At 39.2% G+C, this 137071-nt stretch overlaps 8 protein-coding genes, 1 long non-coding RNA gene and 1 other non-coding gene across 15 annotated transcripts; 5 read left to right on the plus strand and 5 right to left on the minus strand.

The window, feature by feature from the left end:
* The first annotated feature begins 14672 nt into the window (after nucleotides 1-14672).
* On the plus strand, nucleotides 14673-19479 carry SGO1 (shugoshin 1). The gene is made up of 9 exons (XM_031590215.2): nucleotides 14673-14834; nucleotides 15014-15156; nucleotides 15258-15454; nucleotides 15720-15824; nucleotides 16293-16357; nucleotides 16515-16666; nucleotides 17242-18099; nucleotides 18524-18698; nucleotides 18925-19479. Exons 2-9 carry the CDS (start codon nucleotides 15021-15023, stop codon nucleotides 19064-19066), a joined length of 1830 nt encoding a protein of 609 aa, XP_031446075.2. The 5' UTR covers nucleotides 14673-14834; nucleotides 15014-15020; the 3' UTR covers nucleotides 19067-19479.
* A 1161-nt stretch (nucleotides 19480-20640) lies between these two features.
* KAT2B (lysine acetyltransferase 2B) lies at nucleotides 20641-61576 on the minus strand. Its single transcript, XM_031590214.2, has 18 exons — nucleotides 61343-61576; nucleotides 53001-53127; nucleotides 49019-49164; nucleotides 48406-48495; nucleotides 46196-46377; nucleotides 43436-43627; nucleotides 41224-41330; nucleotides 39982-40107; nucleotides 36251-36387; nucleotides 34785-34993; nucleotides 31730-31856; nucleotides 28111-28221; nucleotides 27217-27360; nucleotides 25434-25548; nucleotides 24616-24652; nucleotides 24302-24365; nucleotides 24120-24204; nucleotides 20641-22611 (listed from the first exon to the last, which is right to left on the minus strand). The coding sequence occupies exons 1-18, from the start codon at nucleotides 61574-61576 to the stop codon at nucleotides 22418-22420; spliced, it is 2427 nt and encodes an 808-aa protein (XP_031446074.2). The 3' UTR covers nucleotides 20641-22417.
* A 1526-nt stretch (nucleotides 61577-63102) lies between these two features.
* On the plus strand, nucleotides 63103-74920 carry PP2D1 (protein phosphatase 2C like domain containing 1). The gene is made up of 3 exons (XM_031590210.2): nucleotides 63103-63566; nucleotides 69491-70494; nucleotides 73597-74920. Exons 2-3 carry the CDS (start codon nucleotides 69492-69494, stop codon nucleotides 74829-74831), a joined length of 2238 nt encoding a protein of 745 aa, XP_031446070.2. The 5' UTR covers nucleotides 63103-63566; nucleotide 69491; the 3' UTR covers nucleotides 74832-74920.
* Nucleotides 66271-73584, minus strand: LOC149917467 (uncharacterized). Its single transcript, XR_016467724.1, has 3 exons — nucleotides 72205-73584; nucleotides 70260-70369; nucleotides 66271-68460 (listed from the first exon to the last, which is right to left on the minus strand). It is a non-coding gene; the product is annotated as an uncharacterized LOC149917467 (long non-coding RNA).
* Nucleotides 74921-75026: 106 nt separating the features above from the next.
* On the minus strand, nucleotides 75027-92019 carry RAB5A (RAB5A, member RAS oncogene family). 2 transcript variants are annotated; one of them, XM_031590213.2, is made up of 6 exons: nucleotides 91773-92019; nucleotides 85350-85598; nucleotides 82276-82427; nucleotides 81280-81402; nucleotides 79417-79510; nucleotides 75027-76505 (listed from the first exon to the last, which is right to left on the minus strand). In XM_031590213.2, exons 2-6 carry the CDS (start codon nucleotides 85510-85512, stop codon nucleotides 76390-76392), a joined length of 648 nt encoding a protein of 215 aa, XP_031446073.1. In that variant the 5' UTR covers nucleotides 85513-85598; nucleotides 91773-92019; the 3' UTR covers nucleotides 75027-76389. The 2 variants fall into 2 exon arrangements, with proteins under 2 accessions (XP_031446073.1, XP_031446072.1); XM_031590212.2 differs by having other exon boundaries at nucleotides 85350-85602; nucleotides 91773-92018.
* A 4259-nt stretch (nucleotides 92020-96278) lies between these two features.
* On the plus strand, nucleotides 96279-115856 carry EFHB (EF-hand domain family member B). Of its 2 annotated transcripts, XM_031590209.2 has the most exons (13): nucleotides 96280-97261; nucleotides 97491-97553; nucleotides 98429-98572; nucleotides 100343-100523; nucleotides 101025-101135; nucleotides 103414-103543; nucleotides 103947-104030; nucleotides 105649-105716; nucleotides 107037-107191; nucleotides 108436-108643; nucleotides 110505-110708; nucleotides 112258-112439; nucleotides 115605-115856. In XM_031590209.2, the coding sequence occupies exons 1-13, from the start codon at nucleotides 97196-97198 to the stop codon at nucleotides 115767-115769; spliced, it is 1761 nt and encodes a 586-aa protein (XP_031446069.2). In that variant the 5' UTR covers nucleotides 96280-97195; the 3' UTR covers nucleotides 115770-115856. The 2 variants fall into 2 exon arrangements, with proteins under 2 accessions (XP_089998707.1, XP_031446069.2); XM_090142581.1 differs by lacking the exon at nucleotides 98429-98572 and having other exon boundaries at nucleotides 96279-97261.
* A 207-nt stretch (nucleotides 115857-116063) lies between these two features.
* On the minus strand, nucleotides 116064-119934 carry LOC149917468 (uncharacterized). 3 transcript variants are annotated; one of them, XM_090142144.1, is made up of 10 exons: nucleotides 119380-119934; nucleotides 119145-119269; nucleotides 118729-118820; nucleotides 118533-118634; nucleotides 118218-118342; nucleotides 117873-118035; nucleotides 117664-117770; nucleotides 117323-117436; nucleotides 117089-117207; nucleotides 116064-116933 (listed from the first exon to the last, which is right to left on the minus strand). In XM_090142144.1, the coding sequence occupies exons 1-10, from the start codon at nucleotides 119568-119570 to the stop codon at nucleotides 116188-116190; spliced, it is 1884 nt and encodes a 627-aa protein (XP_089998270.1). In that variant the 5' UTR covers nucleotides 119571-119934; the 3' UTR covers nucleotides 116064-116187. The 3 variants fall into 3 exon arrangements, with proteins under 3 accessions (XP_089998270.1, XP_089998269.1, XP_089998271.1); XM_090142143.1 differs by having other exon boundaries at nucleotides 117664-118035; XM_090142145.1 differs by lacking the exon at nucleotides 117323-117436 and having other exon boundaries at nucleotides 117664-118035.
* Nucleotides 119935-123183: 3249 nt separating this feature from the next.
* Nucleotides 123184-126667, plus strand: LOC149917469 (uncharacterized). Its single transcript, XM_090142584.1, has 2 exons — nucleotides 123184-123363; nucleotides 123463-126667. The coding sequence occupies exon 2, from the start codon at nucleotides 123690-123692 to the stop codon at nucleotides 124584-124586; it is 897 nt and encodes a 298-aa protein (XP_089998710.1). The 5' UTR covers nucleotides 123184-123363; nucleotides 123463-123689; the 3' UTR covers nucleotides 124587-126667.
* TRNAK-CUU (transfer RNA lysine (anticodon CUU)) lies at nucleotides 125095-125167 on the plus strand. Its single transcript has one exon. It is a non-coding gene; the product is annotated as a tRNA-Lys (tRNA).
* A 754-nt stretch (nucleotides 126668-127421) lies between the features above and the next one.
* On the minus strand, nucleotides 127422-131497 carry LOC149917471 (uncharacterized). 2 transcript variants are annotated; one of them, XM_090142583.1, is made up of 9 exons: nucleotides 130722-131497; nucleotides 130487-130611; nucleotides 130071-130162; nucleotides 129875-129976; nucleotides 129560-129684; nucleotides 129215-129377; nucleotides 129006-129112; nucleotides 128430-128548; nucleotides 127422-128274 (listed from the first exon to the last, which is right to left on the minus strand). In XM_090142583.1, exons 1-9 carry the CDS (start codon nucleotides 130910-130912, stop codon nucleotides 127529-127531), a joined length of 1770 nt encoding a protein of 589 aa, XP_089998709.1. In that variant the 5' UTR covers nucleotides 130913-131497; the 3' UTR covers nucleotides 127422-127528. The 2 variants fall into 2 exon arrangements, with proteins under 2 accessions (XP_089998709.1, XP_089998708.1); XM_090142582.1 differs by having other exon boundaries at nucleotides 129006-129377.
* Between the last annotated feature and the right edge of the window lie 5574 nt (nucleotides 131498-137071).

The raw sequence follows: 137071 nt of genomic DNA on the forward strand, positions 1-137071 counted from the left end.
TTGTTGAAATGCAATTAGTGAATCTAAATCTGGCTTTTAATTTGTGAAGCTAAAAATACTGTGTGAATATCTGGACCCTCTGTATTGAGGACTGGAGAGTCCCACTCACCACAAGGATAGGGCATTCTAAATATACTTGCTGAGGTAACCTTTCACAAGTGTAAAGATGAAAACAGAAGAAAAGCACAGGGTCATGAGTACGTTCAATTAAAAGTACATTTACTTCCATTATCCTTTCAGTTAAATCAACCCTTCAAATCCAATCCTGCAACAAAGTGTCAGATCTAGAGATTATGAAGCATTTTACAATGTGTTGCTATCTTACAAATATATATGAAAATGTCCTGAGAACAGGCTACACACTGTGCACTCAAATACCTCATATTTAGTAAATAACTTGTATTTAACATTAAATCTACTTTTGCTTCTGATGCAGTTGCCTAGTAGCAAATATAATGTCAGGTATTTTTATCTTGTGCAAGCTATGCTTCCATGAGCAATTATAATCTAATTAAAGTCATTAATGTTTATGCCCTAGGGAAACATTCAGTTATTTGTAGGCATCTGAGTTTTTCCTGTCTTCCAATCCTTGATGTAATGTATGCTTTATTGAACACTTCTAAATATCCACACGCTATTTCACTGCCACCCCAAAGCAATGCCACCCTGTAGCCTATGGCATTGTTTTTTGAGCTTCTATTTAAATTGAATAAAGATGAATAATATATCCATTAAAGTTTCAGGACTGGGGATACAACTTTTGAAGACAGATATTATAAAGTTTTCCCTTACATCAAAGGATGCTCAAGTTTTTCAGATCATAAATCATGCCTTAATCAGTGTTCAGAACTCTCTCTGTCTTTCAAATGTAAGTATATGTATATAGGAGTGCCCAAAAGAGTACAGTGGTGATTTCAAAACCTACAGCATATACGTGGGATGCTGTGATGCTCTTGTAAGCATTACTTTGGAGCTAGGAAGAGCACATAGCAAAGTATCAGGGAGATAATGATTTTAAGATAACACTGGAAAAATTCCTGTTATTTACCATTTATACAACCAATATTTTCATCACTAAATGAATACTGTTTCATAAAGGACTAATGTTTTATTTTCAAAATCTGCTAGGACTTGATCCATAGATATTAAACCCAGTATAAAAAATTTCACTTATTTAAGTAAGCTGTGGAACAAATTTCTGTCTCTTAAAAAAACTAATACATTCAGGTCATGAAACAAAGAAGGAAAGGTGCCATAATTACAAAAAGCTGTATCTAATACCTTCGCAGGTTTGGACCTTTCCTACTTGGAACTGAGAACGTTTGGGTGCTAGCTGAAACAGCTGGTGAAACAGCACATGATTTCATTTCAAGCACTCTAACTCAATTACTGCAAAGGATGTGGGAAGAGATCTGTGAATATCATTGTTGCCAGCCAGGGGAAGGATCATCGCTGAAGGTCTGTAATAAGCAAACATTTTCTTGACGGTGTCTATACCACCCTGTCATCAAAATGTTCCCCATCACTGCAAAGAGCAATCCATTCCAACTCTGGCAATGAAAAAAATATTTTCTCCTCCAGTGTTATTCTAGATTTCATGCAATTTTTACTCCTTGGTGTGAAGTTGAAGTTCCTCAAAGGTTTTCACAAAGAGAATATGCTTTCCTTGGCATCCTCTGATTGGGTTCAGCATGTTGTATAACCTGGTATAAACAAGGGATGTAAGGCTAAGCTTTGTTCTAATGTTTAGTGAGAATCACGCTGTCTTGGAGTGGATTTTTTTTCTCTACCACTAAACCAGATATGCAAATGTATGCTATCTGCAAACATTCAAACATTTTACTTCAGCTAAGACTTCATATCAGCAGTTTATAAACTTCAATTATTCTGGTTTGGGAATAGATCTATTTGTCCTTTGTTTCTATGGCATGGGGCCACAAAAGCTATCCCAAACTAAGTTCAGTGTACTTCAGGTTGACAACTGGTCATTTTATGATAAAACTAGATTTCAGTAATTCCTTGTCAGAGTCAGTAATGCTTCTTTTGGAACAGTTTCTGCACAGAAACCTGGATGGTCAATATGACCTTATTTGAAATCTGCTAGGAACAGATTTAATTAATGTAATACTAGAAAGTCAGAAAACTATGAAGTGCTTTCCCTTTTTTGACCAACTTCAAATCATGCTGGCTAGCTTGATGTTTTCCAAACCTCAGATGTGAAAAAAGTAGGGTACAATTTTCAATAAAAGTTCTAATTTGTTTTGGTTCGTTAGTCTACCTGTTTCCAGATTAGCTTAGAGTTACTCATTGAGAACAAAATAAAACAAAACCAAAAAAGACCCAGACTGAGGTGGCAAGAATTTAAACTATTCTGTGACAGGCAGCAGATGAAATACTTCTTCCTCCCCAGAACTCCCACTGAGTCTGCAAGAATGAACTTCTTGCATAATTTAAATTACCTATGTATAATCCAAAGTCACACTGGAATCATGCTGATGTTCTGCTTTATTCAAATAGAGGAACTTTCAGGTCCCACAGTTACATCCTGTCATAGACTGAATTTTCCACAGACTTTTTGTAAACTAAAATTCTTTGTAGTAGAGATTCAATGCTCATATAACACAGTTCCATTAAGAAGCACTTAATTGTGTCTTTAACAGGAAATTAGTGCAATGTAAGTACATACTGTTACATACAGATTGTCCCAAGCAAGGATTAAGATATTAGTGTTCCCTGGGAATTATTTTTAATAAGGTGTAAAATTAAGAAATGCAAACAGACATTCTGTGGGGCTTTACTCCCAATAGTGTATATATGACTTTATCTGCAATGTTTTATAGCTGATTTAAGACTATAAATAGAAATTACCTTCTTTTTGTATGCTGGTCTATTCCCTAATCTGGGAAAAAAATAATCAGAAGCTAAATTATTTTTCCATATTTTCAAAATAGGAACACATCAGACATTTTCTGAACAGCTGAACTGATTCTATTACTTAGCAGAAGTGCTTGTCAATACTTAAGTATATTAAGAATGTGTCTTTCAGGTTCCCTCACCCTTCCTTGTTCAGTGTGCATGGCAGTAAGAACTCCATAAGTTTAAATGCTATTAGAAGGCTTAATTATCTGCTACTTTCATCATATATATCTAGGCCACATTTCATTGTCCAAGCTATTAACTGAAAATTTGGAAAGCATCTACAGATTAAAATGGATTTATTTGATTAATGTGTGTATATAATTGTTGTTTCTCTTGTGAACTATTCAAGTATTGAGTTTAATTGAGCTACAGCTGGTGCTGACTGTTTTCAGAGAGTAGGGATTTACTGACTGATTGACTGTAACCTGGATGAAGATGCATTCAGTAAGAAGTGAAATTTCCTGATGATACAAAACCACAGGGATAACTGTAAAAAAAGAGATGAACAGTAAATTGAATAGAAATAAGACCACATAAAATCAAGTAGCTTATACAGAGGAGAGAAACTAGGCATATCAGTTAGAAAATACATTAAATCAGGGATTTTATTCATAAGTCTACAGTTTGGAAAGAGAAAGAGAGAAAGAGAGAAAGAAGGAGAGAAGGAGAAAGAAAGAAAGAAAGAAAGAAAGAAAGAAAGAAAGAAAGAAAGAAAGAAAGAAAGAAAGAAAGAAAGAAAGAAAGAAAGAAAGAAAGAAAGAAAGAAAGAAAGAAAGAAAGAAAGAAAGAAAGAAAGAAAGAAAGAAAGAAAGAGAGGGAGGGAGGGAGGGAGGGAGGGAGGGAGGGAGGGAGGGAGGGAGGAAAGGACAAGTAAGGGTTATTGTCTCAATGACAATGCCAGTCTCCTTCGGGGAGTCTCTCCATTGTCGTCACTGTAAGATACAGTTGTTCAACTGGCATCACAGAGAAAAGCTATGGAAAATTACAAAATCATAAAAAGGAAGAGACTAAAAATTTGTTTCCCCTCTTTATGTAGGTCAAACATTCTGTATGACCTGAGGTAATTAAAGTACTGCTTATCCTGAGGAAAAGGAATGTAACCCAGTGCAAATTGCCAGACTGCCAATGGAAGTATTAGAAAAGCAATGAAGTCATTCATGAAAATAGTAATAATAATAATAAATAAGGCTTCACAGCCTTCATTCACTAGAAACACAATCCAATAACTAACATTTTACATCATTTTGGCTGAACAATAGCTGTTCTGGATGATCATCCAGAAATTATCATGCAGAGTCTCCTTCCAGCTATTCAGTGTATACAGAACCGATGTGCCCCTACTCTATTAGGAGAGCAGCAGCATTAAGAGAGGCCATACTGTCCTTCTTGATATGTGAAAATCATTTCTTTACTTCAGATGATCTCATTTCTTCTACTGATTTTTTTTTCTTCTTCTTCAGTAATTTCCTTCCTGTCTTTCCAGGATCTGTGATCTATTCTTTACATACAGATGCAGTAGATTTTTTTTTTCTCTTGCAGGGAAGTAAAAATATTAATTCCATGCAAAATACAAATCTTTGCACTGTCCACAGTAACAAATCAAGACACTCGACAAATATGCTTTGTTTTCATGATTCATGCTTCTATTCACTCAGAAAGAATGGCTTCTACACAAAAATAATTGAGGAAATGTAAGAAATGTAATTGTTTAGGAAATCTTTTTAGTTCTGGGTGATGTTCTTGTTATACTTTTAGACATAAAAATTAGGACACTGCACAATCAGAATTTCCTGTTCTTTCTCATTTTTTCATATAATAGAAGAGGAACAGTTACAAGTAGACTCTGTGCCAGTTTTGCCAATATGTGTCAAAGGTATGAAACTCTCAACTGACATTTGATTCAGCGTATCACGGAAGGAGATGCACTTTGCAATGGACATGAGAGAAAGCTGTGAGACAAACCGTACATTTTGTGGAACTCAGATTCTATTATGGACATTATATCTTCTTAGTTGATTTTTCGAGCACAAACCTGGCAAATCCTTAGCTCCCCTCCCCTACTGTTGAGGCTTCTCTCCTTTTTTACCAGACATATCTATCAACAGCTGGCTGACTGGGCCAAACAGCTTTTTCTGGAATATGGGATCACATATCTATCAACAAAGAACTTTCTTCACCACATGTATATTATGAAGAACTATTTGAGGGTGAAGCCCAGTTGATGGAGTCCATTCCAAATAAATGAGTCTAAGAGTATATGCTGACTTCATTCATAAGCTGGTCTGTTCACCTACTCAAAATTTTCTGTCCTCATCCTTCTGTCTTGAAGCAATTCAGTGCAAAGAAATACTAAGAAATACACATACTCTTACTTGATATCTGAATATCAAGACAGCAGAAAGCACCATCTCTCTGACTTTGCTGCAGTGTGCACAACACATAAAATGCAGAATGAGTGTGAGGTTCTACTACTGACAGTTCTCTAAATAGTGTCCCTTACATATGGATAGAATGAGGGGGAAAAAAAAAAAAAAAAAAAAAGAAAAAAAAAAAGAAATTTTAAAGAAAGAGATGTCAAGGTATTTAGCTTAGTATCCTTTCTTTTTTTTTTTTTCTTTTTTTTCTCTTAGGATGCTCTGTGCTCTGCTCTAGAAATACACTGGGTGCCCTTCCAGAATTTATGAAGAACATTTCTAAGACAGATATTAAAATGGCAGAAATAAAAATATTAGCAGTAAAAGAAAATAGTTTGTTAACTGTAAAAATGAACACGAATTAACAACCTGAATTGCTCTAAATTTTACCAAGAAGAGAATGACAGCTATCATTTGATCTTCTCAGGTTTATGCATACATCACCAAGCATCTATAATACATTTCCATTTTATTACAACAAAAGGAGATTGTCTGCTTCTACTAGCGAGTCTTTTATTTCTCCTGTGCTAGAGTAATTAAAAGCAAGGCTGTAAAACTCCTAATTCCTCTAAGGCTTTATTGAAATCCTGCAATTTTTGATTATCTTTCTTCAATGCACTTTATTTATAAGACTCGCTTTTGAGACCTTTTATGCAAGCTATTCATGAAGTGCATTCAGTTTGTAGAGTAATTTGGCTCCACCAAGTGACAACTGCTGTGATTGCTAGTCTACAACTGGTCCTAAAATAACATAACAGAGTACTAAACACTAAACTAATCTGGTAACATTGGAATTTTGTTGAAGAGCTTCAACTCCAGTAATAAATGCAATTTAAAAACAGCTTATTTTGATATAGTTTAGATGTTAAATGAAAACACTGAAACACTGGAAAGAACTTATTTGCCTCACTTATACTGGATGGTGTTGAAATTTGGGGCTTGATTGTCTATACTACTAGCAGATGCAAAAGTTTCACCTATGAGGATAACTGTAATGGGGTAGAAACAAGGCAGGAGAGAAAATTAACTCCTTCAAATTAATTCCACAGACTTCTAGATGCTGTGCAAACAGATAGCAAGAGAATGTCTGCTGAAAAATGAGGATGTAAACAAGCTTACTATGCATACTTCAATGTGAAGGTCTGAAAGAACGTACTTTGGAAGGCTCAAAATAAAGTGGAGAAGCTCACAAAAAATCACAGTTTTAAGGAAAACTATCTTTATAGGTATGTTGCATAGTATTTTAGAATGAGAGAATATTCTAAAATATTTAGAAAGGAATATTTTTTAAAACATTACATAGTAAGGAAACGGATGGCCAGGGACAAACCATGCAGAGACATGGTGAAGCTGAGATTGCTTTGGATGCTGTCTGAAACAGCTTTGTGTATCCATCCAGAGATCCAGAGGTTAGATTTTGAAAGTTCATAGGAGCATGAAAAAGCAAATCTGATGAAACCTGGAACTACCATGAAGTATTTGCTACATTTCACTTTTGGTTTTGTTTTTTTTTTTTTTTTGTAATTTTTGTTTTGTAGCTTAGATAGTATTTATTTGTATATTCTCACTTACGCATTATATTCATTTGAGAAGTCTAGAGATTGTCCCAGAAGACAATCAGCACCATCAAGAGAGAGGAAGTTAGAAGGATGGAAGGAAAGAATAGACAGGAGATTCATAACAAAAAGTGAATGGCCTGTATCCAGAAGGAATGGAAAGGACTTCCCAAACAGGACTACACTGAAATTATGGCATGAAGCAGCAGAAATCCAGGAACTGCCTGCAAAGTCATGATGGGTGAAAACAACAGTGAATAGGTTTTATTCCTATTCTGTCATCTCAAACTGCATTATCTTTTCTTAAGTAGAAACAACATTTAATTTAAATTATGCATGACTTCTTTTGGGATTAGAATTTTTTTTTGTCTTTTGGGGGAGTTCATTATAAGATTAAAGTCTGAGGCATTTCCACATCTAAGCTGTACTCTGAATTTTTCACAGGATTGCAGACCAATAGAAGCTGTTAGTGTCCTAGATCCCTGTATTATTCTGAGGAAAGGAAGGGATTGTGGGCAATTTTGACTAGCAGTCAAAATCACCTTTGGGTATGAACTGATTCTTTCCCAAGCTACATTTTTGCACAAATTCTTTGTCACCTTGTGTTAAGCTGTCACTGTATATAAATAAAAACTAAAAAAGAAAGGGTGAATCTTGCTCTACTCTCTGAAGATAAGGGGAAAAAAAATCATCTTGTTTTTTTCCAAAATTCTATGCTTGGTATTCTCAGAGTCTATTTCCTAGGAATTACATACTCAGCATCAGTTATAGACTTAAACATCAAACAGTGGGAAAAGCAATCCTTGTACTCTAGCCCTATTTGTAGGACTTCTGTATTTCTGAACTTCTTTTACCAAAAAAAGTGTCCAGTTAGCTATCATTTCTCAGCTAGCCTAAGTTAACAAAAAGCACATGCATGTAGCTTTGTATTTCCTTTTCTGATTTTCCTTATCTGATGGATTAGAGGACAGTATTCACTGTCCTCTAGGAATGAATCTAGGAAAACCAGAAATAAATTGTTTTGTCTAAATGTAGATAACAAGATACTAGACAGACTCTTCTGTGTCAATCTGCACCTACACTTTCCAGAACAAAAATAACAGGGGAGGAAAGCAGGGAGCTGACAGGATATTGAGTTGACCCAGACCCCACATTTTCATTTTCTCTACATCATAGGCACAGAAAATTGTTATCAGAGGAACTCTGTTTAAACAGATTTGTGCTTATTTCTTACCTCATTCTAACTTCTGTCATGAAATTTCTGTAACATTGCTTTGTATTACAGCATTTTGAAAGTTTTTCTATTAAATCTTCTCCCAGGCTGTTTATACCAGAAACTGCTGGCTTGCCTACAGTAAAAAACTTTCTAGGAGGATATGTGATTATATAAAAATATGCGACAGAACAGCTTAATCACTCTTTTTGGTAATTTAAGCATTTCATAATGATTTTATCATGACAAATGTTATATTCTATTCCTGTTAACTTAAATATTAAGATTGAATCAAATTTGGTCACAATATCTTATTTTTCAAATGTTCCTAAATTTTATAATACTAAATAAACTAAATTAAATACTAAATAAACTAAAAAACAATGGAAAACCCATTAAAAATGCTGTTCTTCAATGTACTGCTTCTGTGCTTCCTTTCTTAATGTAATCTGTAGTTCCTACTATTCCTACTATATCTGCATGTAAACATAAAATAACAATATTGATATCTTACTATTCTGATTTATCCAAGAAAATTGAGGAAGAGTATATTGAAAGACCAAAAAAGAAAAAAAAAAAAGAAAGAAAAAACCAACCAGATGACATTGCAAGGAATGATAAGCTGTAACATTGGATTCTATAAATACAGTTGCAAAGTAAGATAATAGAATGATAAAAAATAGAGAGATAAAGAGAGGCAAAAGTAGAGAGAAGTTCAAGATAACAGAGCTTGGAAAATTCAGCCAGTGTTCATCTTTTCTGTCAGTCAAAAAACTTGTCATGTTTGAAGCCCACATCAGCTGCAGTTCAGTTGCCTTTCCATATCTCTTTACCACTGCCAAGCCACTTACAGCTTTCTCTGGTGACAGAATTGCTTTAACTTAAAAACAAATGTCCAAATGTTAGTGGCAGGCCAAGCTGAAGAACCAAAACAAACCACAACCCTTACAAGCCATTTTAAGGAAAAACCTTATAATGTCATTTTAACATTACTCATGTCAATCCTCATAAGCAGTAGTCTTTCAAGTCCCTTATTTCTTACAAAGAAACAACAGCCTTAGCAGTGGTTGAGATACATTATCAACAAAAGCTCCAAATGAATGTTAAAGTATATTGTTTTTTTTTTGTTTTTTAATATAGCAATAACCATTCATTTTGCACCTCTACTTTCTGTTTCATATTATCCAGAGTATTCCACACAAAGTTGTCTAAGTAGTAATAAATGAAATAAAAATAATTAAAAAACCAAAAACCTGCTTCTGTTAATATGGGCGGAGTGATCTGAATGGACTACGATTTGATGTTTGTTTGATCTTTTCTCCATTGTTCTCTGTGGTGGATTGAAGTAATTAAAAAGTGCTTCTGTAGCACCCATTGTGAGAGAACAAAGTGTCAATCTATATCTATGTCTTCTACCTATGAACAATGATTTGCTCTTTGAAAATCACTCACCCATGACCCAAACGTCTGAGAGCTAACTGCAGCAATACAACCCCAGCAGGAATGAAAATTGCTTTTCCATACTTTGTTAAAATCCCCCTTACATGAATATTCTGATCTAGAAGCAGAGCCAGTTGTCTAGACATGCATGATGGCAGTGAGCTGTAGCCAATGTGCATGCAGTGATGTCAATCACTGCTTCTGTCCTTCACTGTGTTTTATCAGTGCCTTTAGGAGCTAGGAAGGATTATAATGTAGCTATTGCTTCAAACAATATACTTGCAGTTAAAGTGCATGTGAAGCAGTCATATTTAAAGAGATAAAAGATAAAAGAGATAAAGATAAAAGAGATCAGCTCTAATTGCAGGTCCATCTGTATAAAGCAAGACCCTCTCCATGGATGTCAGAGTACACAAAGGAGAGGTAGGTATGCAAGAGCAAGTGCTCTGCTTCATCTGCATCAAGGGTTTCTAAACACATTATTCTATGGTCAGTATTCACCTCTCAGATTATGACAAGTGTATTAGCATTGAAAATGCTCCACTAAGATATTCTGTTGTATCCATCAACGATTTTCTTTCCATTACATCAGACAGTATCATCATCACCATAAAAATCTACTATGCAGATAAGGGAACAGATTGTCACCTATATCTCTTTATGTCGCTATACTACTATTGTTTCTAAGCCATTTATTCATTACTCGGGAAAAAATATAGGTAACAACTAGCGGAAAGCTGCATGTACACACAAGCACTATACAGAAAACAAGCTTAGTAAGTCAACTTTCCATTCAACATGCATTAAAATAATAACAGTAATAAAATACAAAAGTTTAGTTCCTGAAAAGTTCCTGGAAAACCAGAACTAGTGATAAGCCTTGATTCATTAATGTCAGGCAGAGCTTAGTATCAGTTTTAGGAGGAGAGAAATTATGGTAGAAGGGGTTGCTTCTTATTACATGCATTATAACTGTTGCATGCTAGAGAAAGCCAGGGTTGTAGTCAACAGACAGGCAGCAGAGTGAAATTAAGATATATATTCAATGGATGCATTAAGCAAATTTTAAACATTGACACACACTTTAATGACTCATGATTCCTCCTTCAGTCATTACATTTGTATAGTTTCAAGATTTCAGACTGGTACTTACATTCTCTGTAGTAGTGCCACAAAATGAAGACTCCCTTCTGAGATTCCTTCTGAAAGAAACGTTTTTGTGGCAGTTCAGACTGCAGCATTTATAACAAATTACATCTGTAGTGAAAAGAACAGCTGTATCTGACCCATATAATAATCATTGCATATATTTTCCTCTCTGGAATGTCTCTCACAAATGGATACTTATTAATCTTTCACCCCCCTATTTACATCAAACTGTTGAGTAATTAAAAACATTTTAGAATATGTATGTATGTCAAAAAGACACTGACAAAATTAATGTAGGTATGATGATTTATTGCAGATTAATTTTAGCTTAATGAAACACATGCTGTCTGATACTTCAATTAACCCAGGCTTGTTTTCCTCTTACTGTACATTGCTTTAATTGTACGCAGAAAAAAAAGTATTTTAGAGAAAGAAAAATATAAAATATGTAAATATAAAATATAAAAAAAAATATTTTTAAAATCTCCTTAGAAAGTGGCTATGGATAGAACTGGGAATACACCCCTAACAACATAATCTAAAATAGAATTTGTTTGAGTTTTAGCAGCTTATGGGCCTAATTTGAGAAATCTTTCTGAAAGTAGGGCACACATAAAACACAATGCCACCTAGATGACACAATTCTTTCTATCCTAGCTGAAGGATAAATATCAGGAGGCTGGATGTCAAAATCTTTACAGCTCACTATTTCCAGAGGATTTTCATCCAACCTTGGTCAAGTTATTACAAGGTCTTTTCACTTAGATATGTCTGTGTCAGCTTCTTAAAAAAATGATTATTGTTCTTTATTTGGTTTGGGAAGCAGTGTGTGCACCAGCATCTTACAGTCCCCCAAGCTTTCATGTACCAAATACTTTTAAACTTCTGATATGACACTTCCAACTTGATGATATCTAAACATCCTACTCAAAACTGATTAGAACAGCATGTGTTAGGACAACAGAATGTAATGTCACATTCAGGTGTAAGCTCTGGCAAGATGCAACAAAAACACTCCTACAGTCAATGCTCTGATTCCTTTAATTTGCTGTAAATAAGAGAAAACTCTTTCCTTTTAATATAAGTCAGTAAACCTAAGATGAGATCATATCTTTCAATGCTATACCAACTCTAGTAATGTAGCAGCTGTTTTGCCACACATATATCCACTAGAAATAAATTAGTCTACCACACCTCTGACATCAATCATAGCATCAGCCTTCATAGAGGAAAATGTGAAATTGCTTACAGCAAAGAATCAGTTGAGTCAGAAAAATTCACTGCTAGGAATGTGATATAATAAATGCTACAGAACTACATAGAGGGTCTAACCTGCAAACAACCTAATAGAAATGTCGAGAATGATATAAAAATAAGGATACACTGCTAACAGAAGCAGGTTATCAGAATAGATAATTTGGACATTAAAAAATAAGAATTAAAAAAAAAAAATCTGAAGAAACATCTCTGAGTGTTTCTGAAAGATCTGTACAAATTTGTGAGTAAAATCAAATACAATAGAAAGAAAAAAATGTAATGAGAGGCTCTTTAATCTTGGTATAGGCATACTCAAGGTGAAAAAAAAAAGAATAAATGAACAAGAGTAGCATGTGGATAGCAAGGAGGTGTGCATTCTTTCTCAAAGCATGGTTCATTTAATCACAATCAGTGTATTTGTGCTAAGTAGATGAGTGACTAATGGTTATAAGACCCTACCAGCATTGCTGGAAACCACTAACTGCTAGTTGGGCAAATGCAAAATGTTTTAGCTTTAAGTGAAATAAAGTTTGTAGCAAAACGTATTACTTTTGGTTAGAGTAGCTGGTGATTAGCTGAAAAACAAACAAACAAAAAAAAAAACCAATGACAAAACAGAACCTGAATTCTATTAGATAAGTTAGTCTAATGTTTAAAGAGACTTGCTTGCAAGAGTCCAGATAAGGTTGTGAGCCACTGTTGAGCAGATATGCCTAATAATTACCTATAGAACTGAGAGGTCTGTGGGAAGTAGATGAGAGGTTAATTGTACATTATCAGGAAACCAGTATTTCTACTGAGAATGTGATTTATAATATCTGATAGATTTTATTTCAATGAGCCTATGAGAGTTTTTGTTGGGTAATGGCATGTTTACCTGGGGGCTGAAAGAAAGTGTTGGTGTTTGGTAGACTAGGCAAACAGACAGAAAGGAGAAAAAAGATGTAAAGAGCATCAGTAATTGCTGTTCTACCCTTGTGTGAGCCTGTAAACTCAAAAAGAGGGTCTAATGTGGTTAATCTGCCCATACTTTCTCATGCTAACTCCTAAAGAAAGTATGATTCTTTTTGACATTATCTCACATCTCAAAAAGGGATCTTTACATAGTAAAGTATTCGCAGAGCAACTCCTTCCTTGAGAGGAAATGCAAACTCATTAGCTAGTGATGAACTTAAAAGACTAAGGCGAGTGAGGCTAGTTATTATGAGCTGGAGGAAAAAAAAAACAAAACAAAACAAAACAAAAAAAAATACAGATCTTGCAAGAAGAAGAAAAATATATGAATGGACTATCATGGACTATGGCATGGGTTTCCAACCTTTTAGTTTGCCTGAGTTGCAATGAGTGAGGAGGAGCTGTGTTGGGCTGTGTATAAAATGCATAATATAGTTCATGTGTATAACAAACACAACTTCTTATTTAATGCATACCTAATATTAAAACATAAAAAGAGAGAGAGTGAGAGAGCGCGTGCAACAAAAACTTAAGACTAGAGAGATATTTTACCTTGTTGTGAAACTGATGTAGTCTGGTTCGATGGCAATGGTTGCAATTCTTAGTGAGTTCTCACGGAGTTCGTAAGAGATTTTTGATGAAATTTTATTCTTCCCGTGCTTCGTCCCTGACATAATTATTCACAAATGTACATGCTGCCAAAAAGCGGTGACATAAATAAAGTGTGACTGTGAAGTGGGGGATATTTCTTTCTGGTAAGAAAGGGCTTATGAAAGTCTGGTAAAGAGACAGCCCAGGCAGTTCTGATTGCACAGCAATGTTTGGTTGCTGTGAGTGATGGGAGCACACCCAGGGCCAGGCTGGGTCCCTCGGTGGGGCAGAGCTTCCGCCATGATGGTGTGGGGCAGGCGGCAGCCGCATGGCAGGCTGGGCTGGGCTGCATGCAGCCCACATTGACGTGGCTGGACTACAGTTTCAGTCACAATCACGAGAGCTTTTCCACTTCGAAATCAGCTTGCCACGCTGCATCCCAGCTGTCAAGCAGGCAAGAATAACTGCCAATAACAAGACAGTAGCAATGAAATGCTCATTTCTCAGATACAAGAATACACAAGAATGACCACTATTAATAAGCTTCAGCTTCGCTGTTGTTTTGTTTTCTCCTGTTATGAAGTTAGCTTAATCAAAGTCCGTGGTCAGCAAGCTGCAGCATGCACTGATCAGTCAATGCCATCGTTCCCAACTGACATAACTGAGGCAAACATTCATCTGGCTGCAAGGAGCTGCAGCACCATGTCCTGTACCTGCACTCTCCTCATCCGACATTGACTTCATTCTGTGCTTAACAGCCTCTCTCCACACAAGTCTCACATTACCTGCAGCTCTTTGACAGAATATTGGAGCAGTTTCTTTTATGAAATAAGTTTGTGATAGGCTTTCCTTGGGCATCTTTTGGGGTATTTCCTTCTAAACTATGCCATCAGGGATTAGGAGTTGTTCCAGCGGGATTAGGAAGCCTGGAAAGGGCTCATCCTGTTACACGCTCAACAGCAACTGAAGTTAAAAATTTAAAGATTCTTTTTTCTTTTCTTCCCGTTTTTGCTATTGAGGTGGAGCGCTATCTTGCACTCCACCTCCGCTTCCTCTTGCTGGAGCGCAGAGCCGGGCGCAGCCCTACCCATGCCGCGACCCGCCAGCCCCAACACCGCCCGGCGCGAGCCGCCCCCAGCACCACCCCGCAAGGGGCGGAGTCCCGGAGCGGCCCGGATGCGAGCGGTGGCCGCGCGTGACGCCATGCGCTGCTCCCACCAATGCGCGGTCGCGGCGCTGCGTTTTGAACGTCGGGGATCGGCGCTAACCGCCCGGCTGCGCGCGGGGACGCTCTGCTGCTCGTGGCACCTCCGTGCGGGTGGCGGCCGGCGCCGCTCTCGGGTAAGCTGGCGCTGCGGCTGGGCCGGGCCGCTACGAGCCGTGCGGGGGATGAGGGGGAAGTGCTGCGACCGCGGCCCGCAGCCGGGGCTGCCATCTGCTCGGGGCTCCGCTGCCACCCGCCGCGGCGTGGCCTTGTGGAGCAGCAGCTGAATGAGCCCTTTGCCGTTCTGTTTGTAAAGGTCGAAGATGGCTGAGCATCTGAAAAAGCCCTTCAAAGACAGTCTGAGCGACATAAAGGAACGGATGAAAGAGAAGAGAAATCAGAAATGGATGACGTTGAGTAAAATCAGCCAGATCTCAACTGTGAAATGCAAAAGAGCAAGTGAGATACTTGAATATCTTAATGTATAGTTTTTCTAGGTTTTTGTGTTGTTGTTTTTTTTTTTTTTTAACCAAGTTGGAATGCACACTCTTTTGTTGCAGCCACCACCTCTGTGAAAATGAAAAGCCTCCAGGCCAACAACAAAGCTCTGGCTCAGGCTTTGCAGGAAGAAAAGCTCAAACTGAGGGATGCTCAAGCTCTTATCCTACAGCTAAGGAAAGAGTATCAAGATCTGAAGTTTCAGATGTTTGACCTGCAAAGAAATCTTGCATTCAGGCAAGCACAAGGACTGGTTGAGGTACTTTAATCACATCTTTATAATTTGGTGAAGCTGGCTGTGATAATCAGTGCAAATGACCCAGTAATAGCTTTGCGAATTTAAACATTTCACAAAAATGAACTTAATGCATAGAACTTTCTTTGTAATCATAGTTAAAACACCTAATTACAGGTATTTTGTACAGTATCTCCAGAATTTAGTTAATTGGTGAAAGGATATTACGTTATTAGCTGATACCTGAACATAACAGCAGCAATGTTGTTTTCCTTCTCTTGTCCATTAGACTAGACTGTCAGCCTTGAGTGAAATAATTTCAAAAGTTTCTCAGAATTTACTGGAGTCAGTTGATCTCCTTGGCCCAGCGAAGGATTTGTGTTCCAGAAGCGTAGTGAGTACCTTTTCCTCTCTGGGGACAGGGGTTTTCTGTCCCCAGGGGTTTTCTGTGAATTCTTTCCCTTACTCCTTTGTGTGCCACTATGTTGCTTCAGTTTTTGAGATTTGAGGCTCAGTTTGGAGGTCGGAGTAGTACCTCTGTGTGGGTGTGTAGCAGGACTGAGGCTGTGCTGTAGGGTGAGAGGTGCACCCTGATTCCCTATGGCTTTGTGTCTTCCTCCCTGTATCATCCTCGCAGTTTCTTCCCCTGTCAACTATGTATGATTGGGTTACAGGTTACTGTTGACTTGATGAAACTGAGTGAGTTCCTGCAGTGTTTTATGTCAGCCAGTCAGGAAGCAAATAAAAGCAACCAGGAGTCCTTTTGGCTCTTCTGTGTGCAATTGTGCTACATTCTAAAATCTTTATATGGCCCAAGCTTATTTCAGCTGTTGAGTTAAAGTAAGATTTATTTTCTCCACAGAACCAGAGAGCGTGTACTTCAGTGCTTGAGAATAATTCCAGTGACATAGGAGAAAGACGTTCTGTGTAAGTATGTTTTGTTAATAGATGTTTATATTTGAAAATGCCATTAGAGTAAGTTTAATTTTGTGAGAAAGGGGAAGAAATACTATGTAGTAGTTGCAGTTCATTGTTATAAAATATATTGTTATTCAGTAAGTGTTACCTTTGGTATTTTTTCCAGAGAGCTTCCACTGCCTGCTGATGGAGATGATCAGGTACTTCAATGTAGGTTGGAAGCTGATTGTGAGAAAAGTGAGCTGGGTCATTCCGTGTTCAAGATCTGTCAGGAACTTGACAATGACACTTCCTTAACCAAAATAATTCCAGACAAAGGTAAACAAATTGAAGTATTTGGCATTGCTCTATTCAAAAGGAGGGAAAGCATGTGTGAATACAAGTTTAAAACTGAATTACTGCTTTTGATGTAATTGGCAAGTAGTTTTCATTTATTACTATCTGAGCTTTACAATATTGGCTAGCTGGTAAGCTTTTTGAATGAAGATGCATAACAAAATAGGGGGTCAGCTTGAAAATGCTTTTTCTTCCATATATCTGCAACCTAGTTTCATTTATCTACCAAACAGTTGATCAGAGTAAATTAATCTTCAGACATGCAATTAAAAAGTCAACAACTGTAAAAGTGTAAAATAATTGGAGAAACAAAAGACCTGTGGGTAACCTCTCCAAATAAAACAGTACAGGGAAATCCTGATTTTAGTATTCCTAACTGCTTTCTGTCTGGAGATTGTATTAAACATAACTTATCCTAATACATAGCAATCAAGATATACAAATCTATTGAGAAAATTCTAAGATAGTCATAATTTTTGACAGATTAAGAATTTGAATAAAACCTCTTTTATTGTTACTATTTAGCTTTAATGTGACTCTTTCTTTTCAATTATGAGGGCAAACATCTGATTTTCATGTGTACAACATTGCATCAGTCCTGGGAGATGTTTCTTCAAGCGGAGAAGATGGATTTGGTAATATGTTAACAAAGAATGTGTCTACCAGGCGTCGCTGTTTGAAGATGACAAATAGAGATGAACTTTGCACTGGTGTCTTGGACCACTTGGAAGCATCTGATCCAGCTGAAGAGCCTTTTAAACAGGATGAAATCAGGCTTGAGAAAAGTCTAAATGTGTGTACTGTGGAAAACATACACTCAGGTATTTCTCAGGTGGACAAAGTAGGTTCAGAGCTGGTGTTAAGGCAGATGGATTCTGAAACTGCAAAGGTCAGTTCAGGCAACAGTTCAGATCTTAAACAGCGTGCATGTAAAAGCAGAGAAGACTCTCAAGTAAGGAGAGAGAAGGATCAGAAGGTGAAAATGGGAGGGACTAAAGATACTTCCAGACCAAGGTCAAAGAAAAGACAAGGTAAAGAGACTTGCAAAGAAAAGTTGGACAACTTGAGTGGTTCCAGTGATGCTTATGATTTTAATTTTGAAGAGAGCGTCCATGTTACACCTTTTCGACAAAATAAGGTGAATGACAGAGATACTGATGTGAGTGACAAAGAAGAGTCATCCGAATCAAATAGCATCGAGTTGAGTGATACTGAAGGAGATTCAGATGATAGCCTTTATGTACCTTATAAGAATAAACCAAAAAAAAGGAAAAGTTCAGTGGACGAGACGGGTACATCACCAATCCATGTGAGGCCAAGGTCTAAAAGATGTCTGGCACAGCGTGAGCAGAAACTCCATAAAGAAGAGACTGAAAAAAAGACTGAAATCAATAAATCAAGTGAAAAGTCTATTAGTAAGTTTGTAAAGTGCTCTGTAATTGTTTCATTGAGCTTTATTCCAGAGATCTAGGCTATTTATGTTTTTAATGGAAACAGAATAATGTTGCTGACAATAATTGGATTCATTCTTTCGTCCACCTTTTTCCTCACAGCAGAAATTGAACTTAAAGATAAGTTTTGTTTAAGAAATTGCACAACAATGAATTAATATTGTATTTTAGTTGTATTTCAAGGTGTACTAAAGCTGAGTCTGAAAAAGGGAGATCAAAAGCCTAATCTGGGAGACTGAAAGATAGAAATGATAGTTATAGCTGATTTTCTTCGTATCTATTCTATTCATTGACACTGTCTGTTAAGATATGTTTCCCTGAGTTGTCTTAAACAACTTTTGATGAAGTATGAATAACTTTAATTTTTTTTTTTTTTTTTTTTTTGCAGGGCAACCTTCTAAGTCATTTCATGGTCATCTCTGTGATGTTACTAACATTGCTTCATCACTCCTAAGCAAAGAGAATGTACCCGTTGGCCCTGCAGGTGAAAGATCACCATCTCCAAAACGCAAACGAAGAAGCTGTACACTTACTGTGAACTATAAGGAACCAAGTATTATAGGGTGGGTGTTTTTTCAGTCTGATATAAAGTTAATTATAATCCATTAAATAAATGATTTAAGAGGGGTACTTAAATACTGTTAATAAGTTCTTAGCAAAATATTCAAAGGAGTCTGTTGGCAGTAGTGTGAAATAGTTGATGTGAAATTGAACTTACTAATGGGAAGATAATTTTTTCAGTAAGGAAGGAAAGAGAACTCAAGCTGCTTTTTTTTTTTTTTTAAACAGGAAACTTAGAAGAGGAGATCCATTTACAGATGTATGCTTTCTGAATTCTCCAATTTTCAAGCAGAAAAAAGATGCTAAACGCAATTCCACTAAGAAGAAATCTCTTTCAAAATATAATGAGAAATTTGTTGGTGGTTGTTGAGATCTTCTGTGATGCTAACAGAACTATGAAGAGAGGAAATCCTTCAGCCAGCAAACTTACACTATACAGTTATCTCTAGGTGTCTAACTGGATATAAAACAAAGTGGGTTTTGGTTTTAGTCAAGTGACTTATTCTTAAGGATGTGAGAGATGTAATTGCTTTCATAACTAGGGTGATTCCACTTAAAGTCTTTTGGAAGACATCCTACTTTGTGAATTTGTAAATACATCAGAAATATCTGAAAAAGATGATGAGCAAAATTTTCTGTCTTAAATCCTGTTTCATCTGACTGTGGTTGGCGCAAGTGAACTTCAGGTACTTAAGTTCAAATGTTATCCATGTTTGTACAGATCTTATTTATGTAACATTTTCATATTGAAGCCTATAATAAAAGTGTTAGTGTCGGAAAGAAGAGTTGGAGTCCTTTTTACAGGGTTTCCATAGTTGCTTTGAAGGGTAGCAGTGTCACCTATAGACAGAGTGAAAGCCAGTGCATTCCTTTCCTCCTCTTCTCATATTGAGTATGCTTGGAAGTAACACTGTCAATTGTAATTCAGTTATGTTGCATGAGCTTTCAAAAGCTTCAATTCTAGTTGTTACTTCTATAAACAGAAGTTAAACTTAATTTGCTTTGTTCCTAATCTTACTTGGTTATCTGCAAATGTTGTGAAGAGCTTTCTGTTTTGGGGACTGGGAATAAACTGTAAGCCAGAGTAATGAGCTTTACTGTTATGTACTTCAGAATTCTGGTCTTTCTGTGGAAGAACCTTTACCAGAGGAAAACTTAGTATTCGATACAACAATTGACAGAAAGCTAGAAAAACTTAGCTGGAAGGAAGCTATCCAGCAACATTTCACTGTTCTATAGTGCTTAAAATATAGTGCATTTCTTCACTGCAGGAGCATTTAAAAGTGTTAATGGATACATTAATGAAAAGAGGAAAGCTGCATTCAACATAAGTAATGGAAAGTACAAAAATACAGGTTCTTTACTTGCTCTGCAAGGTTGCCTATCTTGCCTGTCCTGCTTCAATAGTTATTAGTGCTCTCCTCTTCTGTGATAAATGTAGTGTTGATTTACTGGCAACATTTTTATATAATCAAAACACTAAACACATGATGAAAACACTAAATCTCTTCTGAATGCTACTTACTGCCTTATGGACCATATGCTTTTATGTTACTGTGTACTTCCCAGTGCCTTGTATGCTGATACTAAAGGGCTCTAGTGGACATTTAAAAAAAAAAAAAAAAAATGCTTTGAGACTCACTTAGTTTTTCAAAGAATTGTTTGAGTCCTTAAAGAGACTGGGATAACAGCACTGTAGCTCAGCTAATGGGAAGCTGGGAATAGGTGAAATACTTGGAACCTTCACCTCTCTCCTTACTTTCTCATCTCAGCTTTGTATACTGTAGTCAATTAAATGCTCCTGATAAGCTTTTTGAATAGATTCTTTCAACTGCACATGAAAATGCATTGACTGCATTCTTACAGATTCATGGTACTCAGTTGTGAAATTGCTTCAGTGTGTATATTTGCAATGCAGGAACTAAAGAAAAAGAAGAGACCAAGTAAGGTTTTGTACATATATAATTTAAAACTATTCTGTACCAATACAATATATTAATTTTACAAATGTAAAATTCATCAGCTGTTAAAGCATTTGCAAAACCACATTCTACTGTAACTTTATTGCACAGTATCTATGAAAATATTAATTCTTAAATTAGAAAACAAATGTTTCAATATAGAAGAGACAATCTGATTGAAATACAATAAGAAAATCTACTCTGAAAATAACAAAATTTCACAGGATACTGAGCTTACAGGTACACCTGTAGGCCCAATCTACAAAACCGGATCATAGCATCTGGTACTGGCTAGTTAAAAAAAAAATTCTTTGTACCTTAGTTATAGATCCAAATGTAGGTCAGACTAATCTCATGTGAAACACTGTGGCAATTCTAGTGTTAACGTTTTGAATACCTTGTATATACCACATTTACTACCAGATAGTTCCTTAACATCTACTTAACTGCTTCAACATTGCACAGGTATTTTGCAGGAATATATTCCTTGATGCAGCATAGGGTGGGGTTTTTTCAGCCTTATAACTACTGAATGTTACCAGTGTATCATCTGTAAATATAAAACACTAAGACTGAGAGTTAAGTTTGTTTTTCACAAAAGCATTATAGTTACAAACTGATTAGAAAATGTCAAGTGATGACTTTTTGGCCTGTCCTATCTCAATTAGAGAAGTTAGAAGTACCTCTTAAATGTAGTGTAGGCAGCAAAATATATATATTACATATGTGCTCAATTTGAAGATATGCTAATATGAGTTGTAAAATGTTAATATGCTCCTGGGTCTAAATAATCACAGTTAATAAGTATTTACAATAAAGCTTGGTAGAAAATCCAGTTTACCACAGAAGCAAGTATATAAGACTGAAGCTGAAATACACTGACTTTTGTGTACAATAGTCTTGTCTCTGCTGAATAACCTGAAGAATTTATGAGTGAAGAGTATTATATGGGGTGGATCATGAAGTGTATCAAAACTTTAATGTCTTTAAGCCAATTAAAATTAAATATAGTATAATTAAATTGGAGCCTTTAAAGATATTTTGAGTACTTATGTCCGGCATAAGTTATTATGACATTACCTATCTAGTCTGATTTTTTTTTTAATTATCTCTTTTAATAGTGGTTATGAGATTACAATTTGCAGGTTAAATATTTATTAAAAAAAAAAAAAAAGGAATAGAAAAACTTGTATCTATCAAATATTGTAGGCAGTTCTTGTTTGGAACTGGCTGTTCTCTTGCAGCTTCTCAACCAGCTGAGTGTTTCTTTTAAAAAATAATATATTATAAAAAGATCCTACAATGAAATAAGTGTCTCAGATATTCCCTCCCTCCCTTTGTTCTCCCTTACTGTGTTTTCTTTTTAATGGGGAAAAAAATCATAAAGTTTTTCAAGTAGTTACTGCATTAGATAAGCCACAACATTAATTGTCTGGGAATTTTCTTCAGATTCCCAAACAAGTCCAACTTCCCATATTTTGTAGTTTTTCTGATGCTGGGAAGGTTATGATGAACATACGGTAGTGGGAACACAAAAAAAATCAATAATTAAATACATTATAAAGCATTTTAATAAAATAATTTTTGTAACTTCATTATAATACATGTTTGCAAAACTGAAAGGGTTTTTAAAAGTGCTGATCATTAAACAGAAGTTTTTCAAAACCTTATAGTCCCACAACTCAGATATATAATGGCTTCCCCTGCCCATAAAGTAGGCACGCTGATTGGTTTGGTTGTTTAAAAATAAAAGAAAAGTGTCACTTATCAATCAATCCGGCTTCTTTAATTTTTGTATAGAAGAATTTCTCCAGTATATTGGCACATTTGTAGTATTCACTCTCGGGGGGGTTGTACTCTCTGCAATTTGTAAAGACTCGCTGCAAGTCTGCCATGAATAATTTCTTAGACACGTAGTACCTATTCTTGAGTCGCTCACTCATTGTTTTGAGATCTGTACAGGAAAAAAATAGATTAACAATGTTTGATTCAAGCAGAATTTTATGCAATATCCCTTCATGTTGATGTGCCTCTTGACATGAAATGGTGAAGCTACAGTTTGCCTTATTTCTAATTGTGTTAGTCTAAGGCCTATTCCATTTTTAGTTTCAACAAGACCAGGTGAGCCCCTGGCCCTAAGCAATATTTTACTGTAAGAACAATTTTGTGTAGAGTTTATTTTTAATTCTTCAAAACTCATTCTTGTCTGTTCTCATACTTGTCTTGAGTTTCCTCTGGGTGTGAAGTGTCCCTAACTCTCCACTAAATGTTCTGTGAGGCAAAGCTGTTGTGAGCTCTGCTGGAGAAGACCTGAGGAGCACACAAGTAAAGAGTTATGATGATATCATGCAACACATGTTAACTTAAAATCCTTATTTCTGTACAAACGCAGAAGAGAACAGGCATCAGAAAAGCAGAGAGAAAACTCTGCCAAGGGATGTTACTCAATGTTCTTTTTCTTCATTGCTAGAAAATACATTTGTGTCAGGGACTGAGGAAGCTGGCTGCTATTTTAGTAAGCACACAAATTGGTACAAACAGGCCAGGAGTCTACACAAAGCAACATGAACACTGTTCCACTAAAAGGATTGATAGTAGCCTGCAATGAACTTGTATTTCAATCTCTAATAACATTAAAAGATACAGAAGTCAGAAAGATGGAGGTGAGCACTGCATAAATAATGAAGGAATACCAGGATTGACTTTCAAGTCTGCTGCAATGGCAATCAAAACAATCTATTTAGAATAGCACTGAATCATTATAGAGGTTACATGACAGCAGTCAAAAGCGAAGAAAACTGCTCTCAATTTTTGTGTACTTTCCTTTGCAAGTAATCCCGCATAAACAATAGCTGCATAGGGGAAAAAAAATATAGTTCTGGCATGTCTAAAACACAAAGATAAAAGTTACAAGAAATGATTCATATTGCAGTTGAATAAAGAATTTTCCTAAATTTAAATTGAAGCAAGCAAGCCCTTTGTTAAGGGTTGAATCGAAAACTCTTGCACTTCTGATGAAGTCTTCTCTATGGGATTCAGAAAGTTTAAATCTAGTTTTCAAAGCAATTTGAACAGGTGTTCTTGAAAGTTTGCTATCAGACGTTTTAGCATAGCAGTAGAAACTGCAATGACCAGTTACCGCACAAGAACTGTTCAGACAAGTCCCATAAACCAGCTAAATCCCAGAGGGTTTGAGATGTGTGCATCTTTTAAGAGCTTCACGGTGAGTCTCTAAGGGCATACTGAGATTTCACAGGAATACTTCATGAATGCTTCAGAAAGATCACAGACTAGTCAAATTTCAAATGACAGTTTCATACTCTTAGCACTTGAGAGCTGCAAGTTATTCAGCTGTAAATAATGTATCTTTTAACACAAAACAATCAGATTACAATTTGTCTGTTATGCCTCTAGCTATAAAGATTTTTAAATGCTATACTTAAAAAATGTTAATGGCATTACCCATGGGAAACCTTATAACTTCATAATATCCAGGAGCTTCTGTTCTCTTCACAGGTTCCATGAAGGGCCAAGCGCTTTGATGGCTCTTTGGTAAAAAAAAAAGTAAGGTATCTAATATGGAAACTCTATATTAGAAATTATTTAAAAATCTTTATAGAAGGTAAGCTAGAACGAGCACTCACCTTCACCTGCTGCAGGATGGTTTTTAATGTGCTGTAAAGTTGATCTGGATCCTTGGGCTCTTTACTTGAAAGAAAATATTAATACGAAAAGATTAGTTTGAATCCCAGATCTTCATCCCAGAAAGTGCATCATATCTAAAAGCTATTCCAAAAATTCAAGCAAAATAAATAGTAAAACAAAAATCTTAAGAACACATCCCTGACAGATTGTTTATGTTTCCCAACAAATGGAAGGAAACGTCAAATGACATTATTGAAAGACTTTTCTCAAAGGAATCTCAAATGCACTTCATTCTTCTCTGTGCAGCACTTACCCTCTTTCTTTTCCGCTTGGTTTCCAGCCAGTCTCTCCTGTACACCAACAGCATGAGAGATTACATGAGAACTACAGTAGGTCAAAACATTAACTGAGTTATGGCAACTCTAAAAATATAAGCAATTTCAGCACTGTCATAACAAAATAGGTTAGTTTTCATAAAAGCTACTTCTAATAAGAAATGCAACAACCTAACTTAGAGCCCCATTCAATTTTCTCATGACCCTTCTTCCAGACTGCTGAGAAGATTCTAAATTATTATTTTGTGATATACCCATTTGTAAAAGTAATTCAATACATATTTTACCATAACCTCTGCAAAGAAAAAGATAGAAGGTTGTTCAATTTGATTCCCTAAGAAAATAGAATAAACTGCAGAAAAACAGTGCTGAGCAAATAAAAAAGAAGAAAAAAAAAAAAAAAGGAAAGATACTTCAATGTCCTGAATCTACTTTGTCTTGTTCTAAGTCCATGTAAGTCCATATTTAGCACAGAATTCAATTTTATTCAGAAGTGCAGTGCATCAGTGATGACATCGAAATTGCTGACTACACTGTGATATAAATCAAAGATGGATCTGATGTAAATCAAATTAAACAAGTACACAAAAGAGCATCAGCCTCGGATGCCTTGAGGAAGTACTGAAAATATCAGCTGTAATGGAAATGCAATAATCTTCATTGGAATCAAATTAACAGACAAAAATCAATTGCATATTAGTAGAAAATAAATAAGTGATTGTATTAGTATTTATAATCTGGGATATTTCTTGGGTTGTTCTGCTTCTGTTCTACATTTAAAGAGGTTGATACATACTAATTCCAGGGATGCTTTCTATAGGAATCTGTCGTACTCCATCTTTGAAGCAAGAAAGGCCAGGATAAACTTTTCGAATCTGAGCTTGTTTCCTTTCTATGAGCTTTTTAATGATCTGTAATAAAGAAGCAGAGAAAACAAAAAGAGTTGATGTGCTTCAAAGTAACAAAGAACTGTGATGAGCAAAAAAAACCCACTAATATCCTGATCTTATGGTTCTTACAAATACGAGCAGCTAACAGAGGCAAGATACCTGGCCAAGCACTAATTCTGTAGATGAGTTTAGTAAGTCTCTCAGATGTCTATTTAGGTGCAAGTCTGGAGAAAAGGAGTCATAGCTCACTGATCACAGCCTGCAAAGCTCCTGGGCAGGTGGCAGATGTAGGGAAGGAAATTTCCTGGAAGTTGTTGGAGAACTGCCTCTAACTCCAACATCTGGTGCTTGGGAACTATTTCCACACATCCCGGTCAGAAATTTCAAGACACATTTGTTTTCATATTGCAGTATTTTAGAAGTATCTGGAGATTTCAAAGCCTGCACGTAAATGCAGGATTTGCTTAGATATTAGTCAGAGATGTTCTTACTGAAGACTTTACCTCTAGGAAGTCAAAGTTGATTCTACTCTTCAGAACCTAAATTCTACTTGTAAATGACAAAAAAAGGCTTCCCCAGACCAGATGGTGTGAGCCTGTAACTGTATTACTTCTATTAGGCATGTCTAAGAGAAGCTACAGTAGCAAACTACAAGAGATAAGTGTTACATGCCCACCCAACAACATCCCATCCATGAGGAAATGATGAGTCCAAAAGAACACTGGAATCTGAAGAGTAACCCAAACAGATAAGAGGCAAAAATAACTATTTGTGCTATATGGACTTTAGTTATCAAAACCTTCCCAGTAAGTTTTTTTTTTTTTTTTTTTTTTTTTTTTTTTTTTTTACTGGAATCATACAATAGCCAAGTTGAAAAGGACCTCTTCACAGCACTATCTAAAAATCAAACCCTATGTCTGAGAGCATTGCCCAAACACTATTGAGCAGCTTGGGGCTGGGACTACTGCCCCGGGGAGCCAGTTCCAGTGCCTGACCACCGTCTGGTAAGAAACCTTTTCCTGATATCCAGTGTAATTTTCCCCTGAAGCAGCTTCATGCTATTCCCTTGGTCACTAGAGAGAAGAGATAAGCATACTAAATGCATAACCCTCAGATTCTTTCTTTCTTTTTGTCACCACAGGCCAAATAGTTCTACTGGAAGGAAAATGATTGTTCCACAAAGAAGCATTTTAGCAAATGCTTTAGAAGTGATGAGATAAGACTATCCTTGGAAGAATAAAGTTAGCCTTGCAATTTCTATTTCTTTAAATGTCTAGGGAGGTATTTAAACACAACTGGAAATGTCTTAATTATTTTGCTTATGAATTGTTATTATGTTGAAAACTATGATTCACTAATATTAACTTCAAAAAGGGACAACCTGGAATTTAAGAAAACCCAGTCTAGATTTGTCCATTAAAGAATTAAAATTTTAATATATCTTAATGAATCAATTCAGTTATTAAATACAGCTCAAAATATCAGTACTTTTTTAATACTTAAATTGCAGAAGTACGTGACTGAGACTTGAAAAAAAATTACTTAATTGAAAAATATACACTCTAAAGCATCAAAGAAAATGAGAGAAAATTTGATACTAAATTTAGAATTGGTTCTAAACAGTGTTCCTACATGGCTTCTGACCATCTAAACAGATGACAATATTCAGTGTTTCATGTCAGCTTTTACCTCCTTTTGTTTCTTAATGATGACCGAAAATTCTGTGTAGGGAATCCTTGGATTTAATTCACATCCCATTAACGTGGCACCCTCATAATCTTTGATGTAGCCAACATATTTTGCTTTTGGTACTTTAATATCTTTGGAAAAACCCTGAAAAAGAAATAAATTGAAGTTGTCATTACACAATTTTCTTTTTATGTATTTTTAAATGAAAGAGCTCTGATAATTTATAACCAAATCGTAACTTTATATATATATGAACATATACTGATATGCTGCGGTGTTCATGTAGTTAAAAAAAAATAAAGTGAAAAAGAAACACAATAGAATCAGTGTAAGACTTTCATTTGGGCTCCATTTCATTCTTTCATTGCAGTGTTTTCTATAAAACCTTGGTAAAAAACAGGAAGCCAACCAGGAATTCTTCCTCACCATTTACAGTCAAAGCCTTCAGTCTTACCTGGATACTGAGGAACTTCAAACTTGGGAAAGGATATTTCAGAGGCAAAAAGGAGTCTGTCCGCATAGGTCTTATAGTAGAATCACAAGCTTACAATTAATTCATTCTGAATGTGTAAAGAACAAACTCAGTGTTGTATATTTAATCATAGAATAAATGGGAGTGGAAGGGACTTGTGGTGGTCGTCAGATCAGGCTCTTCAGTGCTCTCTTCAGTGCTCTGTCCAGTTTTGAAGACTGCCAAGGACAGAAAAGTTCTACAAACTCTTTGGGCAACATTTTTCACTTCACCTTCCTTACAATATAAAAAGTAAAAATAAAACTCCTTATGTCTAGTTGCAGTTTCACACTATGCATATCTAACTACTCTGTCTGCTTATTCAGTTCAATCACTTCTAGAAGTAAACTTCTTGCATCAAGTAATTTCTTAGTGTGACTTACTTGTTTTTTGAAGTAGCCAATAGCATATTCATCTGCATACGTGAGAAAGTTGAGAATGTTGTGTTTGATGTGGTACTCCTTCAAGTGGTTCATCAGGTGAGTTCCATAACCCTGTGTGAAATGTAGGAGAAAAAAAACAGTTTGACACCTTTGGGGACTGCAAATATTAGACACTGTAAGCCAATAGTTATTATAAACTGGTTTACAAAATGAAGTACTTCCTCTATATCCTGTTTTAAAAATTTTGTCATAAGTGACTTAGTGAGGTGTACTCCGGACCTAATAGTTTTCAGCCTTGTAGGAATATCTTTGTGACCCAGCAAGGAACACAAAACATTGCAGCTTCTGATGCCTGATTCACTTTTAATCTAGGAGAGCCCCAAACCTATTCTCTCTCTAGGGGTAGATAATAGAATTATAGAATCATAGAATGGCCTGGGTTGGAAAGGACCTCAAAGATACCTGGTTTCAACCCACTTGCCATAGGCAGGATCGCCAACCACCAGACCAGGCTGCCCAGAGCCACATCCAGCCTGGCATTGAATGCCTCCAGGGATGGGGCATCCACAACCTCCTTGGGCAACCTGTTCCAGTGCGTCACCACCCTCTGGGTGAAAAACTTCCTCCTAATATCTCACCTAAACTCCCCTTTCTCAGTTTAAAACCATTCCCCCTTGTCCTATCACTATCCACCTTCGTAATCAGCCATTCCTCCTCCTGTTTATGTGCTCCCTTCAAGTATTGGAAGGCCACAATGAGGTCTCCCCAGAGCCTTCTCTTCTCCAAGCTAAACAAGCTCAGTTCCTTCAACCTTTCTTCACAGTAAAGTGTGCCTCAAAAGGGGTACATTGTCTTGAAAGGTGTAATTCAACATGCAAAAAGTTTTTCTTCTTTCAAGTTACCATCTACTAAAAGAAACAAAATTACGTATATTGTAATAATAAGGCATCCTGTCTTTGTCACATCACTCAAAATTTGCAAGACAGAGGACTGCCTCACCAACTCCTTTTAGAGAAAACCATTCTGGCCTCTCTTCTACTGAGTTCTGTGTATCTATAGCAGAAACAGCCTCTTCCTTCATCTTTCATTCTTTCAACTTTGATCATGTGGCATAAAAGGGAATAGTGAAATAGCTATTACCACAATAAGTAGTATAAAAATAAATAACTCTGCCTTCTGACTGCACACAGAAAAAAATTTCATTTTCATTCAATCCCAAAGTTAACAAAAGTTTCCATTTATTCACACTTTCAAGTGAGCTATAGTCTTCCCTTTCTGCTGTGAGAAAAAAAAAAAAAAAAAAAAAAAAGACAGGAAATCCCACAATAATGTGTTGTTCCTCCACATGTTCAAATATTAATGTCTTGGAGAATAACTGGATATGTTCACAAATGTACATAGAATGTTTTTTAATACTGTTCTTGAAAGCTGGGGAAAAAAAATATTTATGTAACTAAGAAATGTACATTAGAAAATATGTACTTATGACTGAAAATTTAATAGCCTTGAACATGAGAACAGTCAGATAAAAGCAAGTTAAGTAATTGCTGACATTCAAAACAAAACACAGCGATACACTAGTAGTGAAAATGTAGTGACATACACTCTTGAAAAATGTACCACTCCAGGCACAAAATTAGTGCATTTATCTTTCCTTTCCTGATATTGTTCGGAGCATCTGTTATTCAGACCTCATATTGAAAATGAAGATGTTGTGTATGAAAAAATAAATAATACTGAGTTTGAGGAAGCTCTTAGAGCAGAGTAGTCATTTGTTAAAGCAGCAGATATTGTGCACAGCATTAATTACAAAGTAGCTTTACAACTGATGGCATGTTAAGTGGGATAGCATTTCTTAGAAGTGCTGAAAATAATGAAGAGACTTTCTAATTGCAAATTTCATAACTCTGCACAGGACAGGATGTCTCAAAAATTTTAAAGAAAAACGTTTTAATTAAGTGCAAGAAGTACACAAGCCACCCAAGATTTTCACTTCCCTTCTCATCAACAGGGTGCAAGAAACAGTGTGTGATACATTTTACTTACAACTTGAAACATTGCAATTCATTCTAATAATCCCAAAGCAGCTGATCCCTAACACTAATTGTCATCTTTTTGTCTCCAAGAAATTCCAGAAATTATGATGACAATTAGTTCAAATATTTTTAGTTGACTTATTATTTTTATAACTTTCCTAGCATTTATTTCTTCTCACAAATGCTTGCTAAAGTCCAACAATACTAATGAGAAACAAAGTCACGTACAATACAATTTAAAATAATTTCATAATACAGCATCAATCTAGTTCAAAACCAAATTAACTTTTAAAGATCACGTACAAAACAGTATCCATATTTCTTACTCCAGCCACAAACTGAATTAAAATGTGTTTATTTTTCCCAAGAGTTTGCAGTGATATCCCTGTGTGAACATTTGTTTTTTCTCACTTATCTGCTGCTAGGGGTTATCTTACTTAGAAAGGAATGTGAGAAGGCCAAAATTAAGAAATAGTCAACTGAACTCCACAAACATTGAGGTGCCCAAAGGGTAACAGAAGAAACTGTGCATTATGTATGCATTTGCAACCTAGGTAGGCACTGTGAGGAACCAGATTTTTGCCCCATTATATTTGGAAAGGTTAACCCTTGAGAATCACACCAAATATTTGGCAGCTTAATTCCTGTAGCACATTTTGAATGCTTGAGTTTAATTAAAACACTTTTTATGAATTATTTAAGCATAGAATAAACATACCTACAGCATGCTCTGTTACTGTTCATATAAAACACTTTGAGTACTTTTTTATATACTACTGTGACCATGCAAATGTTAACCTTATGAATTCAAAGAATGTCATAAATTCAAATATAATTAAAGTACTAAAAGTTGTCACAGGCTTTCACACAGTTTCTGCTTGTTCATCTGCTAGAAACTCTAAATCAATCCATATCTCAGCTTTAAGAATTTCAACTGAAAAACATATAGCTACAGCACCATCTAAAGGCAAAATCTTGAACCAAATACTCTCAGTAAGATTTACCTGTAATCCTGGCGAAGGGGAGCAGAATCTCCTATATATTTATAGTGCTTTACATCCTCCCAAAATTACTGTTCAACACTGAGAACATTTTGTAAACTGGACTCAAAAATAAGTATGCAAAATAGTGTATGCTTATTTTGAGTTGTAAAACTATACCTAATTTAATCAATATACCTAATTTTCATTGATGCTGTGTAACATCACAAAGTGATTGAACATAAATTACAAACACATGCAAGCCATACTTATTTCAGCCAACTGTGAGGTGTTATGCCACACTGAGAGGCAGTTGCTGAGGAAAAAGGTGAATAATCCAAGAATGGAAGAAAAATTACCATTATTTTTGTGTTGAGGAACGTGTCTTTTTTTCTTAGAAAATGGTCCTACTATTATTCTGATGATTTTAAATCTGCACAATTATTTAGGTTTTCTATGGTACATTCAGAATTACTGTATCTTTCAAATTCGATTTCTGTTTGGTAGCTCAATATATTCAATGTGACTACAAAATTAGGAGTATATGTGTGGTAAACTGAACTCATATGCATTTAATAAACTCTAGTGGATAGTTAATTTTACCTTGACTTGCTCATTGGAAGTCACAGCACAGAAAACGATCTCTGTAAATCCTTGGGAAGGGAACATTCGGAAGCAGATACCGCCAATAACTCGACCATCTTTTATTAATGCAAGAGTCTTGTGTTTCCTGAGTAGATAAAAATAACATTCATTTTAATTCACATACATAGTACATAATGTGCCATTATTTTCCTTTTTTCAGAAACTTGATTCACTTCTTTCCATGCTGCCACTGCAATTGTATATGCCTCTGTTAAGATATCTGTTTGTATCTACTGAAGAGTTTCTATCTTAACATCATACTTTGAATTTACCATAAAATTCATCATTATGCAGCATGTCCTAGCCTTGCCAAGCACTCCTACATACTAGAGTACTCCTATTAATAAGAATTATATTGCTTTTGTAATATTTGACAATATTACTGACAGTTGTGCCATTGCATAGTTCTCAGTATGATCTTAGCCTGCTTAAATTAGAAATTAATAGAGATACAGGACAGCAAGTCCTTCCTAAAGGATTCCTGTTTTCTTGCATGTACTCTGAATAGCTGTGCTATCAGTTTCCAACACAGTTGATCAAGCAATAAATGACACTTCATATTTCTAATCTAATTCCTAGTGGAATGGAGACCAGAATAAATATCCATTTCTGTTGCACTTACACTGAATGCCAGGAAAGATAAAGCAAGGCACAATCTGAACTCTCACATCAAGGACCAAGAATTTTAGCATCATCCTCAAGGTCTGGAAAGATTTGCACTGCAGCTGTTCTCTAGCTTATTCAGTACACAGTATAACATAAATTGTATAAACAATACTGTAAATTCAGAGAAGATATCTTTGGTGTGAAGGAAAGTTGGTGCCAAAAATGAGCCTCTTCCAAAAAAGGTCAGTCTGAAGAGTACTTGCATTATAAATGCCACTGTCAAAGAAGAATTAATATGTTGTACATATTCTTTTATTTATCTTTATTTTAGTATTTTTTATTTGTAGAATGACAGTGTGTAGTAGCTTGCGTTTTTAATTTTGTTTCTTCGTGTTTGAGTTGTTGAAAAAAGATTCAGTAAGGATGACCACTTTGGAAATAAGAACAAAATAGATCACAATTACATTAACAGCTGAAAAGTCTTGGGAAGAGAACAGTTAGACTCCACTACCTCCTATTGGATGAGGTTTGTGTCTACCCACTGCTCAGTGTAGGTCTCCAACTAGTGTCCCAGGACATCATGGCAGATACTGGGTTTCTCAGCTGTCCAAGCTATTCATTTTCCTTCCTGTGGGTCAACTGTTCAAAAAATGCACCAAGGGGAGCAATATTTTTGCTGCAGCAATATTTATATCTCTTTCTCAAGCACGTCTGCTCTCCAGCTATATCCATACTGAAGAGCACTTTGACAACGAGCAGTTCCTATCAACCTACTAGAAGAGTCTTTCCCAATAAAAAAGGGCCTTTATTCTGGCCTCCAGAAATGTGAGAGGAGGCCATGGCCCAAGACCACTATTTCAAAATTTACTTATATGTTTGGTTATTGTGGAACCTAAACTTCTTCAACCAGTAGCCTCTGCTTGAGATCACAGTGCTGCTAAGACTCCTGAATTCAGAAAAGTTCTCAGTGCTGTCTCTTAATCAAACAGCATTTATCCTCATATAGGAGAGGCAAAAGATTCCAGACTGGTGATGGTCCTCATAAGAACCTTGCTGATTCCTTCTGAAGAAAACAGGAAAAAGTCCCAGGGCTGGCCTCCTATGCTTGAAGACTGAAGTTCTGCCCACCTTTCCCAGCACTGGGCTGCCTGAGATTCAGAGATCACACAGAGCATGCAGCAGCAGAGCTTGTTGCCACTGAGAGAGTAGTGCAGAGGGAAGTGCTAGCAAGGCTAAAAGCAGAGAATATCATTCCAGAAATGTTTTCATAACTGCTGCAGCAATAATGTCAGACATGAAGACAGTGGCTAATATCACTGGTGTTGGAGGTAGGCTCTACCACTAACCAGGCTGGGCAGCTGTCTGATCAGCTCAAGCAGAGCTCTTTTTGTGGTCTCTGCTGACATGCAGCAAAGAGCCTACAAGCACACTACACTGTGAAGAGCTGCAGTCAGCATAGTAGGCCCCTAGATCCTCACTGGACATGGATTGTTCACAGAAATTTGGGGAAAACACACTGGTTGGAAGTTGACTCTGTAAGAAGTGCAATAGTGAAAAAATAGACACTTCTGAGGAAAAGGTAAAGAAAATGTCAGGGCTACAAATAGCCTTAATTTATTGATCAAAAAGAAGATTGATATCTGATAGCCTTGAAACTGTAAAGAGTTGAAACAACAGCAAGAGAGTGTTGTAAACAGAAGAAAAACATCCATGCAATACAACAGCTAAGCAGAAGATAAAAATCAGAATGGAGAGAACTTAAATGTCCATGAACCTAAGAAAAACCTTTTTTTCCTGCTTAAACACAATTCATCAGTTCACTAGGGTGGATGTAGGACAACATGCAACGTGTGGATGCTGCTACAGCCAATATATCTCTTTACAAGTGCCTGTGGTGTAGATTTGTACCCAAAGCAAGGCAGGAAATGTGCACGGATAAAGAGAAAAGCAATGGATGAGTGATTCTAAGCATTCTCCCCATGTTGTCTTAAATGATGTTCTTCATAAATTCCACAAGTTCTTCTCACTGAAAAGCCTTCAATCTCTGCTGCCATTTGCTTTTCAGACTCCAAAAACACAGGATGGAGCAGTCTGCAAGTTGGTATGGGCCCAGAGACCACTAATGAACACCATAATTATTTTCTGATTTTTGGTTCTAACATTCATAAGAATAACGTATGTAGGAGCTTCACTAGTTCAGCATTCATTTATTCAGCCACAAAAAAAGTATTTAGTTGCCAGTAGGACTGGCCAAGACTCACAGTGCCTGGAAGAGGTAGTGAAAAGGGTAGCAGGGGCAGAGTTCCCCCCTATAGTATCTGGGCTGGCCCATTCTAAAATCACTGCCTACAACAAGCATCATGCTCACTCCATTTCACTCACAAAACTCCTCTGCAGCTGTACTCACGGATCAAAAACCAAGCGTGTGATGTACTCCTTTGGCATTCGAGGGAGCTGATGGGAGAACACGTTCTGCAAACCAACCAGCCACATCATGATCTTCTTGTTTGGCTTCTGGTTCAGGGAGTTCCCAACCACGTGGAATTCAATCACCCCCCTGCGCTCTTCCAGTCTTGCTGCCTCATCCCGGGCTGAATGTGCCGAGAGGAAGTTGGTCTGTATGAAAGAGGAACACAATCACATTGTATATATTTCACATCCTCTGATGCAACAACCTTAAGAAACAAACAAACCCTGCTCTTTTCCCAAGCCATTTTTTATACAAAAATTGAGCTGTCAATGATAACTATTTTTTTTTTTAAGCAGAAATGACAACATCAAATAAGCAGATATAAAATCTATGCTACAGTACACAAAGGCATATTCAAGCTTCTTTTCAAGATTATGAATCAACAGTGATGTTTATATCTCAGCCATTTCCAAAACATTACAGGGGACAACACTCATCCTGTTGAAGTCCATGTCACCATGTCCTCACATTTTCTTTAGCTTGGGCAGAAATAGTAATGGATTTGCCTACACATATTGCAAACCAGAGATTTTAATGGCTTTGGAGGCACAGCTTTATCTTTTCATTTTAGTAGTGCTTTCCACTACCTACATCACTATCATAAAAGAAAAAAGAATTTCTTAATTCCTACTGTTTTTGTCGTTATATATCTAGCAACTGCATATGGATATTTGCACAGAGATGAAATTCATAGACGATTTAACCTTTTTCAAGATTCTTTTACAATGCCAAAAGATTCCTGTATGTACATACTGTTTACTTTCTTAAAAGAAATTTGGCTGCTGAGTTTCTAGTCACTGCCAGCCCCAACATCCAGACTGTAAATACGCAAAGCCATCAGTCACAGTATATATCTTGAGCAAGAAATGTAGGTGGTTCCAAACCTTCAGCACTCTCTAGCTAAATCTTGGCAAACAAGAGCTGCTTGCAAAACACAGCCTGGCAAAGAGAACAGAAGGAGGAAAAGCCAGCCAAAAAAAAAGTGTGCAATTCTGCAATTCTGTTTGTTTTTCTCTTCCAGGAGAAAAAAAGAGCAACTGTGGAAGAAGGAGCAACTAAGTGTTTAGATCAGCTCTTCTGCACTAGACAGAAGATTTAAATTTGGGTCTTTCATCCTTTTGCAGGACTTGAACATATTTTGCCCTGTCTGACATGATGTATGTATGATTAACAACAAAAAGTGTACTCTGGAATTATTCTGCTAAGAAAGTACATTACAAAATAACCTCAAAGCAACTTCTTCACTATTATAGTTTCAAATCTCTTTGCAAACAGCACACAAAGCATGAAAAAATTTAGAATTATTCTTCATTTTAATGTGGACTCTTGTCTTACTCAGTTCATGTGGAACATTTATTAAAAACTGGCCATTTATAGACACATCAGGTCTATACGTTCCTCACCTCTGGCCCAAGCATTGCCGCAGGATCTGTAATTGTTGACATCACTTCATTGATCAACTCAATAGGAATATCTCCTACAACCCTTGGTCTTTTCGAGTCCTCCAGAGAATATGGTTCGTTATTTTTTCTCTTTTCCCCTACAAAACAAAACCAGGACAAATTAAAAAAGACCAAACTGTCACAAACAGTTTAATCACTATACTCATGAAAACAGCTAAGAGGAAGCAGAGCATGACTGTGAATCAGTTTAGATATTCTCACACATTAGCAGAAGGTTAATCACTTTTGTAATTAATCACTTTCTAATAAGAAGCTAGGATTTGAAGGGTTTTTTTTATAGATAGGAAAGAAATTTGAATCTTAAACACTAATATACCAACTACGAACCTACAAAAAGTCTGAACAGCATCAGCTGATCAAAAATTGTAAGTGAGGTAAACACTGTGGATGAAGAAGTATTGCAATAAGGAATATATTATGAAGGTGGTGACCACAAGTTATTTCAGACTCTGTTTCTTTAATCATGAATGCTGGGCGTAAGACACTGCTTCAGGGACCTAGAACAGAAGTTAACCTCTGAAAAAAAAAACCACACAAAGTAACCTGGAGCAGTGCTAACAAAGCTCAACCTTACAGCACAGGATACTATCCATTCTCATTCAACATAGAGCGTGTGGTTAAGTAACATCTACAAGTCTGCATTTCAGCTCTTTGACCTTCACTTCTTTTTTCCCCAAGATAACAAAGGCACTTAGACTTGGGACATGCTGTCCCTCCAAAATTAGCAGGACAACAACATCTGACATCAGACGTTCACAGACATTACAAAACTAAAAGTAGAAGAAATCAGAACAAAATAGCAAGATTAGGTGGCAGCATATCTGAGAAGTACAGTACTTTCCAACAAATACACATATCGGTATGATAAATAAAGTTGCTATGATTTACCCAATCCATTTAAATTGAATGATTAAAAAAAAAATTACATTATCAACCCTTTTCTCAAAGTTCTTAAACTGAGGCCAAATTATCAGTGAAGTTATGTAGGTACAGAAGTACACAGTATGAAATATTCCTTAGTTGATGTAATTATATCGCAAATTTATCTTGCACAGTCACAAAAATGCCATCAAAACTGACTTTTTGCTCACTAATATGCACTGCTACACACACAGTATTGAAAATCTTTGCCTTTTCATAAGACCACTGTATTTTAATAAAGTATAATTCTTCCACTGCCACCTCAGGAGTAAATACAATATACAAGATATTGATAATACTTTGAACCTAACACACGTGTAGCACGCATAGTCTAACAGGAAAAAAATAGCATTATTTTAACTTTGGTCAGATGCAAAAAGTTAATGTAACAGTGAAAAAATAAGTGGTGGATCCTGACAAAGTTCCTTCCCTTTTGTCTTGGAAAGCCACAGTAATGATTATTATTCCCAAGAACCTTTGTCCCTTTGATTATCACCTGGTCTTTCTCTTCTTACAACTCAGGCCTTAGATCAGACTGATGCATATTAGAAAGACCAGTTAATACTTCTCCTCTGCTTCCCTTCCATCCTCTCTCAACACTTCTTTTTGCTTTTACTATTTGCTACTTCTGTATTCTATCCCATCTCATTTCTCAACTGTGTTTTTGTTAAGTAGTCCTGTACTCTAGCACTTCTGGAATTACATATACTTTTTATTCCTATAGTATCAGGGTGAATATATCTCTCCTTGCTCTGTTCCTCTACAAAATCGTAATGAAATTACGATTCACTTATCTGTTTCCCTCAACACACTTTGTAGTGAAATTCTGTGCTGCTGACCTGGAGGGTAAGTGTTCAATACATATTTTTGGATAACATAATATTTCATTTTGTGATTCACTGGAATTAAGTATCCATTATAGATTTTTTTCACTCTTATTGTATACCAAGCAAGTGCACGTCATACATATTTGATTTAGAAAATCCATATGAAGTTTCCAAATCAAAACACTGTGTTAATTATTAACCACATGACTAACTGTGGACCAACACGTGATATAGCAACAGCAACTAATTAAACAAATTCATGAAGGAAGCATCTACCAAAGATAGGAATTTCACTCCATAATTACCTTTTTCTTATAGTCTTTTTTTTTTTTTTTTTTTTCCTAAAGATCTGATACTGCTTATTGTCAGAGCCAGGATACAGAATTTTGACTGTGAACAGCATTTATCAGCGAGCTGCATTTTGTTTGTTTTCACTTTGTTTTGTTTTACTCTAAGGAAAATCCACAATAATGCTGAGATCCTTCTGAAACCATCAGATAGTTCAGGGCCCAATATTTTACATATATTGTACAGGCTGTCTTGCTACAGTACTCTAAGTATATGAATATTAAGTTGTTCACTCCCCTTTCCAAACTTTCAAGCAGCTAATTAATTGTTTAATTAGCAATAGAATTTCATTGTTAACCTTAATCATTGTGGAAATTGTTTATTCCTATTATTTCCTAGTTTTTAAAATCATTCATACGTGAATAAACTTTCCTCCTTATTTCTTAATGGATTCATTTATTTTCCCAAATCAGATTTTTTTTTTTTTTAAGTAATTTGTCACAAAATTTCTGGAAATCCAGGTACATTAGATCATTCAAAATTCCTTCCAAACGCTCACCAGTTCTCCCATGGACGTTCATGTGTTTTACAAAATAAATGCCAAGTTTCCACATATTATGTTACACATACATTAATTCATTCCATTTTTAATCAGTTTATTATTTTCTCTTCTAACCATCTGAAATGGGAATCTTACAATTTAACCGTTTTCTGAATTTTCTTAGAATCCCTTTAAAAGCCAGTTTTGTATCCATGATGTTTCAATTCTATAGCACTGAAGGCAAACGAATGATAGCGCAGCTGCACAGCTTCATTAGCTTTCAATTCCATATTTCTTTTCACACACTGAGAAAATATCATTTCTTCTTATGACTAATTACTACACATTTTACTGATTTGTTATAAGAAAATCTTCTACTCTTTACCACTTTTAAGGTCATCTCCCAACTCGTTTTTCAAAAAGAAGGCTGCAGTTCAGGAGATTCCATAAGCTCCTCTGCAGAGAACACTAACAATTCACTTCGCTTCTTCAGCTTCCTTGAGGACTTATTTCATATGAGCTTGTGATCATTTCTTTGACCTACAAACTCTTTTGATAGGCTCATGATTGAGGTATTTGAAAAACGTTTATGAGGAGAACTTACTCATTCAACATCTTTTTATCTTTCCCAAAATACCTTATTATTATCTGACCTCATTCTGGTATTATTTTTAACCTCATGTGCGTTTGTTCTTTACTTTATTGCTCTTAAGTATGCAATTTCAATACCTCAAAAGTTTGAAAAAAATAAAAAATAAAAAGTAATGGCCCCTTCTATTCTGCCTTTTCTATTTAAACAAAACTTTTTTTTCATCAGTTGTGGTACTTCACTACAAGTGAAGAGTATTCCAACCTCTGTAATGTACAGAACTTTTACCATATAAATAGAATTTAAACAAACTGATGGATTTTTTTTTCAAAGACAGCTGCCGTATCTGCCAGTTAAATATTACCACAGTGGAGAAAAGCTATGCATGTCTGTGCGTGTCTTTTAGTAAAACCACCTCACTGCAACGTGAAAGCCAAGGCCATCGTATACTGTAACTACTGTTAACATTAACAGAAGCAAGAAAGTGAGTCTCCGTGTTTGTTACCTAAGTTTGGATCAAGGACTGAAGAAACTTTGCAAGCAGGACTCATATTTCCACTGTTGGGTTGCTCCAGAGATGACGGGCTTGCACAATATGAAACAGATCTTGCAACAGGAAGAGGATTGATAACTGCAGTGGTATGAAAAGCACACAAGTAAAAATCAGGATACAAAATCCATTATAGTGCTGATCAAATAACTGTCATGACCATGGATTCAGCTTCACTGCAACTCACCTACAAAGTAACATTAACAATATCAACAGAGCAATTTGTAGGCAAGCAGAGATATTAGAGCTTTATGTCAACATATTTTTCCTAAACTTAGTGAGGAACTGGATGACAGCATTAGTTTCACTTCACTGCAAAAATCTGGTTTTATTATTCTGCAGTGCTGAGCACATATTAAGAAAATTAGCTTTCTTCACATGTCTGCCAAGGTTACTGGCATTCAGCCTCATGAAAAGATTTTTTGTAGTGGCTCATTGAAAAGTAAAAATTCATCATTCAACTTCATCTATCCACTTTAACAGCATTTAAAGGCTGCCTGGACAAATCAAACTCAAGGAAGGGAGAACTTGTTACACCAGTTAAGAGGTTGAAACTACTCTTTCAGAAAGTCACAATCAAACCTCTCTCTAAATTTAAAAACAAACAAGGAAAAAAAAAACCACCACATGTAAAATCATCTAGCTTTCATTTGTTTCAGGATTTTTGGCAGGAAGGCCAAAATGGGAGGGAGGAAGGGAAATGAGGTGCCAGCTCACAATCTGGACACCTGCAGTCTTTCTCTTTGCATTCCTTTATCCTGGTGTCATCACCAGCAACAGTTCTTTGGTGCCATTTCCATGCCAAGAATCCAGTGCTTAAGAGCTGCGAATTAAAATGAAGCACTTCAGAAATGTACATGAAACAATAAATTCTGAGAGCAAGATGATTTTAGAGTTGTAATAAATTTGTGCCTAAAGCATAATTTACCAGTTTGTGAACTCAGAAATTAGGAATTTCTAAGAAAAAAAAATATGTTCCTCTCACAGTGGAATTTTCCCTACTAATCTTAGAAACTAATTATCAGATGAAGTCCTGGCATAACTGTTTAATCAACTGATAATCAGCAATCGTTGCAAAATACCCAGATATTGATAAAGCTGCATATCTAATTCTCATTCCTTGGAATTCATCATTTGTGGAGGTGTACTGTACTTTACATACAGATGCTCCTTAACCAGTCACTAAACACTACTTGCCTGTCTGGATTCCCAGCTGGCCAGTTCGAGAAGTAGACACCATGAAATCCTGATCCCAAATAGGAGAATTTGGGCTGTACACTTCTTCTTCCAGCATTGACAGAAACCTAAGCACAAAAACAGATGAAATATTAATTTAAAAGGAGAATTCAAAACAGGCTCTTTTTTAGAATAAACATTTTCTAAGTAAAAAATACTTAATTATTCTGTAAAAAGCACTGTTGGTCAATTTGCAAATAAATTCACGTGCACATTATCACAAAATGGAGTAGACAATAAGTATCTTAATTCAGTAGAGAGATGATACCTACAACAATCTGTCTTTGATTATAAGCAATATGTGCCTAATTTGATGGAAAAAAACAACAACAAACAGGTAGAATCTAGACATCTAGACCAAAACTGAGCACAAATAAGAAAGTTGAATGTAGGCACATTATAAGTACTGATGTTATATAATGATGACAAAATATGTCTACCTACATAAGTTAGTGTTCTGTAGATGTATTTGCCTCCTGCATCTTACAGATTCATAAAATCACAGTGTTAGTTATTAACAATAGGAAGACATTTTCATTCCTTTAAGTGTGTTACTGCAACATTTAATTGCATGTTTGTGCTTTCATAGTAGTATTTTTAGCTCATTTTGGTACACTTACAGAAACTTTAAACCTTTCTCAGTATTACTGCAAGTGAAAGGAACTCCAGAATGGACTGCCCAGCACTCTTGGTTTCATGTGGCTAACACATCCATTCCCTTTCTGAAGCAAGATAGCTGCTTATCCTATTTTGCACAACAGGAGTTTTCAGACCAGAAGATATATGACATTTATTTATTCTAGGCTAGTCATCTGTATATACAGAAAAAGCCCAGCTGAAAGCAACCAGACTGCTGAGTAAGACTTTTCTGAACAGGGGAAGGATGTTCAAGTCCTGCTGATGTATTTTATACACAGTATGTTTACACCTAAGCACAGCAACATGTGGTGCTAGCTGCTATCCTTATCGCTAATAACGGCTAGAAAGCAACTTCACCACCTGTGACCTCTTATAAGCACAAATGAATATTCAGCAAAGGCTGCATTTCAGGTAGCATGATTTGCACTCAGCTCCAAGGTGGCTGTTTCCTAGACTCAGACAAACACGTCACTGTGCCAAAGGAACTCAGAAATCTGCAGTCCTGGAAACCCTTCTCAGATATCATTTCTAATTCTTATCTGGGGCTACTGGTTATCCATACTGCTGGCAGCGCACTCACAGCTGTGTTGCAGGACAAGTCTCTAACAATATTTCTTCTGAACCACATCCCCTACTTCTCCTGAGAGCAGTAAGACCTTTTGGAGGAGCAGGAAGGGAGCCCAACACAGGACTCTCGCGCCATGCTCCAAGCTGTAGCACTCTGGCATATCTCACTGCATAACATCAGCAGTCAGAGACAAGTGCTTCAGACAAGGTAGCCTGTAGAAAATTTAAAACACTCAGTAAACAATGCTTTTCTTCTCTTATTTCCCCAAATGCAGTGAACATTTAATGTTGTCCAAATAACTTTTCCAGACTTTGGAAATGTAGGGACAGCTTTTCCCTGTGCACATCTGCTCCTTGTACCAGTGTGGTGTTGAATCTTCCTTATAACTACCCCAGGGCCAGATCACAATCCTGTTCTCAGATATTACCAAGCACTCCTGTAACAGTCTGCCCCAGAGACAGTTAACACTCTTCAAAGTATTAAAAGGCACTGTTAATAATACTAGGGGCAACAAAACCTATCTCTACCAGCCTTGGAAAGTCCATGTGGTTTTTCATTCTCTTGAGGACCAACCATCTCTAGCCCCAGATAATAATCTGCAAGTCCAACTCTTCTTCTAAAGCAGGTTCCTTACAATAGCTCACACAGGTAGGCATCCAGACAGATGAATATCACCAGAGTAGGAGACATCACAATCTCTTCAGTGCTCTGTCATACTTAACATAAAGAAGTTCTTCCACGTGTTTGTATGGAACTTCCTGTGTTTACTTTAGGCCATTGCTCTTTGTCCTGTCACACATCACTGAGAAGCGCCTGGCCTTATCCATTTGCCTCTCACTTTTCTTTACATATTTATAAACATTAATCAGATCCCCTCCCAGTCTTCTTTTCCCCAGGTTTAGACATTTCCATGTCAAAGTCACATACAAGTGGTCACCCTCAAATAATCACTTTGTGACACCTTACTTTGGGAAATGGGTGAGGATTAGTGTCCGTTTCTCTTGAGGAAGCTTGTCTTTCTCTTGCCTGGCCTGCTCCAGCAGTTGCCGTCTCATTACAGTAAAAACGGAGCGAAGCAATGTCCTGCCGAAAACCTGTGTGGTTTCATATCGAGGTAGACTATCACAGAACTGAGGGACATTGCAGTAACAAAGCCACCTGTAAGGATGAAGAAAGTCAGATAGCTATCACCATCTAACATATAAATTAATAACTGAAAGCATTAAAAGCACTATCTACATCATTTATAGTACAACTGAGAGCTATATAATTGTATAAATCAGTTCCACATTAAGTCTGGACAAAGTTAAATAACATTTATATTGTCAGGCTTTTTTTTAGAGAATTATCAGCCAAACCCCTCTTAAGTCCCCATATATTCTTTTACTCCATGCTACAGTTTCCACAAGGTGCTCTTGTGATAGACAATACTCACATACTACATAAAATTCATTTTGACATCAAGGATTATCTCAAGTCATTCATGAAGTCACTTGCAGCTTCTGCCTGTGACTCCAAAGACTTTGTCCTTGGCTTGGTCTATTTTCTCCTCTTTAAACTTCTGCATTTCCCCATACATACACAAAAGAGGTGACACTTCTAACTAGTTCCACTGGAACACAACTAGATTCCAATCCTGGTATCCCACCAGCTAGCTTCTTCACATTAGCCATGATTCAGTGCTCTCCTTTACCAGAAATTCGCTACATAACAAGTCTTGCATGAAGAAGCAAATATTAAAGTGTAGCTCTTAGAAAAGGCATTGTGGTATTGAAGAGGTAAATCAAGAGAACATGGACTTTGTAGGCCAACGGGACTCCAGTGCTTTAACACTGGAGTACAAATGAACAGAGCCAATGGTTATCTATAGCTTTAACAGAATTAGATTACAACCATCACAAAAACTCTAACAATGAAAACTGGATATCTGGGTGTAAACAGGCTATTCTGGCTTCTGTATTGCTTGTCTCATTCAGATCCAAAGTACAGCCTCCCTCAAAACTCTTCTATATTAATCAGACAGGGCAACTTTTCAAACATAAGAGCTGCAAAATTGTTGTTCAATATAGTTGTACAGACACCTCTGCTTCATGTTCATGGCTGATAAAGCACTCCTCTTACAGCACAAGAACACATGTAATACTCTGATAAAGTTACACAGAAATCATCATGTCTTCAAGTAAACTCAGTGACTGTGAGAATTCACATGGTGCATCTTTGGTGTACAAGTATTCCTCAGACCCATAGCAGTGCCTCTAGTGACAGGGCAGGGTGTAAACCCAGAGGAAGGGAGAAGCTTCTACTGAGAAGCAGGAACTAGATGAAAAGAGGCCCTCATGTATGAGGAAGCCTTAGGGACTGTGGACAGGAAGCTTTGAGAAACTGTAAGCTACAAAATGATTTACAACACAAGCCATCAATCAGATCCAGTGCTAGCTACTGATTCCTAAAAACATAGACCCCAGTTAACTCTGGCTATGACATTTTTATTAAAAACAGAGATATCAAAGACAATCTGAAGAGCCCCATCAGTACCTCTTCCTTTATGCCAGGCAGCTGTTTGAGGTAACAGGTTTGTACAGGGCCACATCTCCCAGAGGTACAGATATGATCTGGGCCATATCTGGGTAGACTACTGACTCACTCAAACCACCCATGACACCGTTCTACAGCGTGGATGGCTACTTCATGCTGCAGTGCATGGAAAAAATCTTGATGACTCTTCATGTTCTTTATGGTAGGTCAAGGACTAACAGATTTGATATAACACCTGCTGGTAAACAATAAAACCCCCTCCAGTTTTGTGGAAGAGGTGTGACTTGGTAGTGGGACAGTGTACAGACCAGTGTTTTGCCTCACACAGTCGCAGGACTTCTCATCTGAATGCACCATCAATAGTACATACTTACACAGGTTTTTGCTCTTCTACTTTAAGGGAATAGGGTTTTTGAGAAGAAAGGACATCCGAAAAGAGGAGAGAAGTCCATGCTCATCCTCAAACAGAGAAACTGTCTTTGTCCATTCCTTGGAACAGCTGAGCTGACAGCATGTTAACTGCTTACAGCACTGGTAGCTAAGTGCTGCCTGTACTGGCGTGAGAACTTACTGCCTGTTGTCTCTGTGCTAACTGGAAAAGGTTCGACACTTTTTTAATGATGAAAGTAAAACTAAAAGCAACTTGGCTTTTTACACTAGCTTTTCTTCCCCTAGTGACTAAGACATTCTTCTGAATTCTGATGGAGTATTAAAAGGTCATAAAGGAACTGTAATTTTAAGTAACCTGATATCTCTTCACAATCTGGCAATCAAACATTTAAGAATTCTTTTTTAATTGTTCATATCTTCTATGATTTGGTTTCAAACCAGATGCTCTGCAAAGTTTAATACATATTTTTAAAGTTGAGTAAGAACTTGCCTTAATTTTTAGTACATGAAATAAGGACCTTATACAAGCCTCTTATCAAAACTGGACTGACAACTTTGCAAACATAAGAGTTGCAAAAGAGTTGTTTAGCTGTTTGCAAACGTATAATCCCTTTCTTTGGCTGATAAAGCACTCCTCTCACAACACAGTGATGTGTGTACAACTGTGATATGATTTCACTTAAAGTCATCAGGTTTTTAATAAGCTCAGTGACAACAGGAATTCTCTCATGGCATATCTGTGAAGTACAGGTTCTCTATGTACATGTAAGCAAGATTTATAACAAACAAAAGTGTCATTACCTGGTATAATTCACTTTATACCCTGCAATATCATCATTGGGTGATCTTAGTCTTCGTTGAGAAGGTGTCTCCAAGTGCCAGTAGTTAATGCGGTTCAGAAACATTTTAGCCAGTTCCACTATTGTCTGCCTTTCCTTTGAGGGTAAGTGGCTAAATTTGTACTGCACAAAATTATTCACACCCTTGAAAGAGAAGAAAAATGTCTAATTATTTACCCAGAATTTTTGTAGGCGTGACCTTGAACACTTATCACTTTATGTCTATTTACCCTGGACAAGGAAAAAGATATGGAAAAGAAAATAAGTACCAAAGACCAAGAACTCCTTGCTGAGTCACATGCCACAAGATGACTCTTCTGTTCAGAGAGTCGAGTGCATTCAAGTGTTTTTACTCTATTCCTCTCTAGGACCCAAGTTAGTGGGAGAGAAGGAAAATTCTTTAATTTTTGCTGTTTTTCAAATTAAAAGAAATAATAATAACAATAATCAGGGAACAGAGAAAGATCCACAGGGCTTTCTTCTATATGTTCATATATGTAGAACCTCGCTGCTAACCATGCTGCATGATTTATCCATTTTCTCTGTAAACAAAGTATGTATTCTTCATCACCTAAAATAGTACAGTTGGTGCTGTGGGCTTCTATTTAAGTTTTTGTCTATTCAGTACATTTTTTCAAAAAGTGCCAGTGTTTCACAAGTACAACACTCCAGTGCACTTTGTATGCCTGTCTACATTAAAACAAAACAAAACAAAACAAAACATAAAATAAAATAAAATAAATAAAATAAAATAAAATAAAGAACCAAAGAAACAGGGGGTTGGCCAATTCTTCCAGGTCACCAGCAATAGATAGAGGGAATGGCCTCAAGTTGTGCCACGGGAGGTTTAGGTTGGATGTTAGGAAAAATTTCTTCTCTGAAAGAGTGGTCAGGCACTGGAATGGGTTGCCCAGGGAGGTGGGGGAGTCACCAATCCTGCAGGTGTCCAACAAAAGGGTAGATATTGTACTGAGGGACATGCTTTAGTGGGAAACATTGGTGATAGGTGGATGGTGGGACTGGAAGATCTTGGAGGTCTTTTCCAACCTTGGTGATTCTATAATTCTATAAATCATTGAGAATAGTTAAAATGCATGACTGTAATTGTTGAAATACATCTATATTGAAAATCAATTATAATACTGCTGCTTTACATGACCTGAGTTGCTGAACCACTAAAACAAAAATGTGAAATTATTGGTCTATTTTGAGGAAAAATTATTTTAGAATAAGCTGTAAAAAAGAATTATCCTTTCATCTCTGTGCTTTACCTTCTTAAGCAGAATGAAATGTGTGAAGGAAAAAAACCCACTGTATTACACAAAATCTTTTTAGTAGCATATTTTAGGACCAGGAGTGTATGGTTATTACATTCCCTTATTGCTTGCTTATACTAAAACTGAAAGAAAACCTAAGATAAAGTCTTCCCAAAATTCAGCAATAAAGAACTTTTATTATACTAAAGTATAAAAAGCAAGAGTTGTAAGGACAGACTTATTATTCTAAATAGCCTTCACATTTAAAATGTCTTGTTTAACAATAGAGCAGCCATTCATCCACCAGTGGGAACAAATTGAGCTCCTGACTGAGTGAGGTATGTAAGCCTCTACATAGCATCCCTCGAGTTAATAGGCCCACTTGTATGCCAAAAATCCATTCTCAGGAACTTGATAAACCAAAATCTGAATTTGTCATATGCTCTTTATCCATTGAGAATTGTAAAAGCCTCAGCTATTCTTTGTTTGGGGCTGTTTTTTCTGTGTGCCCTTTGAAAGAGAAGGCTATGATCTCACTGAGATGGATTGTAACATTTACGTTGACTTACTGAAGACAAAAGTCATTTTAATATTGGATTTCAAAACTTTGTCAGCATTTTTCATCACACAAGACAGAGAAAGACTAGAACTGCCACACAAAAAAGTAGTATTTTAAGTTTCATTCTCTAAATCCACAAAAAAACTGTCAGTTTCAGTAAAGCTAAGATAAATGATGAGTGAAGTGAAATAATGTGACTATCATACCAATGCTAAGGTAGAAGAAGCTGCAGAAGTCTCCTACAGATTCAGTCATTGTCTTGATAAATATACAGAAACATCTGTAAACTGCCTGAAATGGTATATTTTGAAAAACAGTGGTAATGTTTAAAAAAAAAAAAAAAAAGTTTTTGTTTACCTGCTCAATGCTAGGCTTCTCAAATGGGGGACTTTCCAAAGATCCTTCAATAACAGGTTTTCCCATCTGTAAAATGCACTTCCTCAAAAGCTGTTAAAATATATAAATTTAAGAAAATTAACAAATGTACACAAGATCAGTGAAAGTCAACAGAATACAAAACATTGCAAGCAGTGCTGAAAATCTCCTAGCTATGTATCTGTTTTCTTAGTCACATAAATTTACAGCTCTTTAACTTCACCATGAATTGCTTCATATCATCTTTGAAACTCATACAAAGGGCTTGTAAGTATGTGTAGGCAGCTTAGTTAGCATTTATGTCAAGTGACTTTTCCCAGTTTGTGAGTGAAGACAAAAAGAACTGTGGGTGGAAACAGTTTATAGATGGGAGTCAGAGTTAGCTCCTGAATCATCTGACTGATTTTTGGAATGATATGATACATTGCAAGCACTACAGATTCTAGTCAAGGGTTAGCTGCTAAGGTATAATGCTGAAGAAAAGAAAATTTCTCAGTGGATAAAGTCAATACATGTATGAGAGGCATTTTGAGTAGTGAAACTGGCTTATGCGTGAGGGGAAAAACTCACAAGATCCTGCACAAGTTCAGCTTACTTTGAACAGGTAGAAATAAACCTGCTTGGTGTCTGCATCTTCTTCTTTATGGACGCAGGTGAACAGATACTCCACATCCAGTACAATCCCCAGCAGCCTATTCATTTCTTCTTCAGACACATTCTCCAGGTGGGAAACGTGAGCAGCTAAATAAAATAAAAATCCAAACATGTGAAAAGCCTATTGAGAGAATCTGTATCAAAAAAATTTCCCAAGATATCTCAAACTAAGCCAACAAAACCATACTTGCAGAGGTAAAGATCCTGCAGTAACTCTATTTGAAAAGAGCCTCTTATCAGAGCCTACTGAAATGTAAGTCACACCAGAGCCCCAAGGAGGTAATTCCCACAGCACAAGGAATATGGCTGACTGGAATCCCGGACAACATAAGTCTTGTCTGCCTGTATTAATAGGTTGTAATATATAAATAATTACATTCCTTTTTTTCCTGAGAAGGAATGCTTTTGAGACAAAATTCCTCGATTAAATTCACATAAATTAGGCAAATCAGGTGTTGACTCATACACTCAATTTTGTGAAGATTAAAAACTCAGCTCCATAAATAAGCTTTTTATTTTAAACTGGACATTACCAGCTAAATTTCATACCTTTCTATCACGTAAATTTAGATAATGTTTTGTGCACACTATACTAATACAGCTTCTGCAGACTGTACACACTCATTTGTTCTGAAGCTTACAAAAAAAACCCAACAAAACAACTAAAAAAACCAACCATCTTTTAACATGTCATAATTTCTAAGTAACAAGTTCCACATTTGTAATTTTCAAAAAGCTTGTGGGATATTCATGCAAAACTGGTTTAAGCAACTGGACTCAGGAAGTGAGAAAGCAATATGAAACAAAAAGTCAATTCCCAAAAAGAAGACATTTGCATTACAAACAGCAACAATCTTAGCTGATCCCAGGCCAATGCACATGGAATGCATATCCTTTTCTCCAAAAGGATGAGGAAATATCTTTTAAAAGCAAAGTAAAACCATTTAAAAGTTGATCACTTTAATTTTTATGTCTTTTGATAACTTTTATCAATATATCTCTTATTGGACAATTATTGTACTATCATCATATGTCAATGTGATTAGTACTGGTAAAAAACTTCAGTGTAATTTGAAAATGATATTTATTGGCCACCAAGGAAATATCAAGGAAAGCTGTAGTTCAGTATGACAGCTACCAAAACATTTAAATTCAACAAATTCATGCAGTTTCAAGTAAAAAGAACACCTTGGTTCAAAACATCAGAAAGATGCCAGCATTCATTTCCACTCAAACAAACACTTATAACAGGGTATTTTATTCTGAGCAAGTGAGGTGGCCCTAGCAGGTGTTCTTTAAGGAAAAATATTCAGCAATCTAGGCAGAATAAAACTATTTCTTTTCTGTCTTTGGGCCAGACACACCAGTTTAATATTCCCAGCTGACTATTCTCATCCTGTAGAAGTAATAAGTTCCATCCTAGACAAGCACTGCATGAGAAATTGACAACATAGTGAAGAAACCTTTCTTTGGATGTTCAATAGCCTGCTCCCTAATTTCTGCAGCCAATAATAAACCCTTACTTAAACAAATGCTTTAACATGCTGATATCAAATGCTATGTTACTCTTAACTAGTGTTTAATAGTCCCATTTATTTGCATTGCTCTACTGGTACCTCAGCTGCTTTTATATTTGCCAAAAAAAAAAAAAAAGGGAAAAAAAACCACCACAATTATAGGTTGCTTCTGCAGCACGCAGGAGAAGAAAGCTAGCAGAAAGAAGGCCAATGCAATGATTTCAGTGATGTGAAGACCTGAAAAACACCAGGTTAATTACATTGCTTGTGCAACTTCAGTAACAAAATACTTGACTGTATGAAATAGCAGTCAGAAAACAGGCTGAGGAGGAATGTTTCTATAGTCTATCTCAAAATCAGTGTTTATGTAAAAACACAAGTAATATACATACAACAGGCAAACCAAGAAATACTCAAACACGTTACGTGAAGGTGCATAGCAGGAACTGAGAACAGAAATGGGAAGAGGGAGCCTGCATGTGTACATAGTGTAGTAACATATTACTTAACCAGTGTATTATTCTCAGGACTGATAATGTTTACCAACAGGAAAACGCACTGTTAAATGAGAGAAAACAATTAAATTTAGAAGTCTCTGATCACTTAACACCTGGTCTTGAGGCTGGTAGGCAGCAAATTCTCCTGGCCCATAATTTGGTCACCAGTTCAGTTTCATGCCAGTGACCCAGCATACTGTCCACATTAAAGAAATATTCAGTAAAAATCCAGATGTAAGGCAAGCTGAGAAATTAAGCCAATCCCATCCCTGAAGAAAAGGAGATGAGAAGCAGAATTGTTGGTAGTACACACTGGCATACCAAATAGAGATGATGGCTGTGAGGAGAATATATCCCATATTTTTGATCAGGTATGGTTTTAACCATCAGTAGAATTTATACATCTCTATTTCAACAGTACCCTAATAAAAAAGATATACACCACAGATGATAATCTGACACCTGAACACCTTGTGCTTGTGCTCAGCCTAGTTTTAAAGGCATTCAGCAGTAACATTTAGAGGGGATGAATATGAAAATTATCTTAGAAAAGACCACTGAGAGACATATTTTGACCGGTAGTCTAAGGAAACAGACAGCAACTCATTTCAGTTATTTCAAATGAAAAAATCATTCTCATTACTCACAATTGACACACACAAAATAAAACTTTATATTTTCTAAAAAAAGAAAAAAAAAAAAAAGAAAAAAAAAGTGGCTTGGTCCATAAGGTAGCCGTCACGGGTAGTGGTTTTCCCTCAATCCCTAGTTAACGAGTGATGTATGATTACTCACAGACCAAAATCTCCAACTTTAAAAGCAGATTTTTTTTCTGAGAAAAAAAAAAAAAATAGCATCAACAAGTTCCACGAAAAAACTTGGGAACCAACAGCCACAACATCTCATAAGATTTATAAAAAATGATAAGTCTCTTTTGTCAAAGGCCAGGAATGAAAGGAACAGGTAACACAAGCTACCCTGGCTGCACAGCCAGAGGCAGCACAAAGAAGCAGTATGATGAAAGGGTGAAACTGACACGTGTGAAGAGACCAAACATTCTGATACCATGTATTTATTAATCTTCTAGGCAAGAAAAAAAAACAGAGATTTGGGAGACTCAGAAAAGAAACTGATGAAAAATCCAGAAATAGGTCAAATGTAATGATGGCATGAAAAGGGAACAGAAAAGAAATAAGTTGTACCCTCCCTGTCCTTCACCCTCCTCATTAAATAAAAACAAGTTCCCTACAGAGTTCTATGTTATTTAAAAAAAATAAATGAATAAATGATCCATTGTAAAAGCTTTAGACTTCCTTCTCCTTATTACACTGTCCTACGTTATGGTCACGTCAAAAAAATTTAAAAGCAACTGCTTCTGTTCAATTACTTCTGAATTTTGTGATAACTCAATTTTTACTAAATATTTGCTAATATATACTGAAAAAAAAGTAATCAGCTTTTAGTTTGGATAAGCACAATTTTTAAATTAAAAAATTATAGTGATAAACTCCTCTTTTTCTGGGTGTTGGTGCAATAAATAAGTATTTTCATTTACAGAAATAAAATATGTAGCAGGATTTTGTGCAGGTACTTCCAAAATATATACAAATAAAGTCCCAACAACATGAGGTTAATGCATATGTTACATGAAGTATTGACATCTCTATGGGTATCTTAATGGTGCTTTTGCATTTTAACAGCTTAAAATGTCTGTGTTGTTAGAACTTCTACTTTAGCTCTATTTCTCCAAAATTCATTTGGGATCATTCTGACATATTTTAATCTAAGTGAACAGACATTTATGTCCAACAGTTTCCAAGTCTCAGCACAGCATCTTAAATTTTGTCTTGCAAAAGTGAAGACTTGTGGGTATACACATGTGGATTCCAGGAGAAAGACAAAATCCTACCTAGTGTGTGACTGCAGCTGCGGCACGGCTCAGTAAGGCTCACAACTGCCTGCTGCAGGTCTGCCCGAGGGGGTGTGGGAGGTGGGTTGGGGTTCTTCCAGCCATTGCATTTACACGATTCCTCAGCCTGAAACCAAAGTAAAGGAGTATCAACCAATAGAGTTTAAAAAAACACAACAACAAGTCAGTGAGAACAATAGAAGCAAAAAAAGGACTTGGTGAAACTGTCCTATTTTAGAAGCAATAGGAAACAATATTATTATTTATAAGTTGTTTGTTTTAAATAATAAACAGTGCTAGGTTTTATATTCTACATAAAATCAGAAATGAAATAGTACTCCAAAATATAGAGATTATCATGGTATATCATGGTATGCAAGCTGTATAAATACACAAACTCTGGCCAATTCCTTTACAGAAAGCCCTCATTCTAGGCTCTGTATGAAAGAAGCATTCAAACATTTACCAGTATATCAGCACAAACAGATCATATCAGCACACACAGATCCACCATGACAGTTTAATGATTTAGATACAACCAGGCTATCCAGCAGGCAATGTGTTTATCGCTATCTTATCAGCTGCACTGGCAGCAAGAAATCATGCAACTAAAAATAAGCACATAACAAGCCAAGCAGGGTTAACCAAACATTGAAATAAGCAAACAGTAACTGTGCTAGTCAAAAAAGCTGTCTAGGGCAAGGCTTGGCCACATCATCAACACAGCGAATGCCAAAGACCTTGAGCCTGAAACCAGGAAAATCTTTGAGGGCTGCTCCAAAAGCAATCTCTCCAATTTTATTATGTTGGTGCGTGTCAGAGGCAAATGGTGGTGGTATGGCAGTAGAGCTTGAACCTTCCCCCCATTGTTCCATTACATTTTGTTGCCATATGACAGACAACAACATAAGCAACAGCACAGTGTCTGATATAGAATTGCAAAGGTGTGGAATTGAATTCCTCCATGCAGAGAAAACAGTACCCATTGACCTTCATTGCTGCTTGCTGAGCATTTATGAAGATCAAAGAGTGGATGTGAGCACAGTGAGGCATTTCAGCAGCAGCAACATCAACATGAAAGGCAAGCCAAGTTCTGAATGGCCACGCAGATTTTTTATGTGTGTGGCATTCAGGCTCTTTTTCATCACTGCCAAAAACACATAGCTAATGGTGGTGACTATGTTGAAAAAGTGTTTTGTAGATGAGAACTTGTTCTATTAAATAGTGCTATTGTGGGCTTTGCATCTGCTGTAATTTCCATAGAAATAAATAGGAGCATTACTTTCAGAGCAACCTTTGTAGTTATGGACACTGACTGAAACACCGAGGGCTTGCAGCTAACACGGATGGACATGAAAAGGAAAGCTGGAGACTTGAATAAATCAGCTAAGACCAAAGCGATTCCAGTTATCTGAAGAGCGGCTTTACAGAAGGGGATTTTTTTTCTGTACATCCAGAAGTTCTTAGTTATTTTCATGGTAGAGTTCTCTTAACAGCATTCACATTTGAAGATCTAATCAGAAGAAAAGAATGTTTTTCTACTGTTCAGAGATATCAGTGCGCTGGGTCGTAATGAGATCCTCACAAATTTGCAATGCCAAGAGCTCTGTGAGGAAAGTGCCAACTGCTGCGTGATATTTATGGCTGAATCAACCCTGGTAGGAAAAATGGTGGAGTTAATACATTCAGCACTAACATGACATTTTTCAAAATGATTCTGAATACAGTTACTAGAATCTATTTTAGAAACCTATTTCATTTTCCTATTATGTTTCCAAATCTCATCTCACCTAAGGAGGAAGTACCCAAAAAAAGCAGAAAAGATCGTGGTTTGACAGCACCTAAAATTGACAGCTTTGTAGACTGGTGGTAAAATGTTCCTCCACTCCAATTTCAATATTCAGCAACCTGAGCAGTAGAACAACTGCTGCCTGTGTTCTGCTGAGCAGCACACGATATTTTTACAATTCCTACTGCAGAAATATTTATCCAACTGGACTCCTGGCCCCAGGCTCTGATGGCATTCAGGCAAGATAGAAGGGAAGAGTGGTGCTTTCAGCACCAGGATATTCAGAAACACACCTGCAAGTGCCCAGCAAAAGCCACTTCCACATACTCCCCTTGGAAGGGGGACCTGCTGCATTGTCTGGATCCAGCAGCTCTTCCAGCTGTATGATACATTTAAAATACTGCATCAGGGAGATTTCAACATGAAATGTGGCGAAATCTGGGGAAAATTAAAATTACTTTTTTTTTTTTTTTTTTTTTTTAAGCCTCAGCAAATGCAACCTGGAATGATTTACAAAGAATTTCACATTATTTTTCTATGAGTAATAGAGTTGGCAAGGAAGAAGGGCTGATGTTATTTTGTAGCAGAAGCCACCTCTTGCAGTTTCTCAGGCACTGAATGAGTTTTATTCTTGTTTGTTATCCAAACCTACATGACCTATTAATGTTTTATGACTAGAAAGAGAGGTCAGTGATTGTTTGGCACCTGAGAACCAAGGATTGCCCTGGTGTGAGGAGTGAGAATGCAAGGAAGATGATTTGAAGCCACATTTTCATTTAGCGCTTCAAGTTAGGCAAAACTAAAGCCAAATAATCTATCCACATTTGCTTTGTGAAAGAGATAATGTTGCCATGAGAGTTAAAACAAGGAGAGAAACTGAGAAGACTGTCAGAAAATGAGAATACTGCCAAAGAAAATTCAAGAGAGAGTTGTAAGTTCTCAAGCAGACCAACAAATAAACAAACAAAGACTGAATATTAGTTGAGGGAAGCAAGATTTGATCATTTCCATACAGCTGTCTGGACAAACATTCAACTCTGTAAATTACTGACATAGAACAATGCTCATTATTAATTGCCTTAAATCATACCAGAGTGAAAAATGATACACACCAAAAACCCCACAAACCTAGGCACAGGCATTTTGAGAAATTCTTTTCCAAGTGGAAGCAGCATTTTGCAGAAGCTCACCACACAATGTTTATGATAAAGCCTAAAAATCTATAAACAGTGAGTAACTACAAAAACTTTAGTGTCACACAATAATTAACAGCAAAGATGCAAACAAACAGATGTATGAATTGCGAGAACAGCTCAGTTAAGCTGCCAAAAATAAATATCAACCCACGCACAGCAGAATAAAAACAGTGTGTTCAGTGGCAGATCTTTTTCAGCCCTTGGTAGCATTTCCTTGCCAGATATTTTGAAGCAGATGTTAATTTGTATTGTTTGAATTATTCCAGTGATCTTTTTCTAACAACTCTTAGGGTGGTTTTTTTTTGGTTTGTTTTTTTTTTTTTCTTTATTCTCTCTGTAAAACACCAGAATCAGCATAAAAGTTCTGTTAACTAAGGGGGAAAGCAGCCCAGAAGGGTCCTCTTTAAAACTAAGCTTTCAATGTAGATGTTGACAGTGCAAGTATTTTGCACTGAATACCCAATGTGCATTCCCCAGTGACTTCAATTGCAGAGTTGTTTCAAGTCTTCCTCTGTATTTTGTTAATTCAGTCCTTTCCCTGACTATCTTCAGCTTTTTGGTTTCTTTCTTTTTTTTTTTTCCTTTCTTTTTTTTTTCCTTTTTTTTTTTTTTTTAAATGTCACTCATCTGCTTTTCATTTGAAAATAAAGTATGACTTCACCTCCACAAAAACTTAATTTAAGATCAAAAGAGTTGGGGGGGAGGAGGAAGAGAAAGAAGGAAAAGAAGCATTTAAGCTGCACATCCAGTCCTTGGGTCCTGTTCTCTGGGACATCTGCGGAGCTGTGATAAAGGCACTGCAGAAAGATGGGCACTCCTGCTTACTGAGGCCTGCAAAGTAACCTGTGCTGCCCTAACAGGCCCAAGGATCACCACAACATCTTAATTGGCATTTTTAAATAAAACTGAGTTCAGTGTACCTGAACATAACAACCACAAATTCCCCTCAAAAGCGGTGCAGAAATCACATACACGGTGTATTTTTAATCAATTTTTTTATACCTTCTGTATTAGATATGATGGGGAAAATTGAATGGTGCAATAGCTCAAGGCCATGAAAATAGCAGCTCTGGATAAACTAAAGTTACTCTTTTCTTTAGAATACCCAATATATCTATGCCAGGTCAAAAATGGATCTTGAAAGACAATGTTAGCATGGTTACTAGAAAGAAGTGCCTTTGGAAGTTACCGTGTTGCACTCCCCAGGCCCTGTTAGGAAGCTGTTATTATCTGATTATAATGGCTAGATGAGCACTGTTACAATATCTTATCGCCTAAAAAATTCCTCCCCTTTTGGAGTAGTGAAAAGGGCACAGGAAGGCAAGCTTCAAGCTAACTTAACTACAAAGGAGAAGACTTCAGCAGCCTTAAAACTAAGTTTCACAGCAGCTTTTGCTCTGGGCTCTCTTCTGCTCCGAACCACGCAGGCTGCCCTGCCCAGTAACAGAAAAGCTGAGCTCACTCAGCACATTGCAGATACACAGCACTGTGGCTCTTGTTTCCAGTGTGTACAATTGCTCCAGAAAAACTACTTTTCCTCCCAGCACAAAAACTGAGCAGAATAACCTATTGTAATATGCTGCCTCCAACAACAATAATCTCAAATTGTTGCTGTAACAAAGAACACCACACAAACCACAACAAAAACCTGGATGAAATTTAAATGCCTATTTTTCTTACTCCAATGCATAGTACCCAGCAACCAGGCAGTCAGATGCTGCTCACAGATCTATTTACTCCTATGCATCAGGAAGGCAGCCAACCCATTTGCCTTTAACAATACAAAGTAATCAGTTCGATGATCAGCTATAAGCACATTCTTCCTCTGTAGATCAATCCAGCTATTTTATGTCACATTTTGTTCTGATTTTTCTCACCTGCAGGATAGATGTAAGCTACTGTATAAATGTTTTTATTAAACACAGGGATCCATTTCCCACCTGGTGATGTTAATGGTAGATCTGTTTGATTTAAATGAAGATGATTTAACTCAACCTGCAATACTCACAAAACATATTCATCTTACTGCAAAAACAATCATAAGGAAGGTTTAGATTTTTTTGTACATCCTCCTTAATTTCTCCAGAAAACAACTTCCAAACGTTTTCATTGGAGCTTCAAGGAGCTGTATTCTCACACTGCAGAGCTGAGTGAAGTCAAACAACGCAGTTCAGTCTGCCTCATCTTGATCAATCCTATTGAAGTAAAAAAAAATTATATAACATTACAGAAATCTACAAACTATTTTTAATGTGTGGGAGCAAGAAAACACCACAGACATCCGTGCATGATCAGAAGTGGGGAGAAGTGTTCATATCAAGGGTCAGCAGCTGCTCTGCAGCAAGGAAACACAGATCACACTACAGGCTCTGCCACTCATGGGGCCTTGGCCAAATCTCCTCATAGCCCTGCTCATGATGTTTTGGTTATTTAAAGCACAGGGTCTTTATGGAGGTGTCATTTCCCGCTGCTTGTGCAAATGCCTTAAGTGATAGGGCTCTAATTACATTAACAGGCAGGTATTACTGTAACATACACTGTGAGAAATGACCAATTGTACAGAAAATCTAGATTACTAAAATAGTACCTATTTCAACATATTTTTAAGAAAAATTCCCAGTGGGACTAGAAAGAAAGTTGTGTTTTCACAAACCAATAGTGTAAAAAAAAGAAAAAGAAAAAGAAAAAGAAAAAGAAAAAGAAAAAGAAAAAGAAAAAGAAAAAGAAAAAGAAAAAGAAAAAGAAAAAGAAAAAGAAAAAGAAAAAGAAAAAGAAAAAGAAAAAGAAAAAGAAAAAGAAAAAGAAAAAGAAAAAGAAAAAGAAAAAGAAAAAGAAAAAGAAGACTTGCTCCCCCATCTTCATTAAACATATTTATGTGTGTAAGCAACACAGTGCTGCTTTTATGAAAAAAGCTGCAAACTCATGTGTCCAATGCTGAATTTCACACTGGGCAAAACCAAAACGATGTATGCAGTCATTCATATGTACACAGTTATAGTGACTGCCAAATGCAAAATGCTGCACAAATACAGCTCTACTGTGCACTTCTAAAAGTCATGGAAACTGCCAACTCCCTACATATCTCTTATTGTTCAGAATGCACATTATCCCCACACAAACTCAGCCGTTTAAAGGGCTGTTAAACACAGAAGAGTCTGTTCTTGCTCTTCTACCCCTGAGCTTTTTATTTCACAGGAGAAAAGTCAAGCAGTGCAGCTCCATGGTGACCACTCTCCTGCCTCAATTCCTTAGCAGGAAAACAAAAACAAACCACTCAAACAAAAACAAGCAAACATGTATCTCCAGTCCCAGGACAGGGCAGCAGCTCCCTAATCTCAGTTCTCACTCAGCTCAGCAGTACCTTCAACCCCCTTCTGCTTGCAGCCTCCTCTCCATCATGGCACTTTTCCTCCCTCACCCCAGGCATTCTCCCAGCCACTGACATCTCTCCATCTTGTCATGCTGCTGCTCAGTTCTAGTGAACCCACGGCCTCTGCAATTCCCTGCATCTCTGGGATTAAGTTTCTAATATGTTTTGTGTGCTGAAATAGCAGCAATGTGGGGTGAATTTTACATAGGAAAAGGTTGTCAACACTAAGAAAACTGTCACACATTTTCTGCCCTCCAACTTATACAGCTCTACATAGATTTGCAGATCAACATGGCTGCTACCACAGAAACCTCATTCAGAGACAGGCTGTTTGAGCTTTCACACACACAGAACAAGTGGAACAGGAGTTGGAACCCAGAGTAAGAAAAAGCTCAATCTTCCCCTCTGTGCTGCCACAGCCTCTTGCAGGCCCAAGCAGTTTGGAGCCAGGTGCTCAGGAAGAAAAACAACACATCCTTCCACCCAGCTTCATCCTCTCCCGGCCCCACAGGAGAACACACTTGATCAGTTTACAAGGACGTCTCATTGTTCACGTTCTGAGACCTGAAGGAATGTTGTCTGCCAATACATTCCTGAAGGAAAGTCAGGTAGCAAAGGCTAGTTTTCCATTGGAATCTGCATATGGAGTCACACTGATAACTGCTCTGTGCCTGCTTGTTGACAGGGGATGAGGATGAAACCCAGGGTACCCCAGCCACACACCCAGATCCATCAGGCAGCACCATCAAGGCCTCCCTGCAGGACCCTGGGGATGATACAGACACCCCTGCAGGGCATGAGTGGGTGCGTGGTCACTGTACCACCAGCACCCTGTGAGAGGTTTGGGAGGGCGGGCAGCAGGCTCTGCACTTCTAGAGGCACCCTCTTCTCTACCGGTGCACAGAGGATGAGGCACTGAGGAAGCAGAGTGCAGAGACACTGCTTCATTGCACCAGGAAAGCTTAAAACCATCTTCTCCCACCTTCCACGAGGGCTACAGGTTTCCAAGCTTTGATCGTTTTAACTGACTGGCATGGTGTAACCTCACAGCATGCCATGGACTCAGCGAGGCCAAAGCAAAGATGCTTACACATTTGTGAACTGCAGAGACATTGACGCGTGTGGCTTTTTGAGCTTGCCCTCAAATGACAGTGTTGTGACATGGCTCCAGCAGACAGCAAGCTCTTCACATCTCCAAGCAGGGCAGAGGACCTGCACAGGGATGCTCCCTCACATCAGTGGGCAGTTAGTTGGGGTACTCACTTCACACTTGCCTTCTTGGAGGTCCCAAAGTAAGGGAACAACAACACCAACAACAAAAAACCAACAACACAGAAACACACTTTTCCCAGCCAACAGCTCAATTATTTTCAGCACCAAGAGCATTACTGGAGTGTTTCGCATCAGTGCTGCCAACCCGAGCGTGTCAGCTCGCTGTGCATCCAGGAATCGCCCTGACAGCCCCAGCGCGGCCTGCAGGAGCCCTGCGCGGAGCTCTGCACCGCACACACAGCGACGCCGCCACCGCAGTCACAGAGCCCCGTGGCAGCACAGCGCTGACCGCGCTCCGCACTCGCAGCGAGCGGACGGGTCGCGCCCCCCCCCGCGCCCAGAAGCGGGCTGCAGGTGTACGGACGGGCGCGGTGCGCAGGGCAGCGCGGGGCGGCAGCGACCAACGCCGGGCGGTGCGGGAGGCCGGGGCAGGGTGCGGCGAAAGGCAGGGCCCCGGCCGGGCGCTACGCGACGGCGGGGCCGCAACTTTCCCGAGGGCGGAGGCTGCACGGCAGCTCTCCCGAGGCACGGCGGCCGGTGCCGCCCGGGAGGCTCCGGGACCCACGGCAACGCCGGACCCGCCGCTTCCGCGGGGAGCGCCGGGCTGCAGCCGCGCCGCCTCCCGCCCTGGCCGGCCCGGCGCTGCCTTCCCCTCCTCCCCTCCCTCCGTCAATCCCCACCCTCCGTGGGCGGGTGGGCGCGCGCGGCCGGCTACCTTGCAAGCGGAGTAGACGCCCAGCTTCTCCAGCTTCTTGGCCCGCGGAGCCGCGCGCAGCTGCGCCTTCTTCCCGGCCGTGCGCGCCGAGCCGGGCCCCCCGGGGCTCTCGGCGGCATTACGGGCTGGACCCCCGGCGGCGGCGGCCGCCACCCCCCCGGCGGCCGGGGAGCCCTGCTGCGGCCCGCCGCCGCCCGCCGCCCCGGCCGCGGCCCCGCCGCCCGCCTCCGCCATGCCTGCGGCGCGGCGGCAGCCGCCCGTCCGGCCGGCCGGCGCGGTGCGCCCGGCCCTAGACCCTCCCCTTCGCCGCGCCGCCGCCGCCGGCTGCTCCCCGGGGGGGTGGGGGGGGGTGGGAGGAGGGCCCCGGCTCTCCGCGGGCGGCTCCTGTCCCGCCGGGCGGGGGGGAGCCGGCGCCCGCCTCCCGCCGCCGCGAAGCGCGGGGCTGCGCGGGGGCGGGCGGCGGCCGCAGGCGCCGAGTGCGGGCCCGGCCCCCGGGGCTGAGGAGCTCGGGGAAGGGGCGGCATCGCCGCTTCACCAGCAGAGCCCCCGCGCCTCCTTTACCCCTCGCAGGGCCACGGTTTATTTGACTTCAGCGGTGCTTTTCCACGCTGTGCGCTTTGCGGCTTGCTTTTCAACGGGTTTGTAGGTGATTTCCAAGTCAGCCTATACGTATCTGTCAGTTTCTTTTAAACGTAAAACTCAAAAGACCCGCTGCTCCATTCCCTGCATTGTCCAGGAACGTCTCCCTTAGTGTTGACAGCGGGCCATCCTCTGTCTGTTACCTTTCCATTGAAAGCAACAATTAAGCAAAAGATCCCACAGCAGTCACTGCGCTCAGCGCGCAGAAGTCCCGAGGAAGTTACGCTCTGTCGCACGTATGTAAAATCGCGGTCGAGCCGCGAGAAACCGCAGATGGCACTTCCACAGCGGGGCACCGCGGCTTTAAAGGTCGGGATTGAGGCTGGGCTCTGGTGTGCGATCCGCAGCTCTTTGATGTGTCAACCTCAGGCTGCAATACCGAGAGGAGGGGGGATCCCAGTGCGTAACGTGCGCTTGCAAAAAAAGCAGCTCCGGATTTGTGCACCTGCCCCGTCCCATCCCTTGCCCGGCGGTGAGCGGCCCCGGGAGGCTGCGGCGAAGCCCTGCGCTGGCGCGGTCCTCCCGGCAGCTGTGACAGCGACCCGTAAGATGGCTGCTGCCTTCCCCGCTGCGTTAAGACGGACTGTTAAGGTGGAGGAGCCGCTCCGCTCGGAGGCGACGGGAAACGCAACCCCTGGCTTAGCAGAGTATGAACAGGAATAAAAAGAATAAATAAATTCGCTTCTGTTAAATCTGAGAATTCTTTGTTGATACTGGAAGTGGTCGAATCGCGTTTTAGAATGACAAACAGCCGCTGTACGATAACAATTTAAGAACAATTTCCTCAGCCTCTCCGCTCGCGTTCCTTTATGTCGGCGACGTTTCCACTTTCCCCCCGGACCCGAAAACGAAACTGTTAGCGCGCAGTTTCACTTTCAGCTTTACCCCGCTCTGCGAACTTGACGACCGAGCAGATCCTCTGACACAATAGTCGGCTCCTACAGGCCGGGGGGCCGTTGTTGGACACGGGCTCCTGGACTTGACCGAGCTGCTGGAGCCGTTCCACAGCTCATGGTACTTATGCAACCCACTATCATTTGCACACCCATATACAAACTAATTCCCCACTTCAATTCTCAACACGCATTTACTATTTTTGCACAGTAGGGCAATTCCACCAATACGTGTTAGGCCCTTTGTGTCTGCAGCAGCACAGGCAAGTGTTCCCAGCATCATTCCCCAGGTGAACAACCTTAATCTTTTCACTCTACTCTCTTCATGGTTCTTAAAAGACCAATAACTTTTTACTTCCACTGAAATAAAACATTTCATGGTGTGTTTATGAGGGTCTATTGCAAAAACCACATTGCATGCAGATTAGTATAAAGACAAAACTCTATATTCCCATAGTTCCTCCTTGAAGCCACAAGAGTATGTCTGCCTTACACCACATCTCTACTTTTTGCCTTCTGCTCACCAGATAATCAGAGCATTAAGTCTACCAGAACAGTTAGCCTACCAGACTGTGGCTACGGATACAGTTACTATAGTAACATTTATAAACACCAATGTCACTACAAATGCAGTGTTGCCTGCTATCATGGAGAAGCAGCTTAAAAACAAAACACACTTAAACTGCAGATAGGTAAGTTCTCTTTTATATATATTTATATATATGTGTATATATATATAAATGATGACATCTATTTAATCATTGTTTCCATTCTAACTTGTGCTATTATGTTTTTTAAAACAAAGCAAGCCCCAAGGATTTGTCTTAAACTGTCCCAGGGACAGTTAAAATTTTGGCAAGGACTACCAAAGGTATGAGGAAAAGACCATTTGCCGGCCAGAAACACAGGGTATAACTTGGGCTGAACTGACTTGCAGTAGCTTCAAGAATATGATTTGTCCATAACAAGTTACACTACACAAGGAAAGCTGAAAAAATTGTGCTTTAACATATGACTGTTATACATGCATATACAGTTTCAAATATTTGAATTTTTCTGTTGATTGATTTCACAAGCAAGCACATCTTTATTTTCCATTTATAACATACACACAGCTCAACCTGAGCACAACGGAATGGCTGCAGTGCTTATTTTCAATCACTAAGTATGTAATACAAAGATACTAACTTAGAGTCAAACTCAATGCAATGTCTTAAAAATCCTTGCCACATTTTTTCAGCTTCCATCCTTTGGGGCATTTGAATGGGTTTGCTCAAGAGGAGCCAAGCCTGGAAGTAGCTCCTAGGAAGCACCAGTGGCAGCCAGGTGAGCCCAGCTGCCTCTTGCCCCGCTTGTGAGCTCAGTCAGTCAGCCCTGTGACTCTGGAAGGGCTGCTCATCTGCTCCACAGCCAGCCAGGAGCCAGGTGATGTCCACACCAACTCCCACACTCTTCAAGTTCCCTTCAACCTGGTGGTGCCCCAGGAAAGCTCTGCTCATAGTTGGGGTTCCCATCCCTCATCACATCCAGAGTATGCTACCACTGCCTGGACTCACAGTGAATACCAGACAAGTTTAAATGCAAAAGCTATACATTATTCCAGCTAAGGAGATAGCTGTATTCTTGATGCAACAAAAGAAGAAAATTAAAATGCAACTCAGGGCGAGGCTGATGCCTGCTTGTTACCTAGCTGTCATGCAGAGCTTTTGGGGCCTACCTTGAAATGACTCAACTAATAACAGCCTGATACAGATCAATCTGAGGAGCCTCCTTGCCCAGGGCCCAGCTTCACAAGCCCTCCAACCCCAGCTCCCAGCCCAAGCAGAGCCCTGTGCCCAACCCACACCTCTTCCTCCCTTCTTGCTCATGATGCGACTCCTCATTCTCCCACCAGTTTTATTCATGAATTCAATGCAAATAGAGAAAGGGGACCTCTTCCCTTCCAGTGAATTTCTCAGAGTATATAATCCAATTGTGTTCTTTCATTAGCACGTTCCTTGTGGGCGAAACAGCCTCCTCTTGGCCACCAGGCATTCTGAGCTGCTATCAATATTTTATGAGTCACTGGAAGTAGTAACAGCACATTTTTGTTCATTATACCGTATCTAGCATCTTGTCAACTGCCCATGGTGCTTGCTTGCAATTTTAATCACACAGGTTGCAAAACTTACCAGTAGACCTTTGTTAAAGAGAACGTCACATCCCAATTACTCTTTTTTTTTTTCTTCAAGGAAAAAAATAGAGAAAAAGAATGGAGAATATGTCACTGCAACAATCATGGCTGTTTGTGTTGCTAAAACTTCTCACCAGAGCTGAAGCACTTTGGTATTTTTATTCACTTCTTACCCAAAATGTACTTTCTGGGGCTGCAGTCAGTTTTGAAAGACCCAAACCAGGGTGAAGCTGGCAGCTGAGCTCACTTACCACAGGCAGTCTTTGCCCATGCAACATGAAACACACATGAACTAAGTTCAGAAGCTGCTTGCTGATGTTGCTTACTCATCTGTACAGCCTCACATTGTATTACAAGGTGGCAAGCTCTACCTTGCTTCATGCAGGCACAGGGTGTATCATCTATTTCTCCTTTACCTCCTCTTCCTTCCATCTCCCTATTTTCGGTTTACTCCATCCTCTAACATCCTTTTCTCTGCTACTCTGCTCCTCTCCTGTGAAGCAGAGAGCTCTGCAGCTTTCTGGGACCCTTTCCCCAACCACCCCACCAGGAGCAGGCCCACTGGCAGTGGTGGTATCACCCATCCCTGGTATCTTGACACAGCCTCAGCTGGCAGCAGGGCAGGGAAATCACGTGGCCTCACTCCTCCAAGCTGCACCCTTGATATCACACTGATCTAAACAGAAAAGCCACAAAGAGAAAAACCCTTTTATCTCTCTAAGATGATTACTACAGAAGGCCTCTGGTGGGTAACAAACTGGCACCTCCACCCCACCACAACAAATCCAGCTACCACCATCAGGTGCAAGATACCTGTGATAGAGAAAGTTTATTTAACTCCCACTTCAAAGGCCTGCCTCTTGGTGAAGAGCTGCCGCTATCCAGGAGGGCAGTTCTAAAAGAACCTAATGCAGGGAGCAGTTTCAAGCTGACATGATACCAGCAGGGCTGGAATCCCACAGTTCCAGTTTAGGACAACACTAAGAGGTGAGGTGGCTAATTACCTTAATTTATTCAATGATTATTTTAATTATTAATCACTTCCTTCTTTCTTGCCTATTATCAGGGCCAGTGCTGGGAGTGCTCCCAAGCCCCAGCACAGCATGTGACTCACTGGGTTCACCTCCATCACTTCCCACCTTTCACAACAGGGCTTCCTTGGAGCTATGCTGTTGCTGCTGGAGACAGTAAGTCAGGTGCTGTACTGACCTAGGCTGACTTACCTGGGAGAAGATGCATGGTTATTCCTGCAGATGGTTTTAGAGGCCCAGCTCTCCTAAAAGTGGAGGAAGGTGTAGGACTGGCTGCTTCGTCTTTTCAAATGAAGTGTTTTTAAGAGGCCTTATATGCATTCAATAAAGCCAAGAGCGTTTTCATGATAGATATTAGCTTGTGGCTGCTTTGGCTAAAGACCACATGAAAAAGAGACTAAGTAAATGTGTGGTCTGCTGGCAAGGCAGCATCTGTCAGGACAGGGTGTGGTTTGAAAAGCACCACGAGGTGGCACAGCCAAAACTACAGCTGCAGCAGCTGCTCACACTGGCTCCTGGGTGGGGACCTCACATCACACAATCCCAGTGATGCCAAGAGTCCCTGTCATGGCTATGCAGGTATGAGAAATTCACCTGTTCAGGGAGGATTGGCAGCAGAGCAGCCTGTTTATACACATTAGCTGGTAATATCATTACAAGCTCAGTGAAACAGTGACCTCCATGCAAATCATCTTTGCCTCCTCCTGTCACCCTCAGGCAGGCAGGCACCTTCCTGGCACAGCTCTCAGCATCCATGAGTTTTCTAAGGCCACTGACATATAGCTAGTAGTAACAATAATTCAAAGTTTATGAAGGAAGGAGTTTTCAGGTAGATATTAAGTTAATTGCTGACTGTGACAAAGGTAAGACAGGAAGAAGCATGTTCTGGGTGGAGACATGAATGACATGTCAGAAGGAGATGAGGACATGTGGGACTCATCTGGACACAAATCAGATCCTGGATCATTAAATCTCCATGAGTGACATCTTCACTACCTAAAAAAAGAAACAAAACACTTTGCAGAGCAAAACTGGAGGAAAAAGTCTCCTTGCTATATGAACAGCAAGCAGCTCGAAGTGCCAGAGCTACAGGGCGCTGCCCGAAATAAGGTTATTGAGATGATGGTGCTCTGTGTCACACAAGCCCATGGCCCCAGCTGTGTGCTCTGCCTCTGTTTGGCCACTCTCTTGCATATGGCAGTGGATGGGCAGGCAGAGCAGCAGGACAGCTTACCTCTGTAGGAGCCAGAGAGAGCTGGCCAAGAGGCTTTTAGCTGAAACACAAGAAGTAAAGAAAATATTTACCCTTGAAAACAAGTAATCTCAAAATATGCTTCCCTGCCCATTCTTCTTTTTTTTTTTTTTTTTTTTCTCCTCTGCTCTTCTATTTTTAGCTCAGAACATTAAACACTGCCAGGTTGGGGCCCCCTAAATAGGTACAGGGAAATTGCAGTGAGCTAAGAAGCCGTGTTTTCTCTTTCCCTCTCTGAGGCTACAAGAGCTTAAGCTTTCTATGTTGTAATGGCAATCTCACTGCTATCCTTTAAACCTATAGCAAAATATTTGCAAGTCTGCATCTGTTCCTGGTGAGAGAAAAGCAAGGAGAGAAGAAAATATAAACAAGTCTTTTTTCCTTCACAAAAGATCAAAGTGAATTTTTCCCTTTTTTTTTTATTGTTACCAGGTTTATAGACTGTAAAATATATATAGCATGCACAAACAATATAAATATACTATATAAAAATCTAACAAGGTAGCCGATCTTTTAATAATTTGAGCCAAATGATTGCAACTGAAGAGCTGCAGCATATCCTGTTATTCTACGTGAATTATTATAGATATTATTCTGGTTATTCATACTGTACTCAACTAGGATTGTTCTGGTTCTCTGAAATAGCGATTTGTTAGCACTCACACCTACTTACAGCAATATAAACAGTGTGAGTGTTAAGAGCTAAGTTTCCTGAAGCCAAACCAACATTTTGTTGAAAATTTTCAACTTCTTGTCTCTGATCCTAAAAGCTTTTATATATCAATTCATTTTATATGCAGTATATTTAATAGGTTGACAGAAAGCAGCTTACCAGATTTTCTGTATATATTAGCCCTAACCTTTCTTGGACAGGAATGCATCACTACCAGGACAACAGTGACAAGGCTTGTACAATTTCCCAGATTCAAATTCAGACTATGCAGAATAAAGAGAGCGATCTGTGTGAGACTGCCTTCTGCTGGCATCTTGAATGTGTACCTCCTTATTCTGCCACTGAAGTGGTATAGCATTTCTGAAGCGCCCTGATGCTCAAGTTCAGTAGACAGATGGACTTACCATAAACTGGTTCCACAGTAGATTGAGAGCTGTAGACACATGCAGGCTCACCTCTGTAAGGACAACATATACAATGGTGTGAAAAGGGTTTAAGTAGCTCTGCTAATATCTTAGCATTTATCACTCCCTGTAGAATAAATTTTCCTTTTTAAATTTTGTGATTGATCTGCCTCAGCTGCTCATAGGCACTTGATTTTTTAAGATTCTTACACCTCAGAGATGATGAACAGAAGGAGTGAGAAAGAAAAAAGCGTTCTTCCCAGCTAAAGTCCTAGAAGAGGGAACAGTTGCCAAATAACTACTTTAAGTGCAGCTGAAAAACTTGAAGCAGAATGAAGTTGCTGAACTTAAGTGAGGCCAAAGAAGAGGGTATGCACCATGGGAAGCTGACAAGATGCTAGAGACAGTATGTTTCCCAGAGATCTAAAAGCTCAAACACTGCTTGGTAATATTTTCCTTTTCCCTATACTTTCTTAATTCAGAAACTGACACTTTCAAAGTCCATTCTACATTAAAAGAAAATTCACATTGCTAAGTCTGGCTCTTGTAAGCAGAAAACCCCCAACAGAATATAATCCACGCAAATGTTATATATCTTGTGTGTCTATACACAATCTTACATTTTTTTCCAGTTACTCCTAAAGCACGAGATTTGATTAAAGAGAGATATCAATGCTACTGGCCCGCACAAAATTGTCAGTATTTTTCATCTTTAACTCTTAATTTTTAATATGCACTTACTCCACTATTATGTCTGGAAAGTGAGGATGTGGTACAGAAACCCTGATGAGAAACTACTTCATACATGCAGTATTAACAGCATGAAGGCACAGAGCTATGCATCAAGTCACAATGAGGAAACAGAAAACTGACTGAGACCTTAGGAGGTGTAAGGTAACAAACTGCATAATGCACTTTCTATGTCCAAAATTTTCTGTTCTTGAATTAGCTGCATTACTAAGTTTTAACAGTTTTTACACCTTTAACATCATTCAATTTATAAACACGTCACATATTACACAGTGATGTAGTATTTATCTAATACTGAAGTGAAAATTCATAGCACATTAAACTCCTTTATAGAATGACATGGGAGGAAAAATCACAGGACAAAGCAAGACCATCCAATGATGAACTCTGCGGAGATGAGGAAGATCATCTGGAAAAAATCATGATGGCATTTGAGAATGCAGATGCCACAGGCATTTCAATTCTCTGCTCAGTGTGTCAACAAGCAATATATCCACACCATTTTTTTAATCACAAAAAAACCCACAAAGCTCTAACTTCGTTGGGCTATGATAGGTCACAAACAAGAGTGGATGATAAAACACTTTTAGCTCAGAGACAGAAGCTAATTTCAAAATTAACTGAGCTTCCTAAGAATTCTGAAAGACATCGGCAGAAGATCAATATTTCATATGAATTTCTTATGGATGGTCATGCTTCTACATCATGTTGTGATCATGACAATACAAACAGTGTTAACACTCTCAAGGAAGTAAAAAATTCATCAATAAAAGCATTATCAATTAGTCAAGATAAAAATTCCATGTGGCGGAGAGACATAGAAGACAGATTTTTTGTAGTGGACAACTATGGAAGTAGGTCAGATACATGTTTTCTGGGACTAATTGATGGGCACGGTGGCATGACAGCTGCAGAAACAGTTGCAGCAGAGCTTCCACTTTTATTTCTTGACCAGCTTGCTCAAACAGATCCCTCCTACAAAATAACCAAGGAGGAAAGGCAAATTCTAGACTCTTTTGCCACAGTAATCACGGAAGACTACAGGGAAAAAGAGAGGATTTTCTCTAACAGACAGAACAAGACCCATAAGACAAATACTTACGAATGGATTCACAAAGCATACGCCAAGGCCTTCTGGAGAATGGACAGACTTTTACAGCTAGGAAGGAATGAGGTTTCCAGAGTTCGATGGAGTGGCTGCTCAGCTGTAACCTGTTTGATGGAAAGACTCCCCGGTGAAAACATGGATGACACTCAACACTTTGAAAACAGCTCGCAAAGTTCATTAACTAGGACAACTGAGGATGTTGCTGGGCTCCTGCACATTGCTAACATAGGTATGTACATTTCACACTGGATTTTTTTTCCTCTCTGCCCAGAAAAATAATTTAGTGGTTTACTGGCAGTAAATATTTGGAGATAAAAAGCTGGAATTGCTTTAACTTATCAATGTGAAGGAAACACAGTGAATATCCTGTAATTGATAACAGCATCAGGCAATAATATCAGGCTTATTGGATGAGAACCCTCAATATGGTAACTGAATTAAGGCAGTAAGTTTACTAACATGAGACACATGGCTGGACAGCATTCTGTTTATATGCAAGTGACCCATGTAAAAGAACTATTTAAAAATCAAGAGGAAGCTTAAGGTGTCAATCACTTTAAGACAAACACAAACATTCTAGATCTGATAAATCCCTAGTGTCAAAGAAACACATTTAAAAGCATTTTCTTCTCTTAGTCATTTGTTTCATTGAGTGCCACTTCATATTGCTACTGAAAAATGGGATCTGTAGGGATTATCTGAACTATCCATTTCAGAAATCAGTGATTTACTGCTGTCAAATCTATTCAGTCCTTCTTCCTTACAAAGGTCACCTTTCCATAATGTAGAAAATTATCAATTACAACAAGAAACGTTGTTATATTCCTAATGCCTCTCCTCCCAGATTTGCTGCAGGCAGCACACTAAAGCTCATGCAGTCCTTTACAATTCTAGTCATTACGTCTATCCACTTGGAAACTTGTTATCAGTCAAGTTCTTGTATACACCCATGACAGAAGATGCTTTCCCGCAAAGAAATACACAAGCAGAGTTTTTTGTTTTTGTTTTGTTTTTGTCTTTCAAAGCTGCCTGATGAATAGTTTCAAATGAAATGCTGTCTACAGTCTCAAGTATATTCCAGTCTCTGCTTGATTTATATCCCTAGCACTAATACTTTCATCTCATTCTCAAGGAGCATTATCAGGAAGCATGCTAACACTAATTTTCTATCAACAGGGGTACTTTTCTCCTCCTCAAATGAGTGTTTTCAGAAAGCTGCTATGACCTCTTCATATTTCTTCCTGTGAATTTTGATTGCAATTAATCAAGGTCAGAAATAAAAAGGAAAGGGATAATCTTTTAAGATACTTCATTTCTTTAGGATGCAAAAATATTATATTCCACATCCATATCCAACTCATCCAAGATTAAGAAATGATTCTAGTAATAATATGCAATTCTTTGCAAATCTGAGGATTCTATAAACCAACCTGAACATGCAATGACACTGAAAGACATTACCGTGCTCTACCCACCTTTCCTCACTATTCTGCCAACACTTGTTACTATATCCATGCTTTATCTCCAACAAGCACTTTTTCAGCCACCAGAACTTAACCATTACTGGTATCAAAACTGGTAGCTTAGCACCAGATCACATTATTCTTGCAAGAGATACAGTCACACATATAATGGTATATAAAAGCAACATACGTAAAGGTCAGTGTTTTCAGATTGAATAACTGCAAACGTACTGAGAAAAAAAATATCCTTTCCTCTCAGAGAAAGTTTTATGGTGGCTTCATTTACAGATACTGTAGACTTAAGCTCTGTAAATCAAGTTGATCAGAGATACTTCAAGCCTTTTACGACTTAAGTCCTCGCATTTGAACTACTTCTAAATATACATTTACTTAAACTAATGCATTAATTTCCCCCACCAAAGAAAAAAAAAAAGATTTTCACAACAATTTTTCCCCCCCCAGAATTGCGTTCTTACAGACAGAGCAGAAGACAGCAGCACTGCTTGCTGTATTTTGTCTCACAGTAATAGGTCACCTGGTTTTTGTTGTCTCTTCTGCTGTCTCTAGATTGCAGACAAACCTGCACCCAAAAAAACAATCTAGATTTTACTCTAGCAGAGAAACTTTTACACATGGGTTACATTATGCTCTTGACTAGGCTTTCAGTTGGGGTCTTACTCTGAGGGATCAAACAAGTTTTAGACAACCAGCTAGTTTTCTGCAGAAATCAGAGTACAGACAAGGGAGCAAGAGACAAATAACTTAAGGTGTTTACATTCTATAAACATCTGTATTCTTCAGTTGGATATTAAAAATCACCTAGAGAAATCTACCTTCACAGGGAAATACACTTGGAGCTATCCCCTAGAGTAGACAATGTCAGTACTTGCCAAGAAATACAACTGTATAAGCACTGCCTATAAACAGTTTTCATGCCCTCCTCTTGTCAGAAAATGCAAAAGAATGCACTGTGGCCAACTTAGCATTTGGAAGCTACAATCCCAGTCAATTTGTCTTTAGCACATCACTTTTTGTCCTTATACCAAAAGAGCAAAGACTCTCCTAAACACAAAAATTGCCTCCTCTCAGTGTAGCCACAAGGGATCTCAAACACTGCACACCTTGTTTCAGAGATGCTTTCCTTTATACCCTGCATTCAAATCTGACAAGGCTGATCAACTAGAGTGTTGCGATTTTTAATACTTTTTCCACTCTCACCATCTGGATTTCAATATAATTAAGTGAAAGAAAGTAGAAATTTCCTTTATTTCTACTAAAGGAAATAAATTAGTCCTGCTAAAAGTCCTGCTTGAGTACCTCAAAGAAGAGACTTAATGCATAGGGCTAAAGAACTGTAAACCCTAAATAACGTCCAAATTATTTTTTAGCTACTAGCTATTTTATAGTGCTTTAAGAACTCTGAACTTGCTTTCTGATGGGTTAATTCAGCCACAATGTTTTGAGAGCACGCTCTCTCCTAGAAAAGTACATGAGGAGTACTTGACACCATCCTTATGTACTCAGTTAAGAGCTTCAATTGCTTTTCAATTGCAACATTTCTATCAGACTGCATGTTAGGCCAATTTGAAATGTCACAGATTCCTCACAAAAGTTTAGCTGTAGTCAGAAAAACAAGGTTCTAGAACAGTCTTCTGAGTAGTGGGAGGAGAAAAAAATCCACAAAATCTTCCAGTAAAACAGAACAGTATTAATTTATAGTCATATTGCTGCCTACAATAGTAAAAATTGAACAATGATTTTTTTTCTCCTCCAGTCTTTAGCAAAGTACTGATCACTGATATTACAGCAATGTAAGAAAAAAAAATAATCAGTGGGCTACAGTTACAAAATATTTATTTTACTTTTAGGTAACATACATGCAGTTTTATGTAAAAACGGCAAGAGTTATCGCCTCTCAGAAGAGCACAGCACTTCCAATGTAAGGGAGAAAAAACGCATACTTCAGAATGGTGGAAACATCAGCACTAATGAATCAGATGGATTAGTAGAGGGTCACCTCAGAACTACAAGAGGTCTTGGATATCACGGAGATCCCACACTAAAAGGATCCGTTATACCTGTACCTCATAGCATCTCTGTCCAAATTGATGATTCTTGTCAATTCCTTATTTTAGCTTCTAATGGGCTTTGGGAGGTTTTGGATTACAATGAAGTATGTGCATTAACACTAACAACATTCACTCATTATCTGAGAATGTATGAATGCATTCAACAAAATGGCGCTTCTCTGTATAACTGCCAGTATTTGATACCCCTCTCTGAAGAGGAGTTAAGTTACTCAAAGGCTACGAATTATCAGCAAGTTGGAACAGAGATGCAGGACTCCAATATGGAGGTTTTTCTCCCTGACTCAAAAAGCAGCCTTACACATGGAAAGCCAAGATGTTCTAGCATGAGCTATTTGCAAAGTGAAAATGGAGTTGTTCCTAAGGAAACTAATGATCGCAAAAATCAAGCTGATCCAGAACTGACACTTTTCAGTAATGATGAGATAGGTCCAGAGAAAACAAAGATAAGACAGTCTGATTCTTGTACACAAGTCAGCTCTGAAGAAATGAAACAGTCAGAGGACAGAAAAGTTTATCTATGTAACAGTTCTCAGCCACATTCACAAACCACAGCACCAGAAGAAACAGATATTATCCATGCAACTAGTCCAAGTTACATCCATAAACAGCTGCCAAATAAACTGACAGTAAGGTCTAAAGACATGAAACAGACTCAAAATTGTACAAAAGCATATCTATCTATTTATGACTCAGATCCACAACTGGCTGAAAAAACAAATTCTAAGATATCACACGACAAGTCTGTAGGTTATACAGGCCACCAACTGCTGAAGACTACATTGCCAGTGGATTGTAAGACACCTACACATTTTGAAGAGGACACAAAAACAAACCTGTCCAGTTGTGAATCACAAATCACAGGAAAAGGTGGGGTCACTTCCAAGGCACTCTATGACAACGCAGCAAACTACATCAGTGAACAACTGGTAAAGGCTGCATTACGTGCAGGTTCAAGAGATAATATTACTATTTTGATTGTACTTCTAAATGGATGTGATAAGTTACCCAACTAACTCAACATTTAAAAGGTATCATACGACAAATGAAGTTCCACAGAACACACAGCACAAGCTTATATTTAGCTGTGTCATGAAGTTACTTGCAATCACCTTAAATGCTTACCCATATAGCAAATCAGACGTGCTCTCAAACTGTTCAAATGAAATAAATGCTTCTGAAACTCACAGTAAGAAACAGTAATCACAAACTTACTTTTTTTTAACCACTTTATTCAAACCTGAGCACCTCAATATAAAACTAAACACTGGTGAACTGTCATTTGCCTTGCTAAAACCCAGATTACTGCAAATTAAAAATCTGCACAAGTTTCTGCTATCAGTTCAACATTTAAATAGACTAATTCATCTCTTCTGACACACTTGGTAGATTTCATATAATGAAAATAACTAAGAATTAGTGCAATATACTGGACAGGTCAAAATAAAATGTACTTTGGAAAACAAAGTTGCAAAGTTCATTATTGACAGACAGCAGTACTTATGTTACAGATACAGGAGCATCATTTATTACTGTTCTAGCCATAAAGGAAGAACTTAGAACCCCCTTTGATTAGAGAGGAAAAAAGTTAGCTTTAAGTAACTGTACATTCTGTATACCTTCAAGCAACTCTTAAATATTACAGAAAGTATTAAACAAATGTAGACTACAATGCAGAGTACCTATTTACAGTACATTAATATCCAAATTTAAAATCAAGTTGAATGTCCATAATTGTTAGTGCGCTATTTTTTTTTTTTCCTCAGGGGAAAAATAAACTGTAATGGCCAGCAATGATCAAAACCAAGAAAAAAGTCACAGACACCAAGTTTGTTGTGGTTTTACTTGAAGAGCTCTTACAGTTTGTAAAAAGGAAAAATATCCTATATTGTAAAGATGAATTTACTGGTTTGTACCTTCTGAACAGATTAGAAATGAAGTTAAACTTGATTTATCCTATTCTCTTTAGACAACTAAATGGGTTGATATAATTTACATACAGTGTACCAACTAAAAATCCACTTTCCTGCAAGCATAGGGTTCTTAAAATTGTTAATGCAAGTAGTACTTGGGATTAAATTATTAAACTATGGAATGTATAACTAAACAGTAGATACCTGCCGAAACAACTGGTTGCATCAATACTGTGAATGAGTTTAATTTTTAGACCCTGTTTCTAAAACTCTTCTAAAGCACAATTGAGAATTATGAAAAGTTCAAATTCTATTCATCGTAACAGTAATCAGTATTGAAGCAACAGGAACTGGCCAATTAGGTCCATGGAAAGTAGGTCTTCTATATCCCTAATGGAAAGCAATTTTTAAAACCTTTTAACTGAAGGAAGTTTATTCCGCTTCCATCACTCCTCTATGCTGAAACATTACAGACAGCGGTGGATACATGCATGTTAAAATTTTAGGTCAAAAGGAAATTCTGTATCATAAACTTGACTATTATTGTAAGTCTCTTCGCTGTTTGGAAGCTGTACTGGGCCAGGTTAAGCACTCCAATTCCATGGTTATTAACAGTTAGGAAGCAGAAGAATATTCAGAACAGTTTAAAGCAATTGATGTTTTAGTTACTACAACATTGACTCTTGGGTGGTTGTGTAGGTTCAGTAAGGTCTACTCCTCTTCCTCTGGCAGAGTTAGCTCCTGTATTCTGTGGTTCATTCTTTGGCAATTTTTTTGCTATAAAATCAACAAAAAAAAAATAAGAGGTTAAATGTTGTAGTGAGATTAACTCATCTGAGTACACAAACAGGCAGCACTTCATTACTCTATGAACGTATCAATATAATAATTATAAAGTCTGATTCAATTCAGTGTGTTGGTAATAGAAGAAGTTAAGACACTTAACTTCTTAATGATTAACTATCATATCTAAGATTTAAGAGCAAAATTAGTATATTGAGCAGTAAAAAATATCTGCCTAGGCATGCTGTACAATGTCATAAAGTGACAGCTCTTGCAGGAATTCATCTACACAGAACAGTCTAAGATAAGAACATTGAGGGTAAAGATACAAAAACAATGAAAGAACACAACAGACAGAAATGGGTCAATCTACTGCCCAGATAACTACCCAGAATAAACACTGCATATAACTTAAGAAATGGTCCTCAGCACAAGATCAAACCCCTTCTTTTCTTTCCCTCCCCTCCCTCAAAGATGCATGTGTCCAGTTCTTATACATCAATTTACTGTGCTAACTTTTGTCACTCTTGTAGCTCAAGGATAACTCTCAATCAGACATGGAAAATACAGGTGACAAGCACTACCCTTCTCCGTAGCAACTCCTTGGAGTCATTTTCTGACAGAGAGAAAGGTAAGTTCTACTTCAGAGGACTTCCATGGGGCTGTCTTGTTCACTTTATCAGGACCCATCCACCATTCCTGTTCTACTTTCTGGCTGCATACTTTGATTCCAGAATTATAATGTTGGCCAACATTTTCAAGAGCGACTTTCCAAAAAAGGAATGAAATTCAACTACAGGAACAGGCAGCAATAACAAAAGTAGCACATCAAAAAGATTAACTCAGTTAACAGAACCCAAGAGTTCTCATGACTCTAAGCTGCAAAGACAATATGAGACACAACGTCAGCGAAAAAAAAACAACAAACAAACCACCATCTACCCAACACTGTTGCTTGGAAATGAGCATTTTTTATTTTTTTATTTTTTAATAACAGAAAGCCTTGAACAAGCTCTAAAGCAGTTAATTCACAAGCAGTTGTAGCTTGCATCCACTCCTTTCTGTGTTCTCATTTTTGACTTTCCTCACATTTTTGGAAGATCACATTTACATATGGTCCTTAGCAATGAACTCACGCTGTGCAAAAGGCTATTCTAAGCTCAGTGCTGCACAGATCTTGTTCTGATGCAATGCTAAGCTTGAATTTCACCTATTTCACCCAAAGAATACTCAGACGGACTAGGAACCTTGCAGACCAAGTACCCAGGTACTAAGTATGTACTTTCTGTCGTTTTAATGTGTGTACTTCATTAAAGTAGAAACAGGTAAGGTTTACTGTTTATATAATAAATTATTAAAATCACAACAGAATTTGAAGATTCATTTTTTCACATTTCTTTTAAAGATGCAGTTTGCATCGCGATGTTAAAAAAAATTTTGAAGCTGAGCTGTAGTCCTGCAAAGAGGACTATAATTGATCTTTTCTGCATCATTAAATGCAATGCTACCTCCAGCATTTATGACAAAAATATATCTTCTACTTAGAATTCTGTACACCCTCCACCCCTCACCTCACATATTTATAGTTAATATAAAGAAAGTACTTGCTGTAAAATGTTGCTATAGTCATAATTTAATTTGCATTTGCTGGAAGTTCGAACTGCATTAGGTTACCTTCCACTTTATTGGTTTGCAAAGAAAAAGGTAAGGGCACTTTAAAAACAATTTATTTTGAAAGCAAGAGAGGTCACCATAGTGCAACATGAAAAACAGATTAATACAGTTATTTGACACTATACTTCACTGTTTCCTCCTAGTAACAGAGTGACTACTCCAATTAAGATTATTAAATAGGGCAAGTAACCCACCTAAAAGAGCCATCTTTCCCCTCTTTCGTTTTTTTTTTTTTAATAATGTTATACTTATCAAGGGAATTCACAAGATTGTTAGTAATTTCAACTTTCTATTATGTGTTATCACCTTTATAGGAATTCCTAAGGAATGTTAGTGCTAAAAATATATTAGTAAATTCACTTTTCACACAAAGTACCCTTTACTTGTACTCAGACTTTGAATTTAAACACATATACTCATTCTTAGCACACCCTTTGCATTTTACATTGCTGCATTTGGAATTCAAACAATTTTAAAATAAAACAGTATTTAGCAAATACTCTAATTAGACTAAAATGAATACTCTTGACTTCTTTAAAGCAAGTCACTGTCATCTCTTATTTTGATACATTTCCAGCTTCAATGACTGTCTTGTAAGTACATTATTATAGCTTTTGCACCTACCCAAGGCAGTATGAGATCTGCTGCAAAAATCATAACGTTAAGAGTCACTTATTTATACATTTTTACTTACATTCTCATACTAACGTGATAACCATAAAATATATTTTGGATTTGTTAAAGTAAAACTATGTAAAGTTTTAATGATGAGCTATGCCACAGGAAAGGTTGGTGTTTTTTTTTTATATATATATAACAGCAACTATAGCTTAATTTTTCTTCAACTTGAAGCAGTACCACTGATCACAACATAAAGATAGTTGCATGAAACTTGGTGACAGAATTCAAATTAATCTAAGCTTGTTCAGCTACTACAAATTAATCCAAGCTCTAAATGCCTGACAGAAGACCTGCGCAAATATGTTTCAATTCAGTTTATCTCAACATCATAAAGTAGCTGAAGGGGCCTGAGGAAACATCAGTGCCACAGAAAGAAAAATAATTTATGTGAAAGTCTGAAAGAGCTTGATTTCAGATGCATCCAATAATTTCCAATTATACGCATCTCAAGAAAACAATTATATTCTCTTCCCCCTTCCCCCCTCCCCCATCAACTCACCAATTCTCAAGAAAACAATTATATTAAATTCCCTCCCCCCCATCAACTCACCAATTGCCATAAATATTTCATTTACGTTCATAGATGTTTTGGCAGATGTTTCCATGAACAATAAACTGTTGTCATCTGCATAAGCTTGTGCTTCCTGAAAGAAAATACTGCATTAGTTCATTATACTTCATACTTTTACTGCTACTAAGGAAGAATTTATACTCCGTTTTAAAAAAAGGTTTGCTGAAACACTCATGACAGCGTGTTATTCATTAGCTGCAGGGAAGTTGCAACTCCATCAAGTAGTTAAAAGAAATGCAATCTTGAAATCCTTATTTGTCTTAAAAAGTAATATTCCAGATCAAAACTTACACAAAACTAAATAGTAAATATTAGAAGGACAATCCTACTACAAGACTCTAGCTGTAATGGCATGAATAAATAAGTAACAGAAAATGCCTTCAAATGCCAAAAAGCCCATTATCACCTCTGTAAAGAACTACCTTCAGTCTTTCATCCACTAAAGCAGACTGACGAGAAGTTTCAGAATAGAGGATTTCTGTCAGAATAATAAAACTAATAAGGAGAATCTAATGTCTTGTCATATGATCTCCTTTGCCAGTCTGGATTTCCATCTGAAATACACATGCGAAATATTTCTGTTCCCTATTTTTGCCACTTCCTGTCAGTTCAGCTATGAAACCCTGGTGTCTTCAGATTATGTAACTGCCTTTGAATTCAATGGGAAATCTGCATAAAGCCCAACCATAATACTTATAATGAAAAAAAAAAGAAAAACTGTAGTCTAGTTCAATATTCATTTAATTAACAAGTGCTAAGACACATGTAACTGTATCAGAAATAATACATTTACCAATATTTAAAAAATCTGAAATGTTTTTGCAAAGGACTATCAAACCTGTGAAGATGACAATGAAAAATGTTAAGAACATAACTATAAGAAACAAAACACCCCCACAACAGTACAGGTAGTTCTCCTTTGATAATTAAATTTGATTAAGTTTTTTTTTATCTATAAAGATAGATAGTATTTGTCACATACTGCAATTTTTCTACAGAATACCAGATTTTTCTGTGGTAGTTTTTATGTTGCAATTGACATAAAAGAATAAAATTTTTTTTAGAATGTTGAATTTAGGTTGAAAAATACTTGGAATTACTAATCTTTACAGACTGATTTCTAAAGTTATACAACGGTTCATTATCATATGCAGCAGTATCTCGCACAATAACATAGATGATAATAGTAACAGAATTAATGACTAATAAATATGTATTTGAATCACTTTTCTTAAGATCAATCAGTCCTGAATGAATGAGAACATCTGTAGTGAATTTTATTTGCTTTGGAAGTCATTTTCTGATAACTAAGTTTAATCAACATTTTCAAGAAGACAAACATAACAGAAGAGCATGCGTGTATCAATACAAATAAAAACAATGCCATGAAAAGCACAATTAAAAGCTGAACACTGCTTCAACAGTATACCCTAGGCAAGTCAAGTCTATCAGTCACCTTTGTATCATAAGATTCTCAAAATTCCCTTGTGGATAAGTCAGAGAGCTTAGGAACAAACTCTGTGCAGATCATTCTGTTGCTTCCACTAACACTGTAATTATAGATAATTTTGAGTGGAAGACAGGAAGAGATCATATCATAGAACAGAAATTCAATTAGCCTAAAAAATATGCAAATAAATTAGTTAGTCTATTGCCATATATCATTTGTACAAAAATATTTTTCAGCAGCATCTAGAATTAGCCTCTCTTGAGGTTTATATTTAACAGTATGACCTCTATGACAACCACCTAGCCTGTGCATGCTCCTCAGTAGGCCTTTTCACCTTCCACTCCAACAACAACAAAAAAGGTTATTTCTATAAACAGAAGGTATGCACATACCTGGAAATCCACAGCTCTTTTGTTAGCTAGATCAGCTTTGTTTCCTGCTAAAGCTATTACAATGTTGGGACTTGCTTGACGCTGAAGTTCTTTGACCCAGTTTTTTGCTCTGGCAAAGGACTCCTGTTAATGATTGCAAAATGATGCAAGTTGAGTTTTACCATCCTTTCCACTCACCTATTATCCCAGTCTCTGTTATCTATACTTCAAGCAAAATGTCAATTAAAGCAAGGCTGCTACCTGTGTCCTAAGACGCATTCACAGAGTTTTTTAAATGATACTTTTCTACCCTTATTTTTAAATGTTCTGAGTTATGACAGTACTGAATAAATAAAGATATGAAGATTTATGCAGACTAAGAAAAGATAGAGAAACAGTTGAGAGAAAATTAGAAATTTGTTTTAACCTCTAGAAGAATCAAGCTAATGAATAAACTCAAGGATTCTCAACATTTCTAATTATTGACCACCATCACAGTAGAGGGATGCTGGGTTTTTTGAAAGCTTTATTCTCATTTTTACCAAAAGTATACAAAGCTTATCTGATGCAAGTTCAAACAAAAAGAAATCAGTTAATGTTATGTTATTGCTTCAGTAGATTATGCTGCCTTTAATCCCTACCTTCTATTTTGCAACAATAACACATGAATGCAACATCTTTCACCATCAGAAATAATTTGTCACCAGTAGTGTGGTGAGCAACATTTCAATTCAGATGAACTGACTAAAGGTGGGCTTGAAAAAAACTGCAAAGGCATTTGCTTTCCCTAGGTTTTTTGTTTTGTTTTGTTTGTTTTGTTTATTATTAAATTAACAAGTAATAATAATAAAGAACACAATATGGGATCTCTTGGTAAAAAAAATTCTAGGCACAAATTAATATCACATAGCCCAACATTAAGTGAGGAATTGATACAGATGCACACAAGTTATATATAAAAACAGCAGACACAAGACCATTAAGAATCCCCTTAACTCCCACTTCAATTGTACTTACCTCATTTGTAATGTCGTATACAACTATAGCTGCTTGCGCTCCTCTGTAGTACATAGGTGCTAAACTGTGATACCGCTCTTGCCCAGCTGTATCCCAAATTTCAAATTTTACCGTTGTATCGTCAAGACACACAGTTTGGGTTAGAAAAGCAGCTACAAAAAAGACAGAGGTGCTGAAACCAGAAGTCTGCTCGTATAAAATTACGTTCACAAAAGATGAATCAAGCACGATTTCCTTGACAACTCCAGCCTATTATTAAAATATAGCAGGTCTGAAGCCAATAGATTGTAACTGATCAACACAGAAGAATTAAACAATCAAACTTTCCTCACATTAAAGACACATGGAAGCAAAAATCAGGAAGAATTCCCATTATTCTGTTCCAACAGTTCATCTCAGCAACCACAAAATTTTTCTCTCACCTCCTAGATACCTCTTATCTTGATGCAACAAACAGCATTTCTTCGTGCTACGCTCCAACAGCTCTGACACGTACAGTTCTGGACTACAGCTATACTTTTCAACAGAATATTAAAGCCAAGATTTTCAGCTCTTGACAATCCCACCTTGGTTAAAGGTTATAGAAGTACAAATAAGTTTTGAAGTTTTCTTGCTCAAAAAGCAATCATATAGGTATATTTTTCCCTTTGCAAGTCATCTCAAAAATTACTTCAAAGCATGATTTCCACAGCCTGCAGTTTCAGGGAAACTTGTATCTTCTGCCACTACAGCTTAACATATTTATATGCATATCTAAAACCTACATCTGTTATTACTTTAAGTTACCTACTAATCACAAAATCAGTAAGTAGTTAATAGCAAGTCTTCAAACAGTTACTCCTAGAAAACACTTTCCATTCAGATTAAGGTTACATACTAGAAACACAGAGGTGTTTCTATAGAAACCATATTTCAAAATTATGCTAAAAATCTCAACAACATGCTAAAGGAAGGCCCCTACTTGGAAGAGAAAGAAAGTGGGGCTCTCATCAACACACATGTTCACAGAGTGATCTGTTTAAATCTGCCTTTAGCAGCACTGATCAGTAACTCCTGAACACCTTGGATGTTATCCTGTCCCACATACTCCAAGACACTGTAGCCTATGAATCACTCCTGAACTGCTCTTGCTGTAACCTTCAACTGAGCTTATTACAATAAAAGCAAGTCAATCTTGTTTTATAAATATGACAGCACAACTCATGTAGAGAAGTTGACTACTAAGCAGCCAGATGCTCCTGCATCAGAGGTATGAGCATCCACCAGGGATGAGCAAGCAGGCTGGAGAAGAAAAAGGCTTTGATGTTCCAGTGTTAAATCACTGGGTCTCTGAATGCTTAATATCCAAGCACTGGTAAAATGGGCTTCCCTTACCAGCTACTAAAGCAGCCCAAAACCAGAACGAAGATTAAAAAAATAACCACAACCAACCCATTCTGTACTGTATTAAGGGTTTCCTCCTCAATCATCAGAATGTTACATTTCCCCAAGGCAGAGACAAGATGTTAAACAAGCGGAATTTGAAGTCCTTCAAGATGCTATTGTCTTCAAGAGAAGAATGTACCTACTCTCCATAAATGAAGGGATGCACTGAGAAATATATTAAAACAAGTGTTTTATTTTGTCACCCTCCTGTTTTTGTTGAAAGGAACCATTCAATGATTACAAAAGAATGTCAGTTAATTTCTGCCAACAAGTCAACTTCCTTCTAGATTGCAAGACCATACTTAATTGATAATTAACTATGTTAATTATCTGAAAGCCTACTATCCTTTATTGCCATTCTTTGCCTTAAGTAGCTAACAAGCACTGTTGCATTAGTCTGAAGTGGCAAAGTCCAGTTATCAAATACAGCACCGTCCAACGTCTGCTTTTCACTGCATTCTTTCAGAAGTTCTTATTCAAGCTCACAATGCACATAAGCCTATCTTTGTTAAAAGGCCCTTCTGAATACAAAGATAATTATGCCTAAAGCAAATGCAGCCTACAGTTGGACAGCTTTCTCTACAGAAAACTTTCTGAATCCCAACACTGCTGAATTTAATATCTCTCAATTGTATAGTACAGCATTTTCTTGTTCCTATTTTAAACAGAAGAGTAAAATAGTACAGAGATTACACTGAGCATACGCATGAGCTTGGAATTAAGTCTCTTCTAACCTTTGTATAGCTTTTATATAGTGGAACAGTTCAGGTTTTTCCAAATCCTACCCAGAAACAAAAAAGGGAATACAAAAAGGACTTTAAATAAATTTAAAAAAAATAATCAGTGGAAGTGAAAAAATTAATCAGTGAAAAATATTAGTTTTATTATTCCCTATACCCAGACTTTCTTCTGTCAACTTTTCAATATATCTTTTGGAATGCCTTCTATATTACCATAAAGCATGAGGTGATACACAACCTTTCATACTGACACCTATCCTAAATTCATTACAAAAGATACCAAGTCAGAAATAAGTAAAACTGTTAAAGGAGAAAAAAGTTCTCTGTGTATGCTGACAGATATACAAAAAACATACACCTGATACTCAGAAACAGTGTAAAAAAAGGTGATGTTTGAAATTTAGGTTGGCTTTATTTTTGTAAGCTTTGCAGATTTTTACATTTCAACAATCATTTATGTAAACACACGAGTTCTCCCAATTCAAAAGCAAAAACCAGCTGCATAAACTACACTACAACCTTTTTGAAAGATGTAGTTCTGTCTCAAAAACACCAAAATACTTGAACGGTTATTCTATGCCTTATGCACACAGCTTAAATCTATAGCACATACACAATCTATAGCACAGCTCAAGTAGCCACATACCCACCCACACAAACAAAATTGAACATAAGGTCTACTTCCCAGAACCATGCAGTTCAAGCACATGTTTACTTTGTCTGCTTGACATCGAAATGTGGTACATCTTTGTGCCATCTACAACTCTTTTCATAATAAGTTACAGACCTTAGTTCAGATTTGATACTTGCTGTCAGTGACCATTCTGGAATTCCCTTAATATTCATGGCAATCAATGGAAAGAAAACAGAAAGAATAAAAATGGGAAATAAAAAGAATAATTTTCTCACCTCCAATTGTACTTTCTTGAAACTCGTGAAACTGCCCTTTTACAAAACGAAGCACCAAACTTGATTTACCAACTGCAGACTCTCCTAGAAGTACTAATTTGAATTGGCAAATTTTATTTCCAGCATTTGGCCCATTGGGTCTTGTTGCTCCGCGATTAGCCATACCCAAATTAGAAAGAAGTCCTTTGTTTCAAGTTCTTGAAAGTAAGTTCCAGGATTCAGAATTCAGTGGCTTCTGCTGTCAACAACCTGGCTATGAAAAAACAGTGCAGGACATTAGATTTACAAGCCAAATAAGAAAAACCTAGTTCGCCACTGCAGCACGGAGTACATACAGTACTAATATTTACAGCAAACAGTTCCCAGTACTGTCACCCTCACATGTAAAAAGTCAGCTAGACAAAAATCTATGATAAACAGAACACTTGTCTTCTTCAATACCAAATCTAACCATTAAAACTTTCAATTACGACATTAAAGCCCAATTATGCTTTTTCTTGCAAGACTTCAGACTCTTAGTCATAAAGTGGCTTGAGATGGAAGGGAGAAGGGACCTTAGCTCCCTAGCTCCACACTCTGCTATATGCAGCACATCTCCCACCAGATCAGGTTCCCCAAAGCCCCACCCAACCTGGCCCTGAACACCTCCAGGGATGATGCACACACAGCTTCTTTGGACAAGCCGTTCCAGTGCCTCACCACCCTCTGAGTAAAGAATTTCTGCCTAATATCTAACTACATTTTAACTTATAACCATTTTCCCTTGTCCTATCACAATCAGACTGTAAAATGTTGATTTCCCTTCTGCTTATAAGCTCCCCTCAAGTATTGGAAGGCTGCAATAAGGTCCACCCGAAGCCTTCTCCAGCTCCCTCAACCTTTCTTCATAGTAAAGCTGCTCCAGCCCCCTGATCATCTTCACAGCCCTCCTGTGGTGCTGTTCCAACACCTCTGCATCCTTGTGCTGGAAGTCCCAGGGCTGGACTCAGTACTGCAGGTGGGGCCTCATGAGGGCAGAGCAGAGGGAGACAATTACCTCCATCATCCTGCTGACCACCCCTCAAATCCATGCACCCTAGGATACAGTCTCTTACTTCATAACATATCAAGATCAAAGTATAACAACATAACACTTATTATTTGATATTTTACAAGTAACATGCAAGAAATAATCAAGATTTTTTTTCCTGATACTAAGCAACACTCAAAAGTCAGCAACAGTAAACAATGCAAAACAAAGAAAAAAAGAGAACCAGGAAAAACCCAATCAATACATCAGTTCTTTGCAAATACACTTTATTGTTTCACTTTTATCACACATATCCAACACAGTTTCCTCATATTAGGCAGTACAGATCTTGATGTACAAAGCTTTAATATCTTTTCTAGTTAACAACTGTAGTTATAGAAGTGAAAATGCTAAGCATGGCATGTATGGAAAAATGGGTAGTCCTGACTTTTAAGAATTCCTGATTGCTTTGTGCAAGCCACCAGAGATCTATCAAATGGAAGTAAATCAAAATTTCCAAATCAAATACATAAATATTGATCTGCTAAGATCTAAGAGATCTTTGCTAAGAGCATATGCTAACAGTACATTCCTTCAATATATCTCCTCCTGTTGCAAACTCTCTCTCTCAAAAAAAAAAAATCACAATATTTATTCATGTGGATGAAGAAGCATTGAGTCCCCGTTGTTCTCACTTCTGAGTCAAAGACTTGTGTTTTTATGCATGCACTTAATAGCAAAGATTAAATCTTCCATAGGTAGGCACTGACGTACGAAGAACTGGAGAAGTATTTTCTATATTTTCTTTCTTCTCTCTCCCAAAACAAAATTCCAAATGAACCTGGAGGAAGTATTCCTAACTGGCTGTTACTCAAATCTCAGCAAGAAAAATATATCCTTCTATATTTAAAAGTAATTGATTAAAAAAATCTCTTAGCTTGCAACTTTGTTCTAACATGGTTGTTTACCTACTTGAATTCTGTGCATCTGTTGAGGATATAGCTTCTCTACTTCTCAAATAAAAAGCAAGTTAGATTGGAGCATAGCATCCCAGTGTAGAGAATGGCTTTAATACTAATTTTGCAAAATGCAAGCAAAGCCATTTTCAAGAAGTTGTTACTCTATCTTCCTTATGGTAAATTTACCACCTTACCAATCAAACAGTAGTCTTAATCATTAGCTGCCTTCCCATTTTGAAACATTAAGCATAGCTAAGATGATTCTCTATGAGGCATCTGAGCATTCCGACTTACTATACACCTACCTCAGACACTAAGCCTTCATTCCTCTTCCTAATTCCCCTTTTGTAAACTCAGCACAAGTTCTCTCTCTGTAGAGAGCTCCACAGCTCTAGCAGAACCCAATCCACCACTGAAACACTCCCCTAAAACCTATTTTTCACAAGTATTACATGATAAAGAAATCAAAGTATTATTTCTTAATGAACATAACATTTTGAATAAGCTGTTATTTTCTCACTGTAAATACAACTTTAATATAAGTCCTCAAAAAAAAAAAGTATATTTTCCAACACCTTACTGATATTTCTATTTGCTCATACTGCTAGTTTACCCATACTTCTCAAAATAATTTAGTCTCTTCCAGTTAAAATATTCCAATCTTTTATTCATCTGTCTGTCCCAAGATCGTGACCTGCTCGTCACATGATCGCGACAGTTATCACTACCCTTAAAAATAAATGGATTTTTATTTCAGTTGTGCAACAGGAGTAAAATACTTCAGATATAAGTTCTCTCAAACGTTTGGAAAAAAGTATGCAATAATGAAACAAAGTTTTATGAAGCAAAAAAACCACCATATACTCCACCATTGTAATCAGCCCCTATAATTACATATCAAAATCCTCTCATTAAATTTGGTTTGGTTGAATACTTTAGAATACAGGAATGGATCTAGCTGGTTTAAGAACACCAGGCTTTTCATCCTTATGGCATTAAAAAATAAATTAAAAAAAAAGTGACATACAGCTCATGCGTTAGTTCTCAGGCAAGACTTATTTCCACATATTGCTAAAACATGCTTGAGAAGTTGGGGGAGAACATGGATAAAAGAGGATCAGCGACAAAGAGTAAATCTCTAGCTAATTATAATACAAGAAAAAACAGCAAGGTGTGGCCAAAATACAGATAGCTGAGAATGTTAGCCATTTGTTTATCTCTTCCTTTGGAAAAATGAAGGCATTTTCTTTCTGTTTTAAAATAAAACATCTGTTCGCACTGTAGCATTTTACTGTGCCTGGGTAACCCTGAAATAATTTTAAAACCTTTAATCTTAATTCACCCCATGCTCTTCTAGACTCTGGAGCATTAAGATATGAGGGTTAAATCCAAGTGAAACTAAGTGAATTATTCTTTGAAAGAAGTGACTTCCAGATGATGTGCAGTGTGCAAAAAATCAACACATTTAGTCTCTATGATCATCCTTTTGCTTGTTGCCTTACATACAAAGGGTGGCATGAAAGAAAAAAAACAGAAAAGACTGATTTATCCCATACGAATCTACTTTTTTAAACTGGTTGTTTACAACCTTTAGTTATTGAAATTGCCAAATAGTTAATTCACTTACAAAATATTTATTACTAATCCTTACAAAATTCGTTTGGGACTCAAAGTTGAATTAAGTTGTCAAAACAACTATCAGTCTTTTATAAATGCCCAACCAGAAAATTTTGCAATTTACACACTCCCCCCTCCTTCAGAAGAAAGCATTCTATACACTCAGGTATTGTGCAAAATTAACTAGCTGTCAAGATGACAGAGATCACACTACTTGCAAGGCCAACAAGCCCTGCCTGTAAACATCCTGCAAACAGCCTTCCGTAGCTGCATCAGTATGTCTATTAACTTAATGAAACCTACCACAGTTGTACCATGCAGTTTTTAATAAATAAAGGATAAGGAAAAAAAAAAAGAACTGGAAACCTGATAGAGCATATCCAGCTGATTTTGTTATATATAAAGTCACAATCATTTTCCATAAGCATGCATGCATCATCTTTTACAAGTTTCAGATTACACTGAAACTGCCCAGTAAGCTCACAAAAGGACATCGTACAAACATGACAGAAGAGGAATCAACAGATCTTCTTAATCTGAAGTAGTACAATTATAACAGCCATCACAGCACGTTCTTGGCTTTTTTTTTTTTTTTTTTTTTTTAGATTTGATACTGGCTCACAGGAATGTAAAGGTAGATTTCAGTGCTACAGAACCCACACAGGTTCCAGAACACAGGCCAAACTTGTTCTCCAGCTCCTTAAGTCATCTGTAAAACACTAGCTTTGGGAAACAAAAAAAGTAAAAGTAACATTGCTGTCTTCTGTGTGGTGCTATCTCACAAACTACAACTTTAATTTTTCTTTTTGACAAATAACTTTCAAGGCAATTCTGAATGCTTACTTCAAGAGCTTAGCAGCTGTATCTTTTTTTATTTTTTCCTCCTCTTAACTTCACTTAAAGTCTCCAGGAAAAGACCCACAAATGCACCATCTTCTAGTCCTGCCATTACCAAGAAAGTGCTTCTGTTAATCCTAACAGGTATTTTATCAGATGCTGGGTATTCTCACTCCTTTAGCAGTCAAATTTATATTCTTCTAGGTAGTCCTTGTTAAAGAGGTTTGTTAGAGAGAGTTAAAGGGTCACAATTATTTTCATGGAAAATCATGTAAAATTTCTCATGTTTGAGTTCATAAGCAGAATTCTATCACTTCGTGTTAAGACCTACAAACTCACAACTTAATGGAACTAAATTCAGTCACTTAAGTGTTCAGATCAGTGTCTATTTTAAACAACAAGAAAGCCAATACAGAAGTATCAAAATAACGCTTGTGACAAAAGCCAGACTACTAAAGGGATTAAGACAGTTAACACTGCTCCTACAATGAATGTGATTAAGTACATAATCAAAGACCTCAACAAAAGTCAATGATTAATTCAAACATGGAACATTCTATCACTTGAAATACCTTCCCATTTCAGAGCAAATGATAATATTTCTTATCATGAACATAATTAACACTGTACTGATTTCTAATAAGTTTTCTGATGTTTCATGAATAGAGATCATACAGCATTGAGCTTGCAACCATTGTCTAATTTGGTTATGCTGGACTACCTTGTCTGTTTTAAAAAGCAGTATGGAAAGAAATCTATTTATTAAGGACTCCTACTAACAAAGCTTTCTGTTACTCTCTTCCAGAATTGACAAAATTACTGTGCAGCGTTCATGACAGTGACACACATAACTAAACATTTGTCCCAGTTTGTATTGAAGCATTATGAAGCTGTAAATTAAAGATGTGAATCAACAGTCACCACAAAAAACAAAACCCTAACAGATTTCCAGTTAAATGCAACAGCTATTTAATAAGCTATTTAATATATCATATAAAAGATACATAGTACCAATTGTTTTGAGACAAACTGGTTCATCATACAGCAAATGTAAGTAATGACGACTGTACTATCACTGTCCCTAAGCAACTCATTTCAGCTAACATCTACTTTTTACTGATGTTTCTTGTTACATAATATCATCTAGGCAAGAAACCTAGTCTGCCTGCAACTACCAAACTGGAAAAAAAAAAAAAATTGCCATATTGAGTCTGAATATTGTGTGGATGGAACTCATTAATTTTAGCTCTGTTAGCTGTTAAGTCCTTTTCCATTCCTAGGCTGTGAAAAGGGCATAAGCTTGAAAAGAATCACAGAAAATCCTGGGAGAATAATAGCCTTTCAAAGTCCCGTTTCATGAAACATTTTGATAATTTTACAGTTCAGCTCTGCTCTAAAACAGGAGGGTAAATGTTTCTACAATGCTCCAGCTTTACCACTAGTTCCAACCGAGACTCAGACAGTGCACACACCGTCCACTAGGCCTGTCAGCATTCTATGGATGGCGACGCGTTGTCTAAGTATTTTACTTCCCACCTTCAACATTGGCCTTCCTCCAGCCGCAAACGAAAGGGAAAGCGAGGGGTCCGTCGCCTCCAACCCTTCCACGCACAATTCGGAGGGCACAACCCTTCCCTCGCAGCTGGACCAAGCGGCGCTGAATCGCAGTGGAGGATCCCACTCCCCGCCACGGCTCCGGGCCCGGCCCCGCCAGCCCCGCCGCCTCCCCTCCCCCGCAGCTCCCTTCCAGGCACAGGAATAAGGGGAAGTGGGAAAATCGGGGGCGCCATTTTGAGCCAGGAAGAAGAGCTCAGCCTCTCTCCCCCTCCACCGGGCTGCCCACCTTGGCAGCCCGCCCTGCCTCCCAGTCTGCCCGCAGCACCCGGCGGCGGCCGGCGAAAGGTGAAGAAGCCCGAGCGGCCCAACCGCACATCGGGCGCCGTCAGAGCTTCACCAACCCCCGAAGCGGCCCCCGCCCCACCAGCCCCATCGTCTCCTCACCTGGCCAGACCGCGACGGCCACGCAGGGGAAGGGCTGGACGGGGAGTCAGGAGGCGGCAGCGGTGCAGCGTCTGTTTTAGCGTCTGTCTGTCCGTCGTTCCGGCCAGTAGGGCTGGAGGCCTAGTCGAAGCAGGGCCGCGAGAGGAGGGGGCGGCGGGGAGGCGGCTCCACGGCAAGCGCGGGGTGGGGGCGAGGGGCGGGGGCGCAGCCGGGCCTCACCCAGAGGCCGCCGCCGCCGACTTCCGCCGCCGCCTGTTCCCCGACCAAAACACACACGCACACGTACTTCCGGTACTGTAGCCACGTCACGGCCCACACGAGGCGCACGCTTCCGGTTCGCCTGCGAGTCACGTGACCCCTTGCTCCCTTTTCTTCCTCCTCCATTTTCTTCTCACTGAAAGCACTGAGGGTGGTTGGGTGCTGATATCTCCTGTTCCTCCTCAGGAGAGAGGCTTTCGTAGTGAGCAGGCAACTTCTATGCCTGTCCTCTAGAAACCACATGCATTTTAAATTCTCAGTATATCTTTTATATTGGCAATATATTTATTATATTAGCTGCATATATTTTAAATTAGAGATGGGCTAAGTATTGTGAGAGTGCTGAATCTGAAGATGGCAGGATGCAAAGGCAGAACAAGCTTTGATTGCTAGTAATACGTGCAGACACTATGTGATACATCTTGTTCAAGAGTCCATTGGGCATCCATTGTTGAGGTTTTGTGCTGAGTGTATTTGAAGCCCTCACAATCCTGCATATCTTTTTGACGTGTATAGATTTGCAAAACGTCCTGAATTGGAAGGGATCCACGTGGATCATCAAGTTAAACTCCTGCCTCCACACAGGACCACCCAAAATTCAAACTCTGTGTCTGAGAGCTTTGTCCAAACACTCCATGGACACCAGCAGGCTTGGGTCATGACTACTGCTCTGGGGAGACTAAGGAAGAATGTTGAAAGATTAAAGGAAGCTTCAGGGGAGACTGGTGAGAATGGCTATAAAGGCTTGAAAACTTGTCTCATAAAGGAAGAGGTGAAGATGTGCTAAACTCATAAGTGACAGTAGTGTGGATCAATCACTTGGTCCCATGTGTGGGACTAAGAAGTGAGCTGTATAGGAAACAAAAGGGTGACAATAAATATTTATTCAATTTGACATATGCATCAAGGTTTTCTAGTTGGCATTTGAAAGAAATCAAAAGCAGAACATACAAGGAATTATACAAGTTTATAATTCATCATGTTTAATCATTTGTACAATTTAATGAGGATTGTTTAGAAAATCTATCACTGGAAATACTGAATAAAAATGAAGTGGTGTTTTCCTCTCAACAGTTTTGGATGAAGGGTATACTAGGGTACACCAAAAGTAATGCTTCCTAGTTTGTTATGTTGAGTCATGATGTCACAGGAGAATGTTGGTGGTATGGCAGTAAAGATCAAACCTTCCCACCAATATTCTGCTTCATTTTGTTGTCACATGACAGATGGCAGCAGAGGCACAATCTGACAAGTTGGTGTCTGACATGAAAGTGCATGTGAAGCAAAGGTTTGTAATTGGAAGCCGCCATGCAGAAAAAAATGGTACCCACTGACGCTCATCAGTGCTTGCTGAACATTTATGGAGATCAGACAGTGGATGAGAGCACAATGAGGCAGTGGGTAATATGTTTCAGCAGTGGTCACAGTCGTTCACCTTCACTGCTGCAGATTTTTACAAGCACAACATGCATGTTCTTGTTCAGTGCTGGCAAAAATGCAAAGCTAATGGTGATGACTGTGTTGAAAAATATTTTAGCTGAGAATTTGCTCTATCAGTGTTATACTCTTTGTAGTACATGCTGTAGTTTGCATGGAAATAAGAGGCATTACTTTCAGAGCGACCTGTGTACAGGAGTAGAATAGAACTACATGTGATACTAGTCTGCTCTTAGCATACATTATGTGCATGAGGTTCCTACTGGCTATGGCTGCGACACAGACCTGCAGTCTCTCTCTCTCCAGCTTTGTGAAACCCCAAGTCATTCACATCTGGTTGAAGCTGACATAAGCAAAGATTCAGTGTGAATGTATAAAATAGAGAGCATGGAGCAGTAATTAAATTAATTTTCATTACCATATTTTGGAGTTAATAAGTCCATGAATGTTAGTGGTGAGGATGAGTTTCTTCTACTGTAGCCTGGACTAAGAGCACTTCAAGAACAGGTCTGAAATCACCAGGCTAGTCATTCCAGTGATCATGTTTACCTATTTGTTTCTCTGTATTACTGTTAAAATATGAAAAGTGAAACTTTGCATTGGATTATGTTAACAAAAATAAATAAATAAATAAATAAATGGTATCAAATGGTATCATGATCTCAACAAATTGTTTTTTTTTTCAGCATTTCTCAGTGGCGTTCAACAATATGCTCTATTCATGCTTTTAATGTTTAAATATAGATATATAATAATAAATAGAAGTTGACTTCAGAGGATGTACTATCTATTCATCTATTTATTCTGTTAGATTTTTCATCTTGGTTTCACTTCCTCAGTTTTGTTTGTTTGTTTGTTTGTTTGTTTGTTTAATTTTATTTTTCCTCCTATGTATCTACCTGTTCCAATATCCTCCTTTCTGCTTTTTTTCTATTTGGGTACATTTTCTTTACATCCATTGTTTTGGTGATATATAGCGTATAGAATGTATGAAGCACACAGAAAGCAGTAATTTTCTATATGTAACTGGCTTAATAAAAAAAATGTAACCAAGTGATGACAACAGCAAAGGATTTTAGCATAGCTAATGTCCATCAAGAGTTTCATAGAACTTGAAGCATTTTAAATGACATTCTCTGGCCTTCAGACACTTAAAAACTTAGGGAATGCTAAGTACCAAGACCATAGATTGAGAACTGTTGTAGAACATGGGATCATTGTAATTTCACTTTCTTTGTGAAATAAGATTTTAGGTATTTTCTGTTTTTCAGTTTTAGTCTGTAAGAGACAGAAAAAGGCATTGTACTGTGGGTATTGAATGTCAGTGAGTAATAGAGACTTTCAGATGACAAACACTGTTTATTAAAAAAAATAAAATAGCGCTGCTGTAGAAAGGAGTATTTTTTCAGCTTCTTCCAAAGCAGAATTCTCTAGAGCCTATATTATTTATAACCTAGGAGATGAGAAAGTCATCTTGAGTTAATTTGACTGAAGACATTTTTTTTTTCTAAAATGGAGTTTAATTTTTTTGTCAATTCATCAGCTTATTCTTAAAATTTATACATCTTTCCTACCCTGCAAACTTTTAACCTACACACCAATTAACTTTCAATCCATCTAAATATGAATATGACATTGATTCCTAAAATAAGATGAATTATAGGGAGAAGGGACAGCTCTTGTGTTAGATACACTGAACTTTGAGTTCACATCTGCTCTGTGGATTTAGGAAAATAACTTGAAAATAGGTTAATAAAAATGTGAAGTTTTACCTCTTCCTCATATTGTATATCAGCATAAAATGCTGAGAATGCACTTGGCCTGTATTCTAACAGGGTGAATCCTGTTTACTTTTAAGGCAATTCATATAAGGCAAAATCTCTCCAAATTCATATTAAATTCGTATTATATTAATTTTATTTTTGTGACCTCTGGATTCACATTTTTAAGAATATTACTTTTTTTTTTTTTTTTCTGACAGGAAGTGAAAATATGAATGCACTTATTTCAGCTTAATATTTTTTAATGTAGGAGGTGAAAGGGAAATATTAATCTCCATCTTTCTAGTAGCCTGTTTCCTAGCAAGGTTTATGGACTCCCTTGTAATTTATTTTAGAAATTGCTCCTATAGATAAAAATATTTTCCTATTTTCTTTGGCACCTGTATAGAAAGCAGCCGGTGAGGTATCACCCTCTTTCACAAAGAAGCTACCAATGGAGAACATTTTTAAAAGCAGATTTTCAGTCTGAAGAGGTTCGGGATCTGCTTCTAAGAGTTGTGTTGAAGATCTCTCCAAGAAGCACAAATTTTGGTAGTAAGTTTCAAGTTGATTTGTAGGGATCTCATCTCTCTTGAAAAACACAGAGACAAAACAGAAAAAATCTGGGGACTTCTCTACTTGTTTCTGTAATAGGTATTGCTTTCCCAATGCCACGCACTATTTTTTCAGCAAGGCTGAAGGGATTCTTTCAGTTAGAAAGTGTGGCCACCTGTTGGGGAAAAACACTGTAAAATAAAAGACATCAGAAGTAGCAACGTACAAAGTGGTAGTACCTTGAGTACAAGCTAAGTAGAAATGCAAACAATAAAAGTTCAAGTCCTTGTTTCAGCTTTTTGTGCATGCTCATTTTAGTGTATAGGTTTGCAATACTATGCTTTGTTCTCTCCCTGAATAAGTAGTTCCCTCTTCTGCTGACAGTTTTATCCTTGCCCAGTTATTGCTTTCAATCAGATAAAATTCATCCCTCATTTCTAACAGACTGGCTTATTCAAATCACAATTTGATCTTTACTAGGTAGAAATTGTGTTTAACAGAGGAACAGGTTGCACACTAAGGCAAAACAGGTAATCTAATGATTATAGTTATATTATTTGGCAGGAACATTTAAAAATAACAACAAAAATGTTTGAAGAAAGTATAAGTGAACCAAACATTGTAAGAATTTTCTAAAGTTTATTTGCCAAGTGGTTACATTTGTTCTACATTACTGGCTTTGTACCATCATTCTTACAACAAAGAACGGCTACTCTTGAAAAAGGATGCCAGCAATAGCCACAGCTAAATTAGAGCTGAGAACGTATGTTACCTGGAAGAGATTACGCTGTGCTCACACATGCTCACAGATCACACCATGAACATGCATCACTGGAGTAGGTGGCCAGACATCCCTGACACCAAGCAGGCTGTTCACCCCAGAGGAACCACGGCCAGCCTCCTGCCTGCCATTTGTAGGACAGAGTCCTCAGAGCTCAGTATTCAGTTAACTTCTTTATCATACAAATCTTAGAGCTGTGACTAAAATGGCAACAGCTGGTAATGTTTGTTAATTAATTACAGATAAACAGATAAGGTATGTACATTTACCTAAAGTTGGTTTTGCCATTGGAGGAGGATAGAGAATGGAACAGGATGTGATTAAATATAGATGTTTTGCTGGGAGGAAGGGGGGAGTTTACTGATGTCACCTGAGAGGAAATCAGCCTTTCTGAAAGCAGAGGAGCTTTAAATGGCACTGAAAATTGATCTGCTTTACCTAAGCTACTTTTTGGAAATAATCTGTATCTGTTTCCATGGGGCAAGTTTGATACTTGTGTTGGTGTTTCCCTGGAGCTGAGGCCAGGAGGCCATCAGTGTGTGCTGCCTGTAAGGGAGGTGCGGCAGAAGCTGGTGGTGCCACTCAGGGCGCGACCGTTACCAGGCCAGCGGGTAAACCGCCCCACTGGCACCATGGCGGATCCGCCACAGCCTGTCTACCAGGGAAGTTTCACAGACAGATTTCCCCACATCTTGGCTGTGAGTGAAACCTGCATGCTTTCTGTGCCTTACCAGGGTTATAATCTGGCCTTGAGGCTGAAGCAGAGGCAGCTGGTTGGGCCAGTGGACTCCTTTCACTGCAGTCCTGCCTCACCCCCTAAATAAAAAAACCTCTCTTTTTAACAGAGTGGGACAATTAGCCATCTTGTATGAGATGTTGGAGCGTTTGGCTTAGTTACACCTTGTTTTCTTTGGTTGTGTTGCTTAGGCTGGGAAGCTGTTTCCAGCTGGTGATACAGCTGCACATTGCCTCACTGAAGCTTTACCCAGGGTGAGTGTGCTTTTGAGATTCTCACTTTTAAGTTTCTGTATAATTTCATATTAGTGATTGTGCTTTCAGGCCCAAAATCTGTTATTTCTCCTACCTCATGCTGTTTGTTTTAAATAAAGAACATTTCAGTGAAACCATGGTCATATTTTTCTATAGCCATTGTTTAAAGGAATCACAGAAAATAGCTGATAGGAATGTAGAAGTTTCTAATTTCTTTTTTTTTTTTTTTTTCTGTCTGTATGTTTTACGAAATCCATCATACCCTCTTAAGGAGTATTAAAGAGGATTGTTTTACACCACAGTTTTTCTCTGTTGATACAATTACAGTGATTATTTTGAAGAGTTGTTATGACTTCTGATAGAAGACCTTCTCCTTCATCAAAGTTGCCCTGTTAGAGTTGTTTCCCATGCTCCCTTCCTGATCTCCCTGAAGAATTAAACTGCATCCCTTCACTGACAGCTCTCCCTTTAAATGAGTGCATAAAAAAGCCCAACAAAACAACAAGACAGTGGTTGAAGTAATTTCTGAAATTGCTTAATTGATGGGGGAATTGTTCTAGATTAGGTTAAACATTTCTTAAGTTGGTAAATGTAACATATGTAAGGAAGCTATTATCCACTTAAAGCCTAAGCCAGAAAGGTGAAGCTTAGATACTCTCTCCTGACTTCTGTTGGTGATTTGATTAAATTTAGACTGGGTTGTGTTGACCTTTTTTTCAGAGTATCAGCACCTGCAGCAATGCAGGTATGTATTATAGTCCTAAAACATCTTTCTATTTTGCTCTTACATCTGTGGAATCACACTGAATTGGCTTTTTGTTATTGTATTATGGAAATCTTCTGTAAAATCATTATTTTCTTTGCCTTGTATATAGCCTGTTACTCCAGCTATTGTAAAGAAGTTTCGCAATACGACAAATCCAGCTCCTGGTGCTAAAAGAATATTCTATGGCATAGCAGATGATCCTGATGTTGCAGCTCACTTGACACATGGCATAACATCAGGTTCTTCAGTTGCTGTAAGAATGTGACTTCTTTATTTTTGTTTGAGAATGAACTGCTTAAGAATGTGCTTAATAAATGCAACTGATTCCTTCATCATTGGAGATAAAGTCATAGCGGAGTGATTTCATTGAGCATTTCACTGCTGCTTGGATTATCTGAATTCTGAGTTCTGTTCATAGGATTTAGTTAGCTTGATTGAAATAGGGAAACAGTTGACTGACTTTTATCAAATAACTTTTTCAATGAGTAATGAATTATTCATTGCATTTCAACATTTAGCTATCTTCTCACAAATTTTGCTGCTTTCCTCTTCTAAATAAAGATGCAAAACTTGTTGAGTTCTTAGCAAGTGAACTATTACAGAGAATGTTCAGCAACTTTTTATGTATCCTTTCTTTCTTTTGAGTTGTAAATGATTTTGTTAGTTAGAAAGTGCTATTTTGGAAATGTCAATCTATTTTCCGTGTATTATTCAGAAATTATTTTTGTAAGATGTAATCAAAGAACTGAAGAGCTCTTGGTAATTTTATTCAAATTTCTGAATTTACTAAATTTGTTAGTAAATAACACTTGCTGTATGTCTTGTCAGCAGGACTTGTAAATAAACAGTTTTCAATTTAACAAATGAAGAAGCTTTGGCAAAACCTGATAGGCTTAGTCTCTAGGTTGGAAAATCTAAGACCTGATATTTGAAGATATTGAGTAGCACATTCATTAGGCATATCCAATATAATAGTAACAATAAAAAAAAATTAGATTTGTACTGTACCTCTGTACCTCCTCAGAAGTTTTACGTTGAATAGATTGACTTGTTTAGTCTGTACCATCTGTGGAAGACCATTTTACTTTGTATTATTAATTAAATGTTAACTGGAGGAAGAGTTGGAGGCACTGAGTTTTCTAAGCATAGATTTGGATCATTATATCTACTACTGCTTTTTTTTTTTTTTTTTTTTCCCCATCCAGTATATATTTATATAACATTTACCAAATATTTAATAATAAATCCTCTTCATGGTCCCCATTATTTTGATGGCCAATCTGAAAAATTGAATGTTTTGAGAAGATCAGTGTAGCCCATTTTGATATTTTTTGAACCTTTTTTAGTTTTTTGAGATTTTATTTTTCTCCTTGTGTTGACCTAAGCTTACAAACAATTTCTATTGACCCAAGCCTTCTGGGTAGACATTTTGTCCAACTTAGTGTTAAGCTTTGAGAAACCCTCCTAAAGTCCTTTCTGTTGATACTTCCTTTTGGATCGCAGTATTAGTCTATATCTTAAAATATGCACTGGCAAAACTGAGAGTAGGTGGTTAGTGGATAGACTTAACCACTAGATGACAGATGTCTTTCCTCATAAGCACTAGGAGACATTCAAAAGATGTTATAGCTATATCATTTTCATACTTCAGTTTTGTCATACTGTAATTTGTAATTTGACAATGGTTTCTAATATACATTAAGAGCAGAAAAACTGTGGTCTGAAATTTTATTTATCAACAAATGAAAAATCTTGTATAAAATTAAAAAATTCTGTCTTCGAGTCTGTGTTTTATTTTGCTGGAGATTTAGCATAGCACTGATTATTAATGACCTTATCTAACAATACAGTTCTGTATTACAACTTGTTAGAAGAAATTATGAGTCTAATAATCTAAAATGTCTTTAGAAGACTTAGTATCAATCTGCTGTTCTTGTGGATGTGAGGGGTTAGCCGTCCTGATGTGTGAATGATTAAAATTTGCTGTTTTTCTTGCCTCTTTTGTTGTTTGTGACATCTTTAGGCAGCTTCATTGATAAATCCGCTTCCTAAAACTAATTTTCAACAAAAATTACAAGACAGAAAAGAAGCGATCTACTTTAGTAATCGTGAAGCACCTTTGGGCAGGTCACATGATCAATCTGCTATGTTACCCGAGGGCTTGGATATAACCAATACCACATTTGGAACAAAAATTATCCAAGGTAGGAAAAAGTAATGCTAAAGCATACTTCTTATAAATACAAGATAGTATGCAATTTAATATTCAGCCGAAATTGTATGCTTCCAACAATTCTGGTTTAACAGAAAAGTCATTACAAAAGATATTGAAAGGCATAAAAATGTACTGATATTTTTCAGTTATGATAAACAAACAGACATCAGAGAACATTCTGTAAGTAGTAGGGCTTTTTGCTGTGTATAATATATTACCTTGACTTGTCAGTCTTTCCTCCATAGATGCGAGCAGATCACGTATGCGTTCACCATGTGGTCCCTTTGCAACAGTTATGTTCGTCTCAGTTTCTGTGATTCTTGCTCTATTGTCATATTATCATGTTACAAGATTCCTATTGATTTTATTGATTTTCTGCAAGTATGATTAAAAAATGTCTTATTTCCACAGTATTAGCATCTTCTTCAATAAATACTGTTTCAAATTTAAAAACAAGCCAACAATAAACCCATACATATGTTCCTTTCAGATACCTCAGCTGGGGAACTTATAAATCCTCCAAAAACTTTTGCAGAAGTAGATAAAGAAGCCAGAGAAGGACATGATTTGTATGTTGTGTCACACAACGATTATTATCCTGGTATGTTCACAATGATTATTCTGATCTGTTCAAAGGCTAGTAAGTAGCAACATAAGATGACCTAATATAAATTTGAATCTCATTGCGTCTTCAAAATATATCACACATGATTTTTGAGATGCAAGCAATTACGGTTTATTTGTTTATTAATATAATAGAATATAAATCATTTTAAAAGCAATGGTGAAAAAAAAAATCAGATATGCAACTGAAAGAAGAGTACTCATTTCTAGAATTGTAGGTTTGTTGTCAGTGTATTAGGCAGTATAAGAGCTTAATGAAGGTGCTGAACGACTGATTTTTGTTGGGAGCTATCTGAAAAACAAAGTATCTCCAAGAATGCAGAAACATCTAGATGCTCTGGTTGCTTAGTGACTTCAGCGTTATCTATGTGTGTTATCTATATCTGAGCAGTCTCAGGCTCAGAGGTGTGTATTGTGAGCCCAGTCTGTCCCATTACTTTTTCTTCTGGTTGCTCTGTTTCATGAGGATACAAAATTTCAGGTCATGCAGTCTTCTGATAGGAGTTCAGTATCAAGCTCTAGTTACTACAAAGAATTTTACTGTGCTGTCTGGCACTCTGAAATGCAAATTCCTCAGCCTGCCGCATACTGCCTGTGTGTCTGTCCCACAGTCTTGGTTTATAGTCTTTCAGTGGGCTGTACCTACACTGCTTCAGACTTCAGGGGCTATATTTATTTGAAGTGGTCCTTAGTAGTTATCGTTTATCTCGTAGGTCTACACAGGAACACTGAAAAAATACGCAGCACATACATTTGTTATGCAACCACTTCTGTTTTTCCCATGTCCATCTTTTCCACTTACACTGTGAAACCTACTGTTATTGATCTATAAAATTGGCTTTACAATAAAATTGACCATTGTGCTAGTACCAACAATTTAGTAGGTGTTGGCCCAGAATGTAAGAAATCGTGAAATAGATATTTCAGTTGTAATAATGAATAATTCAATACGGAGATTGTTTTTGGAGAAGTGAAACTACAGTAACCTGGTCTCTCACTGAGAAATTCTGCTCTTGCAGAATATGGCACTATTGCTATAAATTGGCCAAACATGTAATTTTATTTCTTCTCCTCCCCAGTTTTATCAGGTGTTTTAGAGGAATTTTCTTTTTCTGTCTCCTTTATAACTTCTATCCACAAGACCATGGAGAAGTCAAGACAAGAGCAGACAAACTAAGCAGCAGAAACACAAACTGTCTTTATATATAAGGGAAAAAAAATCAACAATGTGCTCCAGTTTTAAACAAAACATAAATGTTCCATGCAACAATACAGCCGGAGGAAGCCTTTATTAGTAAGCATGCATGGATACTTTTTTTTTTTTTTTTTTTTGAAAGTTTAAATTACAATTCTTTTAAAAAAGGGATTGAAAATGCAGAAAAAAAAAAATCAGTCCCTCTGGGTAGCATCCCTTCTCGCTAGTGTGTCAACTGCACCACTCAGCTTGGTGTTGTATGCAAACTTGCTGAGGGTGCACTTCATCCTACTCCATGTCATCTACAAAGTTGTTCAATAACTCCACTCCCAACACTGATCCCCAAGGAATGCCATCATCACTGATCTCCACTTGGATGAGCGGCACTTGTGAAATGCCATTCTTCTTCTGTGATGGGTTACAGATGCTTGTTGCTCAGTTACACAGAATACTGAAGTGATGTTCTTGTACATAAAGCAGGATTAACAGATTCATAAACATGTAGGGCAATATCTTTTTTTCCCAGACTTTACTGTATAATTCCTACTAATTCAATATAGGAAGTATCTATCTGAAAGTGCAGCAAGTCAAAATATTTTTTTGCTTAATTGTTAATAAATAACACATTGAATGATATTTGTTGCTGCTTACATACTGAATTAAAAAGTGGTTTTGTTTGTATGATTAAGCAATCTATTTTTTCATTAATTCTGTTGGGATTTTCTTTTGTCTTTATTCAGACATAAAAAGCATTTTGGACATCCAGCTATTTTGTAACTCAAGTAGTTTTTGTGGCTTTTTTGTTGCCTTTTGTCTTCCTTTTGACAATGAGATTAATCTTAAATACTTAAGTATTGTGTGAATTACACAAATTTATTGTCTTTTATTGAAAATAATAATTAGGAATTTAGTTTTTTTCTTTATTATTTTACTTTTTTTCTTTATTATTTTATCTTATGAATGAATATACTTTTTTTTTTTTTTTTTTTTTGTATATTTCTCCTGCTGAAGTGTTTTAAACAAGTTGAAACACTTAATATTTTTTTTTTTTCTTTATTAGGGGAAGCAATAAATAGGAAGTATGACTCACCGAACTTCAACAAGTCTTATGTGTATGGAATAGAAACCCCTCACTTTGAAGATGGACGAAATGTATCCAAATCCTTAAATTGGCTCTACGATTGGCAATTGTAAGTTACAATGAGTTAAGTAGTAAATTAGCAGTATGAGTTTTAAAACAGATTCTTCATATTGAATATAATTCTATATCTTTTATATCTTTATATCTTTCATATCTTGCTATCTTATCCTTCATTTTGTTAGATTTATTGAACTGAATGGTAAATGCAAGGACTAATTTTCAGAATAATTTATTCAAATCCTTTCCGCTATATTATGAAAGCATAGATCTTGGCATTTCCTTTGTGTTACATAAAGATGTCTTTTATTTTTGAAATATAAGAATTTTCAGTTACTAAATTTTATTTCCCTTGCAAAAAGTTGCTATTTCCTTTTAGTATATGTGTTTTTTAATATTGAGTGGATGTAGAATATTGTTAAGCAATTGTTTGTGAGTTCTCTCAACATTCATAGGAAAAGAGCAGCAAAAATTGTATCCAAAAGACTTGATGACTTCAAGGAAAAATTTCAGCCTCAGATTGGAAAAGTCCTTGATCCGTAAGTAAGCAAGGATACCTTCCAAGAAAAAAAATTTATACACACTTTCCAAGCCACCAGTTTCTTTTTCTGTCTTAGATAAGCAATATAAATTTGTGTTCTAAGTTTCTACTGTAGTGCTTAATTTCAAGGGACTCTGCCTGCCCTCGTTGTGAAAGTTAGAAATGGAGGCTGTGTTGTGGCTATATCATGAAGTGTTTATTTATTTAGCCTTTTGCTTTTAGGAAGATTTGAAAGAACTGAAATGTCTCATGTATTGTTTGGGAACAACCATTTTTCTTACTCTGACATTGGATTTGTTGATCTGTATTCAGTTGGATGTGAAACTGTAATATTATCTAGCAGCATGTACTTAATCATATTGTTACAGTGCTTCATGAACCTCGGGTGATTTCCAACAACTGTTTTAGTTCTCAAAACAGTGCTTATGGTGAACTATGGTAGTCTTATGGCATGGCATGGTCAGGATCCAGCTGTGCTACTAAACTGGTGTTGCTGAATGCAAAGATTGTCTTTGCAGATGCTTAATATTTCTTTACAACTCTCTGGGGACCCAGAACATTATTGACTTTGGTACCAAATTTAATTTTGCATTCAAAATCACAGGCTCAAAGTGATTCTGATGGGTTATGCTGATAGTTCCTATTGGGAGTGAGCATGTTTCCCTTTCTGTAGGGAGAGCCGGTTTATCTTCTATCTTTTTCTATCCGTACTGTGAATGAGACTTAAATTGTGAGCAGTATGAGGCAGTGTGATCAGTCAGGGAATACGGGTTGCTGTACAAGCTCAAATCCAGCATTAATACTACAGGAAAGGTATAACCTAACAACATTTAATCATATTTGTATTATGAATAGAAGAAAAATGCACCATAGTATTTCAATCACCATGCTTCCATCTCTGTAGTTATGTGTTTTTTGTTTGTTGTTGTTGTTTTCAACAACAAGCAAGCACTGCTTCTCTTTTCAATTTTGACAGAGACTTCTAATTCATGTAACAAAATTTTAATTATTAGACATGAAGACAAAATGGACATTACATCTTCTTCAAATGAAGAAATAAGTTCTTAGAGTCATCAACATCATCTTAATTTTCAATTAAAAACATCGGGTCAGGTTTTCTAGATGGATATTTGCTTGGTTGCTATACTTTGTAGAAAACATTACATGTGAAAAAGCAGATGTAAATAAATCTTTCTATTGTTGTCAGAAGTAGTTTATTATGGTGACATTTTTTCAGATGGAGATCTGGTTTGTCATAAACATTAGTAATATCTGTCAGGTATGCTATAAAGCATTTCTCACTCTTTAATTTCTATTTTTATAGAAAAACAGTTTAACATTGAGATGCTTTTTCCTATTACCTTTTTGAACACACGTAATTATTAATGTTTACATTTAGTTCTGTTTAACAGTCAATTTTCTAAATGTCTATAGCAGGATGCTTTTCTGCAATTATAACTTCAAAGCAGTGTACTAATGAAAAAAATCCAAGTTAACTATGTATATAATTCCTAGTTATATAACAGGTGAGCATGCTTCTTTAATGACAGCTTACGGTTTATTTTAGCCACTAATAAACTATTTGACTAATAACAAAGAAATGTGCATATTGACAGCATAGCAGAAACAATGAATGTTCCTGCAGACCATACCTTTGGAATGTTACTCCGTCCAGATGAATATGGTAAGTGTTACAGTGGCAGAATAAGATCTTAACTTGTTGATGAAACTATGCTGAAGTAATATAGTATATAATTTTGGAGGGGCAATTTGAGAAGAAATGAAGTAACTTTTTATTTTTTATTTTTTTATTAGTTAATATTTTTTTAAGCTTTTGTTTGTGAGGCAGGAGGAGGAGAGTGTGAGAAACTCAAATTGACATCTAAGTGATAAACAAAAAATGGATATTTGCATCAATTATGTGTCTTTCCTCACAATGATTTTTCCAGTACATTTTCACAAGAGTGAAAATAACAAACAATAATTGAGGAAAAATAGGCATGTATAGACATTGATAGAGAGACAGAAAATGGAATGAGGGAAAAAAAAGATTAATTTTCACTGCGGCAAAATTTTGAAAGCTGCTGAACTTAACAGTTGTTAGAATTTCTGATATTTTGGTATAATTATTAATGACTTGAAAACTGCAGCAAAGGAAATACAAATAATTAGGCAACAAAAATTAAGTAGTTCAAATTTATTTAAGTCATTATTTATTTATTTAAGTTAAGACCAGAGTACTTATTTTAAATTCTGCATTAGCCTGTGTACCTGCTTTACTCTGTTGGGTACTAAGTAAAATGTTATATGCACAGGTATGCTTGCCTTATAAGGAACGTCAGAAGGAACAAACAAAAGAAAGCAGAATGACAGCAAAAATTAATTTTTAACATATAGAAAATAGTGCATATACATTCCTGTTTGAATGGGGTTAGGTGGACTACACTTATTTGTTAACTGGACTCTGAACTTCTTCCACTCCATATTGCCTTCAGTGTTTTAATGGGGACTTGGATGAAAATTGTAGATCAGTGTGTCAGAGTGTTTGAAAATGCTAACGGTGTTAAGATACATAGAAAATTGGAAGAATTACACAAGAATAGTGCCAAGAACAGTCTTGTATTTTAGAAATCAGTGATATTGAAGCCCTTGAAGATATTACATTGAATTTTCTACTGGTTCTTGTGATTATCCTGAAACATGACAAGCTGGTAGTGATGTATTAACAATGTATGTTATTTTGTTCTCAACTATTTGGATATTAATAATTCCTACTATATTAAGCTATAAAGATGTTTCAAAATATTCAGTATTAACTGCATGTCAGTAGTGAAATCGTGTGGACCATTTGATCTTTTAATGAGATGGCCTTATCAGATATTCTGCACTGATTAAAATCAGCATCTTGAAATTAAAATTCTTCTACTCTAGACTCTAAGTCATTTTTTAAAATGTCTATTTTCTATATATGTGTAACTAATTAAGGAAGTGTTTACTTTTATAGGCGTTGGAGATCTTCTTCACTGTAGGGTTCCAAGTGAGTTCCTCCGTGGCAAAGACAGAGAGAGAGCTGTCTTAGCTGCAGTTAGGCAATGTTTGAAGAAAGCTAACTATGAAAATTTTGACATGTTACTAGAAGCATTCAGGCATTATGATAAGGTTAGTGTTTTGGAAAAAATAAAGTAAGTGCATTGTGTGTCATTAGTACTTCTGCGTTACAGAGGTGCAAACATGAATAATAATAATAATAACAAAGCAAATATAAAAGAAGAATATGAAGACAAGATAGCTTAGTTACAGAATGTTTAACGTAGTGTGACATGCTACCGGACTAAATAATTAATAAATGTAAATCTATGTTAAAAGTTGTGTTGTAACAGACACAGAGCATGTATTTCATTTTGTTGTTGTTGTTATGTATGCATCCTTTTGTATCTTTTTGCTTTTATGACTTTTTTTTTTCTTCTTACTTCTCGTCCTCTGAGATTACAGGAGATTGCAGAGAATACCTTTGTTAATCATACACATTTCTATTATCAGCCAAAATCTGCACCCCTACTGTTGCATTTAAAAACCCAAACAAACAACTATATAAAAGCCAATCAAAAAGAAACAACCTAACAACCCAGACCTAAAAACCAAATGAAAACTTCTGGAAAGTTATAGTTGCTGTACTGGCCCTATGCTTAACATGAAATCATAGGCACTGTCTGGCAGATCACTATACAGGCTGGATCATATACTACAGTTGGATCTCCTAAAGAAAACAGTCTTCTAAAAACTAGCTTCTCAAATTGCCACTTATCAAAATAGATACTACAACAATCTTACCCAGTAGTATTTGGAGATTCCAAGATAAAGGCAAACAAGGGAGAAAAGTAAGAAAGAACAACCTTGCCAATTTTTTTTTCTCCTCAAAATTTATTTTTATATCATCTCAGAAGAAAAATGATTGAAGGAATTTTATTCATATTTTCTTCCAAACTGTAATTCTTTACTGCATTGCCAAGCACCAGAATTTCAAATCTCTCTTTTTTTTTTTTCCTGTGGATAAAAAATATTATTTCTATTTCATACATAACATTAATGATAGTGTATGCAAAATGTGTGATGCCTGACTTTCAAAGGAAATCTTGGTTTTCCTTTAAAATTTGTGATTAGATTGCTATTTTGTCATAGTAGCTTATTTTACTGACTTTTAATCTGAAGTCACTGAAGTATTATTTGGGTAAAAAATTATTCATTATTACTCTTGCATTCAGATTCCAAATTTCTAATTTACTTGTGGATTTTTTTGTGTGTGTTCTTTTGAAATGGTGTGGCTATATATATACATGTATGTACACACATATGTTAGAGTATTTTTATAACAGTTGTTATAACAACTATTTTATTTATAATAGAATGGTGATGGGATGATAGACAAAAACGACCTGAGGAAGTCCTGTTTTCAACTTAATCTGAATCTAGACAGTGAGCTCTTGGATTCCTTATTTGACTATTGTGATGTGGATAAAGACGGTCTCATTAACTATCAGGAATTTGCAAACTTTCTGAATTGGAAAGACAAAATGGCTGTAGAAGAATTTGAAGAAAAAGTAATCACGAAAGGTAGGTGAATTAATACTGAGAGATTATGTAGTTGAGCTTGTTACTATGACAGCAAAAATCTTTCTGAAGTAGACTAGGTTCCATTAGAAGAGCAGGATTTACAGAGTGCATATAGCCCTTTCATGCCAAACAGTGTTGGCCAGTGATAGCAGAGAGACATATACAAATTACAGAAACCTGGAGTTGTTTTCATAAAATCATAGAATAGTTTAGGTCAGAAGGAACCTTTAAGATCATCTAGTTCCAAACACCCTGCTATAGGCAGGGTGTCCCTCTAGACCAGGTTGCTCAAAGGCCCAACCAGCCTGGCCTTAAATCCTTCCAGGGAGGGGCATCCACAACCTCACTGGGCAACCAGTTCTGGTGTCTCACCATCCTCACAGTAAAGAATTTCATCCTAATATCTGGTCTAAATTTACTCTCTCCCAGTTTAAAACTATTTCCCCTCATTCTATTGCTACCTGCCCTTATAAAATGTTCCTCCCCAGCTTTCCTGCAGGCCCCCTTCAGATACAGGAAGGCTGCTATAAGGTCTCCTCAGAGCCTTCTCTTCTCCACACTGAAGAGCCCCAGCTCTCTCAGCCTGTCCTCATAGGGGAGGTGCTCCAGCTCTCTGATCATCTTTGTGGCCCTCCACTGGACCTACTCCCAACAACTCCATATCCTTCTTGTGTTGGGGGCCCAGAACTGCAGTTAGTACTGGAGGTGGGGTCTTGTGAGAGCAGAGTAGAGGGGCAGAATCTCCTTCCTCGACCTGCTGGTCACACTTCTCTTGATGCAGCCCAGGAAATGATTCGCCTTCTGGGCTGCAGGTGCATATTGCCAGCTCCTGTTGTCTCTCTTATCAGTTGACACTCTCAAATCATTTTCCTCAGGGCTATTCTCAAGCCATTCTCCACCTAGCCTGTATCTGTGCTTGGGATTGCCCCAACCCAGATGCAGGACATTGCACTTGGCCTTGCTGAACTTCATAAGGCTGGGCCCATCTCTCTAAGCCTGCCCAGGATAGCATCCTTTCTCTCTAGTGTGTCAGCTGCACCACTCAGCTTGGAGTTGTCTGCAAACTTGCTGAGGGTGCACTTGATCCCACTGTCCATGTCATCTACAAAGTTGTTCAATAACTCCAGTCCCAACAGTGATCCCTGAGGAATGCCACTCATCACTCATAACCACTTGAGCCATTGATCACAACTCTCTGAGTGTGACCATCCAGCCAATTCCTTAACCTTCAAGTGGTCCATCCATTAAATCCATTTTTCTCCAACAAGGATGTCATGCAGGACAGTGTCAAATGCTTTGTACAAGTCCAGGTAGATGTCATCGGTTGTTCTTCCTTGTAACTCCATCATAAAAGGCCACCAAGCTTATCAGGCAGGTCTTACCCTTAGTGAAGCCACCAATCACCTCATCTTTATTTTCCATTTGCCTTAGTAGGGCCTTCAGGAGGATCTGCTCCATGATCTTGCCAGGCACAGAGGTAAGACCTATGGCCTGTAGTTCCCTGGATCTTCTTTTTTTCCCTTTATGTTTCCTTTTTTCAATCAGTGGGAACTTCACCAGGCTACCATGACCTTTCAAATATGGTGGACAGCTGCTTGGCAATTTCATCCACCAGTTCCCTTGGAACTTGGGGATGGTTCCCATCAGGTCTGATGGATTTGTGAATCTTCAGATTTTGTGTTTAGAGATTGTCTCATAAATCAGGAGGAAGTAAAAATTTCCTAGAATCATTATAAAGTATATGAATTGTTTATCTTATGTTATCTACTTTATACATTCCGAGAAGTTCAAGCAACTTTTAAAAATCTCTTATAACATGCTGATAATAAATCCTGGCTATTCTGTAACTTCACTTTAACAGGGAAAAAACTAGATGTTCCTCCTCAGTCTGACACAAAGACAGATGATGAGCCACTGTTGAAGCAAGAAGATCTTGTATTAAAAGAAGCAGGAAGCTCAGGAAAGACACCAAAAACGCTTACAAGACCAACAGACAGTGTATTTGCAGACTATCAAACAACTTCTTCCCAGTATAATGCTGTTGTAGGTGGTCTTCCAACAAACTGTAAGTTCAGTGGACTGTATGTCACATTTCTAAGCGTTAAGAAAAAAATCAGGAGTAAGTTTGAAAACTATTGCTGCAGATAGTGCTAATGTTCAATAGTGAATTAATATATCTAATCTAGATTTGTTTAGGATTGTGGCTTGGAATTTATCAGTTTGAATATTTAGCATAGATAATCTGTAGAAAATTTGAAATTTGGTCTAGATGTACAAAACATTTGACGCTGTTCCACACAACATCCTTGACAATTAGGTCAATTGCTCAAAGTCCAGGTGGAGACCAGTGACTGCTTGTCTATCTTTGGAGGGTGGTATTGGGACTGACATTTTTTAACATCTTTGTCAGTTACATGGACAGTAGGGTTGAGTACACTCTCAGCAAGTTTGCAGCCAGCACCAAACTGCATGGTGTAGTTGCATGCTGGAGAGAAGGGATGCCATCTAGAGGGACCTTGACAGGCTTGAGAAGTGAGCACATATGAATCTCATGTACTTAAACAAGGCCAAGCGTAGCATCTTGCACCTGAGTCAGGGCAATTCTGAGTGCAAATATAGACTGGATGATTAATAGAATGAGAATAGCCCTGAGAGAAAGGACTTGAGAGTGTCAGTGTATGAAAAACTGAATGTGAGCCATCAATGTACACTTGCAGCCCGGAAAAATCACCGTATCCTGGGCTGCATCAAAAGAAGAGTGACCATCAGACCTAGGGAGCAAATTCATCCCCTCTCGTCTCATGAGTTCATACCTGGAGCATTGTATTCAGCTCTGGAGATTCCTGCATAAGAAAGACACAAAACTGTTAGATCTATTTCTAGCACCAGTGAGGATGATCAGAGGACCTGAAGATATTTTCTATGAAGATAGGCTAAGAGATTTGGCAGAGAAAGCTCTGGGGAAACTTTATAGTTGCTTTCCAGCATTAAAAAGGGGCCTAGAGGAAAGCTGGGGAGAGTCTTTATCAGAGAATTAGTAGTGGGACAATGACTAATACTTTTAAACTAAAAGAGGGTAGATTTAGATTAGACGTTAGGAAGAAATTATTCACTGTGAGTGTGGCAGGACTCTGGAACAGACTGCCCAGAGAAGCTGTGTATGTCCCATTCTTGTAAGTGTTCAAAGCTGGGCTGGCTAGGGCTTTGGGCATCCTGGTCTAGAGGAAGGCATACCTATCCATGACAGTGGAGTTAGAACTAGGTGATCTTTAAGGTTCTTTTCAACTCAAATCATTTTATGTTTTTGAGAAATTAAGGTTGTAATTATAGGAAGACAAGATCATCTTAGAATCATCTAAAAATGTTTTTAGAAGAAAGTGCTCAGAAGTTACTAAAATATTTCCCATTTTCATGTGTCATTAGATAGCTGGAAGTAAGAATTTGGAAGTAAGAATTTTACAAATAGTAAACATGAGGGGGAAAATTATATAAACTCTTGAAGCTATATGAGACAAAGGATCAAAATTGCTCTAATTCAATGCAAAATATTTTATTCTCCCTAGGAGTATCTTTACATACTTTTCCATATTACCATTGATTTTTTTTTTCCACAGATTATCCAGTATGTGGCGTTCCAACTATTCGTTCAGATATTCCAGCTCCTCGAATTCGCCGCATTAGTGACAGAACTAATTATGGTGATGAGGCCAATGCTTATGCATTATTGTTCCCTTCTGTCTTCAGTCAAAAGGGAGTGTATGAAGGAGACTTCTTTAAATCAAGACCAAAGGCAGAGGTACAGTACATTTTTTCCAGAACTTTCTTTCTAGATAAATGCAATTGCCTTGACCCATGGGGAAGCAGAAAGTTGTATAGGTTGTAAAATTCATTATTTTGACATTACCATTCTTTAATATCCATTCAGACATCTGAAAAATATATGCTCTTCACATTCAAAGTTATCCATAAGATGGTAAATACTTACTGAAGTTGTATCTCAATGAAATGCGAAATATAAGGAAGTATGTCAGGTTCTTGCTGCTCACATGCTCAAATGCGGTGTTGAATAATGCTTGGTAGATAATTTAGGGCTTCAGAGTCTGTCTTTCAGCATTTCTGTAATGTGAGAAGAGCAGAGGAGGAACAACCTCATGCATCAGGTTAGGGGCTGACCTAAAGTAAAGGAGCTCTGTGGAGAAGGACCTGGGTGTCCTGGTAGACAGTGGGTTGGTGATGAGCTACTGGTGTGCCCTTGTGGATCAGAAACACAATGGTATCTTGATGTGTGTTAGAAAGAGCTTGGCCAGCACGTCAAGGGAGGTGATCCTCCTCCTCTACTCTGCCTTGGTGAGGCCACATAGAATTATAGAATCATCTGAGTTGGAAGGGACCTTTAAAAGTCATTTAGTCCAACTCCCCTACAATGAAGAGGGACTTCTACAGCAAGATCCAGTTGCTCAGAGCCCTGCCCAGCCTGACCTTGAATGTCTTAAGGATGGGACATCCACCACCTTTCTGGACACCCTACTGCAGTGCTTCACTACACTTATCATAGAAAAACTTTTGTATATCCAATCTAAATATCCACTCTTATAGTATGAAACCATTTCCCCTTGTCTGACCACAATAGAGCCTCCTAAAGAGTCTGTATCCTTCTTTCTTAAAGCCCCCTTTTTGATACCGAAAGGCTGCTATGATGTCTCCCCAGAGCCTTCTCTTCTTCAGGCTGAAGAGCCCCAGCTCTCTCAGCCTCTCTTCACAGGGGAGGTGTTCCATCTCTTGGATCTGGAGTACTGCATCCAGTTCTGGGTTCTCCAGTTTAAGAAAGACTACTGGAGAGAGTCCAGTGAAGGGCCATGAAATGTTTAGGGGTGTGGAGCAGCTTGCTTATGAGGAAAGGCTGAGAGACTTGGGCCAGTTCAACCTGGGGAAGAGAAGACAGAGGGAATTTTATTAATACTTGTAAATAACTGAAGGGTGGGTGGCAAGAGGCTGGGACTAAGTTTTTTTTCAGTGGTCTCTAGTGATGGGACAAGGATCAACAGGCACAAACTGGAACACAGGAAATTCCATGTGAACATGAGGAAAAATGTCTTTACTTTGAGTGTGGCAGAGCACTGTAACAAGCTTGTGGAGTCTCCTCTGGAGATACTCAAAACCTGCCTTCACACTTGCCTGTGCTGCTTACTCTAGTGAATGTGTTTTAGCAGAGCAGTTGAACAAGATGATCTCTAGAGGTCCTTTCTAACCCCTATGATCCAGTGATTCTGTAATTCAGAACAGATGTGAAATTTCCATCTTTGGATGTATTCAAATTCTGAGCCACATCCTAAGGAACATGGTTTATGGTGAATTTAGCTCTGCTTTGATTGTATGATTAGATGGATTATCTCCAGAGATCTCTTCCATGTAAATTAGTAGTAGATAGAATTATATAAAAATAAATATATAAATAGGGTTTTTGTTGTTGTTTTGTTTTCCTAGAGAAAGAATTTTACAGATGTGTAAAACTAGTTTCTATCACACAGGAATTTTCAGTAAATATTTTAGCCAGATTGTCTTTCTTTGAACTGCCAGGTTTTGCTAATAGCAATTTACAAGCATTTTTCAGCTGATATCTTTGGGGGCTGCTACCACTCTTGTTTTGCAACCCTAAGTTTATCCAGCATAAATGCTAAAACAGTGTTGCCCCTTGCTTGATGTTGCTTATGGTTTTTCTATTTTATTTCTCAGCATTTTCTAATGAAAAAGAGATCACTTCATTATTGAAATATGATTTATGAGTCAACGATAGGAAAATATGAAATTTTAATCTGAAATGGAAAAAGAAACATTAACTAACTGTCCATCTCTCCTAGTCATTTTATTAGATAAATATCCAGTCATATGAAAGTACATCTGGAACTTGTGTATATATTTTGCAGAAAAAGGTGTTGCTAATTAGTGGTGGGGATGTAAAAGATATAGTGTCATGTTCCATGAATATCCTTAAAATAGTTTGTCAGAATGTCATATACATGAGAATTTATCATTTTGTAACGTAGGTCTCAAGCAGGAAATCCACGTGTGCAGAGTATAGCTAACAGTAAATAGAATTTGTGCTTCATTGAGAAATCCATTATACCTGTCAAGCACCAGATAGATCTCTGAAGTTATAATGTGGCCTGAGATGTCATCCTCCATCGTAGACTATACAGGTTATACGGAGTACAGAACAGAACTATCTCTGAGTGCATTAAATCATCCAATACTCATGAAATAGATTGCTTCAGTGTTGGTGATGTTCTTTTGATTTATATTGGCATGGATCATTAATATCTTGAAACATTTAGTAGCTAACTAAATTATTACATGAAAACCTAGAGTTGTGTCATAATATCAGTTTGTGAATAGGCCTCTACTAATTAATGACAATTTTGACTTTGAAACAGTTTTGTAACGTGATGCTTCCTGTTACAAAAGAACAAAGCGTTTCTAAACCTGCTGTTTTCTTCAGTAGAATTTAATAGTCTGTAAAAAAGAATTTAATTTACTTGGCTGAATTATAGCATGTAATTGATATTCAATATGATCATGTTGATAGTCGGTAAGAGCCAGATTAAACCATGTGTGCATTTGATAATGTATGGTTTAGTCAGTGATTTTTTTATGGCTGCTGATGAGTCAGGACACAATTGTATTTTAATAAGTTAGAATTGATAAAGAAAGTTATGAGAACTTCTAGTTATTTATCCTCCGCAGAGTACTATTTGTATTTGATTTTTCAACATTAAAGTTATTTAAACTTTATTAAAACAGTTTTGTATACCACTGTTTTCATCAATATAGGATTCCATTTCACTGAAGTGGGAACTTCATGGGTTAATGATCCAGGATGTGGATTGCTAATGTATGTGCAAACTAGACTTTACAGTTTAAAGAAATTGCCAATTAGAATTACTTGAGTTATATTGTTTTGTAGGTAGCACAAATTCTTCACAACATTGGTGTGAACATTTCAGAAGAAAGATTTGAAGACATATGGAAACAAGCCTGTATGAAACAACAAACAGAAGAGGTTTGTGTAGAAAGTATCAGAAATATACTGGATGAGATGCACGCATCACACACAAAAGATAGTTACTAAATCCAGTCTTTGAGCTCTGCATTTATTTAAATTGACATCAGTCATAAATCTGGTGCTTAATGCAATAAATATATTTTTTGAAAGATGTGCTTTTGTAACTGCAATTCACTGTTTCTGGTCTTTCTGCATAGTGCTTTCACCACGGGTCTATATGATTCTTTCTGCCATCATTATGGGTAGTATCCATGGGAAGACAAAAGGCTGCAGCGCTCTTACATTATTTATTTTCTCATTTTATTTTTTTTCTCTTGAACTATAACTCATAATACTTTAGGAATAGACAATTATTTTTTTTAAAAATTTTTTTGAGTTTATTTTAAGACATTTTTGAGATGATTATCATTGAATGGAATGACATCTAGCACTGTTTTGAATCTTCCATAAGTTCTTGTCAGAAAAATGAGCCAGCACATGGGGCTCACATCCGGCTAGTCCTGTGGCCTCTTTGCTGTCGGCTGTGGGGATTCTCGGCCCGACGTACGCAGGAGCGGCTTTGCACCTGGGCTGGCCATCGTTGCCTGGACTGGCTCCTGTGGTGTCTTCGGAGCTGGCCCCGGGATTCTGCAGGCCGACGTTCCACAGGGGAACGGCTTCGTGTCTGGGCCTGCACTGGCTGCCTGGGCTGGCTTCTTCCATCAGCCGCTGGGGAATCCCCTGATGACCCCAGTGCTCCCCGTCTGGTGTAGCGCTGGGAGCCACTCTCAGCCCTTGGAGCTGGTGCGTGGCTCCTCCCAGAGCGCCTTTGGGGATGGCTGTTGGAACGTGGCGCCTGAGATTGTACTGGGGAGCGGCTTCGTGTCCGAGTCCGCTCTCCCTGTCTGGACCTGCGGCTGCCAACAGCTTGGGAAGCCCTTGAGGACCGTGATGCCCTCTGACTGGCAGATGTTGGGGTGCATCTGTCAGCTGCACCCGATGGAGCCGCAGCATGGCTGCTCCCACGGCAACCTTGGGGATGACTGTAGATATCTTCATCCCTTTGGCCTGTCCCAGGCTGGCTGGACTGGCTGCCACCCTCAGGCGCCTGGGAAGTGTGACCAGGCCCTGGTGCTGCCTGGCTGGCAGTGCTGGAACTGCTGCTCTCAGGTGCTGTGGAACTGTTGGATGGCAGCAGTCCGTGCTGGCTGGCGGTGCTGGGGCCGGTGACCTCTGAGTTGACACTGGAGGCTGTAAGGGGAGACAGGAAGGTCAGCGGGACGGGCCTCCAGCCCTGATGCGGGACAGGCTCTCATCCACCTTGGGCCAGAGAGACTTTGGCAAGGCTGCCTCATGCACCCGCTGCTAGGCCTCACCTGGCCCCCACGTGGCTATTTGCCTCTTACCGGTGCCCACGCCAGCACAGGCTTTGCACTCCCACTCGTCCACGTTGTTGCTCAGGTGGGAGCAGTGCCGGTGAGTGCCTTCCGCAGCACAGGAGCTGCACAGGAGCAGCTCCCAGGGCCTGGGGAAACAAAGGGGTTGTGGCTGTGAGGACAAAGTGCACCAAGCCAAGGAGTGCTTGTTCCCCTAGCCTGAGATCGCACGCGTAGCCCCTGAGTGCTACTGAGGCAACTCACCCCTCTCCCTCTGCCTGTTCCCTGCCTTGTGGGCAAAGGCACTCGGTGGCATCACAGTGCCCGTGTCTCAATCCCAGCGATGCGTATGCATTGCCGTCCTCCCACATTGGCCCACTGCCAGAGAAAGGAGAAAATGCAATGAGCTCCCGCTGCCCCTGGACTAAGGCTGATCCAGAGCAGCCCTGCTCTTCCACTCCAAGCCCATTTCCAGCTTCTCCTTGAAGCCCTCCCCAGGGCAGCCTGGGGTTGTGGGCAGCAAAGGGCCAGGCCTGCCGGAGCAGTCCCTGGGCAGGTGCAGCTCTTGTGCCCTTGTGTCATGAGAGCGACAGAAAAACACCAACCTGAGTGGGATTCGGATGCCCATGATGAGCATGTCTGAGAGAAAGGCATCCGCATCTCTGCAGAGGGGGCACTGAAAGCAGTTAACGCCCGCGCGGATGGCCTGTCCCTGTAGCAGAAACACAGTCAGTGGGAGCGGGAGCGGGAGCAGGCTCGCGTGCTGCTGATTGCCTGCTGCAGCTTGCCCGCTGGTTAAGGGGAGGGCTCCTACCTGGATACAGGCCCGGTGGAACCAGGCGTGTTTGCAGGCTGGGCACACCAGGGTGCTGTAGGACTTCTTGTCCTCCAGTGGCTCCATGCAGATAATGCAGTTGGTGTTCTGCTCTGGAGCCGCCTCCGCAACCTGCTTAGGGCTGTGTTTCTGGCAGAATGAACTGGGGGAAGACGGAAGGGATGGGCAAGGTGAGAAGAGCTGTGAGGAGGGCAGAGGAACGGGAGGGAGCCCCGGACCTTGGTCTGCGGGCTAATGAGAGGTGTCACGGCGGGTTCCTCATTTCCTTGGCTGGTATTGCCAGCAGGGGTTGCACGCTCGCAGGCGAGGCCTGGCAGCCCTTACCTGTACTCTCCAAAGTACTGGGTGACACATCCACCCACCCGGGCGCAGGGCAGATGGAAACTGTGTTCACAGCCCGTCTCTGCACAGGTGATGGGGGCCCCCATTTCGCCACAAATGAAGCAGTGCTGGAAGGAGCAGAGCAGTGCCATCAGGAACAGGGCCTCTGCGGCTGGCCCCGCACCTGTGGGCACGGCTCAGGACAGAGGATGCAGGCACTGGAGCTGGCTGGAAGGGCCGGGATTGCTTCCTTGGGACCAGGCTAAGCTTGTGGAGCTTCTCCAGGCAGAAACCAGCCTGCTCCGGTCAGGTCCTCACCTTCTGCTCTGCCTCCTGGATTACGCGCTGGACGTCTTCAGGGGACACCTCTGCAGTCCTGTTCACTATAGTTGCCTGCTGGAAAAGGCCATTGGAGAACGCCTGTTCAGAGAAAAGAGCAGGACCATGTGAGGACAGGAAGGAAGGAACCGTTGCTTGGAGGAAGGTGAAAGGAAGGAGCCCCAGGGGCACTCACCATACAGAATGCATGGGCACATATCCCAAAGTCCAGCTGCTTGGGCCCACAGATGTCTGGGTCAGCATCTGTCTGGCCGCACAGCATGCATGCTGGAGAGGAGAGAGCAGAAACAGTGAGTATGGTGCAGGGCCGGCTGTCCCTGAGGGCTGTCCCCAGGGGCCTGCTCTGTGCCTGCCCTGCTGGATGAGGGGCAGGACTGGAGGCTGTGCAGGGGAAGGGGGTATTGCAGGCCCGTCAGCCCAGCAGGCAGCCATGGGCCGAGCGGGGCACCCCTGCCCAAGGAGCAGAGAGGCCCTGCCTGTAGTGGCTGGGGAGTCCCTGCCCACCTCTGCCTCCCCTCTCAGCCACAGCAGAGCCCCAGCACCCCTCTGCCTGGTGATGGGGAGCTGTGAATAGGGACGCTAGGCTCTCACCTGGCTCCCTCAAGTTGGGAGCCTCCTGCCTCCTTGAGCACATGGCACACATTGACAGCGAGCACTTGCAGAGTTCCTGCTCCGGCAGCGCTGGGCTTTCTCCTCTGCACACTCCTCTGCCAACTCTGAGGGAGAAGCAGGACAAGGGTGAGTTTACAGCACAGGGCACGGAGGGGTGGGAGCCTTCCTCCCGCTATCAGCCTCAGGCAGCCCCTTCCTCCCTGCCTCTCCGCACCTCACCAGGTCGCACTGACGCAGGGCCTGAGCTTGGCAACCTTTGTTCTGGTGGCAGCCCCATGGGTCACAGTGGCCGCTCCCTGCCACCCACTGTGACAGAGTCAGAACCGGGGGGGTGAAGATGGCAGCTTCGACACCCAAGCAGGAAGGCGTCGCCCTGCGCAGACTGAGGGGCCAGGTGTTGGCCATGCTGCAGCAGGAGGGATCGCTTCCCTCCACTTGCTGCCAATGATCCCCGTGCCAGTGGAGCTGTCCCTCGGGCAGCCTTGCTCTTCCACCTTGGCACAGCGCTCATGGACAGCAAAGGGGCAGGTCTGCCAGAGCAGCAGGACACCAGCCCGAGTGGGGTTGACATCCCATGTTGTGTGTGTCTGAAGGCGCTCAATGTGGGGATCTTGTTTCTGCAGCAGGGGGCACTGGCAGCAGAGACTGGCTGTGCTCAGGACCTGTCCCTGCAGCAGAAGCACAATTAGGGGGAGGGGGCACAAGCGGAATGTTTTAATAAAAACGATTTAAAAGTCATGACAGCTCTTTCTTCTGTAACTGAACTATAATGTGTATCTTATATGCAATCAAAGACCATACTTCTTCACTCAACATGGCTCATGCAAGCCAGAGGGTTGGACACGCATGCTTTAAGGGATTATCACCGCACATAGCAGCAAATTCTACTTGCTGGGTGCTGGATTTTCATTGCAATACACATACGAGACCTTGGGAAGACTCAAGTGCTATGACACAGCCAGTTAGCTCTGTGCGGCTTCCCAATCCTTGTTTCCCCTTGTTCAGTGCTTTGGGCACACAGTGGAGTTTTTTTTATTTTCATTTTTGACTTCCTAACGTGTATGAATTCACGTTCATAAGCTTCAGAGCTGCAAGCTGTGTTCATGATTTCTGTTGGTTCCTGTGGGCTATGTCCAAGGCCAAGTTTTCTTGAAAAGGAGTATAGCAACCTCCAGTATGACTTAGAAATTGTGCATTTATTGTAGCAGCTATGTTATAAGATCAGCAAGACTGCAAAGAACTTGTCTTAGAGTTCTTAGACAGAAAAAGTAGCAGGAAATCTTGATAAGGCAAATGTTTTGGTAAAAAAATAAAACATCAGTGAGCTCTCAACCTATTTGGTCAAATACTCTTCTTAGATTTTTATTTATTTATTTATTTTTTAAATAGGCAGTGGCTAAAAGACCCAGCACATTCTGACATTCATGCACACACTCTTTCTCCATCCCTTTTCCCCCAAGGAACCTCTCATCTCTGTTTCACCCAAGGAACAGAATATTTAATAAGTAATGAATTGTAATTGGTTCCGTTAAATGAGTTGGACTCCTCTTAATTTTATTTTAGAGTAAACATGTTGTTTTTCCAGTGACAGAGTTGGAAGACCTTCCTTCCTGTAGAATTTTTCTTCTCCTCCAAAGCCATGCCAAGAATACTGAATTTCTGTAGTGGAAAGCACCTGTTTAAGTTAGGACTGAAGCTTTGAATGTGCAGCGTTATCTGTTACTAATTTTATATTTCTGTTTTGTAATTTCTACATGTGAATATTAACATAGATATGTCTACCTTCATGTGCCACATTTGGCAGTGACTTATGCTATGAAAAGCAGCGGCTGGACTCAGTCATTCCCTTTACTGTTGCCTAACGGAACAGTGCCTCTGTGCAATGGCTCGTTTTTGGGATCCTGAAAGGTCTGGTCGACCATGTTCTGTGGAAATCTATGTAATACAAGCAAAGTAACTTTGCCTTGATACGTGCTGCGTAAGTAACATCGATATATGTCTTAAAAGGATTGAAGACTTTATTATTCTTTTCTTCCCAATAAGTTAAGATTGCTGGGAATTGCCTATTTCGATTGTTTTCACACAGATGTGCTTACATAACTGAAATTCACTCTTTATGGCCTTTCTGAATAGTGCTTTTACCTTGGATCTATATGATTATTTCTGCCATCATTTTGGTTAGTATCCCTGAGAAGAAAAGAGGATGTAGCATTCGTATGTTCTTAATTTTTTCTCTTTTTCTTTTTCCCCCTTGAACTGTAACTCATAATACTTCATGTATAGACACTTTATTTTGTTTTTTAATTTTTTTTTAACTTAATTTTAAGATATTTTTGAGATGATTATCATTGAATGGCTTCTAGCACTGTTTTTAATGTTCCACAAGTTCTCGTCAGCAAAATGGTAGCAGAGAACTGGCTAGGGTAAATTATTCGATGTGTTTAAAAGTCCTTGCATCAAGCTGCTTTACATTAAGATACTCAGTCGTGGGTGTAGGATCTGATGTGTTGTCATGAAGTAGCCTCTGTTAAGAATCCATCAATTAAATGCCAATATAAATGCCCAGTAGTATTGCAGAAGACTCCCATTGTCTATGCCAGCCTGCGGCTATTAGTTCGTAGTGTTCATTTTGAGAGTGAAGAAAAAAAGAATGGATATTTTGAAGAACATAGAAAGGTGATATAGACATACAGACCAGGTAGTCAGAAAAGCCTGGGAGGTCTTTCATTCAGAGCACTAACTGGGCACCTGTGACCAAACACTGGTGTGCCATCAGTATTGGCTGGGCTGCAGCTAGGACCTGAGGAGGGCGCAGCGTTATTGCTAACTGAAATCATGGCAAATCATTTTATGAATTTTGATACACTGGGTAAACACAGTCCCATGAACAGCAAAAAAATATGCACCCTGCTTTCCGTTTTGATTAAAGAATTTGAGAATGGGTTTCAAGAGTGCTGAAAAAATAATTGATTTTTTGGAATATTTGTGACACCATTATCAGTTGATCAAAACACGTTCTTAAATGGAATGTATGAAGAATCTGTTGGTTGCATACATTAGCTATATTATGCATATTGTACACAACTCAAAACAATTCTTCTTCTCTGAAGAAATCACAGCCTGTGATGTATGTATGTTTTATCATCACTCAAGGATACCGAAGCTTGGAGATCGAGGGAAAGAAGGCAATGCATCAAACACCAGAGCCAAAGCCAAAACAGGAACAGCACACTTTCTTATGTAAAGTATGGCAGGATGGCGTAGATGGTGAATACCGAATTATGGACTGATTGTGAAACCTTTGAGTGCTTAAGCTATTAAAGAAGGAGAATTTTTGGAACAGAACCCAGAATGCCAAACTGCCTTTATCCAACTGAAAGCTGCTCTAGCACTTCCCAATTTGAAAAAGCCTTTTGAACAATGTGTGCACAAAAGGCATCACACTGTACTGGAAGTGCTAAAAGAACACACTGGGTCCTGGAAGAAGCCGGTGGGATACTTTTCTAGAAAACTGGGCCAAGTAGATAATGGGTGGCCATCGTGTGTACGAGCAGTGGCAGGAACAGTGTTGGTCATAGAGGAGGAACAGAGTAGTAGAGGATTCTGCCCCTCTACTCTGCTCTTGTGAGACCCCACCTGGAGTACCATGTCCAGTTCTGGGGACCCCAGCAGAAGAAGGACATTGGAGCAGGACCAGAGGAGGGCCAGGAAGATCATCAGAGGGCTCGAGCACCTCCCCTATGAGGACAAGCTGTGAAAATAGTGGCTCATCAGTGTGGAGAAGGCACCTGGGGGGACCTCATAGTGACCTTCCAATACCTGAAGGGGGCTTACGGGACTCATGCAGGAGGCTTTATAGACAAAATGGCTTTGGGACAGAAATTAGTGGTTCAGGCACTCAAAGCAGAACCACCACTGAGAGCTGCTGGCACTGCAGCAATGCAGAAGGAGAACCCAGACAGGCCCTTGCTCAGCCCACAGCTGGTTGCTGAGGGAGGCGACTTCCATGCCCTGAACACAGTGTAGCAGTGAGCAGAGAACTTTCGAGTAGTTGCTCGTAGTAACTAGATAAGAAGTAGTGATGTAAGTGCTTGCGTGTGATAAGAGGGGCGTAGACGAAGGTGTACAAGGCTATATAAACTGTTGTCACGAGTTAATAAACGCCATTTTACCACCCACCACATTGGTGTGCACCGAGGTAGATGGACAGACCGAGATGTCCCTAACGATTGCGAACACCTTGATGAGGCTGGAGCGGGCCTCCGGCTTCATATGGTGACCCCGACGTGATCGTTAGGGAAAAGTGGTCGGCCACAGGCGGCGTGGCAGGATCCTGCTCTCATCCACCTCCCTTGGGGAAGGAGGTGATGACCCTAGAAGAGGGGGCTGCGGCTTAGGAGAGTGGAAGCTGGGTAGCGTCGGAAGGTACGGCCGATAGCCTATAAGGCCTGTCCGAGGACCCAGGGGACCATCGGAAGAGGAGCCTGGTGGTCACTTGATCCGTCGGGGAGATTACGCCCGACGATGGAAGCCGTCATAAAGGTGATTTCGTCCGCGTGTAAGACCCATTGCGGTAAAAATGCTCCTTCTAAGAAGGAAATAGGTACAGTGTTATCACTGCTATTAAAGGAGGGGCTGCTTACATCTCCCTCAGATTTATATACCCCGGGGTCGTGGGATGCTATCACCGCAGCGCTTTCTCAGCGGGCGATGGTATTCGGGAAGTCAGGGGAGTTGAAAACCTGGGGATTGGTCTGGGGGGCGCTGAAAGCAGCGCGAGAGGAGCAGGTTACATCTGAGCAAGCGAAGTTTTGGCTGGGCTTGGGGGGAGGAAAGGTCTCTCCCGCAGATTCCACAGGGAAACCGGTCGCGGAGCCTCAGAACGGCGGAGAGGAGAAGATTTCAGCTGCGCAGCAAGACACGAAGATGGCGCCGGGAGAGGCGACCGCGCCAAAAACAACATCTTGTTATCACTGTGGGACAGGCGCAGGCTGCAGCTGCGCCACAGCTGCCCCCTCGGCCCCCCCTCCTTATGGGGGGAGCGGCTTGTATCCTTTGGAGGGGTTGGGAGGGCCGAGCGGGGAGGGCGTAGCCACGTCACCGGCGGGGAGGGACGATCCGCCCCGAGGGGCAGAGCGAAAGGTGGAGCCGGGGTGCTTCGGCTCGGCCCCCGGGCCAGCTTTGACTGCCGGCGGGGGGGGCCTGGTTACTGACTGGGCTAAAGTTAAAGAGAAAGCGAAAGAAAAGGGCCTAGCGAATCCAGCCGCGTTTATAGTCAGCCCTGCAAACACGGGCGTTTTCTCTATCACATCGGGTTATTGCGGAATCGGATTGGCCCTCTACATGGCCTACAGGGGCGGCACAGATGATAGCGGGAGTGGGAGGAACAACGCCCACTCGGAGGTCCGCCCAGATGGTTGAGATTATCGTAATCAGCAGGGATGGTTCCCTGGAAAGGCCTGTTCTGCTACAGCAGAACGGGGGCAGCACGCATAACAATTTATAGTGGGGGCCACGATCTGTCAATTGTCAGCGCAGTATGCGATCCCACTGCGCTGGAGACAGGAAGTGCGACCTGTCTGGGTGGATCAGTGGTCCTTACCGACGGAAAAGCTTGTAGCGCTTCACGCATTAGTATAGCAAGAGCTTCGCTTAGGTCATATAGAACCCTCTCTTAGTCAATGGAACACTCCAGTATTTGTGATAAAAAAGCGGTCAGGATCCTATCGCTTGCTGCACGACTTGTGCGCAGTTAACGCTCAGTTAGTGCCTTTTGGTGTAGTTCAGCAGGGTGCGCCCATACTATCCGCTGTGCCTACAGGCTGGGGGGTTGTTGTTATCGATTTGAAGGATTGCTTTTTCTCCATACCCCTGGCTGAGCAAGACAGGGAGGCTTTTGCCTTTACGGTTCCTGTCTGTAATAAACAGAGCCCGGCTAGCTCAGTCGGTAGAGCATGAGACTCTTAATCTCAGGGTCGTGAGTTCGAGCCCCACGTTGGGCACCAGCGTTCAGATGCTCGAGGTCAGGGCTGTTGCGACGGCGATTGTTTATTGACCCTTCCTTCCCTGTAACATAGTCACAGATTCTGCTTTTGCAGCTAAGCTCGCTTTGAAAATGGGCCAAGAAGGCATTCCTAGTACGGAAGCAGCGCTTATCTTAGAAGATGCTTTGTGCACCCGAGTAGAGCCTATAGCAATTTTACATGTAAGAAGTCATTCGGATGTACCAGGATTCTTTTCAGAGGGCAACGCAGCCGCAGATGCGACTGCAGGGTCCCGTGTTCTGACGATCCGGAAGGCCAGAGACCTCCACTCCACGCTTCACATAGGCGCTCGGACACTCGCTCGAGCCTGTGGTATTTCCATTACAGCTGCAAGGGGTGTGGTGCAGGCCTGCCCTCACTGTAATTCAGCTCCTGCTATTGGGGCGGGGGTCAACCCCCGCGGTTTAGGGCTGCTGTAAATATGGCAGACGGGCTTTACGTGGGAGCCGCGAATGTCACCTTGGTCGTGGTTGGCAGTTACTGTTGACACAGCCTCCACGATGATCGTGGCTACCCAACACGGAAAAGCTAATTCTACCTCGGCCCAGGCCCACTGGGCTGTAGCTATTGCGGTCCTTGGCTTGCCAGTGCAAACCAGATCTGATGAAAGAGAACAGTAACGAGGGACTCTGAGTTTTGCAGGTATGGCTCCTGTAAACACCGAAGAAGAAGGAGACAGCCCAGGAACCCCGAAAGAAGGCCGGGAGAAGCATGGAGGAAACTCAATCGTTGCTGCCAACGAGAAAACGCGTTTCTAACAGGGGCATGAATGTGAAGACCTAGAAGGAATGTGCTGCTTCAATCTCAGCGACCACAGTGTATCCATCCATAAAGCGCTGAGAGCCCTGCGAGACCATACGGGGAAGATCGGCGTGGGGACGACACCATCGGAGGCTGGCTGAGAAGTGTGTTCGGAAGCATCGGAGAATGGGGTGTGCACTTATTGAAGGGACTGCTTTTAGGACTTGTAGTTATCCTGCTTTTGATAGTGTGTATGCCATGCTTTCTACAAATTATGTTAGGTTGTATTCAAAGGATGATTGACCGCACAGTCAATTATCGTGTAGAGTATAGTAAAATGCAAAAGGCTTGTAGGCAGTCAGAAAACGTAGTGATATAAGAGTAGCGCGGGATTATTTTGCGATTCGGGATGTAACGGGGCAAGGCTTGACTGAGAGGACAATGGCATGTATAGGCGCAAAAGCGGGGTTTCGGTTGTACGCGGTTAGGGTCCTCTCAGGATAAAGTAGTTGCGCTTGTGCATAGGGTAGTTATGCTTGTGCATAGGGGGGGGGAGATGTAGCAGTGAGCAGAGAACTTTCGAGTAGTTGCTCGTAGTAACTAGATAAGAAGTAGTGATGTAAGTGCTTGCGTGTGATAAGAGGGGCGTAGACGAAGGTGTACAAGGCTATATAAACTGTTGTCACGAGTTAATAAACGCCATTTTACCACCCACCACATTGGTGTGCACCGAGGTAGATGGACAGACCGAGATGTCCCTAACGATTGCGAACACCTTGATGAGGCTGGAGCGGGCCTCCGGCTTCAACACAGTGACAGCCCTAAGGCCATAAGCACCCCCAGAACAGGGATGCCCCTGCTAGCACGGTCTTGGCCTGCGGGCATTGGAGATGTTGAGCCCCAATGGATTTGGGTCTGAAACCCAGCTCTGCCTAGACCCAGCCATGGGAAGGAAGGTATGGGGGGGATATCTGCAAGGGGAAGAGTACCCTGTGGTTCCAGCCCCAAACGCATCCCACCTTGGGAAAGGCATAGAAGAACTAAGCACTAAGAAACGCCTAAGGGATTTCCAAATTTTATTGTGCTGACCTCTGAGAACCGGAGCCAACATGTGGGGCTCACATCCACCTGCTCCTGTGGCATAGTGACATAGTAGATAAATCCAGTCTTTGAGCTCTGCATTTATTTAAATTGACATCAGTCATAAATCTGGTGCTTAATGCAATAAATATATTTTTTGAAAGATGTGCTTTTGTAACTGCAATTCACTGTTTCTGGTCTTTCTGCATAGTGCTTTCACCACGGGTCTATATGATTCTTTCTGCCATCATTATGGGTAGTATCCATGGGAAGACAAAAGGCTGCAGCGTTCTTACATTATTTATTTTCTCATTTTATTTTTTTTCTCTTGAACTATAACTCATAATACTTTAGGAATAGACAATTATTTTTTTTTTAAATTTTTTTGAGTTTATTTTAAGACATTTTTGAGATGATTATCATTGAATGGAATGACATCTAGCACTGTTTTGAATCTTCCATAAGTTCTTGTCAGAAAAATGAGCCAGCACATGGGGCTCACATCCGGCTAGTCCTGTGGCCTCTTTGCTGTCGGCTGTGGGGATTCTCGGCCCGACGTACGCAGGAGCGGCTTTGCACCTGGGCTGGCCATCGTTGCCTGGACTGGCTCCTGTGGTGTCTTCGGAGCTGGCCCCGGGATTCTGCAGGCCGACGTTCCACAGGGGAACGGCTTCGTGTCTGGGCCTGCACTGGCTGCCTGGGCTGGCTTCTTCCATCAGCCGCTGGGGAATCCCCTGATGACCCCAGTGCTCCCCGTCTGGTGTAGCGCTGGGAGCCACTCTCAGCCCTTGGAGCTGGTGCGTGGCTCCTCCCAGAGCGCCTTTGGGGATGGCTGTTGGAACGTGGCGCCTGAGATTGTACTGGGGAGCGGCTTCGTGTCCGAGTCCGCTCTCCCTGTCTGGACCTGCGGCTGCCAACAGCTTGGGAAGCCCTTGAGGACCGTGATGCCCTCTGACTGGCAGATGTTGGGGTGCATCTGTCAGCTGCACCCGATGGAGCCGCAGCATGGCTGCTCCCACGGCAACCTTGGGGATGACTGTAGATATCTTCATCCCTTTGGCCTGTCCCAGGCTGGCTGGACTGGCTGCCACCCTCAGGCGCCTGGGAAGTGTGACCAGGCCCTGGTGCTGCCTGGCTGGCAGTGCTGGAACTGCTGCTCTCAGCTGCTGTGGAACTGTTGGATGGCAGCAGTCCGTGCTGGCTGGCGGTGCTGGGGCCGGTGACCTCTGAGTTGACACTGGAGGCTGTAAGGGGAGACAGGAAGGTCAGCGGGACGGGCCTCCAGCCCTGATGCGGGACAGGCTCTCATCCACCTTGGGCCAGAGAGACTTTGGCAAGGCTGCCTCATGCACCCGCTGCTAGGCCTCGCCTGGCCCCCACGTGGCTATTTGCCTCTTACCGGTGCCCACGCCAGCACAGGCTTTGCACTCCCACTCGTCCACGTTGTTGCTCAGGTGGGAGCAGTGCCGGTGAGTGCCTTCCGCAGCACAGGAGCTGCACAGGAGCAGCTCCCAGGGCCTGGGGAAACAAAGGGGTTGTGGCTGTGAGGACAAAGTGCACCAAGCCAAGGAGTGCTTGTTCCCCTAGCCTGAGATCGCACGCGTAGCCCCTGAGTGCTACTGAGGCAACTCACCCCTCTCCCTCTGCCTGTTCCCTGCCTTGTGGGCAAAGGCACTCGGTGGCATCACAGTGCCCGTGTCTCAATCCCAGCGATGCGTATGCATTGCCGTCCTCCCACATTGGCCCAGTGCCAGAGAAAGGAGAAAATGCAATGAGCTCCCGCTGCCCCTGGACTAAGGCTGATCCAGAGCAGCCCTGCTCTTCCACTCCAAGCCCATTTCCAGCTTCTCCTTGAAGCCCTCCCCAGGGCAGCCTGGGGTTGTGGGCAGCAAAGGGCCAGGCCTGCCGGAGCAGTCCCTGGGCAGGTGCAGCTCTTGTGCCCTTGTGTCATGAGAGCGGACAGAAAAACACCAACCTGAGTGGGATTCGGATGCCCATGATGAGCATGTCTGAGAGAAAGGCATCCGCATCTCTGCAGAGGGGGCACTGAAAGCAGTTAACGCCCGCGCGGATGGCCTGTCCCTGTAGCAGAAACACAGTCAGTGGGAGCGGGAGCGGGAGCAGGCTCGCGTGCTGCTGATTGCCTGCTGCAGCTTGCCCGCTGGTTAAGGGGAGGGCTCCTACCTGGATACAGGCCCGGTGGAACCAGGCGTGTTTGCAGGCTGGGCACACCAGGGTGCTGTAGGACTTCTTGTCCTCCAGTGGCTCCATGCAGATAATGCAGTTGGTGTTCTGCTCTGGAGCCGCCTCCGCAACCTGCTTAGGGCTGTGTTTCTGGCAGAATGAACTGGGGGAAGACGGAAGGGATGGGCAAGGTGAGAAGAGCTGTGAGGAGGGCAGAGGAACGGGAGGGAGCCCCGGACCTTGGTCTGCGGGCTAATGAGAGGTGTCACGGCGGGTTCCTCATTTCCTTGGCTGGTATTGCCAGCAGGGGTTGCACGCTCGCAGGCGAGGCCTGGCAGCCCTTACCTGTACTCTCCAAAGTACTGGGTGACACATCCACCCACCCGGGCGCAGGGCAGATGGAAACTGTGTTCACAGCCCGTCTCTGCACAGGTGATGGGGGCCCCCATTTCGCCACAAATGAAGCAGTGCTGGAAGGAGCAGAGCAGTGCCATCAGGAACAGGGCCTCTGCGGCTGGCCCCGCACCTGTGGGCACGGCTCAGGACAGAGGATGCAGGCACTGGAGCTGGCTGGAAGGGCCGGGATTGCTTCCTTGGGACCAGGCTAAGCTTGTGGAGCTTCTCCAGGCAGAAACCAGCCTGCTCCGGTCAGGTCCTCACCTTCTGCTCTGCCTCCTGGATTACGCGCTGGACGTCTTCAGGGGACACCTCTGCAGTCCTGTTCACTATAGTTGCCTGCTGGAAAAGGCCATTGGAGAACGCCTGTTCAGAGAAAAGAGCAGGACCATGTGAGGACAGGAAGGAAGGAACCGTTGCTTGGAGGAAGGTGAAAGGAAGGAGCCCCAGGGGCACTCACCATACAGAATGCATGGGCACATATCCCAAAGTCCAGCTGCTTGGGCCCACAGATGTCTGGGTCAGCATCTGTCTGGCCGCACAGCATGCATGCTGGAGAGGAGAGAGCAGAAACAGTGAGTATGGTGCAGGGCCGGCTGTCCCTGAGGGCTGTCCCCAGGGGCCTGCTCTGTGCCTGCCCTGCTGGATGAGGGGCAGGACTGGAGGCTGTGCAGGGGAAGGGGGTATTGCAGGCCCGTCAGCCCAGCAGGCAGCCATGGGCCGAGCGGGGCACCCCTGCCCAAGGAGCAGAGAGGCCCTGCCTGTAGTGGCTGGGGAGTCCCTGCCCACCTCTGCCTCCCCTCTCAGCCACAGCAGAGCCCCAGCACCCCTCTGCCTGGTGATGGGGAGCTGTGAATAGGGACGCTAGGCTCTCACCTGGCTCCCTCAAGTTGGGAGCCTCCTGCCTCCTTGAGCACATGGCACACATTGACAGCGAGCACTTGCAGAGTTCCTGCTCCGGCAGCGCTGGGCTTTCTCCTCTGCACACTCCTCTGCCAACTCTGAGGGAGAAGCAGGACAAGGGTGAGTTTACAGCACAGGGCACGGAGGGGTGGGAGCCTTCCTCCCGCTATCAGCCTCAGGCAGCCCCTTCCTCCCTGCCTCTCCGCACCTCACCAGGTCGCACTGACGCAGGGCCTGAGCTTGGCAACCTTTGTTCTGGTGGCAGCCCCATGGGTCACAGTGGCCGCTCCCTGCCACCCACTGTGACAGAGTCAGAACCGGGGGGGTGAAGATGGCAGCTTCGACACCCAAGCAGGAAGGCGTCGCCCTGCGCAGACTGAGGGGCCAGGTGTTGGCCATGCTGCAGCAGGAGGGATCGCTTCCCTCCACTTGCTGCCAATGATCCCCGTGCCAGTGGAGCTGTCCCTCGGGCAGCCTTGCTCTTCCACCTTGGCACAGCGCTCATGGACAGCAAAGGGGCAGGTCTGCCAGAGCAGCAGACACCAGCCCGAGTGGGGTTGACATCCCATGTTGTGTGTGTCTGAAGGCGCTCAATGTGGGGATCTTGTTTCTGCAGCAGGGGGCACTGGCAGCAGAGACTGGCTGTGCTCAGGACCTGTCCCTGCAGCAGAAGCACAATTAGGGGGAGGGGGCACAAGCGGAATGTTTTAATAAAAACGATTTAAAAGTCATGACAGCTCTTTCTTCTGTAACTGAACTATAATGTGTATCTTATATGCAATCAAAGACCATACTTCTTCACTCAACATGGCTCAGGCAAGCCAGAGGGTTGGACACGCATGCTTTAAGGGATTATCACCGCACATAGCAGCAAATTCTACTTGCTGGGTGCTGGATTTTCATTGCAATACACATACGAGACCTTGGGAAGACTCAAGTGCTATGACACAGCCAGTTAGCTCTGTGCGGCTTCCCAATCCTTGTTTCCCCTTGTTCAGTGCTTTGGGCACACAGTGGAGTTTTTTTTTTTATTTCATTTTTGACTTCCTAACGTGTATGAATTCACGTTCATAAGCTTCAGAGCTGCAAGCTGTGTTCATGATTTCTATTCTATTTGGTCAAATACTCTTCTTAGATTTTTATTTATTTATTTATTTTTTAAATAGGCAGTGGCTAAAAGACCCAGCACATTCTGACATTCATGCACACACTCTTTCTCCATCCCTTTTCCCCCAAGGAACCTCTCATCTCTGTTTCACCCAAGGAACAGAATATTTAATAAGTAATGAATTGTAATTGGTTCCGTTAAATGAGTTGGACTCCTCTTAATTTTATTTTAGAGTAAACATGTTGTTTTTCCAGTGACAGAGTTGGAAGACCTTCCTTCCTGTAGAATTTTTCTTCTCCTCCAAATCCGTGCCAAGAATACTGAATTTCTGTAGTGGAAAGCACCTGTTTAAGTTAGGACTGAAGCTTTGAATGTGCAGCGTTATCTGTTACTAATTTTATATTTCTGTTTTGTAATTTCTACATGTGAATATTAACATAGATATGTCTACCTTCATGTGCCACATTTGGCAGTGACTTATGCTATGAAAAGCAGCGGCTGGACTCAGTCATTCCCTTTACTGTTGCCTAACGGAACAGTGCCTCTGTGCAATGGCTCGTTTTTGGGATCCTGAAAGGTCTGGTCGACCATGTTCTGTGGAAATCTATGTAATACAAGCAAAGTAACTTTGCCTTGATACGTGCTGCGTAAGTAACATCGATATATGTCTTAAAAGGATTGAAGACTTTATAATTCTTTTCTTCCCAATAAGTTAAGATTGCTGGGAATTGCTGGTTCTGATTGTTTTCCTAGGTAAGTTTCCTCAGTGTACATGTCATTTTCAGGAGTGAGTGTACATTGGTTTTTTCTTGGTTCTTACTGTTTGTCTGTTTACACCATACTGTGCGGTAATTTTCGTACTATTTAGGGTTCCCAGAAATTTGAGTCTCTGTCTTCCCAACAAGGATTATTAAGTGGTCTGTTTTTGAGTGGCTTATATCAAGTAATTTTTTGATGCTTGCTTTTAGGAGATTTTTTTTTTTTGAAACTTTGTTATTTGCATTTAACAGCGTATCATCAGGCACCATCTGCTTGTTGAGTTTGCCTTGTTGAATGTCCAGAATAATTCTCTAACAGATGGGTAGGAGTTTGGGAATGCCAAAGATCCACAAGGTGCAACATAGTTGGGTCATTGCGTAGGATCTTACTTTGTTTGTCTTTAAAACTTAATTTTGAAAGTGCCAACAGAAATTATGCAAACGTGTATGAATGAATATGACTTCTTCGATCAGGATTAATCTGCAGTGGGAAAGGCTAGTTACAAGGATGTTTTGTACAGCAATAGTGTGTCTTGCGAAGGCTGATTAAGGCCCTGCTTAGTACAGCACCCTTGTGGTGCACAGTTGTCTGCTCTATGCAGATGTAGTTCCCTGTGACCTGCTTTGCTACTAGAAATAAAATCAAGTGGTTTTGATTCATGTTTGCATGTTTCTGTGAAAACAGAACTTGGTTCAGTTTACACTCCTGGATAGTCTGTTTTCTTTCATAAATTTCATATTATGAGAGAAAGCAGAGCAAATTTTTAAGCTGCTAGTGAGAGATAATTATTATATTGATATTAAGCTATCTCTTACATCAATGATAGGCCTAGATTAGTGCACAAACTTGTGCTAATATTGTGAAAAAAAAGATCAGATCCAGTCTGTTAGCTTTTTTTGGTTGCCAGGTCTCCTGATCTGGAGCCAAAACTGACGCTATCTGCCAGCATTTTTTTTTTGCTTTTGAATCACAGTGGGAGTGTAGAATGATGCTATCTCTATATTTTTTGGTCTTCTTATTCCAGTGGATTTATATGGGTAACAAAATACGGCATTTGTATGATGACTTGCTTTGTCAAAGTGCAGTACCAATAAATGACAAATGTGAATGGATGCCAGAGTTCTGAAATAAGCATCTCTTTTGCATTTCTTATTTACACTATAAAAAATCCTGAGGAAAAGTGAGGTAATGATTAATCACCTCATTTTAACTAGACTTAAATTACAGTAAAAATTGTAATAATGACATATAGTGCTTTTTAGGTCTCCTTTTGTCCTTATTCTATAGACACTCATATTTACATTTTTTTTAGGACAAAAGTAGCTGTTGAACTCTCAATTTAAAACATTAGGCATGTCTTTGCATGCATGCAGGCACATAATTATCTGTCACAGATCTGTCTGATTTTCTTTTCTGAAGTTAATCACATAGGTGCTAAGTAAACCAGTGAACCCATGTTAAAACATTATCAGTGCTCAATTAATTGGCACTGAAGATAATATGCAGTTCCTCTCTTGAGCTCCTTGAACATGAAGCTTAATAACATTAACAGGGAGAAAACTGTAACCAAATCTCAGATATCACAATAAGTATTTCCAACTTGAATAACAATTTCTTTAAACTTTTTTTTATTTTTATTTTTTAATGTCTGGAAACAATAGCAGTAGCCTGATCATATGTCACAGAAAGTACTTGTACTTCATCACTGACTCGTTTCTTCAAGCTATTTTCAACCATTTGTTGCAGTTCAGAGAATTTTCTTATGGGTAATATTGAGGGCAGTAGAGCAGGAACACAGCCTAATAATATTTGCAGATAGTTGGAGGTATGCTAACAATGTTCCAGTGTTATGGTTATTGGTCTTATTATTTGAGTATGAAAAAGAACTGGGATGATTGAATAAAATGTAACACAGAAAATATTTGTTCATAAAACAAGGCCTGGATCAGATAAGTGATGATTACTTCCATTTTTACTGCTTCTGCAGAGAGAGAATTAGAAAAGCAGAGGGCTGTCCTGAGTGGAGCTTTGTATGAACTGAAAAAGTCTGAGCCCAGGACTTGAAACACAACAGAACTAATTTCCAGTTCTCCCTCTGGTTAACCAGTTACCAGAATGGGTGGGGGAAAAAATCTACTTGGAATGAAAATACTGTAACGTTTTCTATGCTGTAGCATGTTTTCTATGGTTATTCTTTCTTTCAGTGGAGGGTGGGGGGGGGGGGGGGGGGGGAAGAGGAAAGAAAATATGCTCTCTGCTCTTTTTTCTTTTCTCCACTGAAGAAAGTAGAACAAAAACAATCATAAGAAAACAGGAAAAAGTAGGGAAATTTAAATTTAGTAATAAATGAAATACTTATTTTCCAATATAAGAAACACTCGTGTGAAAGAAGCTTTTGTTTTTCTTTGATTGTAAGAATAAAGTTTGAAGGAACTTTTCAGTCAGCTCCCTCAGTTTCTGCAAAGAGTCTACAAGGAAGAAAGCTGATTTTATATCTCAAAGTCTGTTGTCCTTTTCCAGCATATGTCTTGAGGTTTAGGAGAAAAGCATTTTTTTTGTCTGTAGGGAAGTGGATATTATTCATTATTAAAAGATTATTTGAATAGACAAGAAGTTGAGAAAATATGAATGGCCTTGAATATTTTGTAGTGTTTTGTATAATGAGGATGGTATGTTGCATTGCTTCAATCCATTTTCCTGGCATGAGAACTGCAACAGCTCCTTGAATTTCTGACCAAAAGAACCCACCATTTTTCCTTTTCCTTTTCCTTTTCCTTTTCCTTTTCCTTTTCCTTTTCCTTTTCCTTTTCCTTTTCCTTTTCCTTTTCCTTTTCCTTTTCCTTTTCCTTTTCCTTTTCCTTTTTTTCCTTTTCCTTTTCCTTTTTTCTCTCTCTCTTTTTTTTTTTTTTAATTATTTTTTTCTGTCCCCAGTCCTTCTTCTATCATCCTCATATGTATACATTGGATTACTGTGTGAAAAAAGAATAGTTTTTCTTGAGATTACTTTACTTGTAAGTTTGACAGACTGCATTTTTTTTCCACCAAATGACTTACTTTGTTGCAAAGAGTTGGCTCAAAATTTGCTTTTAATGAGCCATAACTTAGAGCTATTTGATTAAATGCTATTCTTACTGCATGGCAATAGAAGGACTGAGAAGCCGAGTGAGAAGTCTCTTGTTCCCAAAATAAAATTTAACAGTTAAAGTTCCACCTCTGATTTTTGATTGAATATTGATTTAGCTGAAAAAATATAATATTCTTTTTTTTTTCTTCTGTGGGGTCTCCTTGTGATTTCCCTTCTGAATTTAGCAATAACAGAAACTTTGGCTAAAGACAATGATTATTTCATCAGTAGGGGGCATTCTTGTATTTCCACAACAGGAAAGAAATACATCTGCGTTATTCAGCTATGTTGAATAACATGCACACAGCAACTGCACAGAAAGACTTGAGAATAGAAATAGCAACTGTTAACTGAAGGATAGAATTGCTTAACTCTGTATTTTCTGAAAGTCAGGTGAGATATTCATATTCCACTTCTATAGAATTATAGAAGTAAATTGAAAAATAATAGAGGTAATTATATCCCTTTCTCTGTACTGAATTTTAAAGGGAAACATTAATTTGGGGATGTTTAGTATTGTGAGTTCATTCTGGTCCATATAACCTTGTTCTGTGATTTCTGACTATTGTCTAAAAAAACCTTATTATATTTTCTCAGTCACCATACAGTCATATAATTGATAGTGTTTTCTCTGTAGCATTTGTATAAGTTGAGTTGTCCTGAGATTTCGCTGTGCAAATTTAAGCAGGTTGGAGGCTTTCAATCAAGTTCAATAAGTGTTAAACCAATCTGGAACTGCTAATTCAGATTAAACTGGGAATATTTTTGTCTGTGAGGGTTAGCATCTCCCTGTCCATAATAACCTCATTTTACAGCTCAGATCTTCTGGGAACATAATATTTTATCATTGTTAGAAAAAAATGAGAATTCTGTATTTAAAAAAATCACATCTCTTTAATGGTTAGTTTGTGATCTCATGTATGTACCAGCTATGATGAATGGCTAGTATGGCAATAAAAATTGCAGAATGGAAAAAGAAATCTTTAAGACCTCCAGAAGCCACAATATGTCTTACGTATTGAAAAACAATTAAGAATAACCTCACAATTACATAAAAAGCCCAAATATCAGTGAGTACATATATTAGAAAAATACTCAAACAAAAAACTTGAAATTTTTTGAAGGATTTATTTATTTATTTATTTTTAAACAACAGTAATATGAACCACTTCCAGACTGAAAGGATGGAAAAATGACTTTAAAAATCTTTTAAACTGTTAAAAATGTTGTACTACTGATACTCTTTGTAACAAATCTGTTTTTAATCATTTGGCTCTATAATACTTAATTACAGGCTTTTCATTCATTTGATTTTCAGTACTGAGTTAGTGATTATTGATTTAACATATTCTGGTAATGTCATTTCTGTTTTGATTCATGTATCTTCTCAATGACAAGTTTTCTTCCCAGTAAAGTATACACCATTTCACCCAATAGTAGACTCACGTTAAATATCTGCCCTCAGGAACAGTTGATGAGCAGGTAAGCAGAGCTGGGGAATGTTTCTATCTCTCAAGTTTCAGCTTTATTAGTACCTGTCAGTCTTTTCCCAGAGAAAACAAAACTA

This window comes from Phasianus colchicus, chromosome 6, assembly GCF_987193195.1.
Source record: "Phasianus colchicus chromosome 6, bPhaCol1.hap1.1, whole genome shotgun sequence".
NCBI lineage: Eukaryota > Metazoa > Chordata > Aves > Galliformes > Phasianidae > Phasianus > Phasianus colchicus.

What these genes read in the sequence shown, in the direction of transcription:
- SGO1 (XM_031590215.2), top strand. Translation starts at nt 15,021, where the DNA reads ATGGCTGAGCATCTGAAAAAGCCCTTCAAAGACAGTCTGAGCGACATA. An exon ending in CAAAATAATTCCAGACAAAG is followed by an intron (nt 16,667 to 17,241) that starts GTAAACAAATTG and finishes TTCAATTATGAG; the next exon opens with GGCAAACATCTGATTTTCAT. An exon ending in ATCAAGTGAAAAGTCTATTA is followed by an intron (nt 18,100 to 18,523) that starts GTAAGTTTGTAA and finishes TTTTTTTTGCAG; the next exon opens with GGCAACCTTCTAAGTCATTT.
- LOC149917469 (XM_090142584.1), top strand. Translation starts at nt 123,690, where the DNA reads ATGGAAGCCGTCATAAAGGTGATTTCGTCCGCGTGTAAGACCCATTGC.
- KAT2B (XM_031590214.2), bottom strand. Translation starts at nt 61,576, where the DNA reads ATGGCGGAGGCGGGCGGCGGGGCCGCGGCCGGGGCGGCGGGCGGCGGC. An exon ending in CAGCTGCAGTCACACACTAG is followed by an intron (nt 49,165 to 53,000) that starts GTAGGATTTTGT and finishes TATTTTATTTAG; the next exon opens with CTGCTCACGTTTCCCACCTG. An exon ending in CCATCCTGCAGCAGGTGAAG is followed by an intron (nt 24,205 to 24,301) that starts GTGAGTGCTCGT and finishes TTTTTACCAAAG; the next exon opens with AGCCATCAAAGCGCTTGGCC.
- RAB5A (XM_031590213.2), bottom strand. Translation starts at nt 85,512, where the DNA reads ATGGCTAATCGCGGAGCAACAAGACCCAATGGGCCAAATGCTGGAAAT. An exon ending in TATACGACATTACAAATGAG is followed by an intron (nt 81,403 to 82,275) that starts GTAAGTACAATT and finishes AATCATTAACAG; the next exon opens with GAGTCCTTTGCCAGAGCAAA. An exon ending in AAAGAGCTGTGGATTTCCAG is followed by an intron (nt 79,511 to 81,279) that starts GTATGTGCATAC and finishes ATTTTCTTTCAG; the next exon opens with GAAGCACAAGCTTATGCAGA.
- LOC149917468 (XM_090142143.1), bottom strand. Translation starts at nt 119,570, where the DNA reads ATGGCCAACACCTGGCCCCTCAGTCTGCGCAGGGCGACGCCTTCCTGC. An exon ending in TCCCAACTTGAGGGAGCCAG is followed by an intron (nt 118,821 to 119,144) that starts GTGAGAGCCTAG and finishes TCTCCTCTCCAG; the next exon opens with CATGCATGCTGTGCGGCCAG. An exon ending in CTGTGCTGGCGTGGGCACCG is followed by an intron (nt 116,934 to 117,088) that starts GTAAGAGGCAAA and finishes CTCCCCTTACAG; the next exon opens with CCTCCAGTGTCAACTCAGAG.
- PP2D1 (XM_031590210.2), top strand. Translation starts at nt 69,492, where the DNA reads ATGACATGGGAGGAAAAATCACAGGACAAAGCAAGACCATCCAATGAT. An exon ending in CCTGCACATTGCTAACATAG is followed by an intron (nt 70,495 to 73,596) that starts GTATGTACATTT and finishes TTTTACTTTTAG; the next exon opens with GTAACATACATGCAGTTTTA.
- LOC149917471 (XM_090142582.1), bottom strand. Translation starts at nt 130,912, where the DNA reads ATGGCCAACACCTGGCCCCTCAGTCTGCGCAGGGCGACGCCTTCCTGC. An exon ending in CGTCAGTGCGACCTGGTGAG is followed by an intron (nt 130,612 to 130,721) that starts GTGCGGAGAGGC and finishes CTTCTCCCTCAG; the next exon opens with AGTTGGCAGAGGAGTGTGCA. An exon ending in TCCCAACTTGAGGGAGCCAG is followed by an intron (nt 130,163 to 130,486) that starts GTGAGAGCCTAG and finishes TCTCCTCTCCAG; the next exon opens with CATGCATGCTGTGCGGCCAG.
- EFHB (XM_031590209.2), top strand. Translation starts at nt 97,196, where the DNA reads ATGGCGGATCCGCCACAGCCTGTCTACCAGGGAAGTTTCACAGACAGA. An exon ending in CATTCAGGCATTATGATAAG is followed by an intron (nt 107,192 to 108,435) that starts GTTAGTGTTTTG and finishes TATTTATAATAG; the next exon opens with AATGGTGATGGGATGATAGA. An exon ending in AGGTGGTCTTCCAACAAACT is followed by an intron (nt 110,709 to 112,257) that starts GTAAGTTCAGTG and finishes TTTTTTCCACAG; the next exon opens with ATTATCCAGTATGTGGCGTT.